Here is a 131,367-nt window from a genome sequence, read left to right on the forward strand (position 1 = left end):
TTGACTTGACTTCACAATTAACACTTATCTAAAGCACTCTCTGTTTAAAGACTTGCGAGGACTTCCCTATTTTTTATTAAATTTAACTAATTCTTAATTATTTGAAATTTTTAGGAGGGATAATTGCCCTTGGTGTTTTTGGTGGTTTTGTGTTCTTAGCAGCAATCATCACTACAATAGTTATTTTAATTCGAAGGTAAATTTATTTTCTTTCAAAAACTTTAATTATAACATAAGCATTTAATTTAAAGCTAAGATTTTTTAAGAAAGGCGCTGAGTTTTTGCCACAAGCTCAAATTTTCTAATGTCATATCTTTGCAGCCTGATGGAGAAAACCTTTAATATCTCTATATTATATTATTGGAACTAATAGATTTCACAGTTTAAAATATCTAAGGTCTACGACATAACAAAGAAATAGGAAATAGAAATAAAGTTTGTGGCAAGACTTAATTTCTTTCTGCATATAATAGTTTTTAATTTGTAACTAACCACTCGCCTTTAAAGGGAGAGTTCACGAAAAATGAAAGGGGGTGTAGGCTTAATGCGATAAAAAAGCGCTTTTGATCGCTACTAATCTTACTTCTATCTGTTGCGTCTATAAGGAGAAAATTGTTAAAGACGTCTCATACTGAATAACTTAGCGGCCATAGAAATTGAGAAAATTGCAACATACGGCTTAGAGCGTAAAAAATCAATTTAATTTCAAACAAATCATTCAGATATTACAACTTATAATAATCGATTATCTTTTGCCACATTTCTATATAGTTCATATTTTATAATATTTTTGAATTATTTGTTTGTTTCTCTGCTCGCTTGCGCAACTATCTAAGATTGCCGCACACCACTCACAATTTTCGAAATCCGTTAAAAACGTTCTCTAAAAAAAAAATATTATAAAATATAAACTATATACAAATGTGGCGAAAGATAATCGACTATAGGTTGTAATATCTAAATAATTTGTTTGAAATTAAATTGATTTTTTACGGTTTAAGTAGTATGTTGCAATTTTCTCAATTTGTATGGCCGCTAAGTTATTCGGTATGAGACGTATTTAACAATTTTCTCCTTATAGACGCAACAGATAGAAGTAAGATTAGTAGCGATCAAAAGCGCGAACACTCCCTTTAACATCTCTATATCTTAACAACCTGATATTGTAAACCTTTGATATTTTAAACTTGACTATTTGATCTGCTGAATTTAAATTATGTCTACTTCATCAGGTTGAAAATATATAAGAATGATTAACTAATAAATTATATTAATTTTACTTTGCTGCATGCTATCATTGTAACGATGAGGATTCATAATCGATTTTTTAAACTAGAATAGTTTTAAACTAAGAAAAATACCTTTATATAAATCAAACACTGCTTTTTTAAACAAACAAAGTTGTTTTTTTGACTTTTCAGATGAACATCCATTTAACATAAAAAACCTCTCATTGTTACAACTTACAAATCTTTTCTTGACTGTCCTTTTCCTGTTTTTTTTTGCATGAATAATGATAAAATTAGATTTTAATTAATTTAGATAAATAGATTATTAAACAGCCTTTTGGGTGTTATTTAAAGTTGTGTGCATGTATTAGCGGGTTAACTATAGGTTTCGATAATTCTTTTTTATTTCAAACATTGAAAATATTCTTGAATTTATTAAGTATATTAACAAGTAATACAATAGTTTATCTGAAATGAAATTAAGAATGAATACTCAAGATTTAATATGACTTTTTTAAAGTCAATTGTTGAAAACTTTTTAATTTAAAAATATTTCTGATTTGTTACATCACCATGCTATTTTAATTTTTTTGCAGCTAAATCTCAGTTCTTAATTTTCCCTTGCAAATTTTTTTCAAATATCATTTTCTCTAGTTTCGCTTTCTTCCCACCCTTTCTCTAATGTTCATTGCCAAATCCCCCCTCCCCCCCCCACGCAAAACTTTGTGAAACTCAGTATGTCTGGACCATATCATGATAATCTCAGTTACTATATGGTCCACAATTCAAAACAGTAAAATAATTTTAAAACTTTTAACACATAGAGCCCAACATAAAAGTTTAAACTAAAATGAAAACTAAATACTTTTTTGAGTGAAATTGGTTCGAAATGGAGGCTTGCTGGTTAATGAAAATACACATGAATTACCGTGCCCTCCCTCCTCCCATTTGACCAAGCTCTAATCTCAAATACTTAGTCCTTCAACGCTTCGTCTTCTACAGTCTTAGTTCCGACTAGAGTGAAAAAATTCTAAACAATGGATTATTTCTTGGAAATTATATTTTTCTTGTCTTCGTTTTCATTTCTTAAAGAACACCTCTCATCACTGCTTTATAGTCTAATTTAAATGCAATTATTTATTTTATTCATTCCATATTTGTATTTATAAGAATGTAGTTGGGCCATAATACTGTGAAAAAATTTTGAAAATTTTTAGTCCTTTTTTCTTTTACTGCACATTTTGTCGCTCACCGATCACCAGATCCTAGCTTTAATCTAACCAAACCATCACTTGAAGATTGTACAAGAAAGGGGGCAGCTACAGAATACCAGAACCAGCCCAAACCAATATGGCGAACGACGTAAGTAGATAAATGCCGTGTTCACCAACCACTGCCTTGCTTGATTAATTGATTGAGCAATAGCATTTTGACAGAAGATGCAATTACGGCTTTCACGGTCACAATTTCTATTTACTTTTTTGTAGGGGGGGGGGGGGGATTTTTTGAAATTTTTCCACTAATACCACATTCACAAGTTTTGAACTTTGGCAACCAACCTCAATGCTTCACAAGTTCACAGTTTCCAAACGTTTGGCACAATAATCACAATTCACAATTCAATATGCGCAACACTGATAAAAAGGACAATTTCAGTAAAAGATCTGCTCGACCCTCGCCCTCCTTCCAATCCAAGTTCTACACGTTGCTCGCCCTCCCCTTCCCTGACCAGCCCAGGTTGGCCCGCAGAGATCTCAACGCCGGGGCACAGTTCAGGGGGAGGGCAGGGGCCTTCTCATACCCTCCCTCCTCTCCTTCACTTCATATACCAAGGATAAGACAAGAACGCGCAAACTTGTGAGAAGTATGATTGCGGATTTTCAGGATTTTCCTGGAGATTTCAATACCCGATGTTGTTAACTAGTGCCAAAACTCTGATTCTAGTCAATTTTGCTATACACCTGTAAATACTCTTTTATTGTATTATGTACGGTTATTCAGTACACTGCTTTGTGTAGTGTATTGCAGTGCAACAGTCTACACTGTAAAGTAAAAAAAGAACTATACAAGGTAAACTGTAGATAAATACTAAGCAATGTTCTTAATATATTTTAATCTATATTTTTTTTATTTTTTGCATGCTTTTCTGGGATGGTTTGAAGATTTTAGTAGATATTAGATGTAGATAGATTTCAGATATAATTGGAATACACAATTTCATATGTTTGATATTTTGCATAACCAAGATCCGTTTCAATTTTTTTTTCAAGTCATTGAAATATCGTTTTCCGATCATAAGATTTGGGGCTTTTCTGAAGTTCTTTAGTTATAAGATTTTGGGTTAAAAATGGATCATTTTCTGTCCAATCTTAAAATATGATTGAATGTACACCATTTTCTATTTAAACATAACTGGTTGTAATATTTTCATACGCACCATCCTACGCGCCAATTACACAAATTCCTTGCACTCCCCCCCCCCTCCTCCCCCCATCCAACCTATTTAACGAATAAATCTATATAATTGGTTTTGATTAAATGTGAAACTCTCTCTCTCTCCTACTCTAGCTGTGGCCAAGAAGCGAATCCAGAATTTAATTTACTTTCACTTTCATGTAATGAATCTATTCTATCCACACTGATAATATCATAACGATGGTTTTCATTTCAAAACAAGAATTGATTTTAAAATATTCAAATCGATAACTAATTTTATTTCATTTGATGTTTTCTGTAATTTCACCTATACTTTTTTCAGTTGGTCAAATAAAGTTAAGCGTTTAGGGTTTTATGTTCCAAATTTTTAAAAAAAGAAAACACTTTTTAATCAATCATTTTTAATCAAAATTGCAAAGTTTTGTTGAATATAAGACCCCTGGGTGGCCTTTTCTCTGCACGTTCTGTATGCATGAAGTATTAAATTATGTAGAATAAGCCATTTTAAAAACGTTAAAAAAAGACATTTAAAAGCGCTATTTCTACGCAATTTTCTACCGTTAAAATCTCTCAGATCCCCAGGGGTGCATGACCTGCAGCTTCTGACCGGCGCAGCAGCCGCCGGTCCCTCCAAACCACACAATAAGTACTACAAGAAGGCGTGGCCAAGGTCCAGGTCCCAGGTAGAACAGCATGTGCATAATCACCCTCCTATCTGTAGGAAAGAGACGCCTGATCAGTCAACATTCCGGTCAACCAGTCTGGAGAGCGAGGTGGATCGCGAGCATAGCGAGATGGTGGTTAACAGCCACGCGCACAAGCATGAGCGTAAGCACCACCATCGGCACCATCACCATCACAAGCATAGGAGTCACAACGAATCTGACCGGCATGGTAGGTCCAGGTATTGATTGACCTCTATGTACGCCTGACTCACGACGCATGAATCCAACCAAGAAGTGCGTCAACTTATGCAGTGCCATGTTCAGGTCCTATTTTGATTTGAATACGCAAACGTGAAAAATATGAAAATGCTTCAGTGCCCAAGGGAAGGCACTAAAAGTGCCTCGAAGTGCCAAAAATGACGTTAACTAAAATTATTACAGTTCAATTCTCATTCCTTAAATACTCAACAGAAAAAGACTGTTAGACTTTTAAGAAATAATTGATGTGAAATAGTTAATAATTTGAAGAAAAAACACGTGATCAAGGTATACTACTTGTATGTTTATTGTTTATCTATTATACAAATTGTATAATTCTTGTGTTTTACTTTAATCTTAAACTTTTCCACCGAACTTTAAAAACTTGTTTAAGATAAAATTTAGTGTTTGTAAAATGTGAAGAAAAAAACTTTCCTTTGCTTTATTTTTTATGTCTTCCTTTCCCAGTTATGTAAATAAAGTTATGATATTTTTTTATAAAATATATTAATATGCAGGACAAAAAAGGAAAAATATAATTTTAGAGCAGTTTCACACATTAAAACATTACAAAAGTACAATGCTCTACAAAGACGACTTTTACTAAATTGTCCTACGGTTTAAAAGCCCTACAGTAGTGCAGCTTCAAAAATAACAGTAATTTACAAAATTATGTTATAATTAGAAATAGTTTTTATAACATGCAGTTACTCAATCATTTCAGATAAAAAACATGTACAGATGTTTTAGTCTTATAATAATTAATTTTTTATCATCAATTTAATGTTTTAAACATTACTTTAATCTATTTAAAATTATTTTAATTTATTTAAAATTAATTTAATTTGTTAATTGCTACACGATTCGCCTTTATGAAACCACATTTTATTAAAGTCTCATTCTGTAGTCTGTATAATGTATACTTCAGGGTTAACCACAGAGGATGAAACTATAAAGACGACATAAACCCATAAAATATGACGATCCAAGGTTAAATTAAATCTTCTGTCTTAAATGCTAGGAAACAGACCAGCATAAATTCTGTACAGTCGTCTCTGAAGTCTCATCCTATGTGGGTAACCCTGTATGTGTAAGAATTTTATCTATAATTACTGCGACTTTTAAAAATTGATTTATTCTCAAACTACTAATATTTAATTGTTAAAATAAGAACTTTTAAATGAGAAAACAAATCAGGTTGAATTTTGTTTTATTAATTACACTTTTTATTGCTTATGATAGTTTTTTATGTATAGTTTGTTAATAAATATCAAATCTTTTTTTCTCTACAATTTAGTAATGTTTTATATTTGTATTTGTAATGTTTTATATTTTTATTTGTAATGTTTTATATTTTTATTTGTAATGTTTTATATTTTTATCAAAGATCATCAATCATCATGTATGTTTAAAGTAGTACTCTCGGTTTGTCTGTCTTTTTGGATGTCATATAACTCATGTACATATTTAATTTTGATTTGGCAAACTTACTAGAACTGTGCAAATGTTTATAGACTGCAGTTTCAAAATTCCAAGTTGAGTTAAGGTACTGGGTTGACTTTTAGGGAAAACTCTCGGCAAGGCTGGGTTCCCAAGATTTTGTATTATACACAGGGGGATGATAGTTTCCTACCTGTTGCTCAGTTAGCTGTACTGTACACTTACAACTGTTTACTTATAATGATATGCTATAGGTTAGGCCGGAATCTCCTTATAATAAACAAATATCCAGTACGCTCTCGGTATAGTTCGTGGCCTATACAATAAGAAAAGGATTAGCGTATACATCATCAGTAAGGTTATAGTATATAGACTTATAGAGTCATGAATCATCACTTTATAAGTCTATACACTATAACCTCGTTGACTATACAAAATAATATAAAGACAAGGAATTTCCCGGAATTATAATAGCTAATAATTATTTTTGTACGACCATTCTGTTTAATGTTTTACAATTTCGATTGGATTTATTCGAATAACAGATAAATACAGGGTTATTAGTTATTACTAGTCATGTAAAAACTTTATAAATCGGAAAAAAAGAAAGAAATTTATAGATGCAGGGAACCAAGAATGTAAGAAAAAATTAATAAATTAATGGGCGAGGAAAATATAACAGTAATTATAATACCACAAAAAATATAAAGACCCAAAATATATACGAGAAAAATATAACCAACTGAACATATTAACATTTTGGACCAAATATATAACCAGTTTTTTACCAAATCTTCAACCATTTTCTCTCCTTCTATTCTGCATCAATTTTTTAAGTTGGTAATATTTTTGTCAGATATATTTTTAGACATTTTGTAATTTTGGTCATTATGTTATTGACGTCATATTTTCCCCGAACAGTCGTCTCTAGGTTCATCTTTTGTGGGTAACTCTGTAAATGAAGGCTTCTCGTCTTGAAAAAATGTCGTCTTATGGCCACAACATTTTTTTATCTATATGATTATGATAGGATCTTTCATGCTTCAATTCGTAGAAAAGAAATATGTACATACAGAGGGAGTCATAAAAGAGAAATTGGTGCCATTTTCAATTTACATTTTTGTGTGATTGAAAATTTTTAAAAAGATTTTTTAAACCTCCAGAAATAATTCAGCGAAGCTTTGTTTCTTCTTGGTCAAATCAAAACTAACGTAAATAAAAGATTTTTTAATATGAGTTATTTCTACAGTGAAACCCTTAATAACAAATACATCGGAAGAATTTATCAAATGTCGTCTTGACAATTTTTCAATGAGTTTTATACTATACTATATGTAAATTTCAGTAAATGTGAAAAAAGCCATGATCATGCGGGAACAGTTTTAAAGAGTTCCATATAATCATTTAATTAAAAAACTAAATATCTGCAACATTCCATTATCAGAAAGTGAAGAATACGACATTTAATCAATTCTTTCGATGTATTCGTTATTAAGGGTTTCACTGTATTTAATCCTAAATTTGTATAAAGAATATATTGATGCACGGAAATGGTGAAAATTTGCAAAATTGTATGTACTGTACATTCGCAATTTCAGTTATGTATATATATATATATTCATTATAACATTAGATCGACTTGAAACCAGATACATTATCATTAAAACTCATTAATGGGCTTTATATAGCACAGGGCCGATTATTTATAGTGTACATAAGATTGCAATTGATACCTCCCCTATTCTTTAACCGCCGAAAATTTGTTTTTGTGCACCCTCCTCGGTTGATGTGCACCCCCCTAAAAAAACCGGTATTAAGAAAAAATGAAGTTTGAAATCTATATATTAATCTACCTGAATGCTGACTATTAGTCATCTGACCATCATTTTAAATGAAACCCCGAAAAAAAATGTGTAAGTAAGGTTAAGGTACAAGAAAGAATTTGAGAAATAATCATAAAATGGACAAATATGTGACATTGTCGATTGATAAAACATCTGAATTCTTAATATACAGGGTGTCCCACGAAACATGACAGTATGCAGGACGACTTGAATGTCGTCTTGATTTTTGATATAATTTGCTGCGTTTATTTGTCAATCTAATTTTAGAAGTAAATTTCTAGAGATAATAATCACAAAATTTCCCTTGTCCTGCCATTTCCAAAATGTGGTCTTCCTTTTTTGTGCTTTCAATATTGCCCGAGATATGAAGAATTTCGTTCAGATTTCGACAATTTTGCTTTTATTTAACAAAATTGAAATCTGAACCAAACTCTTTATATCTCCGGTAATATTGAAAGCACAAAAAACGCAGACCACTTTTTGGAAATGCCAGGGCTAGGAGAATTATGTGATAATTGTTTCAAGAATCATGCACGTTAAAGTAGATAGAAGATAAATGTCACAAATAAATTCAAATACCAAACACGACTTTCAATTCGTCTTCCTATTGTCATGTTTCGTGGGACACCCTGTATGTAAGTCTATTTGATAAATTAGAGCCTGCCTCTGGCTCTGGGGGGACACAAGGGTACGGGCCCCCCCCCCCTCGACTACGAGCCTGCAAAAAAAGATAATATGCGTCATGGAAGACATATGGAAGGGCAAAATGTTGTTGCTTATGGCCGCCTGCCTTCTCCCCGCTCGCTGATGTTTTTAATTTATTGCACTCCCCACCCCTAGCCTTAGATGCTGTGAATTTGAAACGCGACCCCCCCCCCTTCACTCCCCCTCCTCCCCAACCCTTACACCCCAATTTCATCTTTCTGCCTGGACCACCTCGTCCTCATCTCACCCTAATATTAAGATGGGTGGGGGGTAGGTGTCGTATAGCCCCTGTAGAAAAAGGGGTTTTAAAAAGTCTTACTCTCAAAAATACCTTATACAATTTGTTAAAAAATTTAATTCTAAAATTGACATAAAACAGATTTCTAAACTTTTCAAAATGATAATATATTTATATACAGCCCTGATTGAAAGCGTATGACTAGAGCTAGTAAGGGCAGGTAGAGTTGTGATACAGTCCGGCTTCAAACGCGGAGTAATTTCACATTTTACACAAAAACTCAAACATTCAATGTTATTTTTAATTCAGAAATACAAATTATTTGTATCAGATATTTTTAGATTTTTTTTTGATTTCCGCGATAAATACCTGAAAAATATTACAAAAAGAATTTTTTAAAATAAAGTTATGAGAACTATTTTCTTTAGCGGAACAGTTTATTTATTTCTTTAACGGCCATGTTGGGTACCTGTTAGTCAGTCGTTCAGAAGCTCTATAGAGGTTTTAGAACAAATCCTAGTTTATACAAGGGAATGTGTTAAAGTAATATATTAGTGATCGCCTGAACTGACCCTGTATACCAAATTATGTAATCTTAGGCAGTAATAAGTTTATGTTTGAATGCTGTGATTCTACTTTTTAGCATTTTAAAGAAGAAAATAGCAATTATTAATTTTTTTTAATGTAGGCACACATTTTTATTTTAAGTAGTTTTAACGGTTAATTTGTTAAAATTAACCAATTCATATTAATATACATGGTTTATAAATTAATAAGGTTAAATTATTTCAGAAATAACCCTGAATTGAACTTGTGAATTCAAAATATAAAATGAGCTACGCAATGCAGGGGAGCCTTTCAAGGGGCGGGGGCTACCAGCCTCAGGGGGACCCTAAGGACCCCACCCTCATGTGGCAGCAGGGGCACTACATGGGCCCCGATTCTGGAATCCATTCAGGGGCACAAACCCAGGCCCCTTCACTTACAGGTGGTTAATTTTTTTTAAATACTTGTTGGGACTGTCCCAGAGAACGATTTTTGGACCCCCCCCCCCCTCCGGTCAATTTTGTACATGACCAGTTTTTTTTTTCAGCAAAATTATTATTTTAGGGGAAAGCTTAAGGTAAGACTATTTCTGGGCCGAGCGCTGCGGCTAGGACAGGCTAAGGGGCCAAGCGCCGCGGCTAGAACATGCTAGGGGCCGAGCGCCGTGGCTATGATAAGATAGGGGGACCGGGTGCTGCGGCCACATGACCAATTATATCTATGTGGTACATATGAGATCCATGTAGAAAATTGATAGGGTGGGGGGGGGGGGAAGGTCTTAAAATTGTTCTCATTTATTAACATCTCTTACTCACCTTGAAAAATATCTTTCAAGGGGGGTGGATACATGTCTTGTTGCTACCCCCACCCTCTCAGGAACGGCTATTAGCCTGGGGACGTCAGCTATTCCAGGAGCTTTTAAGTCTCAACTCGTCTAATGTTAGTTTTTTTCTGAAAACTAAAATATTATTCGTCCAGGTCATGAAGAGGATATGGATACCGGGGGTCAAGACCAGGTTATATTTGACATGGACCAGGGATATAACCAATCCTACACTCAGGACCAGGTTGATGAGATGAATCAACAGCTCAATCAAACCAGGTAAGTTTTCCTCTCAACTTTTCAGGGGAAACGAGTTTTGGTGAATTGGGGGTGAAAATGATAAATTGGACACCTAAAGGCAAATTTTTTTTCTTAACCCTTTTTAATAATTTCCCTTAAAATTTCCCTGCAACTTTTTGGAATACAGATGCTGTATATTCTAGGTAATTTTTTAGAAAATATCATTCGTTTCTTAGATTGAAGGAATGATAATTGCAGAGTTGATATTTCAATTTGTGTTCTATGATTTGTTTGATACCCTTTACCGTTAAACGTATGTCTTTTATTCCCCCCCCCCAATTCAGTAGGGAGGGGAGGGGGGAATTCTAAACTATTCCTCTGTCCTAATTATAAAAGAAGACTATCTAATTGTACTCAATGTCTGATTTACAATTGTATTATTTTTTATGCTAAATGTTTGTATGAATCAGATCCCAGAGGGTTCGAGCTGCCATGTTCCCGGAGACCCTGGATGAAGGATTAGAGATTCCTTCCACCCAACTTGATCCTGCTCAACCAACTGCAGTTCAGAGACTATCAGAACCATCACAGGAAACCAATCTATTTTCATTCAAAACAAATTAAATCAATCCTTAACATAAAATTCTGAATTTCGATAAATACCCGCACATTTTTGTCAGTAAGTTACATTACATTAAAATTAGTTAAGAACCCCTTAATTTTTAAGATATCCGAACAAAAAAGATAAATTTTGGTATCGATGTAGATGTTGAAGCACGCTGTGGTGAACCTAATTAACTACCAGGATGATGCCGACCTCGCCACCAGGGCGATCCCTGAGCTGATCAAGCTGTTGAACGACGAGGATCAGGTGGTCGTGTCCCAGGCCGCCATGATGGTGCACCAGCTCAGCAAGAAGGAGGCCTCTAGGCACGCTATCATGAACTCTCCCCAGATGGTGGCCGCGCTTGTGCGTGCCATCTCCAACACGAACGACCTCGAGTCGACCAAGGGAGCTGTTGGAACCCTGCACAATCTCTCCATGCATAAACAGGGTCTCCTTGCTATATTTAAATCCGGAGGTATACCTGCCCTCGTTAAACTCCTTTCTTCTCCTGTTGAATCTGTTCTGTTCTACACTATCACCACCCTGCACAACCTCCTGCTCCATCAGGAAGGATCTAAAATGGGTGTCCGACTAGCTGGAGGCTTACAGAAAATGGTCGCTCTCCTTCAGAGGAACAACGTCAAGTTCCTGGCCATAGTAACCGACTGCCTGCAGATCCTGGCCTACGGGAACCAGGAGAGTAAACTGATCATTCTGGCAAGCCAGGGACCCCTAGAGCTGGTTAGGATTATGAGGAGCTACACCTACGAGAAGTTGTTGTGGACTACCAGCAGGGTGCTGAAGGTTCTGAGTGTGTGCTCCAGCAACAAGCCTGGTATAGTAGATGCTGGAGGTATGCAGGCTCTAGCTATGCATCTTGGACACGACAGTCAGAGATTAGTACAGAACTGCTTGTGGACATTGAGAAATCTTTCTGATGCTGGAACTAAGATAGAGAACTTAGACAATCTGATGCAGGTAAATCTAGTTATCTATTTAGCTGAACTAAAGTATACACTTTTTACTTTTTCTGATAAATGATAGAAGGAGAGTCAAGCCTAACCGACAGTGTAATAATCAAATATGCAGTATGTTATCACTGTAGGCCTATACATTAGTAAAGGACCAGCATACTTTGTTATCAATGATGACAAAGTTTAGGGATTAGAACCCTGTAAAGAAAACTTCTCTCTTTAGAAATTAACCCACTCATTTAGAATAACATTCTCTTATTTCTACCAAGGACTCCCATCTCAAAATCCGTCAAGTGGTTCCTTGAAATGAAAACAAACAAACTACTTTATTTATAGAAAAATCAGCCTCTTACATTTTGTATCTTTAACTACGTTTTTACTGCAGGGTTTGGTACAGTTGCTTGGTTCAACTGATGTCAACATTGTGACCTGTGCTGCTGGAATCCTTTCCAACCTTACCTGTAACAATCAGAAAAACAAGGTAATATTTTTTATAAAATAACTTTAAAATATGATATATCTTCTTTAAAATATAATATATCTTCTTTAAAACTTTATTTTGTTGAAATACATCATTCTTTATTAATTTTCAAATGACGAAAGGATTTAAGAAATAATTTCAAGAAAAAAGGCAAATTTTAATTAAAATTTTCTTGGAATAAACTGAAGGTAAAAAAATTCTTCTTAGAAGTAAATTTGATGAAACTGTATAAAATTGCAAACGTTATTTCAAGTGACCCACCAAGTAAAGAGTTGCTTGCTCCACTCACCTTTATCTGAAAAACAATGAGAAAGATATTAAAGTACATTAAGCTGGATAAAGATGTACATTATGCTGAATCGTACATTCTCCTCTTTGAAGGGAAGGTTACTTGAAACTAAACTAAACGCAATTTGCAAGTTATTCAATTGAGATTAATCGTTTGTTTGGTTTTGGTAGGTGATAGTTTGCCAGGTTGGAGGGATTGAAGCTCTGGTCCGAACTATAATTGCTGCTGGAGATAGAGAGGAGATTACCGAACCTGCTGTATGTGCACTAAGACATCTAACATCCAGGTTAGATACAAATATTTGGGAAGGCGCGGGGGGTATTTATCAAAAACTAATGCATGAAACGTTTGGTTTGCCATTTCTTCGCCTTTATTTTTTTGCCATTGCTTATAAGAGGAACGTTAAGTTACTTTACGTCCCTTGGGACAATTGAATAAAATAACGGCCCGGTCTGACAAGTTTTCTTAAAAAAATACGCACATTTTCATCTCTAAAATACTATAAAATAGTGTAAAACTGCTTTGAAGCAGTAGATAAAAATACACATTTTTTGTGTATCTATAATTGCACATAAAATATTTAAGTAAATCATAATACAAATTTTAGGCATCCTGAATGCGAGGTTTCCCAAAACACTGTGAGGCTGCAGGGTGGCCTCCCAACCATCGTGAGGCTGATGCATCCTCCTTCAAGATGGCCTCTGGTCAAGGCTGTTATCGGATTGATCCGTAACCTAGCTCTGTGTGCTGCTAACCATGCTCCGCTCAGAGAGAACGGTTCCATCCCTCGCCTAGTTCATCTTCTCATCAGAGCTTTCCAGGATACTCATGGGGTTAGTTTATATATTTCCAGGATACTCATGGGGTTAGTTTATATATTTCCAGGATATGCATAGGGTTAGTTTATATATTTCCAGGATACTCATGGGGTTAGTTTATATATTTCCGGGATATGAATAGGGTTAGTTTATATATTTCAAGGATACTCATGGGGGTTAGTTTATATTTTTCCTGGATACTGATGGGGTTAGTTTATATATTTCCAGGATTCTGGTTAGTTTATATATTTCAAGGATACTCATGGGGTTAGTTTATATATTTCCAGGATACTCATGTGGTTAGTTTATATATTTCAAGGATACTCATGGGGGTTAGTTTATATTTTTCCTGGATACTGATGGGGTTAGTTTATATATTTCCAGGATACTCATGGGGTTAGTTTATATATTTCCAGGATACTCATGTGGTTAGTTTATATATTTCAAGGATACTCATTGGGTTAGTTTATATATTTCCAGGATACTCATGGGGTTAGTGTATATATTTCCAGGATACTCATGGGGTTAGTTTATATATTTCCAGGATTCTCATGGGGTTAGTTTATACATTTCCAGGATACTAATGGGGTTAGCTTATGTATTTCCAGGATTCTCAGGGGTTAATATCCCCTTATGAAAAATTATTTTTCCCCAAAAAGTTTGAGCACAGTGGAATTGCTTAATTGTGAATTTTCTGAATTTTTACAATTTTAAATATTGCAGAGATCCCGTAACTCTGGTTCCGGACCCGCTGGTTCCTATGCTGACGGTGTAAGGATGGAAGAAATAGTTGAAGGAACTGTAGGGGCTCTTCATATCCTGGCTAGGGAGGCACATAATAGGTATAGTCAGGTGTTAACCACAAAGAACGAGACTTCAATGACTACATAAAAACTCCTAAGAAAATAACTGTCTGAAGGCTGAAATTTGGTTTCTATTTTACATATAGTTTTTAAGTGATTAAGTGATATGGCAAGTAAAAAAGTATTTTATCAGTTGAAGGGAAACAAGAATAAATTAATAAAGAAGGCTGAGTAAATTTTGTCCAATCTTTTCTAGTCAGGTCTCATCCTTTGGGGCAGTGCTTAGGATTCATTTAATCCGCATCCGGATCCTGGATAGGTACTGGAAAAAAATGGATGAGAAATGAGGAAATTTTTATTATCTCTTTTTTTTCAAAAGTTCAGATTTGGGTTTTAGGAGTAAAACAATTTTTTTTTGGAGTTTTTGGTTGATATTTTACCCCTTGGATCCTAAGCACTGCTTTGGGGGTAACCCAGTTATAGAATCATAAATATTTAAATCATAGCTCAATACCGACAATTCCGTAATAGTTTTGAGGAATAGGATTTATAACGTGTCTAGCTAAACTTTATTTTAGCTGAATTAACTTAATTCCTTTTTAAACATGTCAAATTTATACTATTACAGTAAAAACGAGATAGTGCTATTAGTATTCCTCAACTCCTGAATTCGACAACTTTTTCCTTTATTAATTACATTAAATGTTCAGATTGTGTCGTAAATCAAAAACATTTTATTTTATTTACAATATTTTTTTTAGAGCAATTATCCGCGGCCTGTCCGTGATCCCAATCTTTGTCCAGCTGCTCTACAACGAGATCGAGAACATCCAGAGGGTCGCCGCAGGGGTAGGTTTTAAAATTTAACAAAATAGACATTAGAATATTCGCCTTTTATTTGATATAGACAGTTTAATATGGATTTAGTTGAATAAAACTCTATTTTTTGTTTAAGATTTTAAGAAAAAATTTATTTGATCTTCCAAATTGAGTTATCTATGGTTGGCTGAATCTGTTTTGTTTGTATGACAAAACCTTTATCCAACCAGGAATCTCAAAAGCCATTATTCTATATTCTATCTTTAATCATTTGATTCTTGTTCGTGACTTAACAAAACATAATTCATAATTATTTTAATGATTCTCACTATTTTCGATGATTATGGGCGATTCATAATTTTACGAACAGAACTATAATTTGTTGTTTAGGTTCTGTGTGAGCTTGCTGCTGACAAGGAGGGAGCAGCTATGATTGAGCAGGAGGGCGCTACTGCTCCTCTAACAGAGCTGCTTCACAGCAGAAACGAGGGCGTAGGTAAAAACTTAGCTTTTTTATCTTAAAATGATTATTCCAAACGTTGTCTAGTTCAATTTTTCTTTTATTTTACGCATTAGGTTTGTGTAACTGAAAAAAATTTTTGCAAACAAAATTTTTCCGAAATAGCTTTTATTTTACAAGCCGCGTTCAACGAATTTGATTTTAATTATCATTTTCTAATGGTAATGAAGGTTTTGATTCTATTTCTTTGAAATCGAATGAATCCTGCATATTTGCTGTTAATGTGAATGTATTGTGAGTAATCTCAATTCAAGATAAGAATTCAAATTGTTGACTCAGTAGTTCCTGTAATCTAACGCTTTATTGGATCTATATGTTTATATATATATATGTATATAATATACATCTCTTTTTCATAATATCGAGACTAATCTAATCATGTACTTATATCCTGAAAAGTGTATAAAATTCAACCAATCAGAGTCGCGTATATGAAGCCGATAAATTTGAAATTTTGCGCGCCATTTAAGTTTATATACAGAAGTGGGAGCAACTCTCTAATTTAGAAAACCCGGTTTTTGATTTTTCTCTACTATATCCAAGAAAGAACGGTTTAAGAAGAAAATCCATCGGATACTCAGATTAAGTAATCGGGATTAAGGATATCTCATTCTGAAGTTTTCAGCTCAGTATACAGTACTTAACTCCTGGCTTCGTGTAATATTACCCCCTTCCGTTAATTGCTTACGTATATCCTTTCTTTCTGAAACTATTGTTTCCTCTTCTATTTAACTACCTTTATCAAATAGTTCAAATGTGTAAATGCAAAATCTGAATTGAATAGGCTTTGTTTTCATGAACTTAAAAGAAAATCTTGTAATTTGAAGTTGAATCCAAGCTAATCTTGACATTGATAAATTCCAGATAATCTCTCACCCTTTAATTCCCCTTTGATATTTAACACTCCCCCCCCCCTCATTCCTTATGTCTACCTTGTTTTTTAAAAGATATAATCCCTTCTCACATTCCGCAAAATCTTAGAAGTTTTCCTTGACACTAGCTAAACAGAACAATGGGGAATATATTTTCTGAAAAAATCGTCCCCCTCTAAACATACCCCTAGTGTGATAAGACTGAATATTAACTTCTGGTGAATAATTGTTGAAAAGATGGTTGAAAAGTTTGCAAGCATATTTAGGGGTGTGTATTTTCTTTAAAAATCATTTCCCTTCTTTTGATTATATACCCCTGTTTACTGTGCATGGTGCATCTCCTTGAAAAATACACCTAAGTCAATAAATCATTAGGTATATTTGTTACTTAATTTGTTTAAAGGGTTGTTGTATGGTATTTTTGGGTTTTCTAATTTGTTACTTTCTCTTATCGTCGGTGTTAAATTTGTTATAAGAAAAAATACCGGATGTTTTAAAATCGCATTTTAATAAATACTGTTTTCAGCAACTTACGCGGCAGCAGTTCTATTCCGTATGTCTGAGGATAAGGGAGGAGAATATACCAAGAGATTGAGCCAGGAGCTCAGGAGCTCACTTTATCAGAGGGGACAGGAGGAGAGCCTCTGGGGGAATGAGCATATGCCCCCTGCAGATTTACAGGTAGGTTCCCCCCCCCATATCCCCACTTTCATCCTTAAGCACTCAACCCCCCTTCAATAATACTCCCTATTTACACGCATTTTTACTCCCAAACCCAAAGGTTTTTATTTTTCGCATTACTTATGACGTGCCTCAATTGTGTTAAAAACTATCGTGTTATCCAATGGGGTCACTGATGATTGTTATCATTTTCATTTTCTTAAATTGGACGAAAAAAATTGTCCATTTTTAGGTTAGTTCCTGGTTTATAATTAAGGGTTTTTTTAGTATCACATTATTTTTCCGTTTTGCACGTTTTAGTTTTGTCAAGTTTAGTTTTTTAGGCATATTTTATTTATTTAGCATGTTTTATTTTATTTTATTTTTGTTTTGTTCGGTTGTATAGGAGATGCTAGGAGTAGAAGGTGTTTATGGACAGGGTCCACCTTCTGTAGCTAGTGGGCCACGTAACTACGCACATACAGGTACAGTCCATGTACATTGTACATTTAGTGTACATGCATAACACTAGGGGTAAACTTAGATTCACTAGCCATTTAAACATTGTTTCCAGAGAAGAATTTTCAAATAAAAATGTACATTTCCCTTCCCATCCATGTTTTGAAACTTGTCTACCCAAAATTCCTTTAAATGTCCCATAGTTTTTACTGAAATGGAAAAAATGGAAAAGATATTTTATTTTATCGTACAAAATGTCTTTTTCAAGAAAATTTTTTGATCTTCATTTTTACCCCTAAAGAACTAATTTATATTTAATATTTATGTTCTTGCATGTTTATGTTCTTATCTTTGTTTTATTTCTTCTTTTATTATTTATTTTCTTATATTCTTAATTTTCTTGTTAGCACTATCTCGAGGAGGTTACCCCAGGCGGGCTCCTAGAGGGGTGCTCAGGGGCCCCGAGGTCATTTACGAGTCGGTAACCCGGGGTTCCAGGGGCCCCGAGGAGGGTATATATGGGGTAGGGGGTGGTATATGTCAGCATGGTTGGGGGACAATAAGTCTGACCTCCCTGACCCCCTCCAACTATTCTATATGTAATATATCAGGTATCTTGAAACCCCAGAAATACAGGGGTGTGTGTAAACCGAACTAACCGTATCCCTGTGCGTTTAAACCCAATACAAAGTGACTGCAAGCGTAATTTTAAGTGACCCTCCATGTAAAGATGGCAATACCTGATTCACAACGGTACCCTAGCTTTGTTTGATCAAGTGTGAATTATTTCAATGATTATTTCAACTGTATTTTCTCCTCGAACGTGACTTACGCATTTCTAATGCAGACAAATTTAAAGGAATTATCAGAATTTAAACCACTTTAAAACCCAAAGAAAACGACAATTTATTAGGGAAAGGTTTCAAGGGTACCGTTGTGAATCGTAAATTGTCATGCATGGAGTGTCACTTGAAATTACGCTTACTGTCCGTTTAAAAAAAGCTTATCTATCCACAATAAGCAATTGAGATCTATTAGTAGGAAAGAAAAGAAATGATAATTTCAGATTAATAATTAAAAATTTCCTCACACAGACTTTCATGTTTTCAGTTGTTTTTACATTTTTCTGATGTAAATAACATTGATCCTTTTTTTTGGTTTGTTTTTAATAGTTAGACAAGAGGGGGATCTAGATTTTGAGTTTGTTTTGTTAATAGGGTGCCAAGGGGTATGGATTAAGAGTTTTTTTTTTGGTGCGGTTAAAATTATTTTACCTAGGATTGGCTGGGGTGTGATGTGAAGAATTAGTTGATTTTGGGGGTTTAGGCTTCAAATACGATCAGGGGGTGTAAAACTTTTAAGAAGTTTTGATAAATTGGAGGAAAAAATTAAATTGGACATTGGCAAGTTTTTTCATCCTTTTTGATTATTTTGTCTTAAATTCTAGTGTTTTTCCCTAAAATTTTTTTTTTCCAGTTCAGCAATGAGGGAGGGGGGGGGGTGTATTAGTTTGTCTAGAATATATACAACCCCTGATTCCGATTAATGAAAGTAGAGTGATCCTCATAATATTTTAGTTTCTGATATGATTTACTAAAAACCTTTTTAAATCCTTGATTTAAACTAACGTTTCCTATTTCTTTCCTTGCTAACACTAAACTCACTAAACTAAAAGAGGTGCAACTAATGAGAGAGCTACTTCTCAAATGGACTCTTAATGACCTCTATGCAAAGATGGCAGTGCCCGATTTATCCTTTAATAATTATTCTGATAAAAAATGAGGAAGATACCGTCGTTTTTCTGACTCGAAAAGTGCTTATTTTTTGTGAGTTTCTCCATTGGTTCCTATAAACAAGAAATGCGAAACTGACTTTTGCACAAGACCCGCAAATATAAATATACAATTTTAAAACAGTGCTTAGGATCCATTTAATCTTGATGCGGATCCGGATCCGCACTGGAAAAAATGTATCCGGATCCAGGTCATTTCTGTAAGATTTACTGAATTTTTTTAACAAAAAATAATTTTCAATTTTTTTTATTTTTTTTTCGCATATTTTTATCCGAAAACTCGATGAACCATTCAGAAATGAGGAAATTTTTATAATCTCTTTTGTTCAAAAGTTCAGATTTTGGTTTTAGGAGTAAAAAGTTTTATTTTTCAGTTTTTGGTTGATATTTTACCCCTTGGATCCGGATCCTTAGCACTGGTTTTAAAGAAACAAAATCATTGATATCTAGTTCATAATTGATCATCTAAAGGTTTCAAGGGTACAATTGTTTATCGGGTATTGCCATCTTTGCATGAAGGGTCAATTGAAATTACACTTACAGTCCCTTTAGGTCAAAATTATATGTAAAACAAAAATGATCTCAGAAGGCTATATTTGTGAAAAAAAATTTACGTAACTACGCAGTAATGTCACAATAAGTGTAGAACTATTGGGGATATCCGCGTCTAAAATTAATAGTCAGGTTTTCTTAACCCTTCGTTGTTTAATAATACTGATTATATAACAGCTAGTTTAATAATACAGATTATATAACATCTATTTTGTTTGACAGCTAAAAAATCATAAAATACAAAAACCTAATTTTTGATGTTTCCATTTCTTTTCTGAGATTGAAATTTGAATTTATCAAAAGCAAAATTCTTTAATTGCAGAAAGAAAAAGATTTTGAGCGGACAAATTTTCCATTCACAAACTTAAATTCCTATATCTCTGCAATCTGAGGGTTTAAACCTTTGATATTTCTAACTTAGATTATTTTATCTAACAGAATACATAGTTCGAAATATCTTAGGTCTACGACATTTAGTTTTGAAGATAAAGCAGGGGTCCATATAATTCCATTTCTGATCCCAAACGGGATCCGGGTTGAAAGTATATTTAGTGGCATGAAAGTACACTTTCTGTGTCATTGTGAACTTTGGCAAGTTTTTTGTGTACGTGCAGTACACTTCAGACATGTGTATTGTGTAATCCATTTGGGGTGTAAATATCAGTATTCAATTTAAGAGATGAATAATGATACAAAAAAAATAAACACTCCCTTGTAATGTACAATATACAATACATTCTTTGGTATGAAATTTTTCCTAAAACTTAACATCATACTTCCAATTGATTAGTATACAACAATATGGTTAATTTCTGCCCCTTATATCAATCAATCAACATTTGGAATCGTATTAGATGGAAATTTAGGGACCCCTGAGATAAAGGAATTAAAAAATCAAAGTATGTGGCAAAGACTCAATTTCTTTAATTTTAATTCTTGAGAAAAAATCTTAATTTTGTGTGATAATATTTAGGATATGATGGGGTACCAGTAGACGGTATGCAAGGTCTGGATATAGGTTCTCATCCAGGATCCACATATGGACAGGTAGTGTACTTTGAGAAAAGCTTGTTGTAAATCGAAACTGAAAGAGAAAGTCGTCAACATAATATTGATATAAACACAAACCACTTTAGTTCACAAAATGTTAAAAATAAGCTATTAAAATGTTTTGTGTTTAGGTTCAGGATATGGATATGGGAGACCATATGAACTATGATTCAGACCTTCCCCAACCCCCTCAGGATAATAATCAGGTATAATTAGTATAATCAAGTTTTTGGCAAAACAAATATGGAATCTAATTGAAGATATTATGTCCCTCCAGGTTTTTTGTTGCTAGAATTTAATTTATAATTTATAAGAATTATATTTAACCTACATGAAATGAATTTCTCCGTCAATTGACGAGATTTTCTACACAAATCACTCCTTCAAGAACAGAAATAAAAATCCTCAAAATTAATGAATTAGATAATTGAATTAATTCATGTTTATTATAGGTGGCAGCTTGGTATGACACCGATCTTTGAAGAGTTCAAGTTTAATATGTAAATAAAACATCAAGTAATAATAATAATGTAATAATACTTGCGAATATTTGGCAAGCCTGGATTATCCGCGGATAATCTAGAAGTTTGCCAAATCTTTAGTTTGCAAACTTATTATCTTGTGCCAAATCTTAGATTTACTGTCAATCCTACAAACACTAGCTGCCTAGCTGGCCGGGCTAGTTTCAAACCAAAATTTTTACTTCAGTTGAATTTTATCTCTTGTTCCACAGCCCCACGTTGCTTCCTTTTTATGTGATATAAATCCTTTTAAAAATTTTATTTCAAATACTAAAATACTTTTTTACGTTTTATTTCGGCACAATCATTAAATTAGGATAATGTTATGATAACTATTTTTTTTGTGTATAATCATGTATTTTGTTTGTCCAATTTTGTAAAATTTTGTCTCAACAAAACGAGACAATTTCATTGCACGGTGTACTATTTCCTAGAATGCGGTGTGCATGTTTTTCGAATCTGTAAATACTTTTTTTACAACACCCTGTATGCGTGAATATTTTATTGAGCCTCGGTATTATATTTACGTCAACCTGTTGTATCAACATATTAGTATGTTACCCATATTTGTGTGTCACCCTGTACATACAATGTTTTCCCTATTTATTGTATGATGCTACCAGTCCTTCCTGGTAGTTGATTAGTTGACTGTTAGGACGAGACATTATTCATAATTATTAAAAATTCAGAAATAAAGCATTTTCTTCATTTAAATACAGTTTTGTTATTCGGATTAATAATTGAATTTTATGTTCTATAATTTATTATGTTTAATACAGAACCTCATGGAGTTACTGGAAGTACAATGGGGTAGCCTGTGCCCTCTTCTAAGATCAATCTTCAGGAGAAATATGTGGTTTGTCGCTTTGTCTACAAAGCATCCCCCCCCCCCTTTTAAACTTAGTTAAAAGTACCGTTGTTAATCGGTTTGGTACGATTTTTAAAACTTAATATAAACTGTACCCATGTTAAAGTTTGCATTTTAAGTATTGTTATCCTTTCTTTGCCGGTGAGAATAAATATATGCAAAAAATGGACCAAATCGATTTACAACACTAGCTACTTAGTAATGGCCGACTGGATACGGGGCTAAACAGATTAAGGGGTAATGGCGTAATTTATAATATACATTTATAGAGTAGCATGTTTAATATAAAAAAAATTGAATCTAAAAAAGTTAATCTTGCTCGAAGTAGTAAGACTTTAACCAGATGATGAGATCAGGAGGGTTCAGGGTAGAGATGAGTAGGGTTCACGGTTGAGATGAGCAGGGTTTAAGGTTGAGATGAGCAGGGTTCAGGGTAGAGATGAGTAGGGTTAACGGTTGAGATGAGCAGGGTGCAAGGTTGAGATGAGCAGGATTCAAGGTTGAGATGAGCAGGGTTCAGGGTAGAGATGAGTAGGGTTCACGGTTGAGATGAGCAGGGTTCAGTTCAGGGTAGAGATGAGTAGGGTTCACGGTTGAGATGAGCAGGGTTCAGGGTAGAGATGAGTAGGGTTATAGTTAGAGATGAGTAGGGTTCAGTTCAGGGTAGATATAAGTAGAGTTCAGGGTTGAGATAAGTAGGGTTCAGGGTAGAGATGAGTAGGGTTCAGGGTAGAGATAAGTAGGGTTCAGGGAAGAGATGCTTAGGGTTCAGGGTAAAGATGAGTAGGGTTCAGGTTAGAGATGAGTAGGGTTCAGGTTAGAGATGGTAGGGTTCAGGGTAGAGATGAGAAGGGTTCAGGGTAGAGATGAGTAGGGTCCAGGGTAGATATGAGTAGGATTCAGGGTAGAGATGAGTAAGGTTCAGGGTAGAGATGAGTAGGGTTCGGGGTAGAGATGAGGAGGGTTCTAGTTAGAGATGTGTAGGGTTCAGGGTAGAGATGAGTAGGGTTTAGGGTAGAGATTAGTAGGGTTTAGGGTAGAGATGAGTAGGGTTCAGGGTAGAGATGAGTAGGGTTCGGGGTAGAGATGAGGAGGGTTCTAGTTAGAGATGTGTAGGTCGTGTAGGGTTCAGGGTAGAGATGACTAGGCTCCAGGGTAGAGATGAGTAGGGTTCAGGATGAGTATGGTTTAGGGTAGAATGAGTAGGGTTTAGGTTGGAAAGACTTCTACTCTAACTCAAGCCCTAGTCCCTACTTACATCCAACCTAAGCCTTAACCTTTTTCGCTTGAACCCTTTTCAGATCTAAATCAATACTGTTGAGATCAAATTCCAAGTTTACCTTAAAGGTTTTAATTTTAACCCCGAGATTCTCCTGGTGGCCGTAAGTTTCGTAGGCGTATTTCTGACTGATTTATGATTTTTAACCTGGAGACTAGTCCGGCCATGTATGTCGTCTTATATCTGAATATAACTGAGCTGAGCTGAAAACTTTAGAATTGAGGATATCGAGATCAATATTAATCTGCAGATTTACCGTAATATCCAGGAAAGTGTTGATTACAGAAACCAAACAACCAATCGGAAGCCGAGACGCACCATAAACAAGAAAGCTCTCATTAGTCGGACCCAGCAGGGATCATCCAAAAGAGAGGATTATAATAAAAAAGTGTCCACAATTGATATAGAGATTTAGCAATCGGGATTTGAGGTATCCACAGCTTAGGGAACATTTGTTTTGAGTTTATCTTAAACGGTTGATTTTGATATCCAATGAGGCACTTTTAATTGGAGGATACATGCTTGATCCTTTATACATGACATCAGTTGGTAAATAATTTAGAATGTCTTCTTCCCTGTTATAGATATTAAAGACTTTTTGCATTTTTTTCGTTTAATAAAATCTTTTACCAAAATATATTTTACTTTGAAATTAATTTTACTACAATATGACTACCATAAAATATTCTTATAATTCTCTTTGGTGTTAAACAACTTAAATAATTATGAAAAGACATTTTAAATTATTCTCCAACTGCCGTGTTTCGTGGGACACCCTGTAGTTCTCCCACTACGAGATATCGCAGAGAAATCAAGTTAATCTATAGGTCTGCCTAATATATGGAGATCAATGTTTGAGTCCGAGATTCACAACATAGAAGTTTGACTTCTAAATGCATTTAAACAAGAACCTTCTCAATTCATTGATCTCAGTTCGAATTTAATGAATATGATCCGCGTCTGAAATTCGCCAAAAATCGGTTTTAATTGAGCGCCGGCTTAAATTTTAAAACGTAAATTATAATTTTAAGTGGAATCAACCATATTTGAGCCGCGTCTCAAATTTAAGCAGCTTAAATATGGCCCCTGAGGGTTTGTATAACTATATATATATATATATATATATATATATATATTGACTTGACAGTGTTGAGGTTATTCAAAACTTAAAATACAATTTGTGTGTTTGTGTTAGTCAGCTACAGGTTTACCCAGAATTAATGAAACTTTAAAGACGACCTGAAACTCCTTAAATTTGACGATTCCAAGATTAGGTCTTCTACCTTCAAGACAACCTTTTAATGGCTTATTTACTGATTTGGCGAAGAAAGAAACTCGTTTATAGTAAAGTTGCAGGGAATCGTAAAGAGAAGGAAACAGACTGTATATATTTTAAGTTGCAGGGAATCGTAAACAGAAGGAAACAGACTGTATATATTTTGAGTTGCAGGGAATCGTAAACAGAAGGAAACAGACTGTATATATTTTAAGTTGTCTCTGAAATCTCATCCTTTGTGGATAAAGAAAAAACCTTGAATATTACTTTTGGTTTAAATTTCATTTTTTTGTCTAAACTAAGCAATTGTAGTCGCACCTTTACTGTACTGAACTCTACATATAACTTATTTGAGTTGAACCTGTCATGTAAAATTATCTACACCATCACATTTTCAGTAATGGACGTAAATTCATAACTAAGAGGCGCTAAAAAGTCATGAAGTTAAACTAGACATTTCGCCTAATTTCTATTTTTACCAAATGTCTAAATGGAACATATACATTGTTAATATTTCAATATTTCTCCTGTAGATATGTAGATTTACGAGTAGATATTCATATTCAAAAAATGTGGAGATTTGCCAACAGCTTCCCAGTTTCAGAGTGTAGTTTTAGGTCCTTAATGAACATTCGTTTTCAGCCTAGACTTTTCTATTGATTTGTAATAACCACCAGACGAAATGAAGCCAAAAAGATATTTAGTTAAACTGAAAAACAATCTTCTGTATAAAACTGCAGGCATTACCATAAGTTTAATGTAAAGGGGTATTTAAAGGAACAACGAAATTTCATCCATTTTCAAAGATTTTTTATATTTAGAAAAGATAACATTTGATGAGCAGGATTCAAGGTTGAGNTACCGGAAAAAAAATCCTATATACGCCCCAACTTTAGCTTTAATTATTCCTTTGAAATGATGGTCATAAATAACAAATCATGGATATACAATAGAATGGATTTATCATAGACAAGCTTTGATGTAATTTTCTGGCTGGGGTGTCATGCAGTACATTAGACAAAGGAACCTGAATTTGTATTTGATTTTCGTAAAGCTAATAATTGTCAATGGAGAATAGAAAAACATTATAACTCTTTAAAACTTGATAAAATTTAACCTCCTTCTTTATATCAAAGAAACTGTCGGAGACAACCTTAGATGTATTAGATAATTCAAATTTTAGAAAAATTTCTTAATATCTCATTCAATTTTTTAGGAACAATGACAGACTACTTTTGGAAATGCCAAAACATGGAGCATTTGATGCTCCTAATGTCTTGAAAGGCAATGTCATGTTTACACGATTTTAGTTAAAGTATCTCGTTTTTCCTTACTCCAGAGCCCACCACTCTGTTTTGGGCCCTGAACTTCCCTTCTAACATTTTGTTAAGTAACTAGTTATTTTTCAAGGATGAACAATAAACAGAATGAAAATTTGTTAGAGTGAAACCTTAAGTACACCATGTGCAAATATTTAAAAAGTTCACAAAAAATCTAGGGTTCACTTATCTATATCAGCTTAAGCCACTCCAAAAGCATTACATGTACGCTGGTCCTTAACAGTTCAGATAGGTAGATAGAATCATAAGCGGGCCGCGTAACAAATCGTTATTATTGTTGTCATTATTCTAAATAGTTCTCTATCTCTTCAATACAAACTGTTTATATGATTATATAACATCTATTTCGAATGTGAGATGGCAGTGAAAAGTTAAAAACTAGCTGACAAGCTAACTATCCGTACATAGTATGTACCTTTCATTTACATATTTTCTATAGCGTTACGTACACAGGATTACACGTACATTTAACAAAATATAATAGATTTGTAATTGAGAGCATGTACAAAGTTTTTTCTTCTGCCAGCATGATCTTTGTGAAAATACATAATACTGTACAGTGTACACAGTACATAATATATGATCGGAACATGTACATTGTACATAATCTCAATTACAAATATAATCACAGCTACTTGGGATCTGCCAAGGTATGTACATAGTTAGGGAGAGACACCATTTTAAAACTAATCCACCTGCCTTCCGGGGATCCGACAGGGTGTTAAAAGAGGGTTAAACTTGTCCTTACTGGGTGTATTCTCATGTGTAAATCAGAATGTTCAAACATCAAGGCCTTAAATAAAGTTAGTTTTCAAACATATCAGTCTAAACGTTTAATTTCTTAAATATAATGTGAGCATGAATATTTATATTTGAATGAATTAGTATTTAAATTATCTAGTGCACAGTTCAAGGAGCACTTTTTATCAAGCAATTTTCTCTGTCTAGAAAATGGCGCGCGCGCATGCGCAATTGAGGATTTATTTTCTGATATCACTGATATATCCTTTCAGTTTATAAGTTTTCATCTTCTTCATAATGCGGCAAGATAAATTTTGATTATTTTTGATTTCAAGAAAATCCCCCTATGTTGTTTTACTTCGGGAGATTCGAATATTCTCTTTTGGTTATTTATCAGCAAACTTCTGGTTGGTTCAACAACAGCTGATTTTAGTTTGAAGAATCAGCTGATCTCTTGTTGATTAATCAGCCAAATTCTAGCTGATTTCTGATTGTTTTAACCTGCTAATTTTGATTTGGTTAATAAGTTGAATAATCAGTTTATTTCGTTGATTTTCTCCGCTTTTCTTATTTGCAGCAACCTTTCAATCAGAGCTTTTGACGAAGTACCTTGATGGTACTGCTGTACATTGTATATGAATGAGCTGTACAATGTAAAAATGTAGATCCTGTACTTGTAAGTGGAGTTGTACACGAGTTTTATGTATAATTAGCTTACACTGTTCATATTATTGTGTCTATGTATGGGAGAAAGGGCGGGACTGCCTCGTAACGAGGACAAGGGTGACATACTATCCCTTTGTTTCTCTAAACTAGAGGCTGCAGAGGATGAATTAGAAACTGACGGAGACCCACTGGAGGTTGAGTGGGATCTCCGAGGACTTTCTGAAGGTTGAGTGGATCGTCCTCGAACTATCAGCTGATCAACTTTAGGATAGTTTTGTCGGATAGTGTCGATCACGTCCAGAAGGTTCTTAGCGTCCATTGCAAGGATATGTGCAGAAGATAACATTCCCCTGAAACAAAAATAGAATTAAAGGGACTGTACGCGTAGTTTCAAGTAACCCTTCATACAAAGATGGCAATGTTAGATTTACAACGGTACTCTTAAAAGCTTTGTCTGATCAAATATGAATTAGATATGCATGTTTTTGTTTATATAAACCGTTTTTATTAATTTGTGGTTACTCTGCCAAAGCGGTTTGCGCAATTCTTTTTTCTAAGGAACGATAGAGATATTCACAGAAATAAACACTTTTCGTCAAAGAAATGAGTTAATTATAAATTTAATCAGATTAAAATTTAATATTTTGATATTGTCAAAACACTATTCAAGAATACGACATCCAAACAAAAGTACTCAACAATCAAAGGATTACACCAGCTGGTAGAAAATATTAGAGTTTCGGGCGAGTAATCACTTCCTTTGCAGAAATGCAAAAGAAGAAAAAAATAATAATAAAAGGGCGATTTTTTAAATTAAATATTAATTTAAGGTGCTTAATAGCTCCGAATGACCTTTCAAACCTCTTAATGAAAAACTTACTTCCTATAATCTGCCTCTACGGTTGTGTTGTTATACTTCTGTGCTAGCTTCATACTATTAACGAGATCACTCATATCCTTGCTCAGCACCTTGTGCGCCATCTCCACCTGCCGGTGGGTCACCCCGGGGAATAGAGGTATGAGTCGGTCTACTGCAGCTAGCAGCTCACGTAGTTCCAACCCAACCTAATCAATAAAGCAATCAATAAATAAATAAATAAATAAATTAGCAAATTAATTAATTAATCATTTCAATAATTTAGCACAGGTTCAGGTCTAGGTTTGATGCATAACTTTCTTGACTAGGTATAGGTCTAGGTTTGATGTATAACTTTCTTGACTAGGTATAGGTCTAGGTTTGATGTATAACTTTCTTGACTAGGTCTAGGTCTAGGTTTGATGTATAACTTTCTTGACTAGGTCTAGATCTAGGTTTAATGTATAAATTTCTTAACTAGGTCTAGGTCTAGGTTTGATTTACAACTTCCTTGACTAGATTTTGGTCTAGGTTTGATGTATAAATTTCTTGACTAGGTCTAGGTCTAGGTTTGATGTATAAATTTCTTGACTAAGTCTAGGTCTAGGTTTGATGTATAACTTTCTTGTCTAGGTCTAGGTCTAGGTCTAGGTTTGATTTACAACTTTCTTAATTAGGTCTAGGTCTAGGTTTGATGTATAACTTTCTTGACTAGGTCTAGACCTAGGTTCGATGTATAGCTTTCTTGTCTAGGTCTAGGTTTGATGTATAAATTTCTTGACTAGGTCTAGGTCTAGGTTTGATGTATAAATTTCTTGACTAGGTCTGGGTCTAGGTTTGATGTATAAATTTCTTGACTAGGTCTAGATATAGGTTTAATATTTACCTTCTTGACTAGGTCTAAATAAAGGTTTGCTTGATGAGCTTGAACTCCTTGACTAAGCCCCATGACTGCTCTAACGACACTTGTTGTAGAATCATATACACGGTCATTGGTTCGGTCCAGAGGAGCTGTTGGGGTCGGCTCAAGCTTCTAAAATAATAATAGTAATAATAAGAATAATAACTACTTGTATCCTTGACGAATATTTGTCTTAAAACTAGTGAGCCTCGAACCCCAGATTAACATTAATGTCAACTGGTAAAAAGAAAATACATATTCAAGGACTAACTTCTAATAAACATAATAACTTTCATGTTGAAGTTTTTTTCTGAACTCCTTAAATACAGTGATAATCAGAAAATTGTAGAATAGGAAGACGACATTAAAGCTATACTAAAATGCATGTGATGTTGTTACAAAGCAAATAGCTTTACTATAGTAAGTTATTACATCAAATATTCATTAAAGTAGGTCTGTTTACACTGCACCATTTCTGTGTCTCATGTTCATTGAACTATTTAAAGTCATAACTTGAGTCTAAAAGTCGACTTTCAAGTCATAGCTTTCTATTTTTCACTGCAATATTATTTAAGGAAAAAATAAATCATAAAGGACACCAAACTACACGGCTATAAAACTATTCATCTGCTAGGGAGACCGGACCATCTTTGAAGAGTCACCCTCCTTGACTCTTGGTTGTTCCTAGTAAACCCACTGATACTTTTTTGCATCCCTGGGTATGAAGATTTCAAAACTCATTTATGTAGAAAGATGATTAGGCAAAAAAAAAACAAGTTTATAGTTGCTGGGAATCATAAATATAAGGAAACAGACAGTAAACATTCTATGCAATCATCTCTGTATTCTCATCCTTTGTGGGTAACCCTGTACAATTCTAATCATACAAAACTAACCTTTACAATAAACTGTTTGTCCTCTGATCCTGAGGACAGGGGTGTAGAGGACCTATCTCTGTCCTGCTGTGTCCTAGAGGACGTATCTGAGTGTCCAACTAGTAATCCATCACTAGAGTCAGAGTTCTCGGATCCGAAGGACTGGGTGATGGACAACCTCTTCTTCTAGAAGATATATTCATATCAAAACTATACAAGGAGGGAGATAGATAGATAGATAGATAGTTAGATATATATAGGTAGATAGATAGGTAGTTAGATAGATATATATAGATAGATAGTTAGATAGATATAGATAGATAGATAGATAGTTAGATATATATAGGTAGATAGATAGATAGTTAGATAGATATATATAGATAGATAGTTAGATAGATATAGATAGATAGATAGATAGTTAGATATATATAGATAGATAGTTAGATAGATATATATAGATAGATAGTTGGATAGAAATAGATAGATAGATAGTTAGATAGATATAGATAGATAGATAGTTAGATAGATATGTATTTCATAAATGGATATAATTAAATTGAAAAATATTTAGTTTTTCATTATCAATACTTTTTTAATTCTTTCGGTTAGCATTTACTGTACATCAAGAAAACTTGCTTCAAAATTAAGGAAATGATAAAAGTACTGAAAAATGCTATAAGTAACCAAAACTACAAATTTTAACATGAGATTTGTTTAAATGCTAGGCTCCAGGTCGCTTTGTGCCCATTTCCGATTTTAACTTTCAATTTTGCTCTATCTACGGCATTTGCTCTTCTAAAATTATCAAACAATAACAAACAAACAAAGCGGATAAATCGATTTTCTTGTGGATTTTGAAAAATCTTAATTAAGAAAATTCATAAAGTTATCCATGGGTCCTGTGATTTCTCAAAAAAAAATTGGGGCCCTATCGGTTTAGTCGTTTTAAAGTTTATTAGAAAGGAACAGGACAGACAAAGCACGGAAATATATAGATTGATTCAAGGAACTAAATACAGGAACGCCCAACTCAGAAATACGCATATTGGGCCCTTTTCCCTCAAAAATGATGCGTTGCCGCTGAATTCTTTGTTTGATCTCCTCCCACTGCAGTACACCGATTTGACGCATCAGGCGGTTCCTGGTCTATATATTTCTAGGATTGATTGGTTCAGAAATTCTTAATACTTTGTACTGTACTAGGCTTTAAGGGCGCTTCGCGCCCATCTTCTATTTCAATTGTGAACATGTTCTTAATGTAACATTGAAAAACAAAGAAAAAAAAATCGCGGATTTTATAAAAAAGAGTTGCGGATTTTCAAGATTTTAAATTTTTTTACAAAAATAAAAAGCTTTTCAACACATTTTTTTAAATTTTCATCATTCATAAACCTTCCCTGGGGTAACGCGAGGTCCCACAAAAAATTTGGGCCCGATCGGTTCAGCCGTTTTGACGTTTATTGGATACAAACAAACAAACAAACAAACACACAGACAGACAAGCTAAATTTATATACAGATGTACACAGCACACTTTACTGCACAGTACATGGTAAGGATAATGCAGTACAGAGTGCATAGTACACTGTACAGTATACACAGTACACAGATATTAAGCCGAGAAACACGAGAAATAAATTCTGTTTTATCCTTCTCTAATCTGAACTGTAACACACCGGACACCGAGTAAGGCTGGCAGTGCAGGGATTTATTTTATAGTTTTTATGATTTATTACTCTACCCCCTTCTCATAGCCCCCCTCCTCTTCCCATAACCTTCCACCTCACAAATAACTCCTTCTTTTCCTCTATTTATATCATTATATTGAATATAGGACAGTATGCTAAGCCAGGATAGAAAACAAATGAATTTAAATGCTTACAAGTTTAGAACAAAAAGAGGAGAAAAAAATATAACAAACGTGAAAACTTTGAGAGAATTTTAATTAAGTTTCATAAATATATTTCAAAAGTATTTTATTTTCTTTATGTAATGTATGTTTGGGACAAATATATATATTTGATTTGATTTGATTTGATTTGAATTTTTTTTAAGTTAGAATAAAACGAATGAAAAGAATAGGAACATAAAAACAAATACAAAAATAATTTAAACATAAAACAAAAACATACTACCAATAAAAAATAAAGAAAAGGAAAAATTGCTTCAAAAAAATATGAATAATTAAGAATTTATAAAAAATGAAAAGACATCTTCACCAGTGATCCAGAAATAAGAAAGGAAAAAACGCCAATGAACAAACTAAAATACGAAAAGCGCCAATAAAAATAAAAACGCCAAATTACCAAATTATTTTCCTCTTGATGCAACCACTTATTCTCCTCTTCGCTCTGGAGCTGCTGCTGGCGTAGTTTAGCTTCAAGAAGACGCTGCTCCTGCTCCTGACAACGCTGCTGCTCCAAACTACGTGATCGCTCCAACTCTAAGCTCCTGCTCCGCTCCAGGTCCATATTACGGGTTCGATCCAACTCCGCTAGTCTACGATCCGCTTCTTCATCGCTACCCTCACGGGACTAAAAAATGATAAATCTATAAAAAATGTAATCCAGAAAACATGGGAATTCAAATCTGTGATTTTTTAATTAAAAAAAATCGAAGAATTCTTTATTATTATTGTCCTCTATACAATGTCCTTGGGTCATCAGAAAGATTTAGACAATTTTCTATGAGAATTGAACTTAACACTCGATAGAAATTCTAATTTTCTATTTTTTTGTAACCTGATGTTTTGATATTTTTAAGTTTTACAACATCTGCCTACAAAGATATAGAGATTCAAAAATTAGTGTTTGCGTTAAGTTCCTTTTTATATTATTTAGGAAGCTGCAACCTTGTTTACAAATGAATGCCATTAGATTTGAGACAATTTATAAGTCGTGACTTTATTCCCATGTTTTTTTAAACTCCCTGTACATTGAAACCAGACAACTGTGGAATAGGAATATGACCTATCTTATTACTTATTAAATCACATCTTAGTTAATGGGTCTGTTTACACTGCACAATTGCTGTGTTTCATGTATGTCGGACTAATTGAAGTCACAGCTTGAGTCAAAAAGTCGTCTTTCTAGTCCAGAGTTTATTGGTTCTCATTGTACAAAAAATAGGAAATAATGCAATAGACTGTATAATTCATGCACCCGTCACCAGAACTACATGATATCCTCCACCAGTACTTCGGAACCGGATCCAATCATACAAATGTCAAGTTATATAAAAAAAGAGCTTCAAGTGTTGAACAAGGTAAAAGTTTCTTGATTCCTCTTAAGGTATTATTATTGATATTTTCATAGCATAAAAATTGGCAAAAAATAGGACATTTTTTGTTTTTGTGAAAAAAACAATAAAACTCAATGAAATATTGTGAAGTAGAACATCCCAATCAATCCTGAGTACTAAGTCTTTCATAAAAAAAATTGCCTTCTCCAACAAATCCAATTTAAACCTTTTGTACATCATAGAAATGCGTCACCAACACACCCTTATTGTGCATCATCAACAGTTCATGCTTCACCACCAAGTTATCCAGATTTTCAAGCATCACTCCAGGAAACTTCATCATTTCTTTCTACAACCTCCAATATGAGAAAAGTGCCCAAAAGTTTGAAGAAATAGCAAAAAAAAATTGAAAGATATTTAAATTTCACTTAGTATCTTTTTCTAATCTTGAGTAAAACTCGATCTTATCCTTTTTATCTAATGCAAATATTCAATAACTAAAAATGATCAAGAAACGTATCATTAAAAAACTACATCAAAAATAAAATTCTTATTTGTTTTGTGTTGAAATCATAAATTCTAATGTTTTTATTTAAATATCTATCAACTAAAAGCGGAAAGAGATGGAAGAAGAGAAACCACCATCATGCTTAGTATTGTCCTTCATGGGTCACCTGAACCCCTCCGGAGGTCATAGAGGCAGCAAGCGAGGTCTTCCGGCGCATCCCTCGTCCCTTCTCCAGGGACCCTCCTCGGGAAAGGGTGGACTGGGTGGACCCTGGTAGGGACCTGGGACCCCTAACCCTTGTTGAAGGGGAGGGTGGAGGGTGTCCCGCCGGAGCAAAATCTACTTTGGTAATATTTAGCGCATTTGCCGGGGTCATATATAGACCAGGATTAAACTCTACTCCGCGGCATTCATTCTCACGGAGTATCTGGGATAGGACCTCGGGACTAGAGGCTACAAGGTAGGAGGTTACACCCTCGGAGGCAGGGTTAGAGGAGGTCACCTCGTTTACCTGGGTTCCCTGAGGTTGGATTGATCTTGATCTAGCTCCATCCTCATCAGATTTTCCTGCAGAACAAAGAAAATTATGAAAAAAAGAACAAAAAACTTAAGAATTACATATTTCAATTGAATATTGCAAAACTTCCAATGGTTAGATTTTTGTTTTACCTGAACAAATGTGTTCGTACTGAGGGTCAAAACCTCTTATAAAAAAAGTTGCGTAGCTTTCAGACTTTACAAATTGTGGAGAAAAAGGCCATAGCACGAAACCGAACAACAAACAAACAGAGATTACTACTTTAAATATATATCTACTAGCTTGGGAACCAACAATGCTTGGAAACTAATCTTTGTTTATAAAAGTCAGTCCACTCAACTTAGAATTCCTAAACCAATTGCTAGAAACGTTTTATGGTCGGACACAGAAACAGACAGAAAAATAAAGATTATTTATTATATTGTTATTATATATTTACCCCATGAAGGTTTCCTGCCATGAATGATGTTCTCCTCCTCCTCCCTGATCTCCTGCAACATCACCTTCACCTGCTGGAAGGTCGGTCTCTTACTTGGCTCATACGCCCAGCACGCCGACATCAAGCTGTACAGACGGGGGGGACAGCAGGCGGGAAGCGCTAACCGTTCCCCGTTTTCTAGTTTACCGATTACTTCGCTGTTCTTAACGCCGTGGAACGGTTTCACGCCGAGCATTAAAATCTCCCAGGTACATACTCCTGCACAACATCAACATCAACATCAACATCAACATCAACATCAACATCACCAACATCAATATCAACATCAACATCAACATCAACATCAACATCAACATCAACATCAACATCAACATCAACATCAACATCAACATCAACATCAACATCAACATCAACATCAACAATATCATCAAAATTGATATAAAATCAACATGAATTAACATCAATAAATTATTTTAAAAAACACCTTTAAAAACATAAATAAAATTCTTACCAAACATCCAGACATCACTGGCAGTTGTAAATCTTCTAAAATTGATACTTTCTGGAGCCATCCATTTAATTGGTAACTTCCCTTTACTAGCCTAAGAATAGACAAATATTAAATCTGATTTTGTTGCATGGAAAATATTAGGAATAAGATATAATATAATATATATATATATAACTTACACATTTTTTTATGACTTTCTACCGAAAATAAATCATACAAGCACATATTCTGTATTTACATGTCAAAATAATCCACTAGAAGCTCAGTAAGAGATTTAGGTCAATTGCTTGTTAAAAAAAATAATAAAAACTTCAAAAAATATTTTGTACCTTGTAATAAGTATCCGACTCTATGAGCCTGGAAAGTCCGAAATCCGCGAGCTTAACACAATCCTGCGCGCTTACAAGCACGTTACGCGCAGCAATATCTCTGTGAACAAAGTTCTTGGACTCTAGGTATGAAAGGGCGGTGGAGAGTTGGTAGGAGAAGAGAATCAGGGTTGAGAGATTTAAACGAGTTGAGTTGGATTGAAGGTAGGCTCTGAAAAAGTACACCTCGTTAAACTAAGGTAAAATCCAGGTCAGATTGAAATCATTACTTCTCTTATTGAAGAGCTATTGAGAAGATTACAAATGTATTAAATATCAATTATGCTCCTACTTGTGCTTAAAATCAAAATTATTAGAGCTAGTTTTCAGTCATTTTTACGCTTTAAAGTTTGTTATCCTATTTCTCATCGATGCTTCTTTTTACTCAAAAAAGCTTTATTTAGTCCGATTTATTTTCTACCTTTAACATTTTCCATGCAACCAAAACCATAAATCATTTTCAAGTATGAAAGTTTTAGCTTAGAGAAAACGATAAAGGTATTCTGGTTTTATCATTTAGAAATTGTTTGTTTTCAAAAGTGAATCCTAAAAATAATGACTTGCGTTTGTATACAGCGGACAGCCTAGCAAAAATATAAGAAATTTAGAGAAAATGGCGATAAAAGGGCTACAGGGTACCATTGTGAATCTTACATGTTACTCATAAAATATTATGAAAATAGATTCCGACTAGTTTACCTAAGTTCTCCGTGTTTAGCTAGCTCCATGATAATATATATATAGGATTAGATGAACAGATCCCGACTTGTTTACCTGAGTTCTCCGTGTTTAGCCAGCTCCATGATAATATATAGAGCGTCCCATATCATATTATATTATCTCCAATCTTTAGCGCCAAAATACGCACATAATACTCTAAAAATCTAGCATTTACTTCAAAAAAAATTCTATTAGCCTTATTAAATTTTTCAAAATGATTAATTCTTCTTAAATTTTCTGATTTGTCCCCCAAATCGTAATTTAGACCCATTGACTTGGTCTAATTTGATGTGGGACACCCTGTATATAGGACTGGATGAACAGATCCCGACTAGTTTACCTAAGTTCTCCGTGTTTAGCTAGCTCCATGATAATATATATAGGAGTGGATGAACAGATCCCGACTAGTTTACCTGAGTTCGTCGTGTTTAGCTAGCTCCATGATAATAAATATAGGATTGGATGAACAGATCCCGACTAGTTTACCTGAGTTCTCCGTGTTTAGCTAGCTCCATGATAATATATATAGGATTGGATGAACAGATCCCGACTAGTTTAATGATATGCTGATGATCAAACTGTTGCATGATAAGCGCTTCTTCCAGAAACTTCTCCGCCATACTTGCATCAGTCTCAACCTTTTACAAAACAATAGTTTTAGCTTCATGTACAATAAACATATATTGTTCTGTACATAAGTTTCAAACTGTACAAAGAACAGAATAATAGGCATATTGAACATTGTTGACCTGTGCATACATTTCAAACTGTATTAGTTTGTATTTTGTACAATATGCATAGCAATAACACTTGATTTCTGCATATTGTATTCAATTGTGTAGTAACAATATAGTTATAACTTCATGTACAATATACATATATTATTCTGTACATAAGTTTCAAACTGTATATTGTTGACCTGTGCATACATTTCAAATTGTCTATGGTACAATGTGCGTAGCAATCATTTTTTAATCTTCACAACGTATTTTAGAAAAATATTCAAAATAAGCAGAAATTACAAACTTGTTTTTACAAAAAAAAGCAAGCATCAAAATCTTTAAATTAAAAACAAAGGAATTGAGTGTTTGCCACAATCTTTGCAGTTTGCAACCTGAAGCTGAAACCATTGATATTATATATATTACTATAGATTATTTGATCCAACAAAATTCATATTTTTAAATATAAGCTTTAGAACATTGGGTTCAAAGATCTAGAAGAATTAAAAAATTAAGAGTTTGAGGCAAAGACTCAATTTCTAATTTGTTTATTTCTTGTTTACCTTGCAAGTTTTGACGGCTATACTATGTTGCTCTGAAGAATTATTTGGTTTATAAACTCCTCTGTAAACATCCCCAAACTGCCCTTCTCCTAAAATCAAACAATTAAAGATTAAAAAATTAAATATATTTTTCTCATAAAGGTTGAGTAATTTTCATATTTTTTTCAATGTCTACTGTTTTTTGTATATTTTGATAGATGAATTACTTCAAAGGAATTGAGTTTTTGCCACAAACTTATAATCTTCTAATCCCTATATCTTAGCAACCCAATGTCGTAGACCTTAGACATTTCAAACTATGAATTCTGTTAGATCAAGTCATCTTTGTTTGAAATATTAAAAGTTTACACCATCAGGTTGCAATGATATAGAGATTATAAATTTTAAGTTTGTAGCAAAAACTCAATTTCTTTTATCTGGAACAAGCTTGAAGATCGAAACATGTGTTCCAATTTAAATTCATTCCAGGTTTCAGATTCATTGTTTTCGTTGATTAGAAATTACAAATTGCTAAAATATTATATATTTTCATTATCTACCTATCCCTGACTATGTTCAATGATAGTTTATCAATTTATCAATCTCAGTAATGATATTTCAGCACGAAACTATTACATTCAGAGTACACCCCCCCCTTTCATACCGTTACAATAAATACATGGGGGGGGGGGGGGGGAATGTTTAAAACTAACTCACCAATAATTTCACTGAGTTCTATTCTACTCCTCTCCAGTTCGTAGTCCTTGGCAGGAGATGAGTAGTCCCCTTCCTCGTCAACTATCTCAGCATAGTCCTCCGCTAGTCCAGGGACTAGTCCGGGGGTTCGTCCACTCCGAGATCTGCTACTCGTCCGGGGGGGTTGCCCATCTAAAAAAATGTCAAAATAAAACAAGTGAATATTTGCAGCAGGTGCTGAAAACGCAACAAAACTAAAAACAACCTAATTTACTCAGAATCTAATTCTTTAAATATTTGATTTTATGCATTTTCTTTAATACAAGCTTAGACAACTTAAAATTTTTGAAAAATTTATGAAAATTTATAAAATAAAGAAATACGATCGTTGATAGATTAAATAAAAAAGGTATTTTTATAAAAAATCTTGTACTAAAAAAAATCTCTCATTTGTCTTATGTAAAATGTATTTCTTTGACAGAGTTACAAATAAAAAAAACCCAATTCTTTCTATAAAAGATACTAGAAAACTAAATCACAAATATTCCAAATCAAATTAAAGTTAATAATAAAAAATACGAACATAAACATCATCAACAGCAAGAAAAATATTCTCATATCAAATCAATTTTGATTAAAAACAAATTATCTTATCAAAACTAATTTTTTTGTGTCTAATATTTAAAAATGCATTATCAGTTATTGTATCAATTTCTAAAACTGTTTTTCCCAAGAAAAAGTCTATTTTTTGGGGAAAAATATGAAAAGATTAGCATTGCAAAAGAAGGAAAAAACTGAAAAGAAAACATCTTAAAATTGATAAAGATTAAAAGATCTGTTACTGCTTGTAATCTGTATCTAAATATCTCTATAAGAATGGGGTTATTGCTTGAATGCCTAGTAAATGAGGCCTAAAACCAGACTAGCCTAGAGTATAAACTAACCCTAAATACCAGGGGTAAATATAGTTTCTAAAACAACTCTCTCAGATCCTATTAGAATTAGGGTGCAATAATAAAGAAGTTTTTTTTAAAAATCCCGCCAAAAAAATATAATATTTTTCCCGGCACGACAAGATCGCAATTTCAAAAAAAATGTTTGGGAGGATTATTTGTAAAACTATATACCCCTGGTGAATATACTGACCTTGAATTGCCCAATTTTTCTGTTGGAAAGCTTGCAAATAAACGGATTGTTAAAAACTTATATATTATAATTGCTCAGCTAACCTAACCTTCATTTGATTTTTAACGATATTTTAGTTTCTAAATACTTTCAATTAACTTGCTTAACTTTTTATCTACTTTTTAACTACGGGGTTAAAATTTTCTAAGCCTTATATCTTTACAACCTGCTGGCGTAAACCTTTAATATTTCAAACTTAGTTTATTTAATCCAGCTTAATTCATTTTTTTAAATATCAAAAGTCTGCGACATTGGGTTGCAAATTAGAAAATTAGAGTTTGTGGCAAAGACTTAATTCCTTTGAAACAGGACCTTCAGAAATCTGGAATTTCAAAAATGTTTGTTTTGATATTTTTTCAGATATGTAAACCCTTTTTTTGGTGGGATGCGGGGTGTAAGAACTTAGAAGGCCCCTAAAATTTAAGTATAAAGAAGTATTAAAGAATCCCCTCTACCAAATAATATATATTTATTTTTACCTTTCCTATTCCATATAGAGGTCTGTGATGAGTTAACCAGCCTACAGTAGCCATCTACTAGGTCAGCCATACTTTCAGCAACAGCTAGGCTAGGACAGGTCACCTAAATTTTTTTTAAAGTGGGTTTTCAAAAAAACTGGACCCGAAAACAGGCTATTAAGTTTATATATATATCTCAAGACACTCCTACCAATTCTAGCTAAACAAGTGATATATATATAAAGTAGTAATCTCTGTTTGGATGTCCGCCGTGTAGATCTTTAGAACTCTTTGACAGATTTGCATAATATTTTGATTGGGGAACTCAGTAGAATCAGTAGAATCCCCCGGAATGTTAAAATTCGTATTTTCTAGTTGGGTTCCCAAGCTAATATAATAGACGACATTAATTGAGTAATGAAGTGTATTTGATGTTGTTACAAAGCTTCACTATTGTAAGTTATAAAATTACATATTTAGTAAAATGGGTCTGTTCACACAGCACAACTGCTGTGCCTCATGTTCATTGAACTATTTGAAGTCATAACTTAAGTCTAAAAGTCGACTTCCTGTTCCAGAGTTTTCTGGTTATCACTGTAATATACCTGAAGAAGCTCCTGACTGCCTGCAACCCTGAGCTGAAGAAGAACCTTCCCTCCCTCTCCAACTACTGTTTGAACTGACTGTATGTGTGAGAAATCTGCCATATGTGTCGGCTGAAATATAAATACTTATCAAATCAAGTATTTAGTTTTAACAATTGTACAGCTTGTAAAACAAACAGGGAGATCATAAAAACATGATCTTAGTTTCATCACTAAAATCTGATGTTTTATGATTCTCCCTGTAAAAAGTAATTAACATAAAATCAGTCTGAACTGAAATATGTAAAAGTGAAAAATTAAATTTGTGTTCTGTTGGTCGAACAGGATTATAGAAATATTTTGATGAATTATATCTAGGAAATATTAACGCTGAAATCTAGGCGAAAAGTTCCGTATCATTTACAACAAGATATTTTACCGATCCNGGGGGGGGGGGGGGGAGCACTTTTATAGATTACAAGAAAAACATACAAATTATATACAAAAAAAAAGCTACATTTTTATTAGATTTTTTTAGTTGTTCATGGAGAAAGTAATTCAAAAGTTAAGGGATGGAAAATTTCAAAAACATTGAGAACTACAAAAATGAGAAAAGATTTGAGTCTTTGACACAAACTCAAATTATCTAATTTCTATATATTTGATATTTCAAACTTAAACTACAATTTGATCATACAATAATAAAGTGACTAGAAAGTCAGAGTCTGTGGCAAAAACTCAGTTCCTTTGTGCATATTTTGGCGTTAAAGCTTACAGGGGGTGTTGACAATATTTCAAGTGGCACTTCTTTCAAATAGTGCTTGGCATGGCATGTCAGATTCACAACGATGCGCCTTTATCTGAAAAACATTTTCTATCTAGAAAAGTTTTTAATTCTGACAGTTTTCCTCTTTGTTTCTAATTAATAAATCCACAAGTCACTATTATAGACTTCAATAAAAAATAAACTATCATCAGCTCAAAAAGGTCATTTAATTTCATCCTTGATTAGACAAATATTTGAGAATCGAACATGACACTTTATAAATAAAAAGGGCATTTGAAATGTTTTGCACCCAGTCCATTTTAAGAAAATATTTTGTTTTACATTTTCCAAATATATCCGTATTTAGTTTTAAATTGTTAAGTAAACTTTGAAAATTATACGTGTATTGGGTGAAAAACAGGGTGTCCCACATCAAATTAGATGTACAGGGTGTCCCACATCAAATTATATCGTTTTTAGCTCTAAATTGAGATTTAAGGAACTAATAAAAAAATTAAAAGAATGAATCATTTCTAATATAATAATTTTCTTGCAGAAATTACTTGTTTTTTGAGTATTATACGTGCGTATTTTGGCGTTAATGCTTGGGGATAATCCAATATGATATGGGACGCTCTGTAATATTAATCAACAAATATAATAGTAAAATCCATATATTTGTGTACATTGTACAGTGTACACATTGTGGAATTTTGTAAACTAAATTGTTTACAATTCTTCTGTTGATCTAGTAGATACGTGAAGTTAATGGCAAGAATAACATTAGAAACTATATTTATAGATATTCTAAATAAATACAAATAATATTTCAATATTATAGATTAATAGAGTTACCTATTTATAACAATATTATTTTTGTTCGCAGTGCTATAAAGTTTTTGGACAGATATTTCTCTTTATCGAGAAGGGTCATAATCCTTTTTAGATTATATTTTGTCCCAAACTTTTATCTGAAAAGGCGAGAACCTTCGAGATACAATTAGACAATTTAAAAAGCTTTTCTCACCCTCAGCTAAGCTTTTGGTGTGTAGTGCATGAATTTGCAGAAATAGTGGGGTTTAACGTGAGTGCTTTAAATCTAATTTAGATTTGATTTTAATTTTATTGAATAAAAATTTCAAGAAATATTCAAATTTGTTGGAGAAAATCCGGGAACCAATGAAACTTTATAACACAATGCTATGATATACAGATAATTTAACATTATAACACGATGATTACTTTATAACACGTCTATAATGAAATTTACCAAGAAGTGACCATGAATAATAAAGTATACAGAATAGTTTCATAAAAATACTTAAGTAAATAAAGTAATCAAAATAAAAGGTAAGCCTAAACTGCTTGAAAATTTGAAGAAAAAAGATTTTTTTTTGATTAAAGGGAATGTTCCTGATATTTGGATAATACGGGAGGTATATCTGTTCTGAACTGTACCTGTACTGCACTGTCTGTGACGTAACTGATTCCCTGGTGTGGACCAATAACAAGCTCGACAGGAATTGACCAACCAGACTAAAACAAAAATTATTAATGCCCAACCAGACTAAAATAAAAATTACAAATGATAATCATGATAAAATTGATATTTCAAACTGCGAATTATGTTAGGTCAAATTGTCTAAGTTTGAAATATCAAAGGTTAAAAAATGTTGTGGTGCGTTCTTAATACCTTAGTGTTTAACATAGAACACATGGATGAAGTGTTCAAATCAATTATATTCCTTTTTGTCTAGATATTTTTTGTTTGTGTAAAATATTTAATCTTAAATCTGGTAGAGCACTATTTCCATATTTGCACAAAAACAGAAAATTACTACCGCAAAATACTCAGTGTTAGTTAATGATATACAATAAAGTTTACGCTTATCTCGCTAATAAAAGTTACAGCAATTTTCGAAAACAAAATGCAAAAATAATTATTATAGCAAGACGGTTCACTGATGTAAAAACAACAATGAAAAAAACTTTGAAGAAAGTGACAATTTAAAAAGTATTTCATACAGAAAGCAAAAAGGAAGGCATTAACAAAAGATTTACTGGTGTGAAAGTAATCATAAAAAGTAATAATAAAATATATAAAAAGTTATCCTTTTTTGTGCATACAAGAATATAATCATTCAGAAAATATCTAAAACCAATAAACAATAATATAGACCAACAACTAGAACAAAAAAAAATAAACAAGTTTTAAAAACACTATTTTTGTTCTTGCTTTTTTACCGTTTATGAAAACAAATATCAACAGTATTAATGAAAAATGACGTCATAGTTTTCCTTGTTAAAAAAATCTTTAATTTTTTCAATATATAAACAAATTTATTTTAAAGATAACCCTTGTAGACAATAAAAGAATCAAAATCAAATTTTAAAAAGTATATCTAGAACTGAGTCTTTGCCACAAACTCTGATTTCTAATCCCTATATCTTCGCAACACAATGTCGTAGACCTTAGATATTTTAAACTATGCAATATGATCGATCAAACAAACTAAATTTTATATTAACGCTTTACACCATAAGATTGTAAAGATATATGGATTAAAACATATTAAGTTTAAGGCAAAGACTCCATTTCTTCATGAATTAAAAAATCTTACCCCTAAAGCACATCTGTATCTTTCTTGATCGAACCTGTACACAGATTTGAGAATTTCAAAAAATTTAAAAATACAATCCAGCTCCTCCATAACGGCAAACTTTTTAAAATGTGTCTGGATAAGTTTTCGTAGATTTTTGGATTTGTTATTGTTGATCACGTTCTTCGGGAGGAACTTGTGGAGGCCGACCTCGCGTTCTAGGTATTCAAAGTTGGACTTCTTATCCAGAGCTATGTGCGGCATATCCCGGAAGAATCGTCTGATTTCGATACAGCAGAGTTGGATTGCGAGATCTAGGTCCAGGGATTCAAAGTTCTTGCTGAGGTAGTCGTTCCGAACCTACAAAATACAAATCAAACTAAAGTAAACTTCACACTCTTCTGCCGCTTTAGTAATTGTAAATTGGCGCTATAGTCCAAAGAAGGACTGCAAAGGTTGACCCCGCTCGGATATTTAAATGTACACGGTTGGGGCGTTATTTCACGTAATTTATTATTAGTTATCAACCTTTACTCCTTTTATTGAAAAGTTAAGAACAAAAAAGTTTTGAATTTCCAATATGTAACCCGATCATTTCTAGATGGGCTACGAGGTCACTAAGTTTTAACAGTAATGTCTGATAAATTTAACCTCCTCGATCAATGTCTTGTTTGCTGTGAAATATAGAAAGTCCTAATTGATATACTGGTCACAATACTTTTTTCATAATCCTACAATGTTCCTGACCTTTATAGTACAAATACAATGATCAGTGATCACTTATTATCTAAATTAACTTCTTATTTTTTACAGCTGCAATAAAATAAGGCAATTCAAAAAATAGTCATTTACTTATATCAAAAATCTCTCTCCCGATGAAAAATAGTATAGACCATTATTCTCATGTTTCAACCCTCCCTCCTCAAAAACACTCACTCATATTTCATACCTTCAACCCCATAATACCCCCCCCCCTCCCCCCCACCCCTTCCCCTCCCTCCCCCGTGTTTCGTGTCTGATTACTATGTATGAGTAGGTATACCTGCTGCCCACACAAGATTGCCAAACCAAAAAATTAATTTTCTGTTCTGAAAGTGCTCGCAGCGTAATAATACACTTTTTGCTCCTTAATCTCGGTTAAAACTTATCAGGGACGCGGGGGGGGGGGGTGTCAGAGGAAAGGTATGGAGGAGGGAGGGGTGTAATAGATACAGAGTGTCCCAATAATTTTGACAATTTTTTAAACATCTTCTGTCAGTTTTTGAAGTTTTTACTATTTGTAAAAAGATTTGAGCAACTGTAACATAAAGGTTTTGCAATAAAACAAAAATACGAAAAATGTATCGCACCAGAGCTGAATTATGCATGTAAGTAAGAATATGGCGGTCAATTAAGTAATAAAACATAAAGTTTATATGTAAATAAAAATAAACATTTCATAAAAAAATAAAACCTACATGATATTTTTGTCTATAACTATGACCTATAAAATTGTCAGAATTAATGGGACACCCTGTAAGGAGGGGGTTGGGGTTGGGATAATATATTGAATGAATGAATGAATGGGTGTGTTATGTATACTAAACCCAACAAAAACTTTATTGATTTTAGGTTCATTATTAAAGATCAATAATGGCCGTATGTATTGTGCTATTTTAAAAAACGCCCCAAGAATAAGACACAGAAAACGATACATTAAGTTCCAGAATATCAATTGTTATAAAAATTCACGTTTGTCTAATTACATTCCAATTTTTTTGTGATTTTTTTTTGCAATATAACTTTTTGTCAAACCATTTTTTACATTTGGTTTGTGCCAATTTTAGGACATTCTGTGTTGATATGTTTAATAGCAGTTCTTTCTTATGATCTGCAGTAGTTGCGGCATCAGTGTGTGAATTGATGAACATACTGTAACTAGGCTAAATTAAAGATTTCGCGGGTTTTATATGAGACATTTAACACCCCAACCCCCCCCCCCCCCCGGGGAACTAATGATGAAAATCTCCAGATTAAATCAGATTGATTCCGCGTAATATTAGATTAATAAATTCAGATAAATATACGATCAAGTTCAGTCTTACTCTTAACATCAAAATCTACGCAATACGCAGTTCCGGGTTAAAAGTATATACACAAGGAATTGAGTCTTTGCCACAAACCCTGATTTATAATCCTAATATCTTTGGTACTTAATGTCGTGGACCTTAGCTATTTTAATTAGATCAAATAACTAAAGTTTGAAATACTAAAGCATTACAACATTCGGTTGCAGAGATATAGGAATTAGAATATTTGAGTTTGTATAAAAGATTCAATTCCTTTGTCAAAGTTAAGTTTTTCCCTCCAATTGCATGGTTTAAATATGTATATCCTAGACCCGATCGGTTTAGCCGTTTTGGCGTTTATTGGATACGCACAAACAGACAAGCAAATTATACGTAAAAACATCCTTCATTTCCATCACAAATGCCTCATGCAATTTTCATTTAATTGTAATTTTCATCCCATAACCTCATAAGTAAAAACTGATGAACTATTTTACTCTACTGGGATTCGCACAATTAAAATGAATTAAATCAAATGTTGACTTCATGGCGGATTCAAAATACATTAATTTTTAGTGTTATCTTATCTTCTTGACTAAACTTTTTTTTATTGTGTAAATGATTCATGAAAATGCGTAACCTTTAAATAAATGAGATAAGAATACCAACAAAATAATATTTAGATCATCTTTGTATGGAGGGTCATTTTAAATCACGTTTATAGTCCCTTTCAGTAATTATTTAAGAATAAGTTTTGTGAGAGCAGAGTAGTATGCAGTATTATTTGATTGATTGATAGAAGCTAGACAACTCTGATAAAGAATTCATGGAATAAAGATATATACAGAGAAAGATACAGAATATTTTTACCTTCTCTCGCAAAACTTTTATAACTTTCCTGAATATTTTGATAAATATCTTATCTTGATTCTAAATATTAGTTTCCGCGACGACTAAAATCTGTCAGATTAAAAATATCAAGTTTTGCTAAATTAAATTTTGTTAAAAGTAAATTTTACTTAAATTTAATAAGCGCCTTTTTTCAAAGGAATTGAGTTTTTGCCACAAACACAAATTTTCTAATCCCTATATCTTTGCAGCAACCCGATTTCGTAGACCTTAGATATTTCAAACTATGAAGTTTGATAAATCCAATAATCTAAGTTGGTATATCAAAACTTTACACCATCTGGTTGCAAAGATATAGGGATAAGACATTTTGGGTTTGTGGCAAAGACTCAATTCCTATCTAATTTTTTTTAAATATGTGCTCCTATACTATATTCATCCATCCTGCTGCGTATGGATATCTTTACAAAATGTGTTCCCACTTAACATCGATTTTGATGGTTCGTTAGAACTGACAAGGGTCAACCTAGACCGAAATTTATTTTCAATAAAATGTGGAACTAACTTCTACTTTTTTTTCTCTACAGAGGTTTGGTCCATCACCATCACCGAATTTTAAATTCTGCATTCCTTGGTTTTTAATATTTGTTAGTCTTTAAATGTAATATAACCCTGTAACGTACTTTGTTAGTTTGTACATACTATGATGTATATCTTTACAATGCATGTGAATTTATACACTATAGTTTCAGTAGAAGTAAATATTTCCATTTACTGATAGGTTTCATTGAAGGATTTGTAAATCTAATTGGATAATGAGATAGATAGAAATATAGATGTTACCGCCATACTATTTCTATTGGTTCAGAATAGACAACAAACACATGACTGAACCCTGAGTGGATCAGGCGCTAATGGACTCGGCATACAATAAATCTACTGTATTTCTTTATTGTTAAAATATTAATTACACGCACCTCTGCCCCTTTAGTAAAAGTAAATTCAACATATATGAAGCATTAAGTCTGACCGCGTCAACTTTAATGATTGTCTTCTTAGACTCATAGATAATTGATTCTTATCTTTCCAACCTGGTGGTGTAAACCTTTGATATTTCAAATTATGAATTCTGCAAGATCAAATAGTTAAACTTTAGAATATAAAAGGTTTACAGCATCAGTTTGCAAAGATATAGATAAACAATTTAGAGTTTGAGGCGAAAATGTTCAATTACATTGATTGATTGATTGATTGATTAAATATTACCTGATCATAATAATTGTAGAATGTAATTTTATCCTTGGTATAGAGCAGTGCAAGATCAGAGGGAATATATCGGACACGGAGTTCATATCTCCACTCATTCCCACTCCCACTATACTTCTCCTGAACCTAGAGATAGATAGATAGATAGATAGATAGATAGATAGATAGATCGATAGATAAATAGATAGATAGGTAGGTAGATAGGTAGAAAGATATATAGATAGATAGATAGATAGATAGATAGATAGATATATAGATATATAGATAGATGGATAGATAGATAGATAGATAGATAGATAGATAGATAAACAGATAGATAGATAAATAAAGAAATAGATAGATAGATAGGTAGATAGATAGATAAACAGATAGATAGCCAGATAGATAGATAGATAAATAAAGAGATAGATAGATAGATAGATAAATAAAGAGATAGATAGATAGATAGATAAATAAAGAGATAGACAGATAGATAGATAGATAGATAAAGAGATAGATAGATAGATAGATAGATATAGGTTCATTTAGAAATCTTTAAATCTTTAAATTAATAAGATTTGGAAATTTCAAACAAATGGGCGAGGCCTGGCAACTCTTCAAAGTTGGTCCAGTTTCATTCTATTCTTGGTTAATCAAGTTTAAAGATTGGTTTGATAACGCTTTGTTTCAACTTTATTAAAACTGCAAACACTGAAAAGTGTGTTGAAGATACCCCAGAAGTAAAGTTGTTCCGGGTTCAAATTTAATCACTCATTAATCAATCCTAACAGTGGATTCAAGTTTCAAGAAAATAGAAAATGAAATTCTCTCAAAACAAATATTTTCTTGGCAAACAATTTTTCATATCCTAACAGTTTTTAGGAAAACTCCGCCCCCCCTCCCCCGTTCATTAAGAAGTAAAATTGTACTTTATTTGTACATTGTTTCAACTTCAAACTTGAATAGCCAAGAATTTGTTAGTATCACTGAAAGATAAGGAAAAAATGCATATTCATGATTTTTCCCACAGTGCAGAGTGGGCAGACTAAAATCTGCTAGAAATAATATTAAAAACTTGTAAGATTAATATCTCACGATTAATCAATATAATTTTACACATCAGCAAAAATTCAAAAATTAGTTATGATAAAAAAAATATATTTCTGATTTACATATTTTTATAAAAATTATAGGAGTCGAAAGTTTTATACTGTTAATCTTTTAGAAAGCACTAATCTGCATCTTTTCTGGTCTGATTGATTAAAGTAAATAATCTGTTTTCTGGTCTGATTGATTAAAGTAAATAATCTGTTTTCTGGTCCGATTGATTAAAGTAAATAATCTGTTTTCTGGTCCGATTGATTAAAGTAAATAATCTGTTTTCTGGTCCGATTGATATAAGTAAATAATCTGTTTTCTGGTCCGATTGATTAAAGTAAATAATCTGTTTTCTGGTCCGATTGATTAAAGTAAATAATCTGTTTGTCACGGATTAAGTAACATAAACACTTCAATTTAAATTTTCCACCCTGCATATCATTTTAAGGCTAAGTAGATGAGCTCGTTCAATAGTTTTGACCTTTGAATGTAATCATCAGCAGAATCAAAAATTTGATTATTCATAAAAATCTATTTTAAACTTATTTTCTTAAAAAAAAAAACACTTTACCTGGTACATTGTGGTGTCCTGGTGTAAATAAACTGTGTCTCCTATAAAAAATAAATTAAAACAAGAACAAATACTATCAATTCTAGAATTAAACTAAGTTTAAAAAAAATCAATATCAATTCAAAGATTAAACTTCATTTCTTTTATGTACTTTTTCTTAATTAATTACTATTAAGTCTAGCATAAAATGAAGTCTTTACCACAAACTTTGATTTTCTAATCCCTTTTGAAACCAAATGTTGTAGACCTAAGATATTTCAAACTATGAATTCTTTTAGATTAAAAAATCTAAGTTTGAAATATCAAATGTTTACACGCACAATCAGGTTGCAAAGATATTGGGATTATGAAATACCTGTTATATTGTTAAGCATCCGTATAGAGTAAAGATGAGAATATTCTATCTGTCCTCCACCCAGTCTACTCGTCAACAAAACTATTATTCCCTAAAATAAATAATTGAAATTTTTTTTCTCAAACATATGAAGAAAAAATATTACTTCCAATAAAAGGAAGTTTGCTAATTGTGTGACCAGGTGTTCCGACTTAATCTTTAAAACGGAAAAATTCCTTTTAACATGATTTAATCCTTGAACTACTTAGAGAACCAGAAAACTGTGGAATAGGAAGACGACATTAAATCAATAATTAAGTGTATTTAATGTTTTTACAAAGCAATGTAACTTATTAAATCAATTATGAAGTGAAATGCGTCTATTTACATTGCACAATTGCTTTGTCTCATGTTTATTGGCAAACACAAGTCATAACTTGAGTCTAAAAGTCGTCTTCCTGTTCTACAATTTGATGGTTCTCACACAGTTTATAGGTTTGATAAATATAAAGCAATAATAAAACTATCCTTCTCTAATTAATTACTTATCTAATTAACTAATTAATTACACATTTAGCTGATTAGGTTTATTAGCTTGCATGCAATACAAGCAATATAATAATATGCACAGAGAATCATGTGCAACATTTTAACAGCTCATTATGTAGGATTAAAGATAGATAGATAAATAGATACAAAATTATAAGCAGTGCTTAGAATTTATTTCATTTTAATGCGGATCCAAATCCTGGTTCCGCCCAATTTTTTTATGTTTTGAAATTTAAAAATAAGCCACTTGGATCTTGATCCGTGGATCTGCAAATTGAGTTTTTTTTTTAGCAAACTCTAATTTTCTAACACATATTTCTTTTCAACAAAAGGTCTTCGACCTTCGACATTTCAAACTATTAATTTTGTGAGAACAAAAATTCTAAGTTTAAAATGTAAAAGGTTTAAGCCAATCATCAAGTTGCAAGGATATTGGGATTATAATTTTTTTTTTGTGACAATAACTCAATTCCTTTTTTCCGGATCCTGATCCAAGGAGCTAAAATGTATCTTTAGATCAGACAGGGAGGTAGAAAAAATGTACATTTATTTTAGCGAACTAGAGTGGGTTTGGGCGTCTTTCCGCGAGTCTTATTTTAAAAATTTTAAGCAAAATATATAAAAATCAAATGCTATGCCCCTTTTTCGATATAGAAAAATGAAATTTCCAAAGAAACACACCTGTGGACTGTGGAGTAAGTAAAGGATCTATTGTAGCCTTGTATAAATTTACCACATGTTTATATTATTATGTAACAATATACACTCATGTTGTATAGATAAACAACACAACAACACAAAGAATAAAACTTGGAATACTAAGACCTGAGGGTGTGATGATGGAATAAGATGACATGATCTTATAAATAAAAAATTAGAAAGAAACAGAGTTTTGGCCACAACTCTGGGTTTAAATCCCTTTATCTTTACAAACTATGATTTTTTCTGCCACATCAAATGTTCTCAGTTTGAAATACTGAAAGTCCACATCATGAGGTTGCAATGTTAAACGGATTAGCAACATTAAGTAAAATAATTACCGAATAAAAAATCTCAATTTTTGAAGGAAACTCTCGACTTTAATTAGCGAATGATAAAGCGCCGCCAAAGAATGCTAATAAGAGGAAAAAATGAAGCCCCCATAAATATGGAAATTAGATTAAGATAAGACTTGAGTAAACTCTTCACAAAAATGACAGGCAACATTTAGGAAACCACAAAAGGACCTCATAAAACGTCAGTTATTGCCCATAATGTTTTGGGGTACACCCTTTATCCTATTTATATATATATATATATATATATATAAATTTATTGCATATTCAAGGATCCTTTTACCTGCGCGTATCTATACGTGTATTTATCTGCCTAATGACGCGATTAATGATATATACAAGACACTGAATACATTGTTATGATAATTTGAGTCAACAAAACAGATGCAATTTATCTTAGATTCAAAGTTTGACAATGTATCAAGTGTCAAAGCGGGTTCATGTATATGAATGTAGTCGTACCGTCCGGTCTGGATAAACTATTGTAAAGTTAACCCAACACGTTTTATGCAACTAATGTAGGGATTCCTATATATCCTACCTTAATATCTGTGGCATCTCCAAACTTGACAACATTGAAGCATCCAGAGGGAAGAAACACCTTAAGTGTAGATTTGTCTCTATCTGTGGGAAGATGTTGCGGTCTGTGCGCTGGAACACGCTCCGCGGCATTATTTAACTCTGCGCGCAACCCACGTGGTGTAGGTGGCGCTGACCATTCAGCTCGTGGAGGAACAGGTGACCATTCTACTCTAGAGGGAGGTGGAGAAGACCACTCTCCCCTGGTAGGAGGGGGGCCTTGAGACGCTGTAGACCCGCCTCCTTGTGATGCCATCCTGAGGGCGGGACGGAAACTTGAGAGGGATGGACTGTCTGTTAAGAAGCTGTCAGACGCATCCTCAGACCTGAAATAGGATAAACAAAATTAGACTTGTTCTGGACAACACAAGGTTAAACATTCAACTGAACTTCGATGCATTTTGTAAAAAAAAAATTATTTAAAACATAAATATTTTGCTGAAAATGTGAAAGTAAAGCTGATAATATTTGTAAACACACTACTCCTGCTTTATATCTACACGTTTCCGACAGGAAGGAGGGGTAACGGAAGCATGCATAAATGTGTCAGAAGGAATGTCTTTGTAAAATAAATTGGCATGTTTATAAATCCGATGCACACACATCAATATTATATAAATGTTTAATTTATTTACAACGGGTTTACGAAGTTCAAAACAGAACTGCTAATCCGACGTTAAACTTTGACCCTTGACAGAAATGCATCTAAAAACAAGATTAAAAATTAATTTTGCACAATTGGCTTGGAGTCCTTAGAGCGCAGTATATAGGTGCTAAAACCTCATTTTACACACAGATAAAATAAACTCCAATTCTAGGCTTAAGTATTTTTTCTTTTAGCAAAAAAGATAGAAGTAAAAAAAAATTTCCATTAAACATTTAAAAAGGAAATTTTTAAATTAATAAAAAGGGCTAAATTAATACAAATTTGAATAACCACAGACTATAATGTAGTAAAAAAAATAAATAAAAACTGCAAGTTAATCTCAAGGAACAAGAGTTAAACCCTTATGAAAATACTATAAAAGTCCTCCAATGCAAAAAGTAATTTTAATGCGTACGGATAATTGAACTACTTATCCAGTGTTACCGTGATGAACTAGAGAACTAGTTGAACAAGTTGAACTCAATTCAACTATTTTTAAACTATTTATAAAATCAAAGCTCTGTAAGGTTGTGTGAGACCCTGGTTTGTTCCCAGTGTTTAGTCAACTGAATGCTGAAAACTCGAGGCACACGTCACACAGGTGTTTATTGTAGTATAATAAAGTAAAAGTGTTTTTTTGGGGGGTGGGGGCGGGAGGTTTGTACATTTAAAAGAAAAGAAGAAATCTAAAAAATGATGTAATGTGAATTTTAGAAGGACATTTTAGCATTAAAACAATGATTTTTAACAAGTTATATATAGACTAGGTAGACGGGGGGNCAGAAGTAATTATCAATATGTTTGTTCGGCTGAAAATTGAGGGAAGTAACTTGATACTAAATATATTCAAAGTATAACAATATACTTGTATTCTTGTATAGTAGAAACTTCCCACTACCCAACAATGAACAATATTTTTTTCTTCAAAATTTAAACTTTTCATTTTGAGAAAAAAATGCTAACCATAAATCTTTGTAACCTTATGGTGTATAGTTTAGATCTTGCAAAATGCTAGGCAGCTAGGGTTGAAATCAGTATCAATGGTCTATGACATCACGTTTTCAATGGGGTACAGATAACTAGAGTTTGAGTGAAGTAATTAGTTCCTTTCTTCTGAACTAAATCTTTGTTAAGAACTAACAGGGATAATGCTTGATATATGAGGGAACCCTGATATTTTCTAATTCTTATTGTAACGAATCATTCAAGAAATCCATATTTTTAAATATATACTATATATATTCAATTTTTTAAAATTTCTGTTTAATCTTTTTCTTCATATCTCATCTCGTTTCTTAAATTTTGATGCGGATCCGGATCCGGATCCTGGATCAGCACTGGAAAAAAATAGATCCAGATCATTTCTTTATGATTTACAAAAAATAATTTCCAAAATTTTTGTTTTCTTTTTTTCGCATGTTTTTATCCTAAAACTTGATGAACCATTCAGAAATGGGGAAATTTTTATAATCTCTCTTTTTTTCAAAAGTTCAGATTTGGGTTTAAGGAGTAAAAGTTTTTTTTGCCGTTTTTGGTTGATATTTTACCCCTTAGATCCGGATCCGTGGATCCGCATATTTTTGCGGATCCGGATCCGGATCCAGGAAGCCAAAATCTTACGGATCGAACGGATCCGGATCCTAAGCACAGCTTGAAAGTAAAGTTTAAATTACATTAAGGGTTGAATAAATCTAGTCTTTCATCTTAGAATTGTATCTAAACTAACTCATGGTCCCTTGAGCTTTAGATAATTAACAGAGAATCAATCTTAATTATATTTCATTTGATTTACAAAATATTAATCCAAATTTGATAACATATTTTAAAACTATCTTTCTATTTGTAGCGGTTTTCTGTTCTGTTTTATACAACCTGTCTGAAACCCAAATTTTCTTATCCATATATCTTTGCAACCTGATTGTGTAAATCTTTTATATTTTAAACTTTGATTACTTACTCTAGAAGATTTCATAGTTTGAAATATCCGGACGTTGCAAAGATGTAAAGATAAAACATGAGACTTAAGAAAAGATTGTTATCAATGAAGTTCTTAATATATCATTTCTCTTTCTTCGAAGGAGTATATCGTAAACGTATTGATGTCAAATGAACTTTTCTTTTCTTTAATAAGAATGTTAAGCAGCGAGCTTCATATACTGTATGTAAACATATGCTGAACTTCCTTTATATATAAACAAATCATCCCGGAAGGAAGCTAAACAAATCAGAAATACTTATGAGGAAGTACGGGTTTGGCCGGTGGAAATACAGTATTGATATACCTTGTCTCTTTCTTTGACGGAGTTTCTGAGTACGTGTCGCAGAGCAGAGCTCCATAAAGAGATCTAGGTCGTAACCTTGACCCACTGGCAGATCTGGTTCGACGCTGACCCTTCGGCTGTCCAGGGCTAGGCGACCCCTGACCGGACACAATCAAACTTTAAACCAAAGTCGGAGAATATCAAATAATGAAAAGTGATCATACAAATGTACCCCTAAAATAAAATAAAATAACAGAAAAAAATGTAAAAAAGATTTACGCTGAGCATATTTTAAGGATTTAATTAATGATTTTATGTTTTTTTTTTCTTTCGAATCCCCAATGTTCTAGTCTTTATATACTTTCAATCAGGTTGCAAAGATATAAACACTATAAAATAAAAGTTTGAGCCGAGTAATCGGTTCCTGTATGTGATACCGTAAAATCTCTTTATTATACTTAATGAATAAGAGAACTGTTGAAGAGACTGTAAGTGCAATTTCAAGTTACCCTTCAGGCGAAGATGACAATGGTACCCTTGACACCTTTATCTGATCAATAATGTGGAAGATAATGTAGTTTTTCTAGGTTTTCTGCACAGTAGAAATGCTAAAATCACTTAAGTCATAAAATCTAAATCATACTAGATTATCCAATCAGACAGAGCTTTAAATTAACCATTGTGAATCAGGTGGGTATTGTCATTTTGCATGGAGGGTAACTGAAGAATTACGCATAAAGCATACCCCCTTGGGAACAGAAATATAGAACTAACACTTCTAGTTTATTCAAGCGGAGAGAAGGCCTTGAAAATATGTTTATTTTTGGATCCGGATGTCAAGACTGACCTACATGTATAACATACGGACAAAAAGAAAACACGAAAGAGTTGAAAAGGTCCCAGAAGAGTTCCCAAAATAACATGAAATAGAGACACAAAATTCTAATTTCTGGAATTTCAAGAATGTTTGCAACACGTCCCAAGGGGAGAAAATACAAACTATTTACTTAAAATGTCAAATTTTCAATTTGAAAATGAAAGACAGGATGAAATATTGAAAGGTTTCCTTGGAAAAACTATCACTAAGTTTCCAAGGCGGACTCTCTTCTACCGACTGGCCGGCTGGTTGGGGCGCGGAGCAGAATAATTTCCCAAAATATTGGGATGCACGATTATCTAATTAATTTTGGCAATTTTGATATTTTTCCCCCCAAAGAAATTTCTTTAAGATTTAGTGTTAGTATTATTTTGTTGTTGTTGCAATTGCCATTTGCCTATAATGAGGGAGCGACGGCTTGCTCTCCATCGATCCATTTTATGCCGGATATTAGGGTTACAGGGTTACATTGTCACTTTTTATCTGAAACATATTCACTCTACATTGGTTTGAGTTTCTATTGCTTATGTGCTGTGTAAAATTGTATTTAGTGCATTTTATGTAATATGTTACAAGATATCTTTATTACACATTTTGTATAATATGTTACAAGATATCTTTATTACACATTTTTTGTAATATGTTACAAGATATCTTTATTACGCATTTTGTGTAATATGTTACAAGATATCTTCTTAAACGCGTTTAAAAATTCTTTTACAGGGTATAGTCAGCCATTGATTTTCTGTTTCAGAAAATAAAGTTTCTTTTAGAAAGGTAAAACATATATTTTCCTATAAATTATATATTAAGACATGAGAAGTCCATTAGTCTAAAATAGGGTTATAAATATATGAAATATACATTAGAATAGAGACCCCATTTTCATTTTCTTATTTAATTTTGTTACGATAATAAAGTAGATTTAATTTCATCATGGTTGCTGCTTTTGAACATCTCTATATAGATTTAAAATTTCTTGTATTAATCTATCAAAAAATAAACAAATACAATAATTAGTCATTAAATACGTTTAATCAATAATTTTATCCAATTACAGTTGAATTAATTGAATTCACAACATCGAAATAGATTTATTAAATTTTATTTTAATTCTGATCAAAAATAAAAAGGAAAAGTTGTTACAACTAATAATCAATACAGAAACTAAGTTCTTGATTTTTTAATCCTTATATCTTTGCAACCCCAAGTGGTAGACTTTTGCTATTTCGAACTTTGATTTCTGTTAGATCAAATAATTTAAGTTTAAAATATCAAAAAGTTTACGCTTTCAGGTTGCAAAAAATAAGAGTTTGTAGCAAGAACTCACTTCTTTTAAAATGTTTATTTTGGTGTACTTTGTTATGATTAAAACCCCTCTCCAAACACCCCCCCCCCTCTCCTTGACGCCCTTGTATGCCTGTTAGTGTGGGTGAGTAAGCACCATAGTAAACCCTAGTTTGGGCAAACCAATTTTAATATCATCGTACAACCTTAATTGTCAACAATAATATTACATCATATCTCTACCCTACAGCCCTACACCTAACCCCCTCCCACACCATCGTAAAAAACACTTTTATTTGATAATATAATTAAAATATTTTGTTTTATTATTCAAAATAATGAATGCAACCTCCCTGGATGTGTAGTCAATAACTTAATATTAAAGTTGCAATCTTCTATGGTTATAAACTTCACCCTAAGTCTGAACCATGAATGAAGAACATTCTAAGAATTACGTCATCACCAGAATAATTTAGAACATTGCAACTTTAACAAGAGGTTGCAACTTTAATAAATTAATCCTGGCAGGAGATAGCAACTTTAAAATATTGAACGTCTATCAGGAAGTAGCAACTTTAACATACACTACGTAGCAGGAGGTTACCACTTCAACATATTGGACATGATAGGAGGGTGCAACTTTAATAAGAACTACAGAAACATAAATGCTAATTTTATTCACTTAAAAAATGTATTCGATAGTAGAAATTTATGTACTGTAAGTTAAGATAACAAATATTATCCTAAACAATGATGTTAAGTGTCTGTAAAAATGTGTATAATTTACAACTATTTTGCATACNTACGCAAAATATTGTATTTAGTAATGTACGCAAAATATTGTATTTAGTAATGTACGCAAAATATTGTATTTAGTAATGTACGCAAAATATTGTATTTAGTAATGTACGCAAAATATTGTATTTAGTAATGTACGCAAAATATTGTATTTAGTAATGTACGCAAAATATTGTATTTAGTAATGTACGCAAAATATTGTATTTAGTAATGTACGCAAAATATTGTATTTAGTAATGTACGCAAAATATTGTATTTAGTAATGTACGCAAAATATTGTATTTAGTAATGTACGCAAAATATTGTATTTAGTAATGTACGCAAAATATTGTATTTAGTAATGTACGCAAAATATTGTATTTAGTAATGTACGCAAAATATTGTATTTAGTAATGTACGCAAAATATTGTATTTAGTAATGTACGCAAAATATTGTATTTAGTAATGTACGCAAAATATTGTATTTAGTAATGTACGCAAAATATTGTATTTAGTAATGTACGCAAAATATTGTATTTAGTAATGTACGCAAAATATTGTATTTAGTAATGTACGCAAAATATTGTATTTAGTAATGTACGCAAAATATTGTATTTAGTAATGTACGCAAAATATTGTATTTAGTAATGTACGCAAAATATTGTATTTAGTAATGTACGCAAAATATTGTATTTAGTAATGTACGCAAAATATTGTATTTAGTAATGTACGCAAAATATTGTATTTAGTAATGTACGCAAAATATTGTATTTAGTAATGTACGCAAAATATTGTATTTAGTAATGTACGCAAAATATTGTATTTAGTAATGTACGCAAAATATTGTATTTAGAAATGTACGCAAAATCCAGATGTTAACTTGTGGAGTGAAAGAATACAACTGTGTAAGGCAGAAATCAGAATATAAATTCAAGGGTTTAGATAAGAACTCAGATTTTTTAGTTTTTTCAAACATACAAATTCAACTTGAAGATAAAAGTACGTTATATAATTATGATAAAATAGTTTTGTAGTAGGAGAAAAGATACCCATTTAATTAAAGCACTGCCTGATAAACTACAGAGTTAAGCACAAGACTGCCTGAACCCACATGAGAACCGGTTTCACCGCACAGCTGAGCAATTATAATATAAATACGGGTTCGAATGCTCGTATATTCTTCATGTGTGAGTGTGCGTCACTTCGTGTTCTTAGATTGTTGATTTTTCCCCATAACTTATATACTATTTTCCCCATAACTTATATACTATTTTTCATATCAATCTTTTAAATTAAACAAATTTTAATTTTACAAAATTGGCAAAAAAAATTTCTAGATTTTATACCGTTTAATTTTTGAAGCAACAGCAGCGTACATAAGCTCCATAGTGTTATTAACAGAAAAAAAGAGCAGGTTAAATGTTTTGTTTTTTATTTTATAACTTGTAGAATCTGACTGAATTCTGTGAAAACTAAAACCTTTATCTTTCCTTGATAAGAGTTTTTTTCTTGTTACAATAAGTGCTTTTCGATTATAGCTATATATAGTGTAATACATAATTATACATGATGAAACATGTGTAGATATTTAAAACACGTGCAGTAATGTTAAAATTAAAACAAAAAGCTAATTTTATTTTGGTGTATTTTAACTTTCTTGGTAAAGTAAATCAATGATGAAGTATTAATACAAACAAAACTACTTTTCTCCACCTTTAGGGAAATAAAAACTGACGTAAATAACCCAAGATAGCCCAAAATACCCCAAAATATCCCAAAATAACCCAAAATAACTCTAAATAACCCAAAATATCCCAAAATAACCCCAAAATAACTCTAAATAACCCAAAATAACCCAAAATAACCTCAAAATAACCCCAAAACATTGGATCAATTAAAACTCGACACTTTGAAAATAAGTTCTGATTTGATAAAAAAAAACCGTTTATTTTGATTTCGACTCTTTGAGGCACATCCACATGCGGTGTTAAACGTGAGCGTAAAAAGTAACGGGGGAGGCGGGTTGCGTATACATATTTTGCACCTTCCACCATATATATATATATATATATACTAGTAATTTCTGTTTGTTTATTTGTATGTCTGATCAGAACTCATGAACCCCTTGACTTGCCTCAAATTATGAGTGGGGAACTCTGTAGAACCACGGGATTAGCTTGGGTTAAAAGTTTTTAAAAAAGTTAGTTACCAGGCAAAGCTGGGTTCCTCTCTATGTATAAAAAATGGGAATGCATGACAAGAAGGAGTTAGAAAAATTTATGAATATCTCCCCCCCCCCCTATGTCGTTTCAACATCGTGATCTAAAGGGTGTCAAGAAAAAAAAATGATTTTTTTTTTGTCATTAAAAATTGTCACGGTTGAACGGGGTTGATTGATAAAATTGCTGAAACATATCTGAAATACTTTGCTTGCTTCACTGGACAGCTAAAGGAAAAATTAGTATATTTTACTAAACAGTTTAGACAGAGAACGGAGGGGACATTTACGAAGTTTTAAACGGCCACATTTGCGAAAATGAAAGGAAGCAGGGGAAGGGGGGGGGGAACAATGACCTCCACCATCCCTAATTCTGTGATATATTTATATATTTATTAGACCTGTTTTTTGGGTGGTCTTGTTTGTACTCAATAAACGTCAATTTTTTGTTATAAGGCTTTACATGACCCCTGGAAAGGTTTATGATCGTTCATAATCTAAAAAATTGACAAAGAATAATCTAGATTTTTAAAAAATTTGTATGTTATACGAAAAAAAAATACTGGCATGGAAAGGATCGTTGGAAAGATAAATTTAAAAAGAGATGTGAAGCGCCAGTAACGCCTGGCAACCCTAAATACAACCAGAATATTAAATTTATTTGAAAAGACCCTCTACACCAAAACAGTAATATTGGCACCTGTCTTTGGCTATCTAGAGACTCTTTTTTTTCTCAGATAAATTCGTTTTTGATCTAATCCGACCTTTGAATAGGTGAAAAAACGGTTTCTGACCAAAAAGGAATCTTTGAACTGATAAACATACACACACACACAACACCGGACAAACAGCAGTCGAACTAGCATAGGCGCAATAAAGGGTTTGAAGGGAGGCTGGGTTTATTTGTGAATCTTTTAAAATAAAGAATTACAAGTTAACCCCCCCCCTTCTTTTTAAAATGCATGTACAGACATCATTGTACATAAAAACTTACTTTTTTTCTTTGTAAACATTTGTATACCAAAATAGCCTATTGGTAAAATTAGAAAAATAAAAAAATAATAAACTAGCGTTGCCCGTGAAAAAATGAAAAAAATATTCCAAATTTTTTAGCCTATGTCAGGCTGCCCATGAGTGTTCACAAAAAATTCAGTCCATTCGGTTCAGCCGTTTTTTCGGCTACAGGGAACAAATATACGAATGTTTTGTTTTATTATATGGATAATTTAAACAGATAGATAAAAGTAGGGTGGATAAAAAAGATGAAAAAACGAATATTTTCTCTCATTAAAATATTGCAGGATAAAAAAATATAAGAAAAACTCTTATTAATTGATCAACTCCATTTGAGTGAAAGTTTTTGCAAATATACAAAACATACTATTTAAAAGTCTGACGCTTATATCTTTTGTTCCACCCTGTAAAAAGACCTGCATAGTGGTTACTAAATAAATTAGGCAAATAATAGAACCGTTTCTCTGTAAATAGAGGAAACTGATAAGGTCTCAAGTTTCCAAACGTTTTTTTTCGAATTTTACTTTTTACAAAAAAAAATAATTTATTAATCATTTAGAATAGCATAATTTATTAACTATTGATGTAACATTTTTTTGAACATGGTCTTTTGTAAGTTGTATAATTCCATATTTTAAAATTTTTTATTTTTCACGTCACATATTTTTTGTTTAAGTAACAAAACCCTTCTGCATTATTATCTTAAAGTGAAGCCACAATTTTTTGAGCTTGGAACAATACTATATTGTTAATTCAGCATCGACAAACATAAATCTATTTTAACTATAAATATTATAATTTTAAAAAATATATTTGGGTTAAAAAATCACAAATGGTCGTAGTAAAGAAATTGAATTTTTAGTAATGTACGCAAAATATTTATTTAGAAATGTACGCAAAATATTGTATTTAGTAATGTACGCAAAATATTGTATTTAGAATAAAAATAAACATATCAGTCTAGCATTGCATGATAGAGAATACCGACATCTTTATTTAATAAATATTTTAGTTATGAATTTTTAACCCCAAAAAAGAGAACAAAAAATAATTTTCTTGTTTGTTACATGATCACAAATATCTGAATTGACGAAGAAAGACTCCATCTGAAAACCTTTTGGAATGTTGAAGTTTAGCAAAACGTTCATAATTTAAAGTACCTACCCACCACCCCTTCCCTCTCTTGTCTGAACTTTTTAAAAATAGTTTTTTTTGAGACATGTTTTTGAAAATGTACAATTACCTATACCTTCCTTTTCCTGTCATCTACCCTTCATCTGCTAACATATATTTCAACCACTCTACCTCCCTCTACAGCCACCTACATAAACCAATTCCATTCGAAACCAATAGCTACCTACATAAACCAATTCCATTAGAAACCAATAGGTCGTATTGCTAACGTGCGTGTCGTCTACTCAATCTGCGTATTTATCCTGACAGGTCTCCTCCCACACAACACTTCAAATTCACATCTCTTTAAAATATATATATATTTTTATATTTTATTCAATTCTCGTTTTATCTGTTCACTCATCCACATTCATTCATTCGTATGTCGTTGTTTTATCTTAAATTCATCCGTATTAATCACATCTATATATTCATAGACATCTTATTCATCCAATTCATTTACCCTTATTGTTCATTCCTTTTTTACTCTTCGTAATTCATTAAATTATTAATCCTAACTCATCTATTCATTGACATCTTATTCATCCGTTCGTTCATTTTTACTGTTCTATTCATTTAACCTTATAATTCATTCATTTTTATTCATCTGTTTACTCTTTTTACTCATTCACTTATTCATCCTAACTGACCTATTCATTGACATCTTATTCATCCTTTTATTCATTTTTATTATTCTATTCATTTAACCTAATAATTCTTTCATTTTTTTGTTCACACTTTTTAATTTATTTAATTTACTTATTCATCCTAATTCAATTTATTCATTAATTCTTGATATGTGATGGTTTAATTGTTCTTGTTTAATGCACTTCTCCTAATTAAAACAAGTTCAATCTCTTCCCTGGTTTCTATTTTAATCTTCAATTTAAATATATTCTACATTTCTTGTTTTACAAAAAAAAGTTGCGAAAGTTCTGAAGAGAAAATATCCATAGATTTTCTATTAATTAGACAAGAATACCACCGAAGCAACATTTGGGATTTGTGATAGTGTAAACCTTTGACATATTTAAACCTTTGATTTTTTGATCTTTCAGAATTCATAGTTTGAAATATCTAAGGCAACAGACATTGGGTTAAAAAGCTTGTTTTTGGCAAAGACTCAATTTACAAATAATAATAGTGAATGAACTGAACCAATATTAAAAACGTTTGACAGACAACATAAGAAATTATTTGCGGTTTTCACTCTAAAAAATGAAAATTTCAAAAAAAAAACATTTTAAACCTTTTAAACTTGCCAAGTTCTTTACTATTTAAACGTTTCCCTCAATATATATATTCCTAATTTTAGCAGATTTGGCAAACTTCTTAGCAAGGTTTTTGCTCTCAAGTTAGTTCAAATTAGGTAAGAAGTGTGGAATGTTTAAGAATAGACTAGCAACCCGAAGACTAATGATTTTTATAATTGAATTCTTTAAAACTGTTTTCACACAAAATTCTGAACAGACTTAAGACTCATAATAATACAATTTACATTATACATTTTGTGTTTATTTAAAAGGAAGGAAGGAAGGAAGGGAGGAAGGAAGGAAGGAAGAAAGAAATTGAAAGAAAAATATCTTTAATTGTAAAGGTTCCATTTACTTCTATGTCTACTACCTGTCTACTACCTGTTTACCTGTATATCTGTATATCAGTCTACCTGTATTTCTGTCTACCTGTATATATCTGTATATCAGTCTACCTGTCTACCTGTCTACATGTCCACCTGTCTACCTGTTCACGTATCCACCTGTCTACCTGTCTAAGTGTCTTCATGCCTACATATCTACCTGTCTACCTTTCTACCTTTCTACATATTTCTACCATTCTCTTTGTCTCTCTGTCTACCTGTTTAGTCTAAGTCTACCTGTCTTGTTTCAAAAGGGCTTGGAAAGGTTACGATAACGAAAGTTATCGACAAAAAATGAGCAGTTAACCGATAACGAACGGATTGAACGTGCCCGGCCCTTTCTATCTATCTCGTTCTACTTCTAGGTTGTTTGAATTATGTCTAATCAGTTTACGAGATTATGAGGTTTATCAGTTGGGATTTTATCGTCCATCAATCGTCTGAATGCATTTTATATATTAATATCTGTCTAACAGATTTATAAACGGTATAAACTACAGAGGACAGGTATATTTTAAATTCTAATCGCTATATCTTTGCAATTAGATTGTGTAAACCTTACATATTTCAAACTTCTTAGATCTAACGGAATGCATAGTTTGAAATATCTAAGATCTACGCCTTTTGATTGCATCGATAAAGATATTAGAAAATCAGAGTTTGTGGCAAAGACTCAATTCCTTTTAATCTTTTTCTGCATTACTAAAGAAAACTTAAATTTTTAAAAATATTTTTCAGATTTAACTTTGCAAAAATTATCATAAACCTGCATAAAAAATGTTTGAAATCTAAATATCTAATCTTGATTTATTTGAAGATTTTGAGAGTTGAGTAAAAACATTTGTGCTGAAAATATCCCCCAAAACCTCAACTTTATCAGAATTCGAGAATAATAAAGTAGTTCAGGTGTCACATAGTTCAGTTGTCACAAGATAAAAAAACAAACAAATATATCATAATAAATGGGTTCCAATCGAACTGCGGAATACAACGACAAACATTAGACTGAAAATACTTTATTAGTTTATTAAAGGGACTGAATGCTTATTTTCAAGTGACCCTCAGTACAAAAATGACAATACCCGATGTACAATGGTACCCTTGAAAGCTTTGTATTATTGAGGATGAATTAGATATAAATCCATTTATTTCTGTTTAACTGTTTATTCTAATTTGTTTTTCCTTTTCAAAAATAAACACATTATCTTCCACATTTTTTAACAAATTAAGGTTCCAAGGTACCGATGTAATTTGGGCCTTGCAATCCTTGCATGGAGGGTCATTTGAAATTGCCCAGACAGTCCCTTTAAATGTTTGCTGGAATATGGTTTAATGGTTTTTTGAAATAACAACAGACAAAGCTAAGGCTAAATTAAACTAAAATTTTATCTTTTAATTTGTTGGATTTATTATAATCTTACATTATGAAAAAAGTAAGCCCTATAAAAGGAAAATAACATTTATAAAGAAAACAGAGTCGAAATTTAATGACTTTGAGCCGCGTCTCAAATCCACCAATAACCGGTTTCAATTTAGCGCCGGCATAAATCTTGAAACATTGAATACAATCTTAAGTGAAGCCAACTATATTTGAGCCGCGTCTCAAGTTTAAGCCGCGGCTCAAATTCTTTAAATTCGGCCTCAGGATTTACATTTTTTTTACAATTTATCAGCAGTGAACTCTTTAAAGGACAATAGAAAACAATTTGAAGGTGAAAGTTGAAAAAGTTGACAAAAAGTGAGAAAAATGATTGCTTCAAGGCAAAAACATAGAAATGTTTGTTTTCCCGACAAATATTAATCAGCTGAGGGCTCGGTTTGCGGATTTCTTCTCAGTTGGGCGAAAATGTCAATTTCTTACAAGAATAGCAACACTTAGGCAAACCCATTATAAACTCTATTTGTATTAAAGCATATTTTACTGCATAGCTGTACTTTTAGTTTTAAACAATAAGACATTATGGATGAATTGAATATGAACAGTAACATATGTACAATTTATATTTTACTTTACTGCACTAGCTCACAGTATTAGAAATTTAATGTACATCAAGTACTGCAACTTTTTTACTGTACTGCAATCCACACTCCTAGTATTCCCCTAATCTATCCCTCCCCTCACATCAATCTAATAACATTACTTAATACAACTTGTTGCCCTAGTTCTCCCTCCGTCAATATTGATTGACTGATTGATTATTTGTAAACAACCCACTTTACGTCAATATCAAATCTTGTTTTGTAAAACCAGGAAAATGCATATTCCTTCCAAATTCAGAATTTAGTAAAAATCGAGGGTTTTTAAATGTAATCTTTCAAAAGTTTGTGTTCCCCAATAAAAAGAACTTTTTTATTATTCTAACAATTTCTTTTTGGGAAACATGTGAATTTTGAGAAGTGTTAAAAAAGATCGGATTTTAAAGTCCTATTCTCAAAATCATAAAAATAAAATTCACTCTCACCCCCAGTCTTTTTCTCGAAAAATTATTTCATCCATTTTTTTGAAAGTTTCTTAAAGGAAAGTTATCCACGAATGAATGTTTTAAGACAATTTTTAGGACCCCCTGTACAATATTTTAGGACCCCCTGTACAATATTTTAGGACCCCCTGTACAATATTTTAGGACCCCCTGTACAATATTTTAGGAGGAAAAGAGAGGGTATTATATGTCGCTGCTAACACCCTGCTCAGCAACAGAGCTGTCAACTGACAGAAGTTCGGAAGATTTAGAGTGATATACGTACGCAAACACACACAGTCAAACACAAACACCCCAACACAATCTAGCACACACTAAAACACGAATTTACACTCAAACACAAACTATTAGTTACTCAAACACACAAATATACATTAAAACACCAACACAAGTGTCCCCTTTCAAACACAAACACACGCACATAGACAAATCTTAAAACAAACACAAACACCCCCTTCATAGACAGATATTAAAACAAACACAAACACAATTTCGCTATTCGCCCTTTTTTCCTCACCCTGTATTACTTTAAGCGTAATTTGAAATCAACTTTAAATTTTGACTTCTGCTTTGTTTCAAAGCTTATTTGATCTAGAAACAGCCATTGAAATAAGACAAGAACAAAAACTTTTCATAAAAAAGGTTGTAGGAATGTGTCCCCTCCAATTTAAAAAAATACCTATAACACTATCTATTATTTTGGCACGACGCGCTACAAAGTTTTTGGACTTAAATTTTCTCTATATCTGGAAGGTTCTCGCCTTTTGAGATTATATTTTGTCCCTCGCTAAAGCTGGGTACAAAATTAAATCTAAAAAGACTTGAACCTTCCCGATAAGGAGAAAATTTTTGTCCAAAAACTTTATAACACTACGAACCAAAATAACAGTGTTATAATAAATATTTTTTTTTAGAATTGGGGGACAACCTCTATTTTTATGGGTTTTTAAATATTTTCTCCTGAAATATTTAATTTTGTATGTTTTTGTAATATTTCATAAATAAATAATTACACATTTACTTCACTACTAGATCAAACAACGCTTTTTTTCTAACTATTTTGCTCCTTCCCAAGTCAACACATCAAAAAAAACCTCGCCTCATAATATTGCCCATTTTGTACTTCGTTAAACCTTCCCCATCTCCTCCAATCAAAGTTTATAGTAATAGAAACCCTGCCCCCAAAGCCCCATTAATATCTCCCCACACCAATCCAAATCATTGCATGGGCCCTACACGTTTTATGCTCAAAAAATAGGCTTGCTGGATCGTTGTGCCTCAATATATTTTTCCTCATACCTTCATCCCTTATATAATATTCCTTCTCATCACCTTCATCTTCCACTTCATCCCCCTCATTCTCCATCTTTTTCCCCTCANCCGATGATCTAGCCCCCCTATTCTCACATTTGTTTACTGACTCATCCTACCGGCCACTAACCTTACAAAATACAATATTTTCAACTAAAAATATTTTCAAAATACAATCTCTCTCTCACGATCTCATAATCTCTCTTGTTACAGCCCACAGCGCTGTAGGATAAGGGTTGAATTTTTTTTTTTTTAGAATAAAAATACAAATATTGTTTTTATATTGCGTGCAAATTATGTAAGCATTGTTTAATAGTGCGATTAAGTTGACACGTGCCACATTGATCCAAAGGTTGCAAATCTATGAGAATGTTGAAAAAAATGAATTACTTCTTAAAAAATAAAGCCAAAAAGTGCTTTATCTTATTTCTAAAATATTCATGTCTTGGAAAAAAAATAAAGCTAAAAATTGGATAAAATCTACTTTTCACAGCAGTCTGGATCTTATTAATTAACCTACCCTTCCCCCCCAAAAAAACTCAAATTATAAATGTAGATTGATACTTGTAAGTCTATTACAGTTAAATTTCAAAGATCACGTGATCACGCTTGGCCAAATAAAAGAGGGAAACTCTAAAATCTGAAAAATAAATGTGTTTAATGCACCCAGACTGCGAAGCATATGTTAAATATTATTGTTTATTTTGCCCGTGTTTTATAGGATAATAAACCTGTAGATAGATCTTAAACATGCCCTGGCCCACCAGACCCAGAGGGGAAACACGCAAAATAAAAATATTTTTTTCCTTGTTTGTATTTTTTCCAAATTCATCCCCTGTCGATGCTATTTCCGTATAAAAATCAAATCCATGAAAATTGTAAAAATGCGCAAAATATTTATTTTCAGAATTCCTGGTCACCTAAACTCGAAGGGTCCATGATATCCACTATACAGGGTGAGTTAAAAAAATTGTAAATTTTTTGCAAAAATATTTTTTGAAAAACAATATTTGTTTTATTTTTTAATCTATATAATAAAACAAGAGATTCGTATATATATATGTTGCCTATAGCCGGGCCCAACAGATAGTATTGAATAAAAAAAAACTTGGTTCCTGATACATAAATTGGTAAAACTTTTCTAGGCCCCTGTACACCTAGTTCCGAGATTGAGGTTTAGGTATAAATAAATATATTTGTAAACAATATATGCATATCTGTTAGCAACGTTTCATGTTGAGCATCAATTATCTATATGTATTATATGATATTATAGAAGAAGCCTTCATTACCCTACAAAGCTAATTACTGCAGAATACAATGATGCAGTAATATTATCATCATAAAACATTAAATATAAGCACTAAAACAGGCTTGTATCAGGCAAATATTAAGCCTAAACAAGGCCTCTTCAGTAAAAAAATTCTATCTGTACTACTTGAAACAATGTTTGTAATGTGATTTTACATTTTATACCATTGTAACAACTTACAACTTACAAGTAAGTTTTTACATTTTATACCATTGTAACAACATACAACTTACAATTAAGTTTTTACATTCTATACCGTTATACATATATGTATATTTTAAGAATATACATGGTGAGAGAAAACAGTGTAAATGGCTAGATCTTGCATATAATAAAGCACTCATTTATGACAAATATGTATGAAATTTTTTGAAAAATCCGCGAAACTAGTTTTTACTTAAAATTAGATGAGTGTATTATGAAAATATGTTCATTGCGGATTTTCTGAATTTAATTTCGCGCATTTTCTACGAAACTACTCATCTGACCACCAATAAAAAAAAATATTTGAAAAAATTTCATAAATATATGTCAAAAATGAGAATATCAAAAAAAGTACTTTATTATATGCAAGATTTCGCTATTCGCCCTTTTTTCCTCACCCTGTATTTATGAAGACGTGTCATCAGTTTTTAATTCAAGTTATCCTAACGAGTGCATAACAAGTCTGTCATGTTCAATATACGTATCTTGTCACTGTACATTGTACATAATTAATGATATATATATATTTATGTAAAATTGTGCAGTATATTCACTGAGCTAGGAGTAATGAAGAACTAAGGCAAGGAATAGGATGGAGGAAAGGGGAATATCTCTCTATCTTCTTCACTATCTATCGATATCTCTCTATCTTCCTCATTATCTATTAATAACTCTTTATATCTTGTTTTATCTTTTTATATCTCTTTAGATATCTATATTTGACTTTATCTCTCTTTATATCTGTTTTGTATTTTTTATATCTCTTTACACCTCTTTAAACGTCTTTATTTCCCATTAAATCTCTTTTATTCTCTTTATATTTCTTAGATCTCTTTCTTATCTCTTTATATCTATTTGTATCTCTTAATGATTCTTTATTTCTCTTTATATCTCTTTGGATCTCTTTCTATTCCTTCAAATAACTCTTATCTCTTTTATCTATATTTATTTATTGTTTTTTAATTTATTTTTTATTTTTTTATATCTCTCAATGTCTCCTTCATCTCTTTATTTCTATATATATCTATTTTTGTCTGTATATATCTGTTTAAAATCTCTTTAAATCTCTATATTTTACATAATTTATCTTATATCTGTTTTATATCTTTTTATATCTGTTTAAACCTCTCAATATCTCTTTATATCTCTTTATATCTCTATATATCCCTTTATTATCGGTAGAAAGGGTACGGTTGTGACTGTAAATTGAGGGTCAATCTCTTTCAGAAATGAATTATTTCCTAGTCTAAGAAATCACCAAATCTCTAGGAGCTGGAAATGAATTCATTTTCTATTTGAAGAACTGTTTAAGAAGTTAAGTCAGAGCAACCCTATATTTAGTGAAAATGTTGGTAAATCTTGAATATTGAGTGTACGGAGTATATAAGTTGACCTGCCTGCTAGTTTTTGCAGTATAAAGGGGTTGGACTAGTCACTCGTTGAGGTTTCAGGTATACGTAATACAGTGAGAGCCAGAATATTTTGGAATAAAGCGTATCTTCTTTTTAACAATTGAAAATAAATTGAGTCTTTTCCACAAACTCTGATTTTAAATAAATCCCTATATCTTTGCAACCCAATGTCATAGACCTTGGATATTTCAAATTAAGAATTCTGTAAGATGAAATAATAAAAATCTAAATTACAAAGGCTTTACACTCTCAAGTTGCAAGGTTAGACAATTTGAGTTTGTGGCAAAAACTCAATTTATCACAATGGTTACAACTTAAAATGTTTACGACACTTTTATTACAAAAATATTTACAACAACAAAAAACATGACAAGATTTCCACTATTTTTTCTGGTTTGTTTTAAATGAATTTTCTTCAACTGAGCAAAAGAAACCTTATAGAAATACTTTATTAATTCCATTCCTCTTAAATTTAAAATCTATATTTTTTACTATAATATATATAAGTTTGCTACTCCATTAATACATTGGGAATATAGTTTCCTGCTTGAAACTTTTAAAATTTACTTAGAACAGCTCTTTATAAACCAATATTTACCTATATAAACCACTCAAATCTGCCCCTTTGGTAAAAGTAAATTCAACCTATATGAAGCATAAAGTCTGACCGCGTCAACCTTGTTGCACCGGCTAGTCTTGTCCATAGAGTTAGGTACAGTACAAACTGGGACCGGAAAGGTTGACCCAGCTCGGAAATTCAAATGTACTACGGCTGACCGTGAAACCAATATCTACCTTTATAAACCAATATCTACCAATATAAACCAATACCTACCTATATAAACCAATATCTACCTATATAAACAAATATCTACCTATATAAACCAATATCTACCTATATTAATTAATATCTACCTATATAAACCAATTCCTTTATAAACCAATATCTACCGATATAAACCAATTTCTTTATAAACCAATATCTACCTATATCAACCAATTCCTTTTATAAACCAATATCTACCTATAAAAAACAATTTCTTTATAAATCAATATCTACAGCTATATAAACCAATTTCTTTATAAACCAATATCTACCTATATCAACCAATTCCTTTTATAAACCAATATCTACCTATAAAAAACAATTTCTTTATAAATCAATATCTACAGCTATATAAACCAATTTCTTTATAAACCAATATCTACCTATATCAACCAATTCCTTTTATAAATCAATATCTACCTATATAAACCAATTCTTTTATAAACCAATAGTTACCTATATAAAACAAATTTCTTTATAAACCAATAGCTACCAACATAAACCAATTCCATTAGAAACCAATAGCTTTACCTATAGAAACCAATTCCTTTATAAAACCAATAGCTATTTACCTACATAAACCAATTCCTTTATAAATCAATAGTCAACTTTAAAAAACCAATCGCTTTTTAAACCAATAGCAAAATTTGTAAATCAATTCCTTTATAAATCAATAGCCACCTACATAAACCAATTCCCTTATAAACCAATAGCTAACTTCATAAACCAATGCCATTATAAACCAATAGCTACCTACATAAACCAATTCCATTCGAAACCAATAGCAACCTACGTAAACCAATTCCATTAGAAACCAATAGCTACCTACATAAACCAATTCCATTAGAAACCAATAGCTACCATCATAAACCAATTCCATTAGAAACCAATAGTTACCTACATAAAACAATTCCATTAGAAACCAATAGCTACCTACATAAACCAATTCCATTAGAAACCAATAGCAACCTACGTAAACCAATTCCATTAGAAACCAATAGCAACCTACATAAAACAATTTCATTATGAACCAATAGCAACCTACGTAAACCAATTCAATTAGAAACCAATAGCTACCTACATAAACCAATTTCATTAGGAACCAATAGCAACCTACGTAAATCAGTTAGAGACCAATAGTTATACATAAACCAATTTCTTTGAAGGACATTGTTTGTTATTTAGAACAATTTAAGCTAGGACATAAATAGTTTCTTCAAAATAGATAACTGTAAAAGCGTAACATTTCCACTAGCTGCTGTTCACAGTACTCCATGCTCCATAGTGTACTCCATACTCCATAGTGTACTCCATACTCCATAGTGTACTCCATACTCCATAGTGTACTCCATACTCCATAGTGTACTCCATACTCCATAGTGTACTCTATACTCCATAGTGTACTCCATACTCCATAGTGTACCCCATACTCCATAGTGTACTCCATACTCCATAGTGTACTCCATACTCCATAGTGTACTCCATACTCCATAGTGTACTCCATACTCCATAGTGTACATGCTTCAGCAAAAATCTACCAATATTTTGCCAATTACTTCTTTTTTAAACAAAAGATTAAACAAGCGCAGTTTAGTTTATGAATGTAAATGTCTAGGGTAACAAAAAAAACCATAGTTGAGTTAATAATGAAAAAACAAAGGCCAAGGGTTGCGATACTTTAAAATCAACCCAGTCTAGAAAATAATTTGCATAGCTGTCTGGATCTCTGTATAGTGTACAATGTACATACCTGTAAATAAGAAAATAAATGTAGAACTATTATGAAGATGAATACAACAACGTGAGTTTAGCAAATTTTAAACTTATTTAGTTAATGAGAGGTGTGCACTTTTAAAATGTCAAGCTTGGAAAAGCAGGGNTATCCCAGTCATCCCCCTCCCTAATATTTCCCCTGCTCAGCAACAGAGCTGTCAACTGACAGAAGTTCGGAAGATTTAGAGTGATATACGTACGCAAACACACACAGTCAAACACAAACACCCCAACACAATCTAGCACACACTAAAACACGAATTTACACTCAAACACAAACTATTAGTTACTCAAACACACAAATATACATTAAAACACCAACACAAGTGTCCCCTTTCAAACACAAACACACGCACATAGACAAATCTTAAAACAAACACAAACACCCCCCCCATAGACAGATATTAAAACAAACACAAACACACACACATAGACAAATATAAAAACAAACAGAAACACACACACATAGACAAATATTAAACCAAACATAAACAAAATCAAAAACAATTTAATATATCAATAATGTAATTTTTTGGGTAATTGTCTAGTAGATCCTAATCAAAACATCCCTTTCTAGAAAAAAAAATCGAAGAAAAACTAGTAAACTGCAGGACATTGATAACAAACCTAAAAATCTAAAAATAGACTTAAAAGTTGAGCAGAGTTTGGTTTATCTCTAAGCTGTCTTTTCTTTGTTGAATTTCAAATTTTAAACATTCTATTTACTCAATGTTGTCGCTTTTTCTCTACACTCGGAGGAATATTTAAACTGTCTTGATGCCACAATTCACATCTATCTTATTCTACCCCAGAGTACTCAACTTCCCAACAATGATAAGGAAAAAATAACAAATTCTTTTTTATACTTCCCTTTTTTCTTTCTTCCATGGCCAAAAAAGGTTGTAAAAAATATGCTTTCCTGCCAAGTCCCGATCCATAACATCTGACGTGAAAAAAAAACTTTAAAACCCAATAATACCAATGCTTCGTGTTTACTATTTTTTATTTTTTTTTGTTGCTAAGTATTTTTATTTTTAAAGCACATATGGTCCTTTACGCTATGTTTTACGGGATCAAGCTATTACATTACTGAAGATTTTTCAAATACAAACATATCTACTGATCCTATTAGCTTGCAAAAACTAGAAGTGGGGTCTCCGCCATGTTTGCAAATAAGCTGCAAATAGTTGGATGAAAATGAAGATTAATGAACTATATTTGGAGAATCATCAAGAAATTCTAATTTTAAAATTGGCAAAAAAGTTTTCCCACTGTGTTTCAAATCTAATTTTTTAATGTTCGAGCTTTAGGGTGCTTAAAATGTCTATGGTAAAAGGGGACTGTCGGCGTAATTTTAAATGACCCTGTACACTCCTGTATGCTGAGTCCATTAGTGCCTGATCCAATCAGGGTTCAGTCATGTGTTTGTTGTCTATTCTGAACCAATAGAAATAGTATTACGGTAACATCTATCTTATTATCCAATCAGAGTTATTAATCCTTCAATCAGTAAATGGAAATTTTTACTTCTACTAAATATATGGTGTGTAATTGAAGAGGAAAATACGGATTCACAATGGTACCCAATAAAACTGTACCTGAGGCTCTGAGCGAACATAACAGTTGCGTTTTTTTGCTGATTTATCCAGCACAGACAAGGTATATACTTTACATTATTATCTCTTTTCAAATATCCGGGAACTATAGTAAATCGGGCATTTATGATTATGTATAATATAGGTATTAGCAAATCAGAGTTTGTTACAAAGACTCAATTCCTTTTAATCTTCGACGTTTAAAAAAACCGTTATCACTAGATGAGAAGTTAGAATGTTCTGTAAAATCTATTGAAAGCTATGTTTAGTGACCAGATGGGCCAAAAAGTTGAACTCCTCATGCTTATCCCAGCAAATTACACTTCAGGCAAAATTTCGACAAAATTTTAGTTTTTTTAATCTGTAAAATACAATTTTTACTGGATTTTTTCTTTTAAAAGTTTTTAGAAGAAAAGAAAACATGCGAGATTTTATCTTAAGATGAAATCAACGTTTATTGTAAAATGTGGCAGATTTAATTAATAGCAAATAGTTGAACTTGGTAAAGCTAATTCAGCTACTTCTACAGTACAATTCACACTAAGGGAGTATTTATTTTAAACTATCCATACTAGCTCAATTACTTCTAGCTTTTCATTAGTTTCGCCCTCTGGCCTAATTCAATTCGACCTCTCTCTAATTCATAAATTCCTAGCTCAGTTAAACTCTTAAAAGGACAATTTTTCAAAGATAGTTTTCAGAATAAATAAGTACATCTAGGATATATTGGTTCCAAATAATGCTTCAAACTAGACTTAAAAGAAGAACTGATATTTTTGACATTTTCTTGATGAATGTTTAAACTGGATAGTTTCAGAACAATTTAATATAAGAGAACAGAACTAAAAGTTTACTACAATTGTTCTGTATAATAGAATAAATCAAACTCTAAGTTAAACCCACAAATTTGATTAATTACGTAGGAAATAGATGTTTAAAAGGACTGTATATGTAATTTAAAATTCAATTCAAAAAAGCACTCTTAAAAGCTTTGTTAGTTCAAGAATGAATGATAACCATGTTATTAACTTTTAAAACTTTTTAATATGTACTACAGAAACAATGAATAAAATTATCAAGATTACACATATTGTTTGATAGATAATATCATGCACATTCGTTTAGTACCAATGTGAATCAGGCATGCCCCTATTTTTTAAATGAAGGGTTATCTCAGCACCATCTGAACAACATATTTATTAACCTTGACCCTCAAACCTTGTAAGCTGACCCCAAGTCTGACCTTGAATATTCTCAGGCTTAATCGCTTGGATTAGTTTGGATTCGCTTGGTTGCAACGTTTTGGCGAAGATTCGCACTGTTTGTGCAAAACCTATAAATTACATATTTGGGGCAGACAGGGGGGGGGCAGAAGGATGCAGACAGGGGGGGCAGAAGGAGGGGTGGGGAAAAGAGAGGGTATTATATGTCGCTGCTAACAGGCACGTCGGATTTATTTTTTGACGGGGGGGGGGGGATATTTTTTAGTTTTAAAGGAATTGAACACATGCAACCAACTCTAATCTTCAAATCCCTTTATCTTAGCAACCTGCAGGTATTTAAAACTTTTTATACTGGACTTTACAGAATTGATAATCTAAAATATTAAAAGATTTATGACATTAGGTTGCAAAGATATAAAAAACAGTATTAAGAGTTTGAGGCATGTATTAATTTCCTTTGTACTTTATCAATTTGATACTGTTTATATCCCGTAAATCTCCTTCCGCATCCTTTACCCCCCCCCCCCTTCTGTTTACGCCTACTGTCACATTTCACATTGCAAAAATTCTGTCTCATTTTTCAAATTAAATGCATTTTGGGTCAATGCCTCCCCATACTCTCCGTCCAGAGACAAATGCAGTAGAGGATAATTAATTGTAGAGTTTACCCCCATCCAGTCCATTGAATCATAAAATGTAAAAGAAAATAACTTTGCATTAATCCCCATAGACAATAATGAATAAAGTTTAAATTGTAAAAGTTTGAAAAATATACAGAAAAGAAAACTAGCAGAATGGATCAAAATTGTATTAAAGCCGTAATGTCAAACTGATAAAAAGAAAATTCATAAAAAAACAGACCTACAAGAATGTTGCAAGTTAAAAGAATGCTTAATAAATTTTCCATAAACAATTTTTGTTAAATCCAGTGATGTAAATCTGCGAAATATTATTTTTTTATAATGGACGAAACAAACAGTGCTTTAAAGTAAAGTAACATTGAAAAGCTAAAATTATCGAAAAGGAATTAATTTTGCCACAAAGTCTTATTTTCAAATCTCGATATCTTTGCAACCCAATGTGGTGGACCTTAGATATGAATTCTGTTAAATCAAATAGTTGTTGGAAACAAGATTGCAAAGATATCGGGGTTTGAAATTTGAGTTTGAGGCAAAGGCTCAAGTCCATTAGCTTTATTAAAAACTCCAGGATGCGAGAGTGAAGTAGAAGAATGTATTGAAGCTTTTAACGCTGAAAACACAATTTAATGTAAATTGACCATAACGACATTTATCCAAAGAGAAAACAGACATTTTTCATCAGTATTGCGGTCAGTTCATTTCCCCCTCGTCAACCCTCCCCCTCCCTTACCTCCCCCTTCCCCTCCCTTCCCCTCCTCCACTTCCTCTTCACATAATATTGTTGTTTTCAACAAAATATTTCACAACTTCTGGCTAGTATCTGTTTTAAATGCTGAGTTGCGTTTCTTATAATAATAAGCTTTATATAGATTAGAAACAGTGCTTAAGAGGGACTTTAAGCGGAATTTCAGAGGACCCTTATGCCAAGATGGCAATGCCTGATTCACAACAATGCCTTTGTAACCTTTATCTAATCAATAATGTGGAGGATATTGAAGTTTTTCTAGGTTTGAAAAGTGTTTTGAGAACTACAATTGAAAAAAATCAGTTTTGAAAATTTTAAACATTGCTATCGTAATTATCATTTATCAGACAAAATCTTTTCAGGGGGACCCTTGTGAATCAAGCATTGCCATCTTGAATTAAAGGATTACACTTTTTCATTTTCAAAGCACAAATCTGAAGTATTGCTTTGTAAAGATCGGCATAAAACTTGCCTTTTTGCTCATTAAATTGCAAGAATAAATTAAAAAGAAAGAAAATGTGTTGGCTGAAATTTTGCTTTTGTAAAGGAAATTGGGAACCGGGTCAGTTCCGGAATTAAAATTTTTTTTTTTTAATTGAATGGATCCAGGTTCCGGATCCGAATCAAAATGACATTAAAGGGAGTGACCGGTAATTAATGATAGTTGAACTGAGAATTTTTTAGGATTCATATGAGACATATAAAACGTTTTAATGATGTAAAATTACTGAGTGTGAATCTTACATTTTTTGTCCTCGTTATTTGATAATTTAAAAAATCGATTCTCAAAACGTACCCACCCAAATGGATGACTTTGAAAGTTGACTTTGCGATCAAACTCAGTAATTATACATCATTAAAACGTTTTGTATGTCTCAAATGAATCCTAAATAATAAAACTACATTCTCAGTTCAACTACTGTAATGCCAGTCACTCCCTTTAACTCTAAGCATTGATAAGAAACATATGTTCGATCAAGTCATCTATATAGTATTCTATAAATATATTGTTAAATTGTTTTTTCATTTAAAAATACTGATTTATCAAAGGTTTTGAAACAATCTAAAGTCGTTTTTCTGACAATAGACATAATTTTACTTACCCCCCTCCCACCCCTCGTCTGTCAGAAAAACTTTTAAAAATTGACAAAATTCAAGATTCTGTGAAAATTAGTCTTAGTTCATCTTAATATCAATTAATTTCATAAGTTCAGGTACTTTCAATAGAATATATTGTGAACCTAAAGTATCGTAATGTAATAAATAATTAAATTTTAATTTTTTAGTTGGTAATTCTTGCAACGTTTAAAGAAATAATAAGAAAGATGTCAAGCTTCTAGGTACTCGGAAGCAAGTTCTTCACTCGTCAAATGAATCCAACCACTCTCCAAAGTTTCCGCCCCCTGTATGAAAAAAATGTTAAGCTGCAAGTTGACTCTTCAAAAGTTTCCAACCCCAGTATGAAAAAGATGTTAAGCTGCAAGTTGACTCTTCAAAAGTTTCCAACCCCAGTATGAAAAAGATGTTAAGCTGCAAGTTGACTCTTCAAAAGTTTCCAACCCCCGTATGAAAAATATGTTAAGCTGCATGATGACTCTTCAAAAGTTTCCGCCCCCTGTATGAAAAAGATGTTAAGCTACTAGGTTTGTGAAGTTTATGTTTCTCCGACCCAGACCTTTATAACCCCGTAAACTAGATCTAAGGACCTACTCTACACACACCAAAAATCCGGGGGGAATATTTTACCCAAAAATTTGAACAAAAAGTAAAAATGCCGAAGTTCCAGTATTTTTGTTTGTCAAGTCAAAATTGTTAAACAAATTCAAAATTTATGAAAATACATACACTGTTTTTCATACATAAAAATTGTTTGAAAAAACTAAAATTCATAAAATTGGGTTACATATTGACCCCTGAACTATATTGACATGAACATAAAGTAGCTGCAATAACAAGACAATTCACCTATATATAGATATAAAGAGATATATGTGTTCTAAATACAAATTATTTAGGTGTACGGCAAGCACTTTGTGCTATAAACAAATCTACATATATAAACTAGTAATCTCTGCATGTCTATTTGTTTGTTTCTATTTCCAATCATAACTCAGGAACCACTGGACCGACTTGCTTCAAATTCTAATTGGAAAACTTGAACCTTGAGGGTTCCCAAGCTAGTTGTGGGTTCCCAAGGTAGTTGTGGGTTCCCAAGCTAGTTGTGGGTTCCCAAGGTAGTTGTGGGTTCCCAAGCTAGTTGTGGGTTCCCAAGCTAGTTGTGGGTTCCCAAGCTAGTTGTGGGTTCCCAAGCTAGTTGTGGGTTCCCAAGCTAGTTGTGGGTTCCCAAGCTAGTTGTGGGTTCCCAAGCTAGTTGTGGGTTCCCAAGCTAGCTGTGGGTTCCCAAGCCAGTTGTGGGTTCCCAAGCTAGTAAGAATAAAAAAGGAAAAAATTGTCATAAATCCTGCAAAGTCCTTGAATGCGATGCATCTGTGCTACACAAACAAAAGCGTTGTTTTTATGACAATGTTTATTTTTATTTTGCATTTTTAAATTTTTAAATAGGTAATTTTTAACCTTTCTTTGATACATTTTCTGTCACGGCTAGAGGCGTACTTAAATATAGTTAATTTGGCGTGTCTAGATACAGCAAGGACATACTTGGATTTAGTTAGTTTGGCGTGTCTATATGCAGAAAGGACGTACTTGAATTAAGTAAGTTTGGCGTGTGTTTCCCTCCTACCTGGTTGTTTGAATAAATCTTCTATAAAAGAATGGAGATATGGGAGGAGCAGAACAAGCCCGCCCATCTCCAGGATTCAGCTTGGACTGCCCCTGCTCTACACCTCTATCCCTGAAGCTTTTAGTTCTAGGGAGGGGTGTTGGGGGTAGCTCCCTACTACTGTGGGAGGGAGTGATAGGAAGCTCCCTTAAACTAGTTGTAGGGAGCACTGTTATGGAGTCGTATTGTACTTTATGATTAAAATCGTTTTCATATTTAAACCGTTTAGTATCTTTTTCTAAAACTTTATCTAGACTTTTGACAGCGTTCTCTAATTGAAGAATAGCACTGTTAGACTCATCACTTTTACTACTGGAGTATCCATCTATACTTTCATAGTTACATTCATAGATGCCGTTGTCTGTACATAAACCATGACGAGGGAAGTACGGACCAAGGGAAGACGACCTGTTCTGTACATGAACATTCGCCATTTTGTTGGCAGTGTATTGGCAGTGTTGGTTGACAGCGTTGTTGTTTACCAAGTCAGAAATACGAGTTTTAGCAGTTGCAGGGTTCTTAGTGTAGGAGGATATAACATTGTTTTCATCTACAGGAGCCATAGACTTGAAGAGACGAGATCGTAGTCTGTATCCTAGAGAACTAGAGGATCTTCTCACAGGAGGAGTAGGAGAAGGACTAGAGGATAACCTAGAGACTACGGAACATTGTTTTTCAGAAGGTTGGGTTATAGGAGAAGGTTCTAGTATAGGTTGATTGGTGGGTTCTGTATGAGCAAGAATATGTTGGATTTTAGCTTTTCTCGGAGCAAGGACGGGTTGGTTTCTAGCCTCTATGAGGGCAAGGACGGGTTGGTAAATTGATCCTCTAGGGTTGTATTCCTCTCCACTACTACACACATACTGGAGTAATAGTTCTCTAAGTTTACCCACACAAGCAGGAGGACAGGAGCTGCCGGCCAACTTGATCACTCTCCCAACCTCTCCAATCCTCTCCGTTCTCCCAACCTCTCCAATCCGTTCCGTTCTCCCAAACTCTCCAATCCTCTCCGTTCTCCCAATCTCTCTAATCCGTTCCGTTCCCCCAACCTCTCCACCCTTCTCTATCCCAACTTCTCCGTCCTTATCTTCCCAAACCTTCTCCTTAGATTCAAAGGTTTTATCCATATCCTCCGTGGCAGTATCTTTTTCATCCTTATTTATCTCAAACTCATCATGAACCACTCTCCCAATCATGAAATCTAAATCCATAATCCTTCTCCAATCCTCTTCAACCCAATTCGGATCCAATTCCATGCTTTTCTCCATATACCTTATATCTGATTTTATTCCCATGTTTCTATGCCAGGTATATTAGATCTAGGTTTCTCCATGTACAATAGAACACTAGGACCATGACAGGCATATTTAAACCAACAATTCTGAAATGAAACACCGCGATGATATTAAGATGTTTGGTGAAAAAGTGTGTTTGTTTAGTTTTATTGCACCGTGTGACGAGCGCCGTAGTTTTTGCAGGAGAAAGAGATAGGGTCAAGTTTCACAACATAGAACACCTTTTTATACTAGGTTAATTAGGGGACTTGATAACATTTACAACTACTTCAACCTTATATTTTAATTTTTATAATACATTCTTTTAATCCTATGTTCTCTCCATACAACTATTCCATCTTCTGTTGACTTCCTCCGACTCCTTCAACCGACCTACAACTAACTTCAACGACCTCCAACTTCTGTTCACTTCCTCAGACTTCCTTTAGCTCCCTTCAACCACCTCCAACTCTCCTTCCACCTTCCTCCAACTCCTTCCAACTCCCTCCAACTCCTTCCAGCTCCTTCCAGCTCCCTCCAGCTCCCTCCAGCTCCCTTCAAGTCCCTTCATCCCCCTTCAACTCCCTTCAACTTCCTTAAACTCTCCCTCCTGCTCCCTTCAACTTCATTTAATTCCCTTAAATTTCCTTCAACTTCATCCAATTCCCTCCAACTCCCTCCAAGTCCCTCAAACTCCCTTTAACTTCCTTTAATTCTCCCTCTAGCTCCCTTCAACTCCATACAACTCCTTTGAATTTTCTTCAACTTCATCCAATTCCCTCGAACTCCCTCCAACTCCATCCAACTCTATCCAACTTCCTTCAACACCTTCCAACTCCTTCCAAGTCCCTCCGACATTTTATATTTAACTCCGACTACCTTCAACTACCTCAAGCTACCACCAGCTACCTCCAACTTCCTCCTACTACCTCCGACTACCTCCAATTCCCTCCAACTCCCTCCAACTCCCTCTAACTCCCTCTAACTCCCTCCAACTCCCTCCAACTCCCTCCAACTCCCTTCAACTCCCTCCAACTCCCTCCAACTCCCTCCAACTCCCTCCAACTCCCTCCAACTCCTGATTGTAGAATCCCCCATACTTCCTTTACTTCTCCCCCTGCTTCGCTGAAGAACAAGAATGTTCTCTTTTCACGAAAAGTTCAATTACCCGAAACTTTGTTTATTCAAAGGATTTTTTCAACTTTGTATTTTTCAGGATATTTATATTCGCCATGAACTAAATACTGTAAACTCATGGATGTATATCCCGCCCCTCCCCCCCTAGTTATCTCCTCTTTACAAATAAGTTGCTTGTAATTCAATCAGGGTATAAAATGGGAATTTATCTTTTTTTCTGTAACAGATTATTTTATAATTTATATTTTTTTTAAATGTATGTATGTCTATGTATGTATGTCTATTCAAGTATGTCTATGTATGTATGTCTATGTCTATGTATGTCTATGTCTATGTATATCTATTCATGTATGTATGTCTATTCAAGTATGTCCATGTATGTATGTATGTCTATGTATGTTTGTCTATGTATGTTTGTCTATGTATGTTTGGCTATGTATGTATGTCTTTGAATGTTTGTCTATGTATGTATATCTATGTATGTATGTCTATGTATGTCTATGTATGTATGTCTACGTATGTATGCCTATGTATGTATATCTATGTAAGTCTATGTATGTTTGTCTATGTATGTCTACGTATGTCTATCTATAAGTCTATGTATGTATGTATATCTATGTATGTCTATCTATGTATGTCTATCTATGTATGTCTATCTATGTATGTCTATGCATGTATGTGATACAGTTTTGCATGAATAAAGAACACAGTAAGGATGATTACTCCAGGAGAACTGACAAGAATAGCTTTCGTCCCGGCCCAACTCAACACAAACGAATATTACAACAAATGGAACCTGTACAAAATATCAGAAATCATAAAATTGACATCAAAACTTTCCGCTCCGACGCGTATACAACAGATTAAGATATAAGCTGGAAATTCCTTGTAAATCCTAAACTGCTTTTTGGGAACAAGTATGCTGTGCAAAAAGTATATTTTAGGCAAGCTAATTATCTGTCAGATACTGTAGATTCTTCCCACACTGATTCCTATTTATCCAGTACTATCAGACATTTCTTAATAGGTTGCAGATACAGATATAGATAGGAACTATAGGTAAATAGGTCGGAGATAAAGGTATAGAAAGGAACTATAAGTAAATAGGTTGGATATACAGGTATCGATAGGAACTATAGGTAAATAGGTTGGATATACAGGTACAGATAGGAACTATAGGTAAACAGGTTGGATATACAGGAATAGATAGGAACTATAAGTAAATAGGTTGGATATACAGATATAGGTAGGAACTATAGGTAAAAAGGTTGGATATACAGGTATAGATAGGAACTATAGGTAGAAAGGTCGGATATACAGGTATAGATAGGAACTATAGGTAGATAGGTAGGAGATACAGGTAAAGATAAGAACTATAGGTAAATAGGTCTGAGATACAGGTATAGATAAGAACTATAGGTAAATAGGTTTCAGATGAAGGTCGGAGATACAGGTATAGAACTAAAGTTTAGGTAAAAATGTAATTATTTTTTTCAGAAAAACAAAAGAAAAACCCGAAAAGTGACAAGGCTTTAAAGCAGGCAAAATTTGAGTTCTCAGTGTGCAGATTCAACTTTTTAAATAAAATTTGTGAAAATTGTCGATGATAAATAGCTTTCTTTTATACTTATGTCATAATATCATCGAGAACAATGAAATAGGTTTTTATGGTTACATGAGGGGGGGGGATTGGAGTCAGGTGTGTGAAGACAAATATTTAAACTTTCACTCAACAGATAAATATATGTCAAAGGGGGCGGGGCAAGGAGGATTAGAGTAAAGGAGATGAAGAGGCAGGAACAAGGCAGGAAGTTAAGTGGAAGGAAAAGGGCAAGAGATCAAAAGGTAGAAAGAGATCAAAAGATCAAGTGACAGGAACAGACCAGGAAGTCAAGTAAACGGAAAGAGCAGGAAAAAAGGTGGTCGGAAAAGGGCAAGAAGTTAAGTTACAGGAAAAAGGCAAGAGGTCAATAGGCAGAAAAAGATAAAAAGGTCAAAAGGCAGGAACAGGGTAGGAGGTATAGAGTTTAAGAGGTATAGAGTTAAAGAGGTATAGAGTTAAAGAGGTAAAGAGTTAAAGAGGTAAAGAGTTAAAGAGGTAAAGAGTTAACGAGGTATGAAGAAACTAGCAAGCCAAGAGGCAGAAACATTTCAGAAGGTCAGTCTTGCAAGTCGCAGTTTGAGGAGTTAAAGTTTGATTTCTGTTCTGAACAAATATTTAAAATATGAAATATCAAATGTTAAAGCCATGATACATACATCCTTTCATTATACATAGATACAAAGATAAAAACATTAAAGTTTGTGGTGATTGTTCAGATCTTTTAGTATAAGATTGTCACTGTACATTAATAAAAAACAAAAAATATGGTACAAATAAATCACAGATCACTGTCCAGTGAACACTGTAAAGCAGTTACTAACACTGTGGATGCAAATTAACTAAAGCATGCAGGGGGGGAGGGGGGAGGAATGTATTTCTTCCCTAAAAAAATCCAACATTCAAAATCAATGTTTAACGCTTTAAACACAATGATGCCAAAATTAGCAGAACTTCTTACAAACGGTTAAAATGTGTTTATTATTGTTTTTGTGAGAATTAATCTTATGTTGAGAAAATATGTTATTGTTTATCCCTGTCAATTAATTTTACTTCGGCGGGAAATGTCAACTTGGATTAAATTAGAGAAGGACAAGGAATGGACGATGGAAGGACGACAGAAAGATACATACATAGATTAAGGCGAAATAAATTAAACAAGGCTTAAAAGGGACGATAAGAGGACTATTATTGTTAAAAGGACGAAAGACAGATAAATATTATGGACGGACGACAATTCTAGAAAGATCATCGGACGACAGATGTATAAAACGATAGAGGTATCAAAACCACAAGTAGATTTATCAATATTGGAGTTGGAACAAGGCATGGATCTTGTCATTTAGGGGCAACATAAAGATTTAAAGTTGTAAAAAGCGGGAACAAGTTTTCAATCTAAAATGTGTCAAAGGTTTAAATACTTTTAAAAATGAGAAACTTTTTAATTTTTATTTTCTTTTTTGTCCTTGGTCCTGTATCTCCTAGATGAAAGTTACCAGATCCTAGATCCCATGTCATGTATCCTATATCCCGATCCGTATATTCTAGATCCTAGATCCCAAAATGTATATCCTAAATTCAAGATCCCAAGTCGTTTATCCTAGATCCCCAAGATACCAGATCCTAGATACTAGATCCTAGATACTAGATCCTAGATACTAGATCCTAGATACTAGATCCTAGATACTAGATCCTAGATACTAGATCCATGATGCTAGATCCTAGATACTAGATCCTAGATACTAGATCCTAGATACTAGATCCATGATGCTAGATCCTAGATACTGCATCCTAGATACTAGATCCTAGATACTGCATCCTAGATACTAGATCTTAGTTACTAGATACTAGATCCTAAATACTAGATCCTAGATACTGCATCCTAGATACTAGATCCTAGATCCTAGATACTAGATACTAGATACTAGATACTAGATCCTAGATCCTAGATACTAGATCCTAGATCCTAGATACTAGATACTAGATACTAGATACTAGATCCTAGATTTTAGATCCTAGATCCTAGATACTAGATCCTAGATACTAGATACTAGATCCTAGATTCTAGATACTAGATACTAAATCCTAGATACTAGATGTTAGATCCTAGATACTAGATCCTAGATACTAGATCCTAGATACTAGATCCTAGATCCTAGATCCTAGATACTAGATACTAGATCCTAGATCCTAGATTCTAGATTCTAGATTCTAGATCCTAGATACTAGATCCTAGATCCTAGATCCTAGATCCTAGATCCTAGATACCAGATACCAGATCCTAGATACTAGATACTAGATACTAGATACTAGATAATAGATTCTACATACTAGATACTAGATCCTAGATACTAGATCCTAGATCCTAGATCCTAGATCCTAGATACTAGATACTAGATACTAGATACTAGATCCTAGATCCTAGATACTCGATAGTAGATCCTAGATCCTAGATCCTAGATCCTAGATTTTAGATACTAGATACTAGATACTAGATTCTTGATTCTAGATACTAGATACTAGATTCTTCCTAGATCCTAGATCCTAGATCCTAGATCCTAGATCCTAGATCCTAGATCCTAGATATTAGATACTAGATACTAGATACTAGATTCTAGATTCTAGATACTAGATACTAGATACTAGATTCTAGATCCTAGATTCTAGATCCTAGATTCTAGATCCTAAGAACTAGATCCTAGATCCCCAAGATACCAGATCCTAGATACTAGATCCTAGATACTAGATCCTTGATGCTAGATCCTAGATACTGCATCCTAGATTCTAGATCTTAGTTACTAGATACTAGATCCTAGATACTAGATCCTAGATACTGCATCCTAGATACTAGATCCTAGATACTAGATCCTAGATACTAGATACTAGATACTAGATACTAGATCCTAGATCCTAGATCCTAGATACTAGATCCTAGATACTAGATCCTAGATCCTAGATTCTAGATACTATATACTAGATCCTAGATACTAGATACTAGATACTAGATCCTAGATTCTAGATACTAGATCCTAGATCCTAGATACTCGATAGTAGATCCTAGATCCTAGATCCTAGATACTAGATCCTAGATACTAGATCCTAGATCCTAGTTCCTAGTTCCTAGATACTAGATCATAGATACTAGATACTAGATACTAGATCCTAGATTCTAGATTCTAGATACTAGATACTAGATACTAGATTCTAGATCCTATATTATAGATCCTAGATTCTAGATCCTAAGAACTAGATCCTAGATACTAGATACTAGATCCTAGATACTAGATCCTAGATACTAGATCCTAGATACTAGATCCTAGATACTAGATCCTAGATACTAGATACTAGATACTAGATACTAAATCCTAGATACTAGATCCTAGATACCAGATACTAGGTCCAATATACTAGATACTAAATCCTAGATGCTAGATACTAAATCCTAGATACTAAACTCTAGATCCTAGATACTAGGTCCAAATACTAGATCCCGAGTCGTGTATCCTATTCCTAGATCCTAGATTCCAAGGTGTATATCCAAGATCCTAGATCCCAAGGTGTATATCCTAGATCCTAGATCCTAGATTCCAAGGTGCATATCCAAGATCCTAGATCCCAAGGTATATATCCTAGATCCTAGATCCCGATATGTATGTCCTAGATCCTAGATACTAGATACTAAATCCTAGATACTAAACTCTAGATCCTAGATACTAGGTCCACATACTAGATCCCGAGTCGTGTATCCTATTCCTAGATCCTAGATCCCAAGGCGTATACCCTAGATCCTAGATTCTATTTAAAACAATAGTTTTTACAGTACACCTGAGAAAGGTCAAGTATGATGAATGTATTTTCTAAGAGTTAAAGGAAATGTTTGTTTATTTTCAAATCTAAATATTTCAATTATATCTAAAATATTGTCAACATCCGGGATTCAAGCTTTTTTTATTCTTCACTCAATGAACTTTTTGGCGGTAATCGAACTTCAGAAATATCTTTTAGTAATTATGTTTAATTTAATAGAGTAATAGTAAAAGTAAGTAAAGAATGATAAGAAAAGTTTCATATTTATTGTTTACATTTTTAACATAGCTGGTGGTGAATTGTAAATATTTTTTGACGATGAACTTACAACTTTTAGAAATAAAAAATGGAAGATTGAATTTATATGGTAAGAGGTCTGAATTAGCCAACTCCCTTTAAAACAACTAGACAACCTTAACAAGCAAGTAGTTTTTGCGGTCAATTTGACACCCGGGGGATACATTAGGAGCATGGAGAGACAGATAGATAGAAAGACAGTATATGCAGAGAAATAATTCGTAAATTTGCCAAAAAAAAAAATCATTTATTTTTGAAATAATTATTTCGAATGGTGAAAGGAACTGAACAATTGCCTCAAACTTGCCATTGATATTAAAAACTTTAAATTCTGCCAGATACAATCGTCAAATTTAGCAAATTAAAGGTTTTAAAAATATATAGATTAGAGATTAGAGTTTGAGAAGAGTGTATGTAAAGGTCAATTGAAGATTTGTGCAAACGCCAACTTAATTTAATTAAAAGAGATTAATAAGAGTCGAGAGATATTTTGGAGGAGAAACGGAGATATTTAGGCAGGATTAGAGATATTTTTGAACTGGAAGATTTTAAGAATAGGACAAGAAGATTTTCTGAAGGGGTTATAGGAGCGTGACAAAGATATACGTAGGGGACAGAGAGATATATAAGGGGGGAAAAAGAGAAACATGAGAATTTATGTTAAGTCTGCAAAATAAACAAGAGATAGAAATCATTTCTGTTTCTATGTTTATTCCTAGCTGCAGATTTTTTAAATGTTGCATTCCTAGGGGTTCAATATTCTTAATTTAAGACAAAGGGGGAGGGGTTGGGGATTGGCAGGTTCATTATATACATTCATTATATTCAAACATAAATGTACAAGAAAATTTTTAAAAATATTTTCCAAAATGCTAAAAATAGTTATTTTTTGTATTTTGTTCCTAAACTTATCTTTGTCAAAATTTTCGCAAGTCAATTTGAACATTTATTTCCCGCCTCTTTATTTTTATTGCGCCCCAGGGACCTTAACCCCCCCCCCCCCCCCGGGGTAAACAACAGGAAGAATAACAAACTATATTTATGTGCTGAGATCATCCTATATTATTATCATTTTCTTTCTAGAAATACACTCCAGTTTTACCTTTTTTAAATTTCAACCCAGCTTTTAGACTTGTTTGGAGGAACTGAGTTCTTGCCACAAACTCTGATTTTCTCATCCCCTTGTAACTTTGCCACCTGATGCAGTGAACATTGGATATTTCAAACTTTAATTATTTAATTCCTGGTTTGAAATATTTAAGGTCTACCACATTGAATTGTAATGATATAGGGATTAGAAAATCAGAGTTTGTGGCAAAAACTCAATTCCTTTACTGTGTCTCTAAAGAGCTACAGGGGTAGAAAACGAGATGTCGTCTTCATAACATAATTTACGGCATCATGTTCAATGTGCATATGTACATATTGTACATATTGTATATACTGAATAGTAAAGACTGCAGACACCATGAAATGATTTACTGAATATGCAATACACATAATTTCTTATTCTTTATTCATACCCAGACTTGGTTATTGTGTCGCAGTTTTTAAACCGAGGAATATTAACACCAGTGTGCTGGGATTAGGTATAGTTAAACAACCAGAAATTTTGCACGCTTCGTGCCTCTTTTTTGGCTTTTGAATCAGGTTCTTCAATAACGTTTTGCCAAAAATTTCATATTACAAAAAGATAGTAATTCTTAAATTAGACTCTAAATCCTAATTTTCTATTAAACAACGCTATTTTTTACACGAAAACGTCCAACCTCTGGTCGCCTTTTCTCCCCCCCCCCCTCCTCTGTGTCTGCATTTAACAACGTGAATCCTGGAACCATGCTCACTCCTTGCATATATTAACTTTTATGTAAAAAATGCTGGAAAATTCATGAGCTTTCAGAATAATCAATTTTATGCCTTTTTTTCTTCTTTTCAATGAATTGGAAATTTGCAGGAAATTTTTACAAGTCGTAAAAGTATTTTACTGCATGCACTTTGTACATTGTACAATGTGCATTAAACAGCGTTCCAGAGCCCAAAACTTAAAACAGGATATCGTTATGAAACCCACTATCGGAAACCGGGTTCATAAAAAGGGTAATACAGTTTGTAGATAAAAAAGCGTAAGATGTCGTCTGTATTTTTAGTTTTTAGTTTTCTTTTAGTTTTTAATTTCTTCATGTAACTCTACACAAATGTATATGCCACAAAAAGAAACTCGTTTAAAATTCCGACTCTAAAACACTGATAAACAATAGTATTGTGCAAACCTTTTAATTTCTAAAAAATTCATTCAGATTTTCCTGGTAAATCATTTATCCCACTGTATCATTGTTGATTATCTTGTAATTGTTATAATTGTGAATCTGACATGCAACATAAAGGGTTACTAAAAATTACGCATACAACTCAAAAATTTAAACTTTTGAAATTTTTGGAACATTTTGTAGATAATTTTCTTTTGAATGGTAGGCCATAAAAATTCTAGGTCTTTTTTAATTTGAGAGAAATTGAAAAGTAAGTAAAAAATTCAAGAAATAACATATAATAGACAAAATTAAAAGAGGAATAGATAGATAGATGGATAGAAAAGGATAGGCATAGAAAACTAACCCTTTAAGCTAACATAATATTATGATAAATCTTCTGATTTTAACTCAAAACTTGACCCACATTTCCCCCCCAAATTAAACACCTTTTACCCCATATAGTTACAGGCCAGGAGGGGAAGAAAGAGAAGGTCTGTGGGATGTAAAATTGAATTTAATTTCTCATAAAACATCTTTTCAGGAAATAGGGTCAAGGGAGCTTGAGATTTGGCTAGATTAGAATTTAATTTTGGGAAAAGGATTTGAGTATGGAGAGTACAGTTCTATCTTTTGATTTAATTATTCATTGTCATTTTTCTTTTAGCGTCACCCTCTTTAAGTTATTTCTGTTCTTATTTTCTATAGTTGCATTTGTCTGACATATTTTTGTTTATAATAATATTACCAATTTACGCATGCAACAACCTCGTTTATAGATTTAGTTTTGAAGGAGTATTTGGTAACATTCTGATAAATTTAAGTTTAGTATTTCACGTTTCCTTTTCCATAGATACCTACTCCGTATGATTTGTAGGCCAAAGAAAGTGAAGTAGATAACAAATCTGATATTAAAGGCAAACTTTATGATAATTAAAAACCTTTGGAAAGTTGTGTCCAGAGTGTAAACATTTAACATGAACATGGAGTGTAGTATGTTGAATATGGAGTGTGGAGTGTTGAATATGGAGTGTGGAGTGTTGAATATGGAGTACATGTGCACTGTGCAGTATTAAATAGGGGTTAAATATGGAATCTGAAGTTTCAACCCTTTGAGTGTAGACTGTACTAAAATATTGCGAATGTGTCATATTTAATATGAAGTATTGCGATTTGAATATGGAGTGCGGAATGTGGAATTTGCAGTTTTGAATACGGAGTGTAAAGAGTTAAATATGGAGTGTAATGAGTCGAATAAGGAGTGTGGAGTTTTGAATACGGAGTGTGGAGTTTTGAATACGGAGTGTGGAGTAATACGATGTCTGGAGTGCTGAATATGGAGTATGGAGTGTTGAATATGGAGTATGGAGTGTTGAATATGAGGTCTCGTCTGGAGTGTTGACTATGACCTAAGGAGTGTTGACTATGACCTATGGAATGTTGACTTTGACCTACAGAGTGTTGAATATAACCTATGGAGTGTATAACATGAGGTATGAAGTGTTGAATATGACATATGGAGTGTTCAACATGAGGTATGGAGTGTTGAATATGACCTATAGAGTGTTGAATATAAGGTCTGGAGTGTTGAATATGACCTATGGATTGTTGAATATAAGGTCTGGAGTGTTGAATATAAGGTCTGGAGTGTTGAATATGACCTATGGATTGTTGAATATAAGGTCTGGAGTGTTGAATATAAGGTCTGGAGTGTTGAATATGACCTATGGAGTGTTGAATATAAGGTCTGGAGTGTTGAATATAAGGTCTGGAGTGTTGAATATGACCTATGGATTGTTGAATATAAGGTCTTGAGTGTTAAATATAAGGTCTGGAGTGTTGAATATGACCTTATAGAGTGTTGAATATAAGGTCCGGAGTGTTGAATATGAGGTCTGGAGTGTTGAATATGACCTATAGAGTGTTGAATACAATGTCTGGAGTGTTGAATATGACCTATGGGACGTCTATAATATCTGTGACAAGTTAACAAGTTTTATTTGTTTGTAAAAAATATTATTCATGAATATATTCTCCTTAAAAGTCTCCTGTATAGGCTGCTAATATTATTCAGAACAGAACAATATCTTCTTTTATTCATTTTTTTCTTTCCTCCCTCCCCTTTCCCATCTTCTTCTCCCCTTCCCTGCTCTACCTCTCTCCTTCCCTGCTCTACCATTCTCTCCTTCCCTGCTCTGCTTCTCTCCTTCCCTGCTCTACCTCTCTTCTGCCCCTCCCCCCCCCCCTCAACATCATCACCTGGCACAGATTTCATTTTGTAATAAAAATTCATAATCCCAGATAAATTAGATTGTTCTGAAGCAAATAAAAAACTTTTTGTCTGAAAATACAATTGTTTAATTTTGTTTAAACACGAACATTGAGCTTGGGTTACTTTAGAAAAAAGTCCTTTTTAACAGATTTGTTACTTACCATATTATTTGCTTTCATGCAATGCAGAGACTTTTACCCATTTATTGGAAAAGAATTAAAAACCTATTGTAGATTTTTTATCATTTTCAAATTTTCAGAAGATTAAAGGGACTGACCGGCTTTGTAAGGTAGTTAAACTGAGTATGCAGTGTTGTGGACAAATTCTTAAGGATTCATTTGACACATAAAAACGTTTCCACGATGAAAATTACTGAGTCTGAGTGCATAGTCGACGTTCAAAATTATGAATTTGGGTGGGTGCGTTTTCAGAATAGGTTTTTTTTAAAATCAATAAATAACGACGACAAAAAATAAAGTAATAATTCCCTTTAACGGATTTTAAATGAAGGATCTATTTATCACTGCAAACGTTTATATACAGACAGGATGTACTTCGTTGTAGTTAGTTTTACGTGCTCACTCTCCTCGCTCTGCGCGCTGCTTCCCCTTCTTCTTTACGCTTTACTTGTAGAACTCGTTTCCTTACCTAAAATAAAATCAGAATTATTTACTTAATATTTACTGTTTTATTATTTATCTAAAATAAAATCAGAATTATTTAAATAATATTTACTGTTTTATTATTTACCTAAAATAAAATCAGAATTATTTAAATAATATTTACTGTTTTATTATTTACCTAAAATAAAATCAGAATTATTTAAATAATATTTTGTGGAAGACGATGCCTGGCCGCGTTAAACTAGTTCCACAAGATTCAACAGAATGAGATAGAACGGATACGGGGCATAAGTACTGATATCATCTCTACAGTCTACACGTGCGATATCGATATTGACTCTAGTTCTGAACCCTCTAGTAATAAGTTATAAGAAATATATATATACTGGAAGTTATTTATGCGTTTTATTAGAGTCTGACTCACGTCCTCTATAATTTACTGTTTTATTATGTACCTAAAACTGGGACCAAATTTAATGAACGGGCAGGTCCAAAGGAATTGAGTCTTTGGAACAAAATAAAATATTTAAACCTTAATATCTTTAGAACTCGATGTTGTAAACCTTTGATATTTCAAACTCAGATTATTTTATCTAACAGAATTCATAGTTTGAAATATCTAAGGTATGCAACATTTAGTTCCAAAGATATAGTTATTAAAAAATCAGAGTTTGTCACAAAGACCAATTCCTTTGAACCGGCACTTGGTAGTTCATCGGCGTAGCTTAAATTTATTTAATTCAGCCCCTGTTTAGCTTTATTTTACGTAATTTCATGTGGCTTTACGTGTGCATGTCACATTCTCAGCGGTACACTTTACATGTGCATGACTCATTCTCAGCGGTACCCTTTACATGTGCATGTCACATTCTCAGCGGTACCCTTTAAAAACAATGAAAATAAATATTGAAAAGAAAAAAACTTCGTCAATTCCTTGTATCCTTGTTAAGTTGTCTCTACGGCATAAATACGAAAGTGACTTTTACTGAGAAAAGGGTTCAAAACTGCTTTGAATCAAACTATTTATAAGGAGGCTCATATTTCGGCAATGTGAATATTTGTTGAGGAGAATTTGATGTTTTTTAAAGTGTGTCCTCTAAAACAAGTGTCTAAATATTAATAAAAATATTTGAAGAAATGCTTTAAAAAGGGTTTAAGAGACCCATCAAAATATAGAACAAATGAAATTGTGACACTCACTGCAGGATTCCACTCTCAGGGGTCAATTAAAGGAAAATATTTAGAATTTATTTGTGTCAAAACATGAAAGAAACGGTTAAAGTACAGTTCGCGATTAAAGGTTGAATCAATAAACGATCTCTTGACTACTCTTATTTCTATCCGATGTTTCTGTAAAGAAAAACTGTATTCTTGCAAGGCTAAGCAACCAGAAAGAATATCGATTTTCAATCATCAGTTCGGTGACGGGGTACGTCGAGAATTAAGGGAAACCCAGCTTTTCCTGAAAAATAAATTCTCTTTTTAAAAGTCAACTGACTGGACTTTTGAGTTCCCCATCAAAATTTGTTTCAAAGGGTCAAGGGGTCAATGAAATATGATCTGACATCAAAACAAACAGTTTGTTTAACTGTTTTATATATAGACTTTTATTTGGAATAAAAAAGCAGAACAGGAATCTGATCGAATTGGTTCATTGATTAATCGTAATTTTCCCTTTCCTTTATGATGAAAGATGAAATTATTTGCATGGATTTCATGGAATTCTTCTATTTGTACTTTCATGAACACTTTTTTATTTAGCTTAAAGATAAATGATGCCACGAGCCCGTTTCATCACTATACATCATTCCATAACGGGGTGTGCAACATCATAGTTGCAAAATATTTTGCAAGTTGTGCTAGGTCGCCCCCAGAGGTGTTATTGATTTTGTGAGCTCGTATATTCAGTTGGATTGGAGAGCTATGATTAGGTTTACTCTAGTTAAGGTTAGACATCTTGGCTTTACATGCATTACATTTTGGATTTCAGGGATGTCAGAGGGGTAGCCGGGAGGAGTGGGGGCACTTAAAAATTGAGTAGGNGGGTTGATCATTTCTAGTGAAGACTCAATATGTTCGAAACTTCAAAAAGGAAATCAGTTTTCATTAACGTAGAAAGCTTAAAACTGAGTTTAAATTTAAGATTTCACTTTTTTCATTATTTTAATTTTAAATTAAAAATCATCGTATGGGACTAAAATGATTGTTATTAAGTTTTCACTGTGCAATAAGAATTAATAACAAATTTTGCACGCGCAGATGTTTCACGCTACAGGCGAATAAAAAGATGAACGCAAGGACAGAAAACGTGCATGCAACGCAGGATCAGGATCCTAATCAACCAGAGCTCAAGTTTATCATTCATTCATACATTCACTCATCCTTACTTTCATCCTTTCATCCTCCCTTTCATTCATTCATTAATTGATTGATTGATTATCAATTTTATTCATAAATTTGTTCACCTTAATTTTTAAATATGTATTCATTAATCTTTTAATAATCCTAATATCAATGAATAATACCCCCCCCCCCCTCTGTCTGCGCCCTTAAATAATAAATTTAAAGTTTAATAAATTACAATTTTTGCACAACCAATTGATATAGATGAATAGATAGGGAAAACTAATATCTTAAATTACACAAAACCTTTTATGGAAACTATAGTAATAGTCTTTACTGCGACCGTGCGATCAGAAATAGTCTACCTGCAACCGTGCGCGCGCAAGATTTAAATGCTTTTAGTAGTTTTTAAAAATAAAACCGAGACCAACGGGAATAAAGATGAAAAATGAATGTTAATCTGGTAATATGTTTTGAAGAGATAAAAAATAGGAATAACTGAAAAAGGATACTACTGATAAATAGAAAGGATAGAAAGGTAGATAGTTAGAAAGGACAGAAAATGGATGCAGAGAAAGGACAGAAAGATGGATAGAAAGAAAGGATGGAAAGATAGATAGTTAGAAGAATAGAAAGATAGATTGTTAGAAAGCATAGAAAGATAGATAGTTAGAAAGAAAAGATGGTAAGAAAGGATAGAAAGATAGATATTTAGAAAGAATAAAAAGATATATAGATAGAAAGGATAGAAAACGGATAATTAGAAAGGATGGAAAGATAGATAAGTTAAAAGGATAGATAGATATATAGATAGAAAGGATAGAAAACGGATAATTAGAAAGGATGGAAAGATAGATAGTTAAAAAGGATAGAAAGATGAGAATAGATAGAAAAGATAGAAAGATAGATAGTTAGAAAGGATGGAAAGATATATAGATAGAAAGGATAGAAAACGGATAATTAGAAAGGATAGAAAGAAGAGTAGATAGAAAAGATATAAAGATAGATAGTTAGAAAAGATAGAAAGATAGATAGTTAGAAAGGATAGAAAGATAAATAGTTAGAAAAGATAGAAAGATAGATAGTTAGAAGGGATAGAAAGATGAGTAGATAGAAAGGATAGAAAGATAGATAGTTAGAAAAGATAGAAAGATAGATAGTTAGAAAAGATAGAAAGATAGATAGTTAGAAGGGATAGAAAGATGAGTAGATAGAAAGGATAGAAAGATAGACAGTTAGAAAAGATAGAAAGATAGATAGTTAGAAAGGATAGAAAGATAGATAGTTAAAAAGATCGAAAGATAGATAGTTAGAAAGGATAGAAAGATAGATAGTTAGAAAGGATATCTCTGACTTTAATATGTTTACTGACCTTACACTAGTAATTAAGATTCTTTATTCAGACGATAATTGCATCAAAAATAGATGCAGCGATGCCCTTCATCTCAATCTTAATCTCAAGATATCATATTTATATATATCATAGGTTCATCGAGCTATTTGTACTTTTAGGAATAGTTATCTCTTTTAATTTCAAAAGAATTGAGTCTTTGCCACAAACTTAAATTGTCTTATCACTATATCTTTGTAACTTGATGGCGTAAATCTTAGATATCTCAAACTGAGATTATTTGATCTAACAGGATTCATAGCTTAAAATATCAAGGTATACAACATTGAATTGCAAAGATATAGGGATTAGAAAATCCGGTTATGTGGCAAAGACTCAATTTTTTATAAAATATCTAAACTTTTATTTTTTCTACTATAGATTATTTATAAATAGACAGAAAAGGTAAGTTTATTACCCCGGACTAACCAGGACGAGATGCATTCGGTTTCCTCTTTTTGAATTTAATTATGTGTTGGTCAATAATTCAACAATCTTTAACTTAGGGAGTCTTTACATACTTTTTCGTTTATAACGCATATGCAGACACAAAAAAAAGTATAAAAGAGAAAAGAAGATAAAAGTGATCAAAATTAACAGTTTTCTAGGATAAGGACAGTTAAACCCGCGTGAGATCCAATTGCAACAAAAAACACCAGGACTCCACTTATTCGTTTTCAAAATATGTACACTGCTGTTTCTAGATTTCTCCCAGGGCACAAACTGCAGTACACTTTTCTTTCTAAGAAAAATAAAACTATAAATTAAGAAGTTATCATGTATTTTTCTAAATTTTCATTGTGAATCACGGACGGTAATTACTTTTAAATACAGTGTATGTAACCGTCCCTGTCACAGCAATATACAGGACTTTAACCCTGTTCTATTAAAATCCATGTGTTTCTATTTCTAATCTATTATCTTATTATTATCTATTATCTGTTCTACCTCAATATCCCAAATTCCTGCCCTTCACCCAATTGTTTAGATAAACTCCGTGATAACAGACAACCCAGTACTGAGAGGGAGAGTGTGTGTACTCTCAAGGAAGTGTACTGTAGAGTGTGAAGTGTTTGTACTGTGAAGTGTGTGTACTGTGGAGTGCGTGTACTGTGAAGGGGGTGTGTTTACTGTGGAGAGTGTGTACTGTGGAGTGTGTTTACTGTGGAGTGTGTGTACTGTGGAGTGTGTGTACTGTGGAGTGTGTGTACTGTAGAGTGTGAAGTGTGTGTACTGTGGAGTGTGTGTACTGTGGAGAGTGTGTACTGTGGAGTGTGTTTACTGTGGAGTGTGTGTACTGTGGAGTGTGTGTACTGTGGAGTGTGTGTACTGTAGAGTGTGAAGTGTGTGTTCTGTGGAGTGTGTGTACTGTGGAGTGTGTTTACTGTGGAGGGTGTGTACTGTGGAGTGTGTGTACTGTAGAGTGTGAAGTGTGTGTACTGTGGAGTGTGTGTACTGTAGAGTGTGAAGTGTGTGTACTGTGGAGTATGTGTACTGTGGAGTGTGTTTACTGTGGAGTGTGTGTACTGTGGAGTGTGTGTACTGTAGAGTGTGAAGTGTGTGTACTGTGGAGTGTGTGTACTGTAGAGTGTGTGTACTGTGGAGTGTGTGTACTGTGGAGTGTGTGTACTGTAGAGTGTGAAGTGTGTGTACTGTTGAGTTTGTGTACTTTAGAGTGTGAAGTGTGTGTACTGTGGAGTGTGTGTACTGTGGGGTGCGTGTACTGTGGAGTGCCTGAACTGTGGGGTGTTTGTGTTTACTGTGGAGTGTGTGTACTGTGGGGTGCGTGTACTGTGGAGTGCCTGAACTATGGAGTGTATTTTATATAAAAACATATCTAGATGTGTTTTCACTCCATTTCACTCCACTCAACATTAAATTTATGCAGAATTGTAGGTACGACTTTGCGACTCCGTAATTCATCTAGGATTTAGATATTTTACGCGCAAAAGTGAAAATAGGCGAACTTAGTTGTTTATATATCAGGATTTCAAACTTATACAGAGCTTTAAAGTTTTAATAAAAAACAGGCATAATTTCAATTTAAAATCAAATTTTCGTTTGGTATTTGTACAAATTGTCATAAATAACAAACTAGATAAATAAAAAATATATATACTTGTATGCATATATGTGTCTAGCGTATATCTACTAATTGACATATATCCTTGTGGCCCCACACCTTCTACTCAACAATAAATATGTCGAGGTTACAACAATTTATAGAACATGATAGATAGATAGATAAAAATTAATAAGATAGAGAAGACTCCAGTATTTCAGAATGGATGCAAGTAAAGAAACTGAATTTTTGCCACAAACTCTGATTTACTAATCCCATTATCTTGGCATCACAGACATAAGGGATATAAATTCTGTTAAATTAAATAATCTAAATTTGAAATAATTAGGGTGTACACCATTGCAAAGATATAAGGATGAGAAAATTTGTGTTTGTGTTTATGATCACGTGATCTGTAGAAGAAAGTGAAACTATGTCCACTGTTGATAGAGCCTAGTAACATGATGCATATATATACTAAAATATGTATATATATAAATATTACTAAGGATCAATATAACCAAACATGTAAATAAAGTAGCAAAGTGTTTATTCAGAGCTTATTGGAAAATACCAAGTGTTATGTTCCATATAACGGTTAAATGAGGTCCTGATTAAATGCTTCGATAGTCTTATCTCTGGAACCCATGTTCACCCATTAAATGTAATATTTTTGTATTTGCTTTGTTAAACTTTTTTGTGTGGCTATATATTCTAAATATTTTTTTATATAAAGGTGTCTTGCATTATTTTTGACGGACTTTGAATAAGAGATGATGAAAAAGTAAATATTAGGATAAATGAATATAAGTTGATAAAAGGATAGATGAATGAAAGGGAATGTAAGTAAGGATGGATAAAAGGATAAATGCATGCAAGTAAGGATGGATATCAGTATAAATGAATGCAAGTAAGTGGTTAGATAAATGAAAGATGTATATAAGGATAAATAAATCTAAGTTACTGGATATAAGTATACATGAATGAAATTAAGGATGACTATAAGTATGAATGAATGTGAGCTAGGATGAATATCCCGATGAATAGAGATGAAAGAATCTGATAGAAGAAAGGGGTTGAATGGTGTGCTAGTATATCTAGGAGTGAACTGGAGCAAAACTTAAACTGGAATTGTTATAAAATAGCAAAAACTAGACGAAGCTCCAAGAGATCTGAAATGTATGCAAAATGATGCAAAAAATGAGCAAAAACTTTGATGCTTTTATTCATATGTGCACTGCTACTCACACTGCAATGGATTGTAGGAGTTCAGTTAGACATATCTAGTCTTAAAGGGATTGTAGGAGTTCAGCTAGACATATCTAGTCTTAAAGGGATTGAGGAGTTCAGCTAGACATATCTAGTCTTAAAGGGATTGCAGGAGTTCAGATAGACATATCTAGTCTTAAAGGGATTGTAGGAGTTCAGCTAGACATATCTAGTCTTAAAGGGATTGCAGGAGTTCAGATAGACATATCTAGTCTTTAAGGGATTGCAGGAGTTCAGTTAGACATATCTTTTCTTAAAGGGATTGCAGCAGTTCAGTTAGACATATCTAGTCTTAAAGGGATTGCAGGAGTTCAGTTAGACATATCTAGTCTTAAAGGGATTGTAGGAGTTCAGCTAGACATATCTAGTCTTAAAGGGATTGTAGGAGTTCAGTTAGTCTAAAGGGACTGTCGACGTAATTTCAAGTGACTCTCAGTTGATATCCGATTCACAACGGTACCCTCTGTACCCTTTTTTAGTCGACACTTTTGCTTCGCCAATTTTTCAAGGACTTTGCAGTACTTTCCTTTTTTAATATTAATAATACATTCATTTTCTTTTTTGAAGTGTTAGGACATTTCATGAACAAGACAATTCATAGATTATATTTCATAGAGAACCAAATCATATTTAAAACAATTCACGGAGTAGACATTTCATAGACATCCGATTAAATAGGTAAAGAAATTTCATAAACAGGACATTTTATATATTGAACATTTTATAGATAAACAATCAATAGGCAGAGAAAACTCGCTGTCCAATACCCTTTCGATCTATGCAATGTCTTATCTATAAAAGTCCAGATATGAAACGTCTTCATAAAATGTCCACATTAGTTAAAATATTAGAAAGCTTAAAGAAATTGTGTCTTTGCCAAAGCATAAATTTTCTAATCCCTTTCTTTGCAACCTGATGTTGTAAACCTTTGATATTTCAAACTTTGATCTAACAGATGTCATAGTTTGAAATAGCTAAGGTCTACGAAATTGAGTCGCAAATATATAGGGATTAGAAAATCAGAGTTTAAGGCAAAGACTCAATTTATTAGTCCTCTAAAAAGAAGGGGGGGGGGGAGGAAGGATTTCCGATGATGAATTCGACTGAATAGTAAAGTAAGTGCGTATTCTCCACCCCGCCCTAACACTGTATTACAAGTAAACCTTCTTGTTATGAACCTTAGAACCATTTATCATTCAGTTACATACACCCACACTTATATACATACATACACACCTACATACACCGATACACCCATACATAAAAACAAACAAAAATATACCATTTAACCATTTCTGAAGTATTGATTGAGGGTCACGGTTTGATAATTAATGCCTCGAGTAAAACATTTAGGCCTGAAATCAATAATGCATATCCATTGTCTACCATCAATATTTCAGGCCTAGTTTTATCAAGGCCTAAATATAATAATTCAGGCCTATTTTATGCTCAAGGCATATTTTTAATGGTTTTCTAGAATCATAAAGCTTTCTCACATGATATGTTTATTATAGAAATTTACTTTATTGTCTAGAATTCTAGAGTTATCCCTTTTATGATACAAACCTGATAATCCTGGTTCATATCTGAACCCTGATCATCATGGCTCATATCTCAAACCTGATAATCCTGGATCATATCTAAACCCTTGATAATCCTGGTGCATATCTCAACCCTGATAATCCTGGTTCATATCTCAACCCTGATAATCCTGGTTCATATCTCAACCCTGATAATCCTGGATCATATCTCAACCCTGATAATCCTGGTTCATATCTCAACCCTGATAATCCTGGCTCCTATCTGATTTTGATGACTCATAATCCAAGTGTTAAAGTTAGAACTAGAAGAACCTGACTCGAGCTCAGGGGTATGCAATAATAGAGCAGCAAATTTAGAAACTTTAGACCGGTATCCTACAAACTCCAGAAATCGTAACAAAAAGGTTATTTTATAATGAAAAACAAGAATATTGATAAAGATTAGAAATCTTTTTATTATACTAAAACATGCAGAAACGTATAACTTCTACTGGACTGATAAAAAAATTACACATTTTGGTGGTTTCGATAAAACAATTTTAAATTCTGACTATCTAGGAATCTTCCTTGGGGTCATATGAGGTATAAAGCAAATTTGGACCGGATCGGTTCAGCCGTTTCTACTGCAATACAAGCAAACAAACAGACAGGCAAGGTATATATATATACATAGAATACAAGGAATAAATATAAAGTAAGTTTAATATCTAAATACATTCTCAAGTACAACCCCCNTCAAAATAAGTGCAATTCATCGGCATCCCTCAATACCGCTAATGGCAAGGCATGCAAAGTACCAATATGCAATGAAGAAACTGCATTGTAACACAGATATGTATATAATATATATATATATATTCTCGTACAGATGCATTCTTAGGTTATACATCCAAAGTACACGCAAACAAAAATACCAAAAGTTGCAAGCTCTCAAGCAAAAATCAATGAGAATTTTGCAGATTACTTCTTCATAAATCTTTCTCTAGGACTGAGTCAAACATCGATTCTGTCTTACCTTTTTCATAGAAACTTTCGTTATATTATAAAAAAACTAGGTTTGTAACTTTTTTCTAGCGAATTGTAAAAAAAAATCTCCCTACCTTTTCTAAGATACTTTAGATAAATACAAAAAAACTTTCATTTCTTTCTAATTTTCCTTTCTGATTTCTTAAAACCTTGGATTTCTTGCAAACAAGCAAGTTCCCTAATTTTTTTTCTGTAAACCTTGCATTTATTGGAAAAAGTTAGTTCCCTACCTTATATCTGTAAACCTAAGACGCATTGTAAAAAGAAAGTTTCCTACCTTTTTCTAAAAAAAACCTTGACTGTGCTCATGTGTTATGCTGCTGATATTTTAGTTGTGTAACTAACATTGCCTTTTAACAGTACAAGATGAACCCCCCCTCCCATGCCCTATTAGGATACCTAAAGCGAGGTGGGGTGCAGCAACCCCCCCCCCCCCTTAGTTCACTACTTAATAATATGAAAACCCCCCCCCTGTCAAATTTGATAACCAAAAAGTGAACGTATTTTGAAATTGTATGCAAAAGATGTGTTTCAGTAATTAAGAACTACAAATATTTATTTTTTAACGAAGAAAATAAAAGTACATAGTTTTATACTAATTTTCGATTATACAAAGTGTACATCACGTGTGAAACACGTTTTGTTTAAGTTTTTTGTGCAAGAATACTTGGCTTGTAAGCGAGCATTATCATCTTAGAAAACAAATTATTAAAAGTAGCTCGTTACCTATACCGGGGTTAGGTTAGGATCTATAGAACGTGCATTATAGGTTTAAGAGTAAATACTTGATTTCTCAAAACAGTAAAAGGGTTCTGATTTTTATAAGTGGCATTAGAAAATTGTTATGTTAGAGGTATTGAGTCTTTGCCACAAACTCTGATTTTCTAATCCTTATATCTTTGCAACCAATGTCGTATACCATAGATATTTCAAACTATAATTTCAGTTAACTGAAATAATCTAAGTTTGAAATGTCAAGGTTTACACCTTTAAATTTCAAAGATTTATGAAATTAGAAAATTTGATATTGTGGGAAAAACTGATGTTAACGGTATTTTTTTTCTTTTTTAAGAATCTGCTTTTTACAAATAAAATATCTGTTATCGGTAAAAAGCCTAAAAGTTTTTGTCCCAAGCTTCAAAAATCTTTTTCTCTTTTATTAAACATAAAATATACAAAACTGTTCTCGAGAGTGGATGAACTGAAAACATACCTAAAACAAATAAAATTCACTGCTAAGCAAAAAAATCACTTAACAATCATATCGGCAAATAGTGAAAAGTTTGTGCAAAAATATGCGTGCAAAAAATTTGCGTTGACTTGACCATAGTGACAGGGGAGTAAACAGGTTCTACAGAGTAAACAATCATTTGTAAACAATAATTGACAGATGTGTCGGAACCGTAAACTCAATAGATTTCTCATCAAATACAGAGACAAAAACTTTTGAACTTTATCCCACGCGGTGACCCCCCCCCCCCCCCCCGCCCCAAAGTTCATCCTTAAATGTTTAAGACCTTTTTGGTGCCAGAAATAGACCCTTTTCCGATTTAAGTAGTTAAACCTCAAGTTAAAAGTTTGTCCAGTGGATATCGAATTAAGTCGCTGAAGCTAAGCGCTATTCTCTCCAAAAGTTTTGCCCTCCCTCAGGGCTTAAAGTTTATGTTAAAGCTCACTCAATAATTTGCCCTGTCTAACTTTGGTCAAGCGCACAATGTTTACTTTCTAAAAAGGTTTTTAATGAACATTTTTTTGCTTGCTTCGCTTTAGAAATCTACGTCTAGCAAGAACACATATTTTAAATTTATAAAGTAGTAATCTCTGTAGGTTTGCTTGTATGCCCGATCATAACTCATAAACTCCTTGACAGATTTGCCTCTGATAGGGGAACTCGGAAGAACTATGGGAGCGTTATTAGCTTGGGTTAAAGGTAGTCATATATATTTAGAAACCACTACAAGTAACCACAACTTAAGCCAAGAAAGGATAAACCTTCACTTTCATCTTATTGCTACAACCCCCAAATAAAGGTTTGACCAAGTCATAAAAATATACTGGCTAGTGGTTAGCTTATAATCAAGAGATGTAACCTTATTATTTGAAAATTGGAATAAACTTTAAAATCTGAACGCTCAATCTCATACCCAATTAGAATTTTGTTTTGTTGAACATCTTTTTTGGTGAATTTTTAAATCTTCTATATTAAACAAATTTAATGTCACATTTCTTAATCCAAACCAGTTCCAATCAACCATCCTCCAATTTGAAATTTGAAAAAATATTCAGATTTGAAGGGACTGAAAGCGTGAAGATGGCATTAATGCCCTATTCACATGGTATAGCGTTGTATGAATGAATTATATATCAATGTTCATATTTTCGAAAACGGATTTTTTAAATAGTGGTTTCTCCATAAAAGTGACTTGCGCATTTCCACTGCAGGAGAAACATGAATTATCGGAATTAAACAGTTTTAAACCTAGAAAAACGACAATTTCATCCCCATTATTGATCATTATTGACCTGAAATTACGCTTACAGTACCTTCCACATTATGATCTCACTAGATCTTATCATGTATATTTATAAACATTATACATATACACACCTGGATATTTATTAGCATCCTTAAATATATGTTAGTTTTACGTCAATTCTACACTTTTTACCAGGCCTTTGATTTACTTGGATTTTAGCATATCTAGTCAGCAAGTCTGAAGCATCAGTGCAATAACTATAATTTGCGAGACTAAGCTTTTGCAAAACTTAAGAAGTGCAAAAATCTAAAAATATGACGACCTTGGCCTGGTATCTCATGTATAAATACATATCTCACTAATAGCTGAACAATCTGTCAATTAGATGGAATTGCTAACATTGAACTTTACTCTGCACTCACATTCACTCACTGGCCAGGGAGCGTGTATGGGGGAGGGGGGGAGGGGGTTTATCCCCCACTGGATAGGGGAAACCTATGGCTGGTTTATTAAGGGAGATGAACCCCCACCAGCTTTTAGAGTGTTAAAAAATAAAAAAGATCAAGACAGCTATGTAACGTTACATAAAGTTTAATAATGGCTCAACTTACAGTTTTGCAGCGCCTTGGTCAATTTATTTACCTCCCTAACTCACTAATACTTTTTGTAGTTCAAAGCATGGAAATTTATTAACTATACAGCACTTGGTTTTAGTAGAAATCTCAATGAAGGAATTGGCTTAATTCTAAAAAAATTCTACGTAAAGAATCTTTAAATATTTATTCTGTATAGATTTATAAGTAGTCGAGGATTTTTTTTTAAATTGCTTAACACAAACAATATAATCATGTTAACCAGTTTCACTCTTCGACCAAACACTGTCAAACCCCAAAGAGAATATATTAAAACTAGGCTATTTTTGATTTCAACTTTTAATTGTTGCTCTTTTATCGATTTTTATGTTCGTGGATTTTAAAAAATCTAATTTTTTTAGGGAAAATTTTCCCCTGGAAACATCACGGTACATTCCATCTCATTTTATGTACTGGACCGAATTTCAATATAGCTAGGGCAAGCAGTACAGTACAAATACAGACTATACTGTGAAATTTATTTGTCATACTCATGTGCGGGCACACAAAAAATTTGTGCCCGATCGATTTAGCCGTTCTAACGTTTACCGGTTACAAACAAACAAACAGACAAGCAAAGTATATATTATTGATTAAATCCTTCTAACCACAATAATAAATTCCTCTACTTTGGTATTTATAATCCAAAACCAGAAACTCACGCAACCTCGCTCATTAAAGATTAGGATTCACGAAACCTCTTAAATAGTATTTCATAAATCATGTCATACTTCAAACGCCGCGCGCTGCAAAAAGAAATCTTGAGTTTTTGCTGTAAAAAAGGGTGGGGAAGGCGTGCCCTTTTCCCATAAATATTCATAATTTAGTGTTTTTCATTTAGATACATTACTGCTAGATTTAATATTTTTGTGACGATTTTAATCTTACAAATTTTTTAGCGGATTTTTCGGCCCAGTTCGTTCATTTCAACACATTGCTTTAACAGGAGCTCAAGTGGAACATGGGTTCGTGACAACATTCGTTTATAGATATTTTCTAATTTTTAGTATTTCGAGACATTTCTAAAAAATTGGATTAAAAAATTGATTTATTAGTATTAGTCACAAACTAAAAGGAGGGGAGGGTCTCCCCCCTTCCAAAAACAAAATCTAAATAGTCTCACTACTCCAAATAATGGAAACCAAAACTACCAAAAACTACCAATTTCTTAATCCTGTATCTTGGTAACCTGATGGTTTAAACCTTTCACATATAAAACCTTGACCATTAGATCAAGCAAAATTTTTAGTTTGAATCAACAAAGGTCTACAACATCAGGTTACAAAGATTATACCAGAATATTTGTCCCAACAAATTGAATAACAAGCAGAAGTTTGCAACATAGCACTGCAGCAACTAATTGCATTTAATAAGTTTATTTAATTTGACTGACACATGATTGAATTTATCAAATCAAAGGGGAGCAAAAAGGGGACAAGGGAAGAAGGAGAAGGAGGAAGGGATTAGTAGAAGGAGGAGGGGATTAGGAGAAGTAGAATTCTAAGTTTAATTTAATTTTCATATGACATTTTTCCTCTTAAGACTTTCATTTAAAAATAACTAAAACAACTGGTTTTATTTATCAATCAACAATAAACTTGGTGAAGACAACAAAAAATACAAAATTTTCAATTTTGTTCAACTTCTTATTCCATGAAAACTTTTTTATTTTCACCCAGACGCTTATCCGGCTTCTTTCCAGTTTACGTTGATACCTTCGTTAGCATTTTTACAAAAAAAGGTTTTGTTCTATATAAAATATAATTATATATACATTCTAGTCATAATTTATACTTTTATTTTTGCATTATATTAAGCGTCTTCAAGAGGGGGGTCATTTTTAATCCAAACCAGCCCAAAAACATGTATATATATATATCCCGAATGAATCGGTTTAACTGTTTACTGCCGAAACAAAAAAGAAATATAAATAAATAAAAAATGTTTGAAATAATACGCGCGGTATTACTGATATCATAAGTAAGTATTTTGTTGAATTCAGGTTTGAATCAAGAATTAATTAGTCAGTTCTTGGATAAAGAAATAAAAATGCATTTTAGTTGAAATTAAAACATCCAATTAAACCCTTTCCTTTCGCTTTATGATAGAAGATTAAATTTCACCCGCAGAACATTAAGTTTTTTATTAGTAGCATTCATTTTAATTTCCCGCAAAAGTTGTATCTTTGCATGTGTCAATAAATCAAGAGACAAGGGTAAGTGAATTATTTTTTAGAAAATCTTTTTGAAGCTTATTTTCAACAGAATTTAATTTAGTATTTTATTTTATATTGTTGCAAAAAAGGTGAAAACCCCAACACTTAGCTTTAACTCAATTTAATAACGCTAATTTTCTATTAAATATATTTTTTACAATTGGAAATTCTATATTTTGAAACAAAGAAAAAAACAAAATATATTTATAGAAAAATAATAAACAATTTAAGGAAATCAAATCAAATCAGACATGAATAATAATTAAATTAAATATTGTAATAATAAACAACAAACTATCAAGTCCCATCCATCAGACAGATTATGATCAACCTATTTTTAGAATACTTCTCCATAACTTTTAGGACGTATATCGTATTGTCATCGTATAGCATCTACCCTCTAATGCCTTAATTGTCAAATAAACAAATAAAAACAAAAAAGAAAATATAGAAAAAACTTTAAATTAATTATCATCAAGTTCTCTAAACGCAAATGCGTATTTGTGACTATTTGTCCTTCAAACATTCACTAAACTATCTGAAAAAAAGAAATGATGTTAATTGAATGTAGAAAAATGTTGCTAAAATATTTGTAAACAATTAATTATCAAGGTCTTGAGTTTTAAACTTTCTAAAATAAATCTCTCGAAGAAAAACAGTAAGTCGATTTTAATAAGTGTTTTTAACGTACCTTTTACCAACATTACCGACCCAACAGCGGGATATTTAGTTACATATCTGTCCTTTGGGACAATTAGGTACTTCACGAACATATACAGGGTGAGTAAAAAAAATGTGATTTACGGCGCCTGGTACAAAAGTGTACCTTTTTCTGTGCAACTCTTCTGTATGGAGTTTTTAAAATATTTTTACTTTTTTTTTTTTTTTTGGTACTCTAATGGTCCAATTGGAGTACCAGAAAAAATAATAAAAATTTCAAAAAATATTGAAAAATTTGCATACAGGAGAGTTGTACGAAAAAAGGTACACTTTTGTACAAGGCGCCGTAAATTACACTTTTTTTGACTCACCCTGTATATATATGCATGAGACTCTTAAATATATTAAAATGTTTTTATTTGAAGCTAATTCTTTATACATTATACATTATATATACATCTCAGGTTTTATATACTGTGTTTAAGACGAATGGTTAATAATGGCCTAGGGTATTTATTACTAGCCTAGGGTAGGGACGGGCCAACCATCTTGCATGACATATGATATCATAGAAAATATATCTTTCTTTTATACTATCCATCCTGCAACCAATATCTTTCATTCTGCATACTGCATCCTGCATCATCCATCCTTCATTCATTAATCTGCATAGAGTATCCTGCATCCAGCATTCTTCATCCTGTATTCTGCATCCACCCCTCCTCCCTTCAACTTATCTTCAAATGTCAACATTTCGCAATGCTTAATTAATACCTACAGGGTTGAATTCGAAGGTTTAACTCGCTTATCTCGCTCAACTCGGTGAATAGTTTTAAATTAAAGTATATACAGCTTGATTATTAAACTGTAATTTGTTCTCTGTAAACTTTTCCTTTCGTCTTTCTAGTTAACATCCCCCCCTTTTGTCCTTTTTTTAACTTCTCCTTTTTGTCCTTTTCTTTAGCTCCTTCTTGAAACTACTCCATTTGTGGGAGAAATTTGAAAAATTGGTTGGATCGTGACGCGTCTTTGAAATGTGTAGAATTAGTTTAAATTGTGAAACATACAAGGATATTAAAGGCATAGGCTGTAGGTAGGGGGAGAAGAAGGTTAACCAGATGAAAGATAAAGGATAGATAGAGGACTAAAGGATAAATGAAAGATGAATAAAGGATGAATAAAAGATTAATAAAGAATGAATAAAAGATTAATAAGAAATGAATGAAAAATAAATAAAAGATTAATAAAAGAATGAATAAAAGATGAATAAAAGATGAATAAATTATGGATAAAAGATTAATAAAAGATGAATAAAAGATTAATAAAGAATGAATAAAAGATTACTATGGGTTGAATAACAGATGAATGTAAAATGAATACAGAATAAAAAGATGAATACAGGATGGATACAGGACTAATGAAGGATGAATAAAGTATGAATGAAGGATGAATAAAGGATAAATAAAGGATAGATAGAGGACTAAAGGATGAATGAAGGATGAATAAAGGATGGATAATGGATAAATAAAGGGTGCATAAAGGATAGATAGAGGACTAAAGGATGAATAAAAGATGTATAAAGGATAAACAGAGAACTAAATGGTGAATGAAGGATAAATAAAGGATAAAAGGATTAATATACAATGAATGAAGAATTGATACAAGATGAATATAGGATGAATAAAGGATAAATACCAGACAGGATGAATAAAGGATGAATAAAGGATAAATACCGGACAGGATGAATACAGGATGAATAAAGGATGAATACCGGACAGGATGAATATAGGATGAATAAAATATGATAGGATAATAGAATAAAAGGATTTATAAACAATGAATGAAGAATTGATACAAGATGAATATAGGATGAATAAAGGATAAATACCAGACAGGATGAATATAGGATGAATGAATGGATGAAAGGGATGAAATTGAACCTGCTGAGATAGATATATGTACTTGGAGCTTGAGGCAGTTTTAATCAATCGAAACTTTGGTTCCAATGGCTGGGGGAGGGGGGGGGAGCAATGGTTGTACAGAGAAAGTGGAAGATTTATAACAGCAAAGGGGGATCTGAATCCAATGGCTGGGGGGGGGGGGAGCAATCGTTGTACAGAGAAAGTGGAAGATTTATAACAGCAAAGGGGGATCTGAATCCAATGGCTGGGGGGGGGGGGAGCAATCGTTGTACAGAGAAAGTGGAAGATTTATAACAGCAAAGGGGGATCTGAATTTCTAGCAAGAGAAGTAATACGGATTCTAAGCGTTTTCGGTGACACCGGTTCAGCACACATTGAAAATAAAAACACAAAATACAAAAAAAATTGTTGCTAATCTTTATATCAAAAGGTGACTAATGATAAAAAATGATCAATTTGATAAATTGAAAGAAGTCAATATATATTTATCATTGCACGAAACTGAATACTTGAATATGTTTAAACATGACTAGTGTTAGAACTGAATACTGGAATATGTTTAAACATGACTAGTGTTAGAACTGAATACTGGAATATGTTTAAACATGGCTAGTGTTAGAACTGAATACTGGAATATGTTTAAACATGGCTAGTGTTAGAACTGAAAATTATCAATAATAGTGATAATTTTAGAATAAAGTGCTTTTCTTACAATAAAATAAGTGCAATTTTATGTGTTCTTTAGTTTCTGTTTTTACACTTTTTTATTTAATCTTGGAAAACATGTCAACTAATTTGAGAAAATTTCGCTTTCCTTGTTATATTTGACACTGAGGTCGTTTATAATTGGTTAATTTCTCTGTTGCCACCTTGTACTTGATAATCTATTTGAGTATGACTAGTGTTAGAATATGTTTAAACATGACTAGTGTTGGAACTGAATACTGGAATATGTTTAAACATGACTAGTGTTAGAACTGAATACTGGAAACCCGATCCTAAACCCAATGTTCAGTGACATACCCAACCCAACCCCTACTTATTTTAATGTATGTATATATATATTACACCCTCATTCACTACTATTTTGCTAGAAATTAGGAGTTTCTCCGAGTACTTTTTATCTCAAATAATGAGGGGTAAAGGTTGTGTTTCATCCTCTGTGAAACGTAGAAAACAATTTATACTGTTCTTTAATATTATTTCTTCATCTATGAAACTTTAATAGCGCAATTACTATACTGTTCCTGATAACTCAATATTATTTCATCCTCTCTGTGAAACTTTAATAGCGCAATTACTATACTGTCCTGATAACTCAATATAATTTCATCCTCTGTGAAACTTTAATAGCGCAATTACTATACTGTTCCTGACAACTCAATATTAATTCATCCTCTGTGAAACTTTAATAGCGCAATTACTATACTGTTCCTGATAACTCAATATTATTTCATCCTCTCTGTGAAACTTTATTAGCGCAATTACTATACTGTTTCTGATAACTCAATATTATTTCATCCTCTGTGAAACTTTAATAGCGCAATTACTATACTGTGCCTGACCACTCAATATTATTTTATCCTCTGTGAAACTAAGTGCACAATTAGAACTATTCCTGATAACTCAATATTATTTCATCCTCTGTGTAACTAAGGATTGAACTATAGGTTAACACACCTGTAAACAGGGGGATCCGCCCTACATAACAATATTATAACCCGGCAAATACAGATCATTAAACACCCATAACATTCCCGCTAATTGTATCAGGTATTCAGCATGCATAAATCAGAGTGGAAAAAATATGTTGCATATAAACCACCCTACATACTATTGACCAAGGTACTAATGCAAGGAAAGTTAATTGCGGTCGTGTTTACTCTGCGTACATATTAAAACCAGTTCTCTCTGGGCGGACTTTGTAAACAAGAATAGATGCATCAGTGGTTGTCTAGTATCCGAGGAGGTTAAAAGCATTTAATTTTGAAAATTCACATAATAGTTTACTAAGACCGGAATATTTCATAGATTATTTTTGTGAAAATGGTTTCAATGTCAGGCTGTGCCATCTGTCTTGTGTTTACTTTTCCGCCCAAAGGCTGCAGTACAAAAAAGAGCACATCTCTGAAATAACTTTCCTTGCATTAGTACCTTGCTATTGACTAGGATAGCATGCAGTACGATTCTTTGCAGATATGCACGAAAGAATGAGTCTTGATGCATTTTCTGTATTATCGATCTTATCTATCAATAATCTTTGGACCACTGATACAATTAGAAGATGTTACGCTTCATAAAAAGACAGGATTTTGTATATCAGGAAATCATAACAAGTTGTAGATGGAACACACATCATCTAGACAGAACAAACACTGGCTGAGAGAATATCAGAAATATGAAGACGACATGCATTAAAGGGACTGTAGGCCTAACTTGAAGTGACCCTCTATGTCAAGATGGTCGAAAAACAACGGTACCAGCATAAGCATTATTTGATCAAGCATGAATTAAATTTCAATGCTTATAATGTTGTAAACTGATTAATTTCAAACGTGGTTTCTCTCATAAAGAGACTTGCGCACTTCTACTGCAGGAAAACATATATAAAATATAAAAATTAAACACTTTTCAAGATGGAAAAACAAAAATCAAAACATTCCTGATGAGATTTTTGATTTTTAACTTTGTTCATTTATAATGTTTCATAGCTGTAGAAAAACATACCTGAAAAGTAGAATAAATATATTAATTTTAAAACGTTGATAGTTTGTTTTATTGCTTAACTAAATTTCAGTTATTAAGTAATTTTTTCCTGCGACGTGAATAACATAGTCTAAAAATTTGGATTCAAAACAAAAAAGTTCTGAAAAAGGTCAGGTAAAAAATGAAAAGAAAGGTTGCTGTACTCTGCACAGTACACTGTTCACTTTACACTGTACACTGTTCACTGTATGCTGAACACTGTTTACTGTATGCTGTACACTGTTACCTGTACAGTTTAGGGTGTACACTGTACACCTATTTTTGAATCTTGTTGTGGTTTAATATGGTCACATAACACTTTAAATAATGGTCGGTTTATACTTTAACTCATTCATCCTTTTTCTCCGCTTATTCATTCATTCATTCATTCATTCATTAATTTATCCTTTTACTCCGCTTATTAATTCATTCATTAATTCATTCTTTATCTCCGCTTATTAATTCATTCATTAATTCATCCTTTTTCTCCACTTATTCATTCATTCATTAATTCATCCCTTTTCTCCGATTATTCATTCATTCATTAATTCATCCTTTTTCTCCGCTTATTAATTCATTCATTGATTCATTCTTTTTCTCCGCTTATTCATTCATTCATTAATTCATCTAGCTTAATATATAATTCATCTTTTATAAAAAAATTTTATTCATCATTTAACAATATAATTCATCCTTTAAACCATTCATTCATTATAAAATAATTGAATTAATCTTTTAAACTTTGCATTCAATAATAAGGAGTAAAATCTGACTTACTATAATATCACTACAGGTTTATTTACATCATTCATTCATACAACATCCTACAGTAAAATTCATCCTTTATACCTCTAATTCATTTATTTTTCATTTGACAAAACAATCGATATGAATTCAATATATTTTAATTTAAATGTTTTATTCTAATTCATGTTCCCCTTAGTATTTTTTTCTAAATTCATAATTATCTGATTTATCTTTTTCTTCTTTCATTAAATCCACTTTCCCTTTCATCTTTCATTCCATCATTAAAACCCAAGGATTATATCAATTTTTGTATCAACTAGAAAGGGATGGGAGGGGAGGGGAAGTTAAGGAAGGGGAAAGGGGGGGGGAAAGAGCACATACTAAAGAAGCCACATAAATGCTTTAAGATTACTTTTCTTTGTACTATTCAACAATTCAGATGGAATCTAAATTTTGAATAACAATCGTAAAATCATATTTAATTTCATTGAAGTTCGAAAATTCATTTAATTTGATAAATTCTTCTTTTAACCTTGAAGTTTGATCTTTTAAGATTTAATGCGTTTTCGTTTTCAATATTTCATTAAAGTTAACAAGTAATGTTGGGTTTATGAGTTGTAAAAGAAAAAATATGTATAAAAAAATGAATATATGAGAAGTCATCTTGGTATCTTTTAATATTAGAAGATTAAAATACTGCAAATCATCGTGGGTTGATTAACAAAGGTCAAAGTTAAATCAAGACAAAAAATCGAATTTTTTAACAAACCAGATATTCAAAGAAACATTTTTGAATTTTCAGGCCGAAATATATCCAATTTAAAGATGTATTCAAGGATTCTAACACGAATTTTTCCATTTTTTTTTCTGTCTTGCGGTGATTTATCAGAAATCAAATCGTTAATTTGCAATCGTAATAAACGATTTTGAATTTTTTTATTGCAATATTTTTTTAGTGAAAACGCAGCAACCCCCGGTGGGTGGTTGGCTTTATTCCAATATTGATCACCCCTAATATAGATGGACCTTAATACGATGTCTTTGAAAAGTCCTACTGCAGGAAAGATGAGAATATCACTGACTAACTCAAAATCTTGTAAAATAAATGACAAACATTAATTTCCTAAATATATTCTCAAGATACATGTCTGCCCCTGTAATGGGTGCAAAAACTATTTAGTGCAAATAATTTCATATTTATTACAGATACCCCCGGTCTATTTAATCTATACTTAAGCCAGGGTCGGGGAATAAATCATTTTGTATTTATTACGCTCAGCAAATGCAACTCATGTCACACGTTTGACCTCCCCCTCCCTTTCTAAATAAAAAAGATGTTACGCAAAAATCTAAATTTAATCGAAATATGGAAAGCTCTGAAAAATTTGCCAACAAAAAAATGTCGACATTTACGATTTTTAAAAACAGTTTAAAGCTAAAATTGTGTCAAGTATCTTATTTAATTTTCATTTTTCAAAACTAAAACATGTTATGAATGTTATGGTATCAGTTTAATCTCTTATATTAATCTATTCATCTATTCATTTATTCATTCATTGGATCATTTTTCATTAATAAAATCTCGATTACTCATAATCTTTTTTAATGAATTACATTTGTCATGAATCTAGTCAGATGTTTAATTAATTCAAATCCTGTACAGTTACATCATTTCCAGGTAAAATCCCCCCCCTATCTCCCCATCCCTTTTTTATTCCCTTTTTGTTACAGATTGTCCCCTTGCTTATTGTAAGCAGTCCTATATAACATAAAAAACCCTATTTCATAGATAATTGCATTTATTTTTACCCCTAAAGATTTTACAACTTTATCCCCCCCCCTCCCTTAAAGCATGAAATGTTACAACCCTCTACAAGCAGCACCCCCTGCCAAGGTCTAATTAAAGAAAAAGAAAACAGTTTTATTATGTATAATTAGACTGATACAGACTACAGAGAGAACAAGGTTTGAGGCAGCTGCTGCATTATACTCATGCACCCCGTATACTGCAGATTAAGGATTAAAATAGGCTTTGCATATACATTCAATATTGAGGAGGGGGAGGTAAGGGGAGGAATATTGGGGGTCTGGGAAGATAAAAGGAACCTTGTAAGATGAAAAGTATGAAACCTGAGAGTAAAACTTTTGAATCTTAAATCTGTAGCTTCTCCGCTTAGAAGAACGGTTTTAACCTTAGAGAGTTGTGAATTTGCGAAACCAACTACCAACCCATTGTGAAGTTGTAAATTTGGGAAATCAACTACCAACACATTGTGAAGTTGTAAATATGGGAAACCAACTACCAAAACATTGTAAAATTGTAAATATGGGAAATCAATTACCAACACATTGTGAAGTTGTAAATATGGGAAATCAACTACCAACACATTGTGAAGTTGTATTGAATCAATAAATGGATCGATATTTGCATCCTTACATTCATATTTTTCCTTTGTACAGCATAGATACAGGTTAATTCGTTTTACAGATCAATTCAAAATAATTATGTACGGTGTATGTGTGTAATTATATTGGCAGTACATGTAATGCCAATATACAGAAATTTTTGGTTTAAAATATTATTATTGTACAATGCACATATAATTAAATAAGTTTTACAACTAAAGAATATAAAGGTACATTGTAAACTATTATTTTATAGTTGGAGTATTTTATAAAATGTTGATTTTCGTTCTATGGGGAAATGGTAACTTTAGATTGAAGACGACATTATCTCTGAAAGATTCTAATCTAGTTTAATGTTTAGTCTTCTTAGCTGTCTCCTAAACTATGCATACGTACACTGCATGTAAATTCATAATACAACCCTAATTAACCGAATTACATTAACAGGAAGTTAAAAGATAAAACCATAAAACTTAATTGCTTCTACATCTACATTCAAAGATATACGTTTACCCGAGCTGTACGTGCGTACAGTTATCTAAATGTACAGTACAGTACAGTACAGTACAGTACAGTGAAGCATATCCAAATAAATTGAAATTTTACTGAAACAGGTTTGGAGTTTGGGAACCAATAGTGAGGACAGGAATTAATTCCGTACAATAGTACTTGAAGTCTTATTCTTTGAGGGTAACCCTGTACTTTATGTGTTAAATGTTTTTTATGTATAAAACCAAGGTGTGTAATACAAGGAAAGTTAATTGCAGTTGCGTATACTCTGCGTACATTTTGAAACCAGCTCTCCGTTCGTTTAGTATATCCGAGGAGGTTAAAAGCATTAAATTTTCACATAATAGTTTCCTATGACCAGAATATTTCATTGATTTTTTATTTGAAAGATCGATCCCATGCCAGGCTTCGACATCCGTCTTGTGTTTACATTAGCGCCAAGAGACAGTACACTCCAGTACACAAGATGCGTACACCTCTGAAATAACTTTCCTTGCATTACAACCTTGTATAAAACTAAATATCTTGAGGAATCTCTTGGTTCAAAAAGTCCAGCAAATCCCCCTCCTACTTTGTGTTAAAAAAATATTCATCTTACCTCGCATATTAAAATTAGGTCACTTTCAATATACGAAGACAAATAAATATAATTCCTTAGGATTTGAGTGTCGTTTTTATTTTCACAAATTCCACAAGTGGGTGTCAAGTACGTTTTATATATTTTTTATCTGTACGGAAGATTGTCGGTTTAATAACAGAATTAATTTTCACACCAAAAAAAATCAGAGATTTGATTTTGGGATTTACAAAAAGGAAATAAAAGGGGGGTTTGCGACCTTTCTTCCATTTCCCTAAATTTACGGAAGGAGCACATGGATATACATATATATTTTCTACAGTCAAGTGCCAAAAAGAATTTGTTTGTACTTAAGTAAGGGGGTTGGATCTCTTATATATTAGTTCATCGTCGAAAAATACTAACAATCCACCACCAATTTATATTAAATATAGTGTAAACAATAAATATGTAACTTTCATTTTCCTTTCCTTTTCCTTTTTCTTTTCCTTTTCCTTTCCTTTTCCTTTTCCTTTCCTATCCTTTCCTTTTCTTTTCCTTTTCCTTTTCCTTTTCCTTTCCTTTCCTTTCCTTTTCCTTTTATTTCTATTTTTATATTTTTTTAGAATTGGGGGGAAAAATTCCCACAACCTCTACTTTTAGAGGTTTTTAAATATTTTCTCCTAAAACACTTAATTTTGTATGTTTTTGTTATATTTCATCAATATATAATTTTTTACTTACTTTACTTACTAAACTATCTTCCACTGGTTTCCCATGGATGCTTGGTTTTAACTTTTCATATTACAGAAGTTACAAGGAGATGTTTTGTAAGAAAAGGGGTAAAGGAAATTACGAAAGGGGACAGGTAAAGCATAGGAGCGGGGAGATAGCCAGGAGACGGGAGGGGGNGTACATTTTGAAACCAGCTCTCCGTTCGTTTAGTATATCCGAGGAGGTTAAAAGCATTAAATTTTCACATAATAGTTTCCTATGACCAGAATATTTCATTGATTTTTTATTTGAAAGATCGATCCCATGCCAGGCTTCGACATCCGTCTTGTGTTTACATTAGCGCCAAGAGACAGTACACTGCAGTACACAAGATGCGTACACCTCTGAAATAACTTTCCTTGCATTACAACCTTGTATAAAACTAAATATCTTGAGGAATCTCTTGGTTCAAAAAGTCCAGGAAATAAAAGATCTGAATACTATAATTTCATCCAATTCACCGCAGCTTAGGCCTCATTAGGGCCACCCAGATACTAGCCCCGGAACCAGGGAAACTGGAACCCCGGAATACATACAAGGAACCCCAAAATAAGGGAATCGGGGAAACAAGGAGACAAGAGAAGTCAGAAAAGAAACCAGACAAGACAACCAATGGAACCAGAGAAGCCAGAGAACCCATGTAGAAAGTAACCAAATGAAGTCGAGAACTATGAAACCAAGAGTATGAAGTTCAATGGTGGAGGTTTTCGTAGATTTAAAAGATTAATTTGTATGAAGTTGATAATGTAACACAATATTTATTAAGATAGTTCACATCCGGCCAAAGAAGGATTTTAAAAATGGTCTCAATATGTTTATACCGTTGAATTAAGACTGTATAGTGTATACACATTAAGTCGCAATTAATTGATCTTAAAATCTGGACAGGGGGGGCTATATATATATATATATAGTAAACTAGCAGAACGGCCCGGCGTTGCCCGTGAAAAAAAGAAATTTGGAAGAAAGAAAATAAGAATAACTTTAAGACTTGAAATTCTTTTTTAATCCATAAATGACATTTTGTTAAAAATACAAAAAAAGAAATTGGGTCGTTGCCACGAACTCGTATCGCTATACTTCTTGCAAACTGATGTTGTAAACCTTTGATACTACAAACTTAGAATATTTGATCTAATATAATTCATAGTTTGAAATATCTAAGGTCAATGACAATGGGTTGCAAAGATATGGGGGTTAGAGTTAAAATAAGAGTTTGTGACGAAGACTCAATTTCTTTTTATGTTTGTATGTATTACAATGCCGAGCAGGTGTTTGAGAGTGCTTTAACTCATTTGTTTTTATTATGCAATTATGTTATCTACTTATCTGTTTACGCTTGACCTGTACCTACTAGATCTACAGAANTTTATTCTTACTATGTAATTTCAAGTGACCCTCCATGCAAAGATGGCAATACTCGATTTACAATTGTACCCTTGAAACCTTTATCTGATCAATAATGTAAAGATGATTTAGTTTTTAGAGGTTTAAAAGTTTTTAATTCTGATATCTGTTTATGCGCAAGTCACTTTTGTAGCGAAACCAAAATAATCAATTTCAAAATTATTAGTATCTTTATAAGGTTTTAAGGGTACCGTTGTGAATAGAGCATGGTCATCTTTACATGGAGAGTCACTTAACATGACGTCTACCGTCCCTAGCTTTAACTGTTAATCTTTCTTCATAAAAATTAATAAAATCATAAAATTATATTTCTGTAGAAAAACTAATTCATGAAGTTTCAAAATGTTGGACAAAATAACATTTTTGTCTCATTTCTCACCATGTGTTGGTCGAGGGTCCCCCAGAACTGTTAAGCCTGAGAAAACGTAACATTTTCTCCGTGTAGTTGGGCATGGGTTCACTTTTTCAGCGCACACCCTGGACCCCTAGACAGGATAGAGGGCATTTTTACTGCTCACCCTGTGCGCAATATAACCCTCCTCTTTCTATAGCAGTGTTGTTACGCAGCTGGAAAAAATCACGGATTTTCACATTTTCCCCCGATTATTAAAAACAATACAGAGAATTATTTTCACTTCTTTTTGGATAACTTTTAGACCGCTTAAAAGCAGCGATTAACATTCACGTTTATGACAAACTCGTTGTTTGAAAATGTTATGTAAGTTTTGAATCAACAGCATTTACAAATATGAAATACTGACAATAGCAAGCATCCACGGGCGCGCAATTTTATGTTACCAGGTTGAACGCCTGGGCTAGACTGAGCGGGGAGAGATCAGCTGTGATCAGCTGATCTCTAGCGTAGAAACCACGCAAGTAATAATAGACCTAATAAACATAATACTGGGCGACTCGGTCCAAAAGAACCCATTGGTGTAATCAACAGGATTTAACAGCCGCAAGGAAATAGATTTTTTTCTCACTTTTGAATTTGATCGATTCGTTAAAATCAGTTATACATTTTCGAAACTGAAATAGTAAATTCTTGACGTGACATATGTGGAGCTCCTGGTTTCTAAATAAGTGCCAGAGGTTTATAGTATTTTAAGGCATTATTATTGTTCCTTTTTCCTTTGAAATGGCACCTGCCCCTATGGGACGCTCTGTATGTGACATTGCAGAGAATCATAATGGCACGCGGCATCATTAACAATATAAATGCGGGAAATCTAAACGCTAAAATGGCGCATTTTTCAAAATGGTGGAGTGTAACAAATTTCGTAAAAAGTTAGCAAATAAGAATTAGGATTAAAGAACAATGATTGATTAATTTCTTGATTATGTCATTGTTATATCAGGGTCGGTACTCAGTACTATTGCTATTATTTAAAGTATAAATTAACCTGTGAACACAAAATTTCATTCAGTTATATTGAAACATAGTTTTTAAGAAATTTAAAATAACTTTTATTACAAGAGTCTGAAAATGACAACTTTTTCAGCACCCTTATTTTTCTGTATTTTGTCGCATTTTTGATACTTATTAAGATTTGATATGAAAAGAAGGCAAAACTCTTAAGTTTAGGCAGAATCTAAAATATATTTTTGAAAGGAATTGAGTCTTTGTCACAAACTATGATTTTCTAATCTCTATATCTTTGTAACCCAATGCCGTAGACCTTAGATATTTCAAACTATGAATTATGTTAGATGAAAAAATCCAAGTTTGAAATATCAAAGGTTTACACCATCAGGTCGAAAAAATATAGGTATTAGAAAATCAGAGTTTGTTATGAAAAATAACAGCACATTTTAGTTAGCAACAAAAAATAGAATTTTATTGTTGTTTTTATTCTGAGAAGAGGGATTATCCAAAGAAAAACTATTCATCAATTCTATTTTTAACAATTTAATAATTATCGGTTCATTCTTTCGCACTCTTCTGGGGTATACAGTGTATTTATGTTGTTGTTTAATTCTCTAAAAGTTGAACATGTTGTTGTTTAATTCTCTACAAGTTGAACATGTTGTTGTTTAATTCTCTAAAAGTTGAACATGTTGTTGTTTAATTCTCTANCCCAAAAAAAAAAAAAACAGTTTTCTTCAAATTCGGAGAACACCTGTCTTGTATCAAGTGATGACAACATGGGAAAATTACTCAAATGTCTTTTGAATAGTTAGGACAGAGTGTCCCAATAAACACGGGAATATTTGCTGAAGTATGTTTGGTGTCCCAATAAACACGGAAATATTTGCTGAAGTATGTTTGGCGTCCCAATAAACATAGGAATATTTGCTCAAGTATGTTTGGTGTCCCAATAAACACGGGAATATTTGCTCAAGTATGTTTGGTGTCCCAATAAGCACGGGAATATTTGCTCAAGCATGTTTGATGTCCCAAAAAACACAGGAATATTTGCTCAAGTATGTTTGATGTCCCAATAAACACGGGAATATTTGCTCAAGTATGTTTGGTGTCCCAATAAACATGGGAATATTTGCTCAAGTATGTTTGGTGCCCCAATAAACACGGGAATATTTACTCAAGTATGTTTGATGTCCCAATAAACACGAGAATATTTTTTGAAGAATGATTGGTTACCTATAAACATGTGAACAATTCACTCTTCACTAAAACCCACTATTTCTTCGGCCAGTGTACCGTAATCACTGCAATACGGACCGAAAGCTTAGTTTAGGGTGAATTACTCAAGTATGTTTGGTGTCCAAATAAACATGGGAATAATTGCTCAAATACCTATGAAAGAGTTAAGACGGAGTGTCCGAATAAACATGAAAAACAAAAGCATCTCAGGAAAGTTAGGATATGGTGGACCAATAAAGATGAGTTTGCTTTTAAATCCACAGTATTTACAAATATATATTTCTAGGATTTCGAAATTGTACTCTGTCTTCTCTTCACTTCAGCTTGATACAGGGTTATCCACTAAACATGAGACTGTAAAGACGACTTGAAACACTAAAACTTGAGTGTGGGGTGTTTATTTAATGATTTGGCTAGGAAAGAAAGAAGCTTATGGTTGCAGAGAATATAAAGAAACATTCAGTATACATTCCGTACATTCAGTATACATTCCGTACAGTCGTCTCTGAAGTTTCATCCTTTGAGGGTAACCCTGTATATAAAAAAGTTAAAGAAGATTCTTATTTGGTTTCCCGTTTTATCATGTCTTATGAGGCTCCCTTTACAATAGATAAACATACTCATCTTCCTTCCATTCTTCAAATTTATCCGCTGCCTCCCCCCCCCCCTCCCATCCCCTTACTTTAAACATACTCATCTTCCTTCCATTCCTCAAACTAATCCTCTGCCTCCCCCCCCTCCCATCCCCTTCCCCCTTATAACCCTTTCATCTAAAATCCAAACTCATACAGGGTTACCAACAAAGGATGGGACTTCAAAGACGACTGTTCAGAATTAACACTGTCTGTTTCCTAACATTTAGGAATCCCTGCAACTCTAAATTTGTTTCTCTTTTTTCCCAATCAGTATAAAGGCCAAACAAGACTATTTTCATGGCATAAGACCTAGTTTAACCAAGCAAAAGTCATATTTAAAGAATCTCAATTCGTATTTACTATCCACAAAGTAAACTTCTTCCACAAATCAAACCTCTCAACGAAATTTTCAGAAACTGCATAGGTATTATTATCACTCTTATTATCATAACCTGAAATTCTAAATGCCAGCTCAAGTTTGAGAAGGGAGAAGGGGGGAGGATGATTATATCCTAAGAGTTGTGTTTTGTATGATGTGAATGTATTTATATATTTCTTGTTCACTATTAAACTACACATTATTGCACTTTATTCTACAATTAGCAAATTGCAAGCTGACTGCAAGCAAACCCAGAGGTGGTTTACTTGATATATAGCTCAGTATCTGCAGCATGTACAACGTGAAAAATATGTACATCTTGTTTTAAGATATTGTCCTCCCATTTTCTCTTTAAAAAAACGTTAATTTTCTGATATTTACGATTTCATGTAATTGTAAACTTTTTCGTTCTCTTCTCTTCTTTTGTCTGATTATGATCAAGTATGAATTAGATACCAATGTTTATAATTTTGAAAAGTGATTATTTCAATAGTAGTTCCTTTACAAAAGTGACTTGCGCGTTTTTGTTGCAAAAAATATAGGAAATATCAGAACTAAACGCTTTTTAACTTGAAATATCTTCCGCATTATTGATCAGGTTAAGTTTTCAAGGGTACCGCGAGTTGTGAATATGACATTGCCATCTTTTCACTTGAAACGCTTTACACGCGGTCCTATTTCAACTCGAAGTGCACTAAAAACCATACTTAAGGGCGAAATCAAACCGGGGAAAAGTTCCTATTATTTCCTCCTATGATGGGCCAGACATGAAAACTTTAAAATTTCTAGATAAACAAGGTTGTCAAGATTTTAAGTAAAGTGACAAAAACTTAAAGATTTCAAGATTTGTATCTTTAGTTTCAAATGTCTCATTAACAACCCTCGACCCCCCCCCCCCCCCCCCTTCCACCCCATTGCAATTGTTTACAGTTACATGTTGTTTATAAACAGACAGTATAGACCAAGAAAGTGAATAAGGGAACTGACTTGACCTAAACACATTTAACGGTTCAACTAGTGCTGAAATGTTCTTCGCTATGCTTATTCCTAATTTGACATCCTTGATTTTGAATATCTATTTATTTACAGTTTATAATAAATGGATACAATGCTCACATATGCTTTTCATTATGATGTTCATCATGCATGTTCTAAATAAACAAACTCCTTCTCAAAACTTTCAAAATCCGTTACTCTAGTATTTAAGAAAATTCATAAACTTAACATTGAGACTACACGTGCAAATTCGACAACATTTAGTTTTAAATGTTGATTTTTAAAAGTTTATGTAATGTTTAGCGTTAAACCTTACTTTGAAAACAATGGTTTATATAAAAACGTAATATTAGAATTTCAGAAGCTTAAAATAAGGTATTTTGAAAAGCTGAACCTGGTGTAAAAACGTAATATCAAATCAAACATTTGTGTTTGAAGTTTTCGTGTTATAAAACAAGTTAATGGTTTCCAGCATTTATAAAATATAAGAAATGATTTGTTTTCTCTTGAGAGCAATTTAGTTTTAAGAAAGAAAGATATGACGGATTATGTCTCACGATAGAAGAACAATAGTAATGTTGTATATCACATAGATCTAGATTGCTATGAAAAGTTGCATCAAGACTGGATCGATTTTGAAGTTTCGCAATGCCTTAGTCTTTAATTTTACCTCTTAAACTCACTTTTATGAAGCCCTAAACATGTTCATTTTTGGCATCTAAAGCCCTTGTTTTTAGCTGAAGCATTTAAGGAGTAATTCGCAAAATTCTCATCGATTTTTGCATGAGAGCTTGCAACCTTTGGATCACATATTTTTGTTAATAGTCTAAGCCTTTAGTATATTTTGCAATACAAAATGTCCTAGATTTCCTGTTTTTTCTATTGGCGGATTTCCTTTTTTTTAAATTGAAGTTAGTTTGATGCAACAATTGTAAACACTGACCGGTGACAAAACCATTCCTGGGTCATGTGAGTTACCACAAAAAGTTGGGTCTGATCGGTTGAGCCGTTTTAAAATTTATATATAGATAGAGATAGGGTTGGGTAGAGGGGTATGTTGTAAAAGGGAAGGTTGAAAGAAGAAAGTTTCGCTAAAGATCATTGTGAAAAAGTATCAAGATGAGAGATATATGTTTGTATCTATTGTAGAGTTGTGTATAGAAACACGGAGATACGCCCAGACAAAAACACGGGGTTGGGGTATACAAATATACCATGGGGAGGAGGAAGGGAATTAGGTGAGAGAAGAAGAGAAAGAGAGAAGGAGAGAAAGAGAAGAAGGAAAAGAGGGGAGAGATAAGGGAAAGATGAAAAGATGGGAGAGAGATGAAGGAGAAGAGAAAAACAGAGAGAGAGATGGAGGAGAAGGGTAAGATGGGGAAAAGATGAGAAAGAGGGACCGGATACGGAGAAGAAGGGAAAGAGGGAAGAAATGGGAACAAGAAGGGAAAAGAGGATAGAGAAGGAGAAGAAAAGAAAGAGAAAAGAGAGAAGGAGGATAAGAGAAAGAGGGGAGAGAGAAAAAAAGGAGAAGGATAAGATGGGAAAAATAGGGAAAGAGGGGACGGAGAAGAAGAAGGAGAAGAAGGAAAAGAGGAGATCGAGTGAGAAGGAGTTGTAGGGAAAATGGGAGAGAGAAGGAATAAAAGGAATGAAAAGACAGAGAAGGGGAAAAAGGGAAAGATGGGAGAGAAAGAAGGATAAGAAGGTATCAGGGCAAGTGTTGGAGAACTTTTTGCATTTTAAAATTAAAATTTGAAGAACGGTGTACAAACATTGAACTTCCTACCAAGTCATCCACAGGATCGAATTAATCTAATGTAGATTATATAAATATTTCATTTATTCTTTCATTACTAGATCCATCCTTTCATCCATATACCCTGGATCCATCCATCTATCGTGCACATACAGGTTTAGATGATAGTTTACGTCTGAATTGAATGGATTGGCTGGTCCTGAGGCGAAACCACAGAAAAACATATAGAACCCTCTCTCACTGTTCTATACTTCTAAACATCCTGATCTATTCAAACTATTCAACCTTCTCCCATCCTATCCTCTCCTCCAACCAATCTATTCTCTCCTAAATCCAACCTATCCTCGCCCCCACATATCCTATCCTTTCCTCCACCCATCCTATCCTTTCCTTCACCCATCCTATCCTTTCCTCCACCCAACCTATCCTCTCCTAAACCCAACCTACCCCCTCCCTTGTATATTAGAATATTACAAACCCTTGCTTTCATAATGTCAAATAGATCACACTCCCACCCTCACATTAATCCTCTCTGTCCTACCCTCTCTATAATTATGTGAGGGTTGGGTGCCAGAAGATATATATTCAGAACCTACTCAAATAATAATACAATACAAATATCTTCATGATACATGATACATCATACAACACTCTTCTAGCCATGTTTTACTCTGAACCTGTTCTGTATCCAATACATGATACATGATACATGATACATGATACATGATACAAGTTACAACACTCTTCTAGTCATGTTTTACCCTGAACCTGTTCTGTATCCAATAAATGTACGGAACTTTCCCACTTCCAGATTACCGATTTCATCTAAAATACTAATAAATATAATAGATCCTGGATACAGAATCCTCAAACCTATGCTTTAAAAATAATGAAGAAATCTAAAACCTATTGTATCAAGGATACAAAACCTTAAAACCTATAGAGTATCAATAAGCAATCAACCCTTAAAGGGAGTGATCGGCAATGTATGGTAGTTGAACTGAGAATGCAAAAATTCTACAGTAAACTAATTAGTTGTTTAGGAACAGGTTGAGAAAATAAAAATTAACTATTATCATCGAAAATAAGTAATCTTATTCAGTTATTGGTTTCTGTAATGTCTCATTGTTCACAAACATTTTCTGTATATTTCCTGGAATTTTTATTGAAAAGACAACATTGAAGAATTTGAAGAAATCTGCGAACAAATTAATATAGAATAAGAAATTCAATATAATGTTGAAAAGAAATAATTGATTCTAACATTGATTTATTGAGAAAATTTCGATTGTTACTAAACATCTAATTAGTTTGCTGTAGAATTTTTTACATTTTTTGTCGTCGTTATTTAATAATTAAATAAAAACGATTCTCAAAACGTAACCACCCAATTTGCTAATTTTTATATGTATCCACACACAATACTATATTGTAAGTTCAACTACCATATCATTGCCCGTCACTCCCTTTAAACCTTATTTTCTTACCGATAATGTATGTAGGATACTGAACCTTTTCATATTCTAACTACCTGTGATACTAAACACTAAATCTAGTTAGTATATATATATAGTTTATTTATTAATATAATAATTTGGAAAACCCATCTTTGCCTGGAAACTAAACTTTAGCTCTTTAAAGTCAACTCAGAATTTGTTAACCAAGCTCCCGTGGAGTTACCGAGTTTTCCAGTCGAAATATGAGGCAAATTGGTCAAGGGGTTCACCAGTTATTAACAGACATGCATTACAAGCAGACAGACAAACAGAGATGACAACTTTAAATATAAATATATATATGCTGCTGAAGAATGTCCAGCATGAAACACAGTGTCCAGCAATAAACCATATTAAATAAACAAAAGAAAATGTTCTGAACTTATTATAAGAAGATATATATTTATATGTATATATATAGATGAATACTAATCTTCCAGATACTGTTTCTAAACCCGAAGTATCTTCCCAATCCTCCAAATCTTTAAACCCCTGTGTATACAAACCTAACCCTGAGAAAGGAACCTGAGAACCTTCAGATCAGATCCAGATATCTCAGAATAAAAATAAATCAGCTGATCAGCAATATATCCACTATTCATTACGACACAGTTTACTTTAACGTCTGTATTTTACACAAAATGCAACCTCATTGCCCAACATAATGTGGTGAATCTCATAGCTCTCAAGATGGGGTAAATCTCATAGAACCCAAGAAATGGTAAATCTCAGAGCCCCCAAGATGTGATAAATACCAAAGCCCCCATGTTGTGGTAAATCTTACATCCCCAAAATGTTGTAAATTTCATATCGCCAAAAATGTTGTACATACCATAGCCCCCCCAAGAAATGGTAAATCTCATAGCCCCCCACTATGTGGTAAATCTCATAGCCCCCCACTATGTGGTAAATCTCATAGCCCCCCACTATGTGGTAAATCTCATAGCCCCCCACTATGTGGTAAGTCTCATATCCCCCTACTATGTGGTAAATCTCATAGCCCCAAAGATGTGGTAAATTTTCACTCACAAAAAAACTGCAGTTGTTAAATATGATTTTATTAAAATATCTGACATAAACCTATCTCCTTATAGACAGGAGAAATATTTAAGTATAATTTAATCTATTAATAAATTGATTGATTTGTTCCAAATATTCGACTTCGACATGGTCTTCACACGTCTCAATATTAAAGGGACTGTAAACCTAATTCCAAGTGACCTTCAATTTATAAAGTTGCATGTCTGATTCACAACCGTACCCTTTGATAAATCCTGTCAATTTTCTACAATAACAGTCATGATGAATTTACAGAAATATAACAAAAAGAAAATTTCTTAAATCTTTCTTGTCATGCATGCTGGGCAGCTGGTAAATAATCGCATTTTTTACATAAATTTAATAATCGCATTTTTTACATAAATTTTGTCAAGATTTTAACCTTGATATGTAGTTTGAGTGATGCAAACTCATGAGACAGGAATTTATTTTGAATTTTATAAGTTCTGTTTGATCTCCATAGAACTACACTCAGTTTATCCATGCTTACATCTTTACTGAGGATAGAATGGGTGGAACCAGATTCAACCAGAGATAGAAGATCTTCATAAAGACTATTCCAGAACTAAGATACAATGACGAGAACAACATCTCAAAGAGGAGGGGTGTTTTCAAGGGAGGGGTTTCTATAATGACGGGGGAAGGGGGGATGGAGAGGGGGTGGATTTGTTCAAATTTATGATTTGTGTTTAATGATTTGTTTAATGTTTTGAAGTACCATGTTATGTGAGCTGCTAATGATCTTTTTTAAAATATGTTTCTGTTTATTGTTCAGTTTAATGGTTTTCTTATTTGTTTTATGTTTTATTATACGTTGTATGATCTGTTTGAAATCTCTATTATTATGCGTACAGAGTAACCCTCAAGGATGAGATTTTCTTAGACGACGACTGCACATAATTTTTACTGGCGGTTTCCTTTAAGTTATGATTCCCTGGATATGCAAACTTGCTTCTTTTTTGGCCAAATCTTAAAATAAGCCATGTAAAGACTATATAATATTTAAGGTAAAGGATGTAATATCGTCATAATTTGATAGTTTCAGGTCGTCTTTACAACCGCATTCTTTGTGGTAAGCTTGTATATTAGGTTGTCTTATAAAAATGTTGAATAGTGTCATAACTCGGAAAGTATTTAAGATAAAAATCTAAATTGAACAAACACAGGCCCCATGGTGGGCGCAGATATTAGGCGCTTTTTCTTTATTCACGGACATCAGGAACAGTGTATTAATGTGAGCAGAAGGGAGGGAATGGAAGGGAGAGGAGAAAAATAATTACGGGCAGGTATAGGAGGAAAGAGAAAGGGATGGGTAAAGGAGGAGGAAGGAAAGTAAAGATTTGACTTGATATGCTAAAGGTGGAAGATGGGGGATTAGAGATTGGTGTTAAAGTTGGACAATGGTTGCATTATAATATTATAAACTGCATCAACTCTTCTTTAGAACAGGGCGTATCCTGCGTATGTGTGGGGGGGAGGGTTGAGAGAAGGGTGTTCTATAAATCTGATGTTTTTCGGGGTTAGGGTTGTATTTTATTGTGTTACATAAACAACTTGGAACCACTAAACACAAAACACAACACTGAGAAACAAACTTAATATTATAATTGGTTGATTTAATTTGCAAGACAAAGGCTCCCGACCTCCCCCCCCCTCCCCCCT

At 32.9% G+C, this 131,367-nt stretch overlaps 3 protein-coding genes across 11 annotated transcripts in view; 2 read left to right on the top strand and 1 right to left on the bottom strand.

The window, feature by feature from the left end:
* LOC111718032 (uncharacterized) overlaps positions 1–5,699 on the top strand; it is a 35,571-nt gene extending 29,872 nt beyond the window's left edge. Inside the window, exons 15-16 of the mRNA XM_023493516.1 lie at positions 115–196; positions 4,240–5,699. Of these exons, the coding sequence (XP_023349284.1) occupies positions 115–196; positions 4,240–4,576 (419 nt within the window). The 3' untranslated portion in view covers positions 4,577–5,699. The remainder of the gene's footprint in view (positions 1–114; positions 197–4,239) is intronic.
* A 3,888-nt stretch (positions 5,700–9,587) lies between these two features.
* LOC111718034 (armadillo segment polarity protein) lies at positions 9,588–22,355 on the top strand. 3 transcript variants are annotated; one of them, XM_023493518.1, is made up of 16 exons: positions 9,588–9,803; positions 10,340–10,463; positions 10,895–11,015; positions 11,191–12,009; positions 12,391–12,486; positions 12,946–13,061; positions 13,383–13,608; positions 14,317–14,435; positions 15,158–15,245; positions 15,606–15,711; positions 17,134–17,288; positions 17,674–17,752; positions 18,134–18,337; positions 21,044–21,117; positions 21,252–21,326; positions 21,573–22,355. In XM_023493518.1, the coding sequence occupies exons 1-16, from the start codon at positions 9,647–9,649 to the stop codon at positions 21,600–21,602; spliced, it is 2,589 nt and encodes an 862-aa protein (XP_023349286.1). In that variant the 5' UTR covers positions 9,588–9,646; the 3' UTR covers positions 21,603–22,355. The 3 variants fall into 3 exon arrangements, 2 of the variants coding, with proteins under 2 accessions (XP_023349286.1, XP_023349288.1); XM_023493520.1 differs by lacking the exon at positions 18,134–18,337; XR_002768980.1 differs by lacking the exons at positions 17,674–17,752; positions 18,134–18,337; positions 21,573–22,355 and having other exon boundaries at positions 21,252–21,290.
* Positions 22,356–26,725: 4,370 nt separating this feature from the next.
* Positions 26,726–121,598, bottom strand: LOC111718029 (focal adhesion kinase 1). Of its 7 annotated transcripts, XM_023493509.1 has the most exons (24): positions 56,830–56,911; positions 56,622–56,731; positions 55,577–55,713; positions 52,611–52,974; positions 50,487–50,577; positions 50,132–50,172; positions 48,484–48,609; positions 44,342–44,680; positions 43,179–43,256; positions 40,976–41,086; positions 40,392–40,494; positions 39,874–39,903; positions 38,749–38,919; positions 38,053–38,141; positions 37,254–37,405; positions 36,009–36,219; positions 35,680–35,770; positions 35,169–35,426; positions 34,358–34,758; positions 32,750–32,977; positions 30,465–30,629; positions 29,554–29,700; positions 28,692–28,876; positions 26,726–28,161 (listed from the first exon to the last, which is right to left on the bottom strand). In XM_023493509.1, the coding sequence occupies exons 1-24, from the start codon at positions 56,867–56,869 to the stop codon at positions 27,855–27,857; spliced, it is 3,975 nt and encodes a 1,324-aa protein (XP_023349277.1). In that variant the 5' UTR covers positions 56,870–56,911; the 3' UTR covers positions 26,726–27,854. The 7 variants fall into 7 exon arrangements, with proteins under 7 accessions (XP_023349277.1, XP_023349279.1, XP_023349274.1 ...); XM_023493511.1 differs by lacking the exons at positions 55,577–55,713; positions 56,622–56,731; positions 56,830–56,911 and adding an exon at positions 121,156–121,598; XM_023493506.1 differs by lacking the exons at positions 55,577–55,713; positions 56,622–56,731; positions 56,830–56,911 and adding an exon at positions 80,800–82,200.
* Between the last annotated feature and the right edge of the window lie 9,769 nt (positions 121,599–131,367).

The sequence above is a fragment of the Eurytemora carolleeae genome, unplaced genomic scaffold, assembly GCF_000591075.1.
Source record: "Eurytemora carolleeae unplaced genomic scaffold, Eaff_2.0 scaffold411, whole genome shotgun sequence".
Taxonomy (NCBI): Eukaryota; Metazoa; Arthropoda; class Copepoda; order Calanoida; family Temoridae; genus Eurytemora; species Eurytemora carolleeae.

Excerpts from the sequence above, each read along its gene's own strand:
- LOC111718034 (XM_023493518.1), top strand. The coding sequence starts at position 9,647 with ATGAGCTACGCAATGCAGGGGAGCCTTTCAAGGGGCGGGGGCTACCAG. Across the intron at positions 13,609-14,316 it reads CTTTCCAGGATACTCATGGG|AGATCCCGTAACTCTGGTTC; the intron begins GTTAGTTTATAT and ends TAAATATTGCAG. Across the intron at positions 15,246-15,605 it reads TCCAGAGGGTCGCCGCAGGG|GTTCTGTGTGAGCTTGCTGC; the intron begins GTAGGTTTTAAA and ends TTTGTTGTTTAG.
- LOC111718029 (XM_023493506.1), bottom strand. The coding sequence starts at position 82,133 with ATGGGAATAAAATCAGATATAAGGTATATGGAGAAAAGCATGGAATTG. Across the intron at positions 40,495-40,975 it reads GCAGTCAGGAGCTTCTTCAG|GTGACCTGTCCTAGCCTAGC; the intron begins GTATATTACAGT and ends AAAAAAATTTAG. Across the intron at positions 38,142-38,748 it reads AGAACTCAGTGAAATTATTG|GAGAAGGGCAGTTTGGGGAT; the intron begins GTGAGTTAGTTT and ends GTTTGATTTTAG.